Below are 128,733 nucleotides of genomic sequence, written 5' to 3'. Positions count from 1 at the left end.
CACAGCCTCATATTCCTGATACAGGCAAACTAGACCATTTTCATTGCTATTTGCATCATGCGGATCAGCTCGCTCAGCCTAGTTTTTGCACAAGTAGCAAATAACTGAACCATATTGTCTAATAGTCTGGCTGGCACTGCATTCTCTAAATGCAAAAAAGGGACTGATCCTAGACACTAGCTCTCTTATTTCATCTAAGCACGTCAGGTGTCTCGTACCACCCATGCCAGGCAGACACGGTTCCAGGGTGCAGGGCAGGAGTCATGAGCTGTCATTTTTTTTTAGGCACAGATCAGAACAGAGAAGTGGTATTTCTGCATTTTTTTTTCACGGCTCTCCTTTTCCACTGTTATTAGAACTCAGGGGCCTTTGCTGAGACACAGATGTCACATGTCAGTTAAAGTACCTTTGATTCTCATAAATGGGATCTTAATTCTCCCGTCTACTTGGACTGCGTTTTCAAGCTATCTTCAGTGCCGGTAGTACAGAGATTCATGTCTTACAAGGAGAAGATAACCACCAAATAAACTGCCTTTTCTGAACAGTCATGCAGTCAATTCCTGTGTCTCAAATATGGAAGTGTTGCTTAGAGACTTTTGTAGCATTTAATCCAATAATGGCAAAATATCTGTATTTTGCTCAGACTGTGCTATGAAATTATGAAGAAATTAACTATATGGTGATCTCATTTTCCCGCTTCTTTCATATATTCTAGTTTATTACAAAAGGCAGCTCTAAAGTCAAGTTTTAGTAATTAATTTTGTGCAAGAAGATTATGATTTTTTTGCAGCAGAGAGATTCCACATGTCTGCTCTCCTTGTCCTCTCCTCTTTCTGAGCATCAACAGAATGAACTGGGGAAAAAACCAAAGACCACAACAATTCAGACTGATCACCCCTCCTACACCCAAATTAATAATTTGCTGAAGTGCATATGGGTTGGTCTCCTTTGTATTAAACTTCTTCAAAACCACCAGAAGTACCACCTTTTTCTATTTTTTCCTTATTTCTTTCATGGAATTTTTTTTTTCTTTCCTTTTCCCCCCCCAGTCAAAGTTCATTACTTACAACATGTACACTGTAACTGGTATCATAAAGTTTGCAGACAGGTTTCCATTCCAGTTTTCATTTTCATTTGCTCATAAATTCCTAAGCTCCTTCCACTTGAGATGAAATGGTCCATGCTTGATCTCTGCCTTTGACTTCACCTACTGTGAAAACAAAATAGCGTCAAAGAAGTTTAACTTGAATGTCTGGAACTTAAAAGAACAAAATCAAACTTCATTGTTTCCCAAGGTTGCAATGCTTAATCATACAATATATAAACATGATTGCTCTTCCAGTGCAATACTCATGGGAAAAAAAGATTGTGTGCTCTTTATCAGATTTGAATCTTATCTCTAAACAATTTGATGGAACATTTTTATTAACTTCTTAATGATAACATTTCTGCTTAGCAGTTACTAATATGTAACTAGAACCAGCCATCTTGTTCCGTTAGAGCTCTGTGTATGTGCATTTGCCCTTGATTATTATTTTTTAACACCATCTGGATCCATGCAGTCTATGCTACAAAAAGCCAGATCAAATCTTGTCAGCAACACGTCTCCTTCTTCATCTGTTACTGGTTTTTTTTGGTTTTTTTTCATACTTCTCATCATGTTGTGAACACTTGGGTCTGGAGGCAGCTTTCACTCATGTAAATGATGTTTGCTCATTCAGAACAGAGCGTTGTGAGTTACATAAAATAACATTGCAACTTCAGTTTAGTTTGTTAAGTAAGCTATTAGTTTATTAAGTTTGGTAGTTATTAAGTTCTTCAATAAACCTTAGTTTATTAACTGTGGTAGGAGTTGCCACTTAGAAGTCAGGCTTCATTCTGGCTGCTACTGTCATGCCTTTGTCACCAGAAAAGATTTGCCAGGGTAACCTGGGAGTAAAGAGAGGAATAGAAAATGAAAGTATATGTCATCTCATCTGGTTAAGGAACAACCTCTGCAGGCATTCAGGACAACTGCAGGTTTGCCTTGGACAGAAGAATAATGATCATGCATAAGCATTAGTGGGTGTGATTGAGAGGAGTGGAAAAAGAAAATACCCACCATGGGCCACTGGATGGTAGTCTACAGGCCACGTCTCCCAGGCAGGTGCTCCTTTGCAAGATGAAGCATGAACAACTCCTCCTGCTCAGCAGCCCAGCCATTTCCTCTGCTTTTCATGTAGGTTCCCAGCTCACAGCAAGATCAGTCGCCACTACCCATGTCCATTTTAAACCTGTATTTCCATTAGCTTATGCCAATGTGTACCTCTCACACTTACAAGCTCCATGAGACCTCTGTCTGTCCCGACTGCAGCAGTGCAGAGCCTCTTTGGGCAGCTCTCTCCCTTGGGGAGGTCTGGGAAGCTGGCAGCTAGGGCGATGCAAAGGCTGTGCCGGCATAAGAATCACACAAAACAAAATTGTCCGAGCAGCCAGGTTAGGAAAGCTAAAGCCCTGGTAGAATTAAATCTGGCCAGGGATGTCAAGGGCAACAAGAAAAGCTTCTATAGGTACATCGGGGGTAAAAGGAAGACTAGGGAAAATGCAGGCCCTCTCCAGAAGGCAATGGGAGACCTTGTTACCTGGGATATGGAAAAGGCTGAGGTACTCAATGACTTTTGCCTCAGTCTTCACCGGCAAGTGCTCAAGTCTCACCACCCAAGTCACAGAAGGCTAAGGCAGGGACTGGGAAAATGAACAGATGCCCACTGTAGGAGAAGATCAGGTTTGAGACCATCTAAGGAACCTAAGGAAGGTGCACAAGTCCACGTGACCAGATGAGATCCATCCATGGGTCCTGAGGGAACTGGCGGATGAAGTTGCTAAGCCACTATCCATCATATTTGAGAAGTCATGGCAGTCCGGTGAAATTCCCACTGACTGGAAAAGGGGAAACATAACCCCCGTTTTTAAAAAGGGAAAAAAGGAAGACCCAGGGAACTACAGGCCAGTCAGTCTCACCTCTGGCCTGGTAAGATCATGGAACAGATCCTCCTGGAAGCTATGCTAAGGTCCATGGAGAGGACAGGGAGGTGATTCGAGACAGCCAGCATGGCTTCACCAAGGGCAAGTCTTGCCTGACCAACCTAGTGGCCTTCTATGACGGAGTGACTACATCAGTGGACATGGAAAGGGCTACAGAGGTCATCTATCTAGACCTTTGTAAGGCCTTTGACACAATCCCCCACAACAACCTTCTCTCTAAACTCGAAAGGTATGGATTTGATGGGTGGACTGTCAGGTGGGTGAGGAATTGGTTGGATAGGCGCATCGAGAGGGTAGTGGTCAACGGCTCAATGTCCACATGGAGATCGGTGACGAGTGGTGTCCCGCAGGGGTCCCTACTGGGACCAGTACTGTTTAATATCTTCATCAATGACATAGACAGTGGGATTGAGTGCTCCCTCAGCAAGTTTGCAGACCACACTAAGCTGAGTGGTGCGACTGACACATCTGAGGGACAGGATGCCATCCAGAGGGACCTGGACAAGCTTGAGAAGTGGGCCCATGTGAACTTCATGAGGTTCAACAAGGCCAAATGCAGGTCCTGCACCTGGGTAGGGGCAACCCTTGGTATCAATACAGGCTGGGGGCTGAAGGGATTGGGAGCAGCCCTGCCGAGAAGGACCTGGGGGTACTGGTGGATGAAAAGCTGGACATGACCTCGCAATGAGCGCTCGCAGCCCAGAAGGCCAACCCTACCCTGGGCTGCATCAAAAGAAGCGTGGCCAGCAGTTGAGGGAGGTGATTCTGCCCCTCTACTGCTCTGGTGAGACCCCACCTGGAGTCCTGCGTCCAGCTCTGGAGCCCTCAGCACAAGAAAGATATGGACCTGTTGGAGCGGGTCCAGAGGAGGGCCACAAAAATGATCAGGGGGATGGAACACCTCTCCTATGAAGAAAGGCTGAGAGAGTAAGGGTTGTTCAGCCTGGAGAAGAGAAGGCTTCGGGAAGACCTTATTGCAGCCTTTCAATACTTAAAGAGGGCTTCTAAGAAAGATGGGGACAGCCTGTTGCAACAGGACAAGGGGAATGGTTTTAAACTAAAAGAGGACAGATTTAGACTAGATATAAGGAAGACATTTTTTACAATGAGGGTGGTGAAACACTGGAACAGGTTGTCCAGAGAGGTGGTGGATGCCCCATCCCTGGAAACCATTCAAGGTCAGGTTGGACGGGGCTCTGAGCAACCTGATCTAGTTGAAGATGTCCCTACTCATTGCAGGGAGGGGTTGGACTAGATGACCTTTAAAGATCCCTTCCAATCCAAACTATTCTATGATTCTATACTTTGTTGCTGGAAGCTGGAAGACTGAAGAAGAACTTGGAAGTGTAACCCCAGGGACAAAGCCAGTGGTGGTACCCTGTGATGCTGGCTCTGCCGTCCCTATGGAGTGCTCGTCCCTGCATAAGCTGCTGCTGGGGGCAATAAATAAGAGTTGTTCTTGCCTTGGAGGATTTGCTGGAGAAACTGGTAGAGACCAATGCTCTGTTTCACAGAGCCACTGAAGACCAGATATAAATATTTGTCCTCCTCCCTTGGGACGGAATTCCCCATCCCGCACCCAATCCCCCTTGCCAGAAAAAGCCAGGCTGCTCCGTCCCAGCGCTTTGCCCCACTCTGGCTTTCCTGGTGGTCCCGGTGCGGTTACACGGTGGGAGTGACTGCATAGCCATTTGGTTGACATCAAACCTCCCCACTGACTACACCCCTGCCCACGAAAGACCTGCAGAGCACTGGCTGGCAACCGCCTTCCCCCCAGGAGTGAATCTTAAGCTTTGGAAGAAATTTGAATTTCTGAGCAACACAAATAGCGACAGACGCATCCATTTTGAATCCAGTCCCAGCAACCTCAAAGGTATTGCTGAAATTAAAAGTGGGGAAGAGAGGAATAGAGGTTTATTTACCCTTTTTTCTCCAGAGGTTTATTTACTTTTTTCCCCTGGGGTTCAAATGAACAAGCCACTCTGCCCCTTGTGCTAGCAAAGTCATGGAAATGCTTTCATTTAAGCCATAATCATGCCTGAGTGCCTAGATTAGGTGGTGCCACTTGCTTTCCTAAGAGCAAGTTATCTTGGCTTCCACTTGCCTTGATTTATACCCATATTGCACAAACCACCTTGCAGGTGTGCCAGATCCCTCTCAGATTGACTGTGTCTGGGCTTACTTGCAGATTTGCTTTCTGTCTTGTTTCCCACAGCACCTCAATGATCTGGTGGAAAAGGACTGGGTGGGCTAAAAATGATTTTTTTTGTCGATTCCACAAATATTCTTCAGCTATAAAACACTTTCCCGTTTCTTATTAGGTGGCGTCCAGATTTTGTTACCAAAAACACACGGGCCGGGGTGCAGGAGCTGGGGTACGTGGGCGCTTGCTGATGCGCACATGGGCGCGCAGCCGGGCTCACGGGGCCCGTTGCACAACAGGAGGGTTTTAGAGCTCAAAAGATGGAAAGTTCTGTATCTTTGGAAATGCAAGGCTGAGCATCAGTTTCTTAATCTGCAGTTACAGCTGTTGTCAACTGCCTTCCTGGCAACCCCCTGCTGATGGTGGAAGTGGTTTAGGGAATATTTTGCAATACAAATATCACCTCTTAAAGGGGCACGCAGAGCACTTTGCCGTCTTTCAGCTGTAGGGCCAAAGCCTTTTGCACACTGGTTTTAGAACACTGGAAAAAAATTAAATAGCCTAATAAACAATAGAGAAATCCTGACCTTTCTTTACTACTATTTTATTCAACATATATGTGAAAGATTAATTTGTGCTGAATAACTTGTACAGTATCTGTGAGTGCATTACTTCCCTTAGTTTATTAAATGGGAGCTCAGTAAACATCCTCTCCCTCCCCACCACTTTTGGCTTTTGTCACAAGGGGAGCTGAAAGTATTTGAAATTAATTAGCCACAGGTGAAGCCAGACAGAACATTTTTTGCACATCCCTCCCACGGGTCACCGTGCATAAAGAAGCTACGCGCTCCTAAGGGCCTGGATCATCTCCGATAGAGCGGCACATTAGCAGGAGTCCCATTGCCAAAGGTCTTGTCCCAGCTGCAGCAGGGGTTATTTGTCAAACTTCAATGATGTTTTTGACAACGTGGCAATCCCATGCAAATACACAGGTGTTCAGTACAAAGCTTTTATGGAAGGGAAATGTTGTGGGTCCCAGCAGCCAGAGCCCCGACTCCTCTCCATGGACGTGCAAAAGAAATGAGGGCCGGAGGAGCATCACGGTCACCCCCTTCAGATCCAGGGACTGCAGGATGCAGGCCCAGACCTCTGAGCTGGGCATTAGGGATAGTCATTAAATATTTGCTGATGATGTCAGGGGCTAATTGCTCTAGTAAACTTGAATCTTGGTACTTTCAAGCTCTGGCAGGAATGAACTTGAATGAGACAAATGTTCTTGAACCTACAAAGTGTTTTTACAATTAATTGCCCAAATACTCCTGGGAAATGGGAAATTAGTTTCCTCAATTTATTGGAAAGACAGTTAAATCAGGACTATTAGGAGGCTTAAGAAGTAAGAGCACGGAGTAAATCGCTGTCAAATCAGACTGAGAAAAGACAACCTACCAGTACCCGTTTGTTGGTCTGACGTTTTGCTGCCCCGATGGTGCCATTTTGTCCAGTGGTCACAAGCAGGGACACGGCACTCGGTGGGAGCAAACCCAGGACCTCTGGCAGCGCTGCTCCGCCATGGTCACAACGGTCGCCAAGACACTTCTTCCCCCTTGGCCCCCAAAACCCGACAGCTGTCGGCTTTGTCGCTGTTGAGAGACCTCGATAGCTGGATGAAGGTGGTGGGAGCAGGAGAGCCAGGAGTCCCTGCTGATGGGTCAGGGGACGCTAACCCTGATATTGCTAACTAACTCCAGGGGAGCCTGGGGCTGTGGTCTCAAAAAACGCCGTTTGCCAGGCAGCTGAAGGGCGGTTACAGCCAGTTTTTATAAGCTACCACTTGACCTTCGTAATAAATATTTTTTATTCAGTGTTTCCTAAGCTCCTTCCCTGTAAAAGGAGGAAGGTGCCTCTGACAGTGTTGCAAGTACGTTGAGAGTATGTTGAAATGATATTGAGAAGTGTCGAAGTTTTTCCTCTTTTCAGGTAACGAAGATCAAAACTTCCAAAGTTTAAAACATTTACTTAAACCTTGTAAGTACCTTGAAACATCATTAGTACATTTTTTTTTCTAAGCTTGCAGCCTTTTATTTTATACGTTATTCAGAAACACAGCTTCCATATAAATATCACGAGATGTAATGTTCAACTTCGGTTTAATAGGAGAAAATTGTGAGCAAATCAAATCAACATCTTTCGTTATTCCAGGTACAGGAATCCGCCGTGCTCCACCAGCATCCCCAAAAACACAGGTTCAGGCAATTGAAAGAAGACAAAGCATTACAGAGACATGTGCTTGAGCCTTTAAGTTCCCAAAGTTGAAGGGCTCCGGTAAGAAATCCTCCACACTATAGAATTTGGTTTTTTTTTTTTCCAGCATTTCCCCTCCAGAATGCTCCTGAGCCTTAGCAAATTTAGAAATCTTGCACCACTGATTAGCTTCTAAGTTCCTTTAGCTAGTTGTAAGGTTACACCAACAGTATTGGTGTATAAGAATGATTGCAACTGTTCATTTCAGTCTCAAACTGGAAAGAAAAGAAAGAGAAGCTGGCATTCCTAAGGTCAGGAGTGTAAATTTATGTATTTATAGAAAAAAAAATATATAAAGGAACCACAACTGTTTTCTTAAGGAAAAGTTTATATTACCACGCTAGTATTACATACCTAACACCCCTCCAGACATTACTGCAACACAGGTAGGTACTAAAGACATCCTCAGAAATCCTACTGTTTCAATAAATCAGATAGATAGAAATGCTCAAACTATACTTTCCTTATTAGAGTTCTTGCTTCAGAATCCTCCCAGAATAAATCTTTTTTCTTTTTTTTTAATTTAAGATCTCATTCCAAATTTCAAAGAAGGATGCCTATGTCCAACCTGGCTTTGCATTTCATTAAGGGACAACTTTTGGCTTTATTAAAGCTTTAATAGACATTCCTTTGGATTGCAAAGCACAGCTGATCCATTAGCATGTCATTCAGTGCCATTATACAATTGCTTTGAATTGCCGTGGCTCCACATGCGCTATATTTGGATATACAGCAAGGTAATTCAGGTGCTGGGCAAATGCTTTTGACAAGGGGTTGTGGAATAACAGATCCCATCTGTACTGACGTGGTTAAAATGCCACAGCAGTGCGGTGTGGATGAAGCCTTGTTTCAGTACTGCCAATGAGTAAGCGTGCAAGTTGCCCTCTTTGGGAGGGAAAAGACATACTCAAACAGAAAGATTTGAAAAGGATCATTGTTTTAGGTTAATCTATTTTTAAAGCAAGTTATCAAATATTTGATTGAAGCTCTGTAGAGAAATAAAGAGCTTGATTTATGTAAGGAAGCTGACACCTCTGCCGGGAGCTGTTAAGTAGCAGGTTAGCATTGTCAGGCTAATGTAACTTAATTATGGGTACTGAAAACAAAGCATTTAGAAATGAAGTCACAACTGAACAGCCACCGCGCCTACAAGTGACAGAAGTAGAATAGTTCCATCAACTTGAGCGATAAACTGAAGCCCATTCGTGAAATCAGTGGGTGTCTCACCCGAATGAGCAGTGCAGGATTAGACTCGATTGCACATCATGCCAGCGCTAGTTAGAAACATAGAACAGATGTCAAGTAAATAGGGAAGTGTGGGACAAAACAGAAATAATTGTAAAAATGTGCCCAAGGATAAAATAAATTGATCCTAAGACACTAACAAACATTCTTGTATAAGACGAAATGAGTCTTTGTACTGGGTTGGCTTTTATTTTCTTGCTAATATTGCATAACAGAACTACACTGGCATGATGAGGAGGGGGGATAATAAAATAACTTATCAATGCACTATTAACTCTACATGCTCTTACCTAATAATAAGATATTGATGTCTCCTTTAATGCGTGTCCCATTGTTGAGAACTTTCTCATTATCCCGCAGTAGCATACACAAAATGGCTTTTTTAATATACTCATGGCCATGAACGTTTGGTGCTAAAGACTTGCTTAAATGGTCAAAGATACCCTATTTAAGAAACAGCAAACACTTACATTGCACATTACCAACATTAGAATGGAATCTCATTATCTGTTAGCCAGTATTAGTGCAATTTATAACTTACTTTAGTTTGAGCTTTGCAGAATTTCTTGATCTTTGCCACATCATCAGCTGAGAATGTGGGTGCTATTTCTTTGCTCATCAGTTTGATATTACTAGCCAGCATTATTGTCCCGGGTATTTTCCTCCAGATGCAGAGAAATGTCATGAGATTAACTATTAAATAGATGAACTATTAAATACATACTGGACCATTGTTTTCATGACACAAAAAGCTGCTTAGGAAAGAGAAAGTGCAAGTGCAAATTCAAATAAATTATTAGATTTATCCATTTTATTATGGCTTAGCAAGTGAAATCAACACTAAAAGAGGATTTAATGAAGTTCCAACATCAGAATTTAAAAGAACTAGAACTATGTGCTGTAGCTTTATAGCGCTGGGGATTTCATTCCTTCCTTACCCCGAAAAACGAGTGGGTGGGATATCTGTATGGAGGAGGCGACATCCTGCCAAAGAAGGTGCTCTGGCATTAGGCCGAGCTTTGAAGGAAAGAGAGAGGACAACTGATTTTTTTGCTTCGTTTTCAAAAGGCTTGTCAGACACTTGGGCTTCTTCTAAACACCGATCAGACAAGCCTTGCAAACCCCAGAGGGTGAGAAAAAGCAATCATCTCAGAAACCTAACTTTTAAAGCAGAAAGCGGGAAAACACCACCTTAACTTCTACCTTATGAACCGATGGATGTTTTGTTAGTTTACAGGCTTTGTAGTGAAGTGCTGGCAAGGCAGCTGATGCTTCAGAAGGACCATGAGGAAACGCTTTGGGGAGGGGAGAGTGCAATTAATATAAACTACCTAAAGAAAGAAGTGAATGCCGTCCAAGATCTGCGTGAGCAACACGAGCCCTCCCAGGACACGGTTGTGGCTCCCAGGTAAGAGGACTTGAACGGAAAATAAATCAAAAACGAATCCAATTCCGGCTCGGACTGCCTCTGGAGGCTCCTCACAAGCCTCTTTTGCTGAGCCCATCTCAGGCGTTGCGGTCAGGCAGAGCTCTTCCGCCTGCCCAGTTTGGCCCTGCCCCGGTGAGGGCTCAGCTGCGGGCCCACCACAGCCGCCCACAAAGAGGGCTCATGGAGGAGCAGGGAGACAGCGCGGGGGGCGTTCAGCTGTCACCGGGGAGGGCCCGGGGCCAGGTATCGGGAGGGAATTTGGCAAAGAGGAGACTGAGATAGGTGGAAATGGTTGTTCTCAGCTCCACCGGCGGCATGGCGGACGTCCCTGCCGGGCAGGGGGAGCGGCAGGCGGCAGCCACCACAGGCGAGCCCTATTTCTGGCTCTAAAAACATGGGATCTTCCTGAGTGGATCCTTAGGGAAAAGCTACCGAGCTTTTTTGTAATCAGTACAGAAGAAAATTACACTAGAGTTGATGGCACTTGAAGCCATGCTGACAAGAATTCTTTAACTGTTCAGTAAACGCCAATCCCTCCGATTTGATACCAAGTTCGTCTCAAGCCGGTCCTGACAGACAACCTCCTCCGCTGCCATGCCCAACCGCAAGGCCAGCTGGCGGTCACTGGGGGAGGGGGTGTCAGTCAAAGGTACCTTGTTGCAAGGAGATTTTTATGACCGCTTATTCCTCCTGCGCACTATCCAAAAGAAATTAATTTTTCTGTAAATACCTTTCATGTGATATTTGTAATATTGTAAGCAGAACCACTTGCCTCTTGGGATATGCGATATTTGGATATTTCCCCACCGAGGAGAAGGATGGATGGCGACTCCAGCAGCTATTGTCACCCAACAGTACGGCCAGGAAGGGAGACGCGATGGCCCATACGTTGCCTGTATCAGTGCCTGCGTTACCCTGAGCTAATGCCCTGAGGTAGATAAGGACACCCGGACCTGAAGAGACATTCGCCTGGAGATGCCCTCTCCGCACCGACCGAGGGGCTCCTCACCGCAGCCACGCGCCCAGACCAGCCCAGGCGGTGGGCACCCAGCAAGACCAGTGCCACCAGCAGAGCAGGGGGAAAACGCTGTATTAATACTTGCCATTAATACTTACCGATTAAGAAAACCCAACAACCAGTGCATATTGCCTTTTATACAGCTGAGAGACAAAACACAGACCAAGTTACAACAAAGCTTAAATCCAAAATAATTACATTTTGTCACAATTCCTTCCACACAGCCCAAGCTACCAAGGAAGCGAGCCGCCAGTGCCCAGGGAGAGACGCGATTTGCTCCACAGCTTCCTTCAATCCCAGCGTGAAAATTTCCAAATGTTTGAAACAGGGAGCAACTAAATCTTTTAATGCTCTCTGAAAAGCAATCAGCTCACCGAACGCATCATTCAGCAGCCTCCAATATAAAATAATTAAACCATGAAAAGCTGCTGCAGTAATCTTACTTTAAAATCCTAAATTCCTTTACATTTTGAGGATCTGATGGCATTGACTCCAGTCAGACACACACAGGCAGGGCAGAGACCACGGGAGCTTCTCACAGCTCAGCTGCACACACCTCTTCCACTCCTTGAGCAGAGGCAGCTTAACTTTATGAAGAATTGTTGTTGCAGCAAAACTATCCAGGAGATACAGCTAAATCCAAATTCATTTCATTTCCAGGCAAATTATATTTTGATGCAGGTCACTAGAAGCTAATCTTTCATCTCTGTTTTTCATACATGAAAACGAAAAAAAAAAGAATTTCAGATTAAGCAGCATTTATCATACTAAATAGAATTAAATCAAATGGAAAATCGCATAAAGAAACTCAGCTAAAACAATCAAATTAAAAAAGCCCTTTACCTGTGAATGTAATCTCTGATTTTCTCAGAAGAGAAGAAAACCTTATTATTAAGCAAACTTAAAAGGGAGCCTGGATTACCCTTTTCCCGTTTCCCTGCGCTTGAACCGTCGGTCTGTCTTCACGAACAGATTTGGCTTCCTGTCTGTCAGGCAAGTTCACTTGCTTGTTCTCACATGCTGGAAAAACTCGTGGTTTTGGTATTGCAGAAGCACTTAAGCTGTACAGTAAGCAGCAGACAAGCAGCAGATGATTTTTTATTCATGCATTTTTTGTTAGTTACATGCATATATACACAGACACACAGGTGCATACACACACCTGCATTCAGTAACATAACACAGCTTTAGCAAAAAAAACGAGCTAACCAGAGGCTAGCCTGCTTTTAACAACCTTTTATTGATGCTCTGACTTTTAAAGAGATCCCATCTGAAATAGCTTATGTAAGTATTAAAGACGAAGAAACAGCAAAGCCTTCTAGAAGACACCTATTTAAAATTATCCGAAATATTTCAGCATAATTGAAGGAATTATAGTCCTTTTTTCCCTCCAAAATTCCAAGTCTTCCATTACATCAATTAAAAATGCATTTATGAACTTGGCTTACGGCAAAATGCAGAGCAATAAGCAATGGCTGTTACGGAGAATGGCTCTCTGGGAAGAATTTTTCTGATATATAACACAGGCCTAAGAGGCTCAATGATGCCTTGGGTCAAATTTTGCTGATGAACATTATTTTAGTTTCTTGGCTGGAATCCCCTCTGGCTTCTAAAAATCCTATTTCATTTCAGGGCGAATTTTGTCTGAGAAATAAATGCAGTAAGGTTGGTTTCACAGAACTTGAGAAATGCTGAGGTTTGGGGTCAAAGACAACATTTACTTTGTTCCTTGGTATTTGGGCACATTTCCTTTAGATCCTCATGAATGAGTGGGTGCAAACTGCATCCCTTGAGAATTGAGAGGGTTTTTTTTTTACCCGGTCAGAAACAAGCAGCCCCTAATTCAAGGTGCTCCACAGGTTATTGCATGAATCTCAAACTCTGTGAGTACCAACAAAAAGTTGTAACACCTCAGAAAAGCATGCAAGAACAAAAATACCAGGGGCAGAGTCATGTGTGGTTTACAAACACAACGTGCTGATACTGTTTTAGCGGTGTCGTGAAACACTGATTTAGGATCCTGCCCACTATGCCAATTTGTCGCGAATGAGCGGTTTTGAGGCCGGTTAAAGAATCACTGGCAAAGGTATCAGCAAAAGATGATTTTAACAGAAATTTGTAAAAGTGCGACTTAAAAGAATTCGATGGCAAGGTTCACTCTATTACTCAAAGACAAAGGCCTATAGCTAGATAAAGATACTGGTTAAAAATTCCTCTCGAGTCCGTGAAATACTCACATTAAATCCCTTGGGATTTCTCAACGGGCGAAGGGTTGAGTCCTGAGGAGTGTCTCGGCCGAGGGGTGTTTCAGCCCAGGTCCCGGCAGTCCTCCGAATATCACAAACGTGAGAGTTTGTGAACTCCGAGCGGCGTCCCACTCAGAGGGACACTCCAGGCGCAACCCGCTGCGGTCCAGGAGGGCTCAAAGGGTCTCGCTTGGGACCGCTCTTTGTAGGTTTGCAAGGTCATTGGCTTTAATCATCAGTAAATTTCCATCTTGGCCACCACCCGAGGTGGTCCGGGGTAGTAATTATGGTATTGTTCCAGGGTAACCATGGTTTCGTTCCACTTGAGCTGTAATCCAGGTGGGGAATGCTTCAGGGCTGTCAGAGATGACGAATTATCCCCTGCTCTAGTTCCCCACCTTGACCAGGTAGCTGGTGTCCCTGGTACGGCCAGTGCCGCTCCCCGCCTCAGCCATGCAGGAGTGCCTGGTACCGTCAAGGGACGCTCAGCCGCCCAGCTCGTTACACAAAGGCCAAGGCCTAACGGGAGCTCCTGAGGCCGTAGAGCGGCCCAGGGGAAGGGGGGAAATGCACCGACACAAGTGGTGGTGCCGGGGTCTTTAAATGCGTCTGTTCCCAAAATCTTGATTTTTGCTTAGCACTTCTGAATAAAATCCAACATAAGTTGCAGGTAAAAATTTGCATTTTAGCATGAAACTTTGAAACTCCTTAGTGAAGACAGTGACTTTTAAATACAAAATACCACTTCTGTCTCTGAAAGCCCCTGAGATGTAAATCATTGGAGACGGGGAAAGCAGTCCCAAGAAATATCCCGGTGTGTCCTGTTCCCGTTCCCTTGCCATGCTCTTTGCTCGGGGCTGCTGGGAGGGAGGCGATACCGGCTGCAACCTCAGGCTGAGCTGCTGCGGCTCGGCTTGTGCCGGCTCTTTTTCTGTATGTTGGTCCTTTGTGTTTGGAGATGAAAGGCGCAGTGTGACAGAGAGGCCTCTCCTCTCTCCTTTAGAAACTGCCTTCTCATCTCTGGTTTTCCACGGTTCAAACGTAAGACTTTGAAAAAGATTTCAAAGCTGCATCTTGTATATGGAAATTCATGGCTCCAGGCAGGTTCATCATCAGCCCTGAGATTTCAAGCTTAAGAGTAAGAACCTGCAGCCTAAATATAACTCTTTTTACTTGTGTTTTGCCCTTCTCTGTTTTTTCTGTTTAAAGCCATCAGTAGGAATAAGATGACACCAATTTTCATGGATAATCTATATAGTTTTACTTTAGGTAGATATTTCAATTTTCTTGTAAAAACACTGGGTTAAGGAAATACGAACACAAGCCATTCGGATAAGCTACAAAAATCAAATTCTAGCTGCCGGTTATCAAATATAAGTGATATTATACATGCTTAGGAAACTGAAGTCTGTACAACTAGACTGTAGCTGAAGGTGTCTCAGTAATCCCCAGAGTAGGGAAATAACCAAACTGCTTTCAGGACAGTAGGAGCAGAAATATCGTGCCATAAGCTGGGCTTGGGGGTGGGTTCATTTTACACATGAAGAACCAGGGAAGAAGAATGAAAGAAACGCCATCAACTGAAAGATTTGTGGTCGTCAAAACAGTTCTCGTTGCTCAGCAGCAGCGGGGTATTTTATAACTTTAGTTACGTGCTTTTATAAGTGGATATCACTCTACCTGGCTCCTTTAGGGTTTGCAGGCATGGTGGAAGCCAAAACCAAGTTCATCTGCAATGGAAGCTCAGAGGTTAAAGCTCTCAGAGCAAGAGGGGTGCAGACAGCAGGAGCAGGGCAAGAAAATGATGGGCTGTTTTGCCTGGACATACTAGTAGGGCTCTGTCTGGGACCAGAGGCAGCCACCCACCCCCTGCAACCGCCCCATTACCCATGGCAAGAGGCACCCAGTCAGTCTCTGGAGGCCAAAAGGTAGCAGGGGAGGGTGACAACATGAAAGGATATGCTGGGTTGGGTTTGTGGGTCAAGCTGGGAAACCTGGATTTGTCCTGTTTGTTGCTTTTTTAGTTAGGGGCTTTTTATCCTTGGCCCACCACACTCTCGCTGGAGGCTCAGTTTCCAAGTCCTAGTTTTTAGCTTTGCACAAGAAGCTCAGATTGAATTCTATAAAGCACAAAATGAACATTGGAGACCCTGTGAAACGACACTTTCTTTTTTCAGTAAGCCAGCTGCAGCAGAGAAGAATCAAAAGAAGAAACAATACGTGCCCTTACATTTTCTTTTAAAGAAGTCAGGAAGGAAGGGTTATTGGAAAGCTTACTAGATAGGTAAGAGAAAAGTGTTTAACTATCACTGCCTTTCATTACAGGAAGCAGAAGACAAAAACGTTTGAGAAATCAATAGTAAGGCAAGAGTAACCACAGACCTATGTGGGACAGATGTAGACAGAGGGCCGTTCCCATCTCTACTGCAGTTTCACTGATTTGTTAGTAAAAGGAGAAATTCCAGGCCATGAAAATGGTCAGAGGGCTGTAACACCTCTCCTATGAAGAAAGGCTGAGAGAGTTGGGGTTGTTCAGCCTGGAGAAGAGAAGGCTTTGGGGAGACTTTATTGTGAACTTTCAATATATAAAGGAGGCTTATAAGAAAGATGGAGAGGAGCTTTTTACCAAGGCCTATAGTGACAGGACAAGGAGCAATGGTTTTAAACTGAAAGAGGGTAGATTTAGATTGGATATAAAGAAGGCATTTTTTGTGATGAGGGTGGTGGGACACTGGAACAGGTTGCCCAGAGAGGTGGTAGATGCCCCATCATTGGAAATGTTCAAGATCAGGTTGGATGGGGCTTTGAGCAGCCTCATCTAGTGAAGGATGTCCCCGCCCATGGCAGGGAGGTTGGACTAAGTGATCTTTAAAGGTCCCCTCCAACCCAAACCATTCTACAGTTCTATGCAATACTAATCCAGTACGATTTTCCAGTCTTTTTGAAGGATAAAAATACCCACTGTCTTCAGGAGGAAACTGGAGGACTGGTTAGCAGGGTGGCCTGTGCTTCATTCTTCAGGAGCAACGGCTATCTAGGACTAGCATTTAGGATAGTTTCTAGCTGTCATACATTTCTCCCACTTGCAGAGCTGCAGTTAAATAAATAAGATTAGTCAAGATATACGCAGTTCTTCAGGGCTCTGCCAGACCTTCTGCCAGTTCTTACAATGTCGACCCATTAGAGCTTCCTCCTGCTTTCTGTTTGCACTAATCCACTGGAAACCCAGCCCTGGAGACCTGCGTCACTGACCCCCATATTCGTTAAGAATAATTGTTGATACTGTATAATGGAATCGCAGCAGCACAATTAAAACAGCTCCTTCTTGTGGCAGAGCTTTTATGGAATTGGCAGAGTGTCCTAATGAGATCCCTGAGCCCATCTATCACCCTCTGCAACCCCTACAATTGGTTTCACCTTTTGGTGGCTGTGTGCCAGTCTGAGACTGTGTGGCATGTACAAGTACTACAGCAGCCACCGCCACACAAAGCAAGAGGACACGTCCCTCCGCTTCATTGCCAGCTCCTTAGGCTTGGCACCTTAAATACGTTGTCTCCTTCCTCCCTATTTTCTTTTCTTTTATTCTTCTTCCTCCCACCCCAGACTCCCTGTGAGGAATGGTTTTCATTTAATCCAAGCGACACCAGATTCTTTTTGTCCCGCCCTGGAGTCAAGGGCATATTTGAGCAATAAATAAAGATTTGGGTCATATTTCTCACATTTGGGTCATATGCTCACATTGTGGCGGCCTGGTTACCCATCTTGAGCTTTCCACCTTTGGAATTTGATGGCGAGAGCGGGAAGAAGACGACACCTTCTCAAAACCACTTTTCACATCAGCTCTTCATTGTGCCGAGTGAAAATGAATAGCAATACTTTATCCTGAGAAAGGAGAAAAGCTGGATCCAGGCAACTGAATAAAAATATAAATACTGTCAACTTTCAACAAAAATTGATCTTCATTGACAACCACAGGCAAGAGAAGAAAAAAAAATCTATATACAGAATACAATTAATCTTGAGTTTTTGCGCAACCACCAGAGCTGCCATTCCAACAGCCGCCCATAGGAGCAGAGGCAGTGGTTTGCAAGGGGTGCCAAGGGAACCCCTAAAAATCATGCTGCCATGGGAGCAAGGCTGCTAGAGAGATGGTTCGGCAGCACCGAGGGCCTCGGCAAAATCGTCAAGGACAACTGCCTAAGCAGCCCAGATTTTCCGTTCATTCTGCAATGGCAAATCCCATCATCTGCTCACGGCATGGAACAAAGGGAGAACAAGAAAGCTACGCCCAGGTTTGCTTTTGGTCACCCTGCGCACAGGAGAAAGTGGTTGCATATGACGTGCATCTGGTGACATAAAGCATGTTTATACCTGGGCAACAGAGCGTGGTGCAGAGTGCCCCAAGGTAGCGAGGACCCGAGCTAGCACAGTCTATTGCAACTAAGGACTTCCGTGACTAGTCACTGGCGTCACGAGACAGTCAGTCAATATCCTGAATCCCACAGCAACTCGACTGACGGACAGGAGCCCCAGTGAGAGGGAGAACAGGGTACATACACGTCTAATAGATCTAGGGGAGGTCTAACTCGCAACCGTATCATACCAAGAGGAGTGGCACATCCATGAGCGTTAAGCTTGCACTCCCCAAAGAGATGAGAGCTGCGCTTTCAGATCCCTCCTCTGCCTCTATTCCTCATTTGCATTTACAGATAGCCTTGGTGACTACAGTCAGACAGATTTATGTCAGGCTCGATGACTACTATAATACACGTAAACAGAAAATGCCTGCCTTAGAACAGCACTTTCCTGATAGGGAGATGGCCGCATTTTGACTTGGACTATAGCCCTTCCCTTCCGCTTCCTGCATCGAATGCTTTCCTGTAGACCCTTTCGCCCAGCCTGGAGCCAACTGACAGGAGCATTCAGAAAATGAAGTATTTTCATTTCCCCTCTTTGGAGAGCGGAGCAGAGATGTGCCCTAGACAGCCCTGCTCACAGCGAATGAGATTTTTCTTAACTTGTGAAAGCAATTCTGCTTCTCTCTGTTCCCCCCGACACACGATGCACACCCTGCCTCCAGACACGCTTCTCCCCTCTCCCAGATGTGAGGGCTGGAGGCAAGTAAACCCCATCTGTCTGGAACCCAATGGCAACAACTGTAGCAGATTCTGCCCTGCTTTATTTCTCATAAACATATGAGTCCCTCTATAAAACCCTCCACAACCACTGTTGTGCTGGAGTAAGCTTTCTTTTGGCCTAGTACCAGCGAACGAAGCTTCAGCCCAAGGGGACTTTGGCACAACAGCAACTTATCTGCATGACGTGTGGATGGTCGTCGAGCTGACATTTCCCCCTATTGCCAATACCGGAGGACACGTGAACAGGCAACCTAGAGCCCAACGTTGTTTTCTCTCTAATTTTGTCCCCACCCAATAAATGCTTCAGAGACTTTTTGCAAAGCAGAAATACTTGCACGTGGCCTTGCGCTTGAAAGCATATCCAAGTTATAATTGAATACATTTCTCTAAGACAAATATAATAGGCTGAGGGCTCGGGAAAATAATGTTTTAGGTGAATGTCTGCTGGAGACAGGAAAGCTGTCTGGCAACAAATTCTTTGGGGAACACACAGCCCAATGCTCTTGCTGAAGGGGATCAAGTGAAATTACAAGACAGAGAAAAGTAATGTGTCTTGAGAGGTTAAATGCAAAAGCCTGATTGCGCCTCTCAATTATCCCAATCTTACTTTGTGAATTCACTATTTGAGAAGTGCTTATTTCCAAATTATACTGAGATGAACAAGAGGATAAGTCAGTGAAATTACTAAATGAAAACCGACCATTTTATGCCATATGTGCAACCCAACCCATTTAGTACAACAAATTCTATACACATTTGAAATATCATGAAAATAGTGTCTTTAATATACAGTTTATATACTTACAATACACGGTTTAAATTTGTTCATATACATTACAGGGATATTTATTTGCACCTGGTTTAAATAACAATCTGCCTTCAGCCTTTTACACAAAAGCCCAAAACAGCACAGAATTCCACAAAAACCATGCTTCGTTTTATAACGGAAATGTACTAAGCCAAAGTTTTGGGGCTTTCTCCTTTTTTTCCCAAGTGTTACTTTTTTGACCTACCCGAAGTGAATCTAAAGAGCTAAGAACTAACAGATATTTTTAATATAATTCAGAAGATTGTCCAAGTCAAGAGAATCACTCTGCAGATTTTCACACTGAAAATTTGGTTATTACGCACAGAAATGGTAAAGGCTGAACAACTCCCGGACTATTAGGAGTTTAAGACATAACAAATGAAGAGTCATTTATTGCTAGGTCTCAACAAGGGGCCTGCATTTCCCTACTGCCCTGCTGTCCCTAATACCGCGAATAAAATGGACGATCCCTCACTTTGATTACGATTTCATTTGTACCTTCTAGCTCGTACAGGGGAACGCTGCAATTTCAGAGCATCAAAAAGGAGCCAGGAGAGCTGGGCTAAGCCCTTGTCCTTTCACATAGGGCTGGTGTTTGCCTTTTAGGTAGCATGGCTTTGCTGACCTGTGTGGCAGCCAGGCACCCCGCTGGGCAGCACACAAGTAACTGGTGCCAGCACACTTTATTTAGCGGGGAGACAATCAAGGAGTTGATTCAAGAAGAAAACATAGGAGAAAACACTTCAAGTATTTATAGATGGGTTTGAAACACAGTGGGTTCTGAGACAGCATCGCTATTTACGCTGTTTCTCTTGAAGCTGTTGTTGTGGAATAAAGTCAATTGAAGTGGCAAGTAAAACTGTTGTATTGGAAAAAACCCTATGTAATACACAGTTACTTCAAACCCTTGCTTCTAGCTGCAAACACTTCAAAATACATTTTCCTTCTAATTTTGGATGGACCAAATGTTTCCTGTCTCTAAGTTTCTAGCCGTAGACAATTTTTGCAATATGGCAAGAATAAGAACGCAAATACACACTTTGAGTTGATTTCAATAGAGCTTTGGTTAGCCAGCCAGGCAGCAACACAAAGAATCTTAATCCTAGGCACAACGAGGATTTAAAGGGAACCAGCATCTCCTCTCAAGTTTCCTCCACACCCCTGGCGTGGCCAATTCTGCGTCCACCTCCAGAAAAGCCCCCATGCCAGAATCCAGCTTTCGCCGCTGAAGGCAGCATCAGTCCTTGTGCCGCCACGCGACTGTTGCATAGAACGGATGAGTTTCCTGGTGCAGGACAAAGAGACAGCTCCATACCGAATGACATGCCAAATTTTTTGCTACCAAAACCCCCAGACAAACAAAAACCCTGAGGATAACACACAACTTCAGACACCGATAACTAAGTAAGCACCAGAGGCCTTACATTTATTTAATCTGAGGAAAGAAGTCCAAGGTTAGGACCAGCCTATTTTAGTAGATTGCCTCCAAAAAGTAAGAGATTTTAGGCCCACTCTGGCATGACGCGTGTTGTCTGAACTCAATGGCTACATCTCAGTAGACAAAATGGGCCAGAGCCTGCTCTCAGGCCCCAAGGACAACCAACACAGCTCACATCAACACAGTTGAACTCCATTACCCTCCAAAACCAGGCTGGTTCCCCCATTGCTAACCTCCAAGCTGTGCTTGGGAGTTGCCTGGGATCACCCATTGCACAGGCTGGTTGAGTTGCCCCAAACCAGGCAAGAGCCCGCATCAACAGTTCAGCAGCAAGGGACTCCCACGAGAGAGTGTCCGTGCCCCGGCGCTGCTCGGTTTGCAAGTCCTGTCAAACGCTGAGTGCTGTCTCCTCCTGTTCACATCAGCTGGTAATAAGTTCGTATCACAGGGATATTCCCCAGAGCTTTCAGACACTTCCTAATCAGAGTGGGAACATTAAAGTAACCCTCCGCCTCCAAGTACAATAAGCAGTGCAGCATTTTGTAACCTTTTACAGATTTAAGCCTCCAGGTTTTACACCCCATCCTTCCAAAGAGATGCGTGGTTCTCTGCTAAGGCCTGAACGAATCCTCTCCTCCTGCCCCATTCCAAAGGTGCCACCATCCCTTTATTGCCAGGGACTTCCCGTGAGACCGATGCATTCACATTGGTCTGACCTGTTCAGACTGCCTTCTACAGTGCCCAAGACGGTCCGGACCCCCTAACACTGCAGCAACGAAGCTCAAGAGGAAAGCAAATAAATTAGATCCCATGGGCATCAGTGCTGCCATAGCCTGGCCACCTGCACAGCGGTGGAGAGGCGGAGCCACCACACTCCAGCTACGAGGTTTGCTCATCCCTCTCCTGATTCACCAGAGCAGACGCTTCAGTCCAGCCTGGGCATCACAGCAGGTGGCTCGACGCCGCAGTCATACAGTTCACACAACACAAAGGTTAGGAACACCTAAATTGCTAAAAAAGGCTTGGAAAATTAAGGTGATGAGCTGCTAAGGGCAAAAGAAAAGGTCAAATGCTAACATATTATGCATAAAAATAAGTAAGCGGTGCCAAGCCAGAACAAGACAACTGGAAGGACATCAATAGCAAGTTTGCAATTAGAGGTTTTAGCTGTACTTTTGCACAGAGGATCTGCTTCTGAAATCATCACGCATTTCTGGGCCTTTCAACAGGCCAGTTGTATTTTGGTCTATGCATATGTGATGTTAACGCAGCACACTCATGAATGCAAATTCCACCAGGCTGCTTGCAAGAAAAAACATTCCAAGCAGGTAAACAAAGACAACAGAATAGGTATCCAGCCGTAGTCAAACAACACTATTTTCTCAGGGATGTTAATATCCTGGGGGCATTTGAAATATTTAATGTTAATATTACGAAGACTGCCATCTCCTTTTTTTTTTTTTTTTTTTTTTGAGAGAGAGAGATTTTCCTGTTTTTACCTGGACTTAACAAGACAAGCAAAACAAAGAGAAGTACCTGACATTTAAAATTTGGCCCTTTCAAATTTGAACGCTCATTTGACATAGTGAGGGTTAAAATGCAGTTGACTTCAACTTGCACATGCCATGCCCACCAACAAGCATATACATCTGAACAGTACTTGAATTTGATTTAATCTTACCTGCAGCTAAAACATTTTAGGACACTAATTAAAACGCATCCGGAGAAAGCTATTGATCTGTTGCTAAAAGTCAATACATTAAGAAAAAGAGTAGGATTATGAACTCTTGGGGTTTTTCTATTGGGTATTTTTTGGCTCACTGCCTTCTAGTACCCACATCAATTGGGCTTTGCTCTCTGGCTGGGAACTGGTGGTTTGCATTATTGCAAGACAAATGATGCATCTTGGCTTCAGCATGGAGACATAACATGAAATTTGCCCAGGCACAGAAAACTCCATTTGCAAATAAATTCTTTTTAATGAGTCAACATGGTTGAGAAAACAGGCAAAACAGCCTCTCATTTTTGTCCTGCCTCTGTATTTCTTCTTGATGCTTCCACTACGTGCCCTACAATGGAAAAAGAGAGATTTTTTTGTACTTCAAAAAGGTAAGAAAGGCAGGTGATGCGTCATCCTGGCCAGGGCTCTGCTCAGCAGCAGGTGAAGGTGAAGCTGCTCCAGCATCCCTGGGTCTGACCACTTCAGGATCCTGGGCACACACAGTTGCTGAGGATGGACACCACAGACTGTTTCCTGAGGACCTCCACAAATCCTTGCATTAAGTACTACGAAAGCAGAGGATCCTGGGATTATTTAGACACATTTCGGAGAGCTCTGCCAAGCACAGGAAATCAGCGACAGACTATCAAAAGTTAATCCTATTTATAGGCTTCTGAGCAGTTAAATTTGAAAGGTCTCCAGGGGCAGCCTAATGTCCCCTTCCCATCTCTGTGCTCCCTTTTGACTGCTACTTCCATGTGACTTCTATTGCAGTGAGTTTTTGCAGCTGGGCAACTGAATTAGCACATCTTACGATGCTACAGTCCCTCCCACTTTGACACCCACATCCTCCTAGCCCACTGCAAACCAGACAGGTGAACTTAAACATCACAAGCATTTCCCAAGGCATGGCCCAAATCCTCACTTGGCCCCTTCTTACCGGCGTGCCATGTGCTGTTTCTGTTCCCACCTCGCTCACGCTTTATTTCAAAGGCGTCCTACAGGAGTACTATCACCTTCCCACACAGATCCGACCGCGGGAATAGGATAGCACATCGAGCGCATTTTCAGATGATCGTACCAGCAGCAAAGGAAATACAAGGGGTTGCCTTTCACCAGAGCAAGGCTATTGCAAGGGCTGTGCTAGCAGACTACTGTGGCAGGCAGGATCTGCCGAGAGAAGACTCTGTGCACTGAACTGCCGTTCCCATGAGAAAGCTGCACGACCAGAAGTCATGCTACTTACTGCAGCCATCCGACTACAAAAGCAACTTTTGAAATCTACAGGTCATAAACTTTTAATTGGCCAGGGCAGAGTGGCTCAGTAGGAAAATCCCCCTTCTCCCTCCCCTCTGGGCAATGAGCTAAGCAAGACTCTTGTTTTAAAAACATTTAACTCTTTTTGCTCAAAGTAACATGGAAAATGTATCCACATTACAGGTAGTCAGGAAGATAGTGTTAATAAAAATATGCTGCAAGAATAGTGTATTAGTGGCACTTCACAGCAATTCTTAACATTTTCAGATGTAATGTCAAAAAGATGTTTTTGTATATCTGAACATGCTTTTTGTTAACAGAAACGGAAGAAAGTCACAGCATGTTGCCAAATATTATTTGAACAGAAATAATCCCGTAAGAAATACTTTTTTTTTGCAGTTAACGCAAAACTGTAAACTGGATTGGTGTGTGCCTTTCAGCATCAAATTGTTCAGTAATAAATACGACTAAGTCTTAACAGACTACGGAGTAAAAGTTCCCTTAGTGTCCAGTTTTTAGCAGCTGTTGAATGTTCAGGGATGCACAAGGCACACCTCTGCAAATTCTCTACTTTTGTTATTGACATACAAAAAAAAAAAAATCCGTTCACCACTCAAAAATGTTTATCTGCATAGTAAGAATTTTTCTACTACTATTTACAGGAAGGGCTTTTAGTGCAAAAAACAGGAAGTGATGTATTAGCTGAAGTGCGTCAAGCACATCTCGTACAGTTTCACTAATAACTAGTCGGCATCACATCTTGGGCCGCCAGCCATTAATGAACTGTAGTATTTTCTTAACCTGCAATTTGCTTAGCTTAAAGTCTTCTGACAGGATTTCTTCCGTAAGCTGAACCAGTAAATTGCCATCAATCTTCTCAGTAACAAAAAACGATATGACATCTTCTGACAGACCAATAAACCTCAGCGATTTAGACACTTCCTCTATCGAGAGTCCAGAAAGGTCCGTGGGTGGCTGCCAGGGAGAGCCGTCCCCACAAGATCTTGGTGCTAACTGGAGGTGGAGGGGAGATGAGAAGGGGTAAGACACAGAGAATGTATCCTGTATGCCCTTTTTTACGAGATACTGATCTTCCAAGAGGTCTGGAGAACCAGTTTTCGACTCCTCCTCGGCACCATCTATTTTCAGCGGCAAGGGACACATGTCTGTAACCGTCTTCTCTTCACTTGACTTCGGTGCCCGAGGAGGTAAGGCAGGACATGAATGGCTCTGCTTTGTGTTGCTGACTCCCAGAGTTTTCTCATCAGTGCAGTCTAGAGAGTAACTTGCCGACTTTGGACAGCTAGAGATGGTGTTCGTGAACTCTGCTGGGGTCAGCGGGGAGTACCCCGCCGGGAGCTCACACCCATCCGAGTCAAAAGTCAAAGGTGCTGGACAGTTTCTCTTTGGCGTACCTGGAGTCTTCTGTCTGGGGTAACTGTAGCTCCTGCTCGGATCGAGCAGGAAATCACTCCTATTCAGGCCTTCAGCAGTTCCTGAAAAGTGGTTTGGCCAAGATAACCTCAAAGGCAGAGCTTCAGTTGAGGGGCTTCCCAAAGGCATCGTGCTCTCAGGCTCTTTGGATTCGGTTTTCATCATGTTACAAGGGTAGCAGGAAACAGGTGTGCTCTCAGCGGGGTTGGTGTTGTCGCTATCTGTGACATTGCTTAAGGAACAAAGCAGAAAGGATGTCGTTAGTATGAAAAAATGTGGCATTTGAATAAATTCATAAATCATCTGACAGAGTCGGTGTGGCTGTCACAAGGAAAGAATCTTTCCTCCAGCAGAACTTTTCAGATTTGAATTAACATCATGTTTGCATAATGCATTGACAGTTCTTTTACTCCTTCTAGGAGCCTGACAAGATGCTGATATACCCAAAAGCCTCACGTCTTGGTTTTTCAAGCACATGAAAAAGTAGCTGTCTCAATTTGGTTCTGTGTCATCTCCCGAATACTCAGTTTTTCCACTGTCAAATTCCTGAGGGACACCACCATGCAAAAGGAACAGCCTCACATATACTAGAAGATGTTCTAATCCTGTATTTTATATTTATATACCACAGATGTGTCATGGTATGCAAAAGCTCGTAACAGGGGCAGGTGACCATTGCACTAGACCCAAGCTTGACTGACATAAGAGATGACCAAAAGCGCTTTTGCAGCCACTTTCATTTGTTACAGCACTTGCATGTGCACAGGATCCTTCCCCACTGGTTACTGGTGCAAAAACTGCAGCAGTGCACAGTACGGTAACACAGAGTAAGTTAATGCTTACTGCCCAAGGAAGGGTTTTACCTGGAAGGGTAAGCAGACCTAGCTGTATGTGTTGAAGTATCAGGCTTTAAGCTTATGCAACAGTAACTTGTTTGTGTGTCCATATCCTTAAAAAGCTATGACGAGAAACACTTGCTTTTCAAAGGCACCTAAAGAAAATCACCCTGACCTACTTCCAGGTGGTAAACTAAGCTCAGCCTGTCCAAGGGAACTGATAGTTTATATCCAGGTGTTCCTGAGAGACAGACACACCAACAAAAGCATGCAATCTGTTATCAAAAGCAAATGTTTGCTGCTTTTGTGCCACTTTCTTTTAGAAAGTCTGAAGGATTGAGTTTATCTCTGGAATTCTGGCCAATTAAGCCAGAACACTGGAAAAACAATTAGCAGATTTATAAAATCCTTACCTAACAAAACAGAGGGAAACCAAGAGTTGAAATAATTGTTTTAATTACTCACCTCTCTCTTCTGGAAAATAACTACTCAAGAAAGAAACTAGGTAGTCATTCTGTGACAGCTCAGTGAAAACCATTTGAGGAGGGCAGTAGCTCTCAAAAAAACAGCATAGTTTTGAATGGATTGACACAAAAAATAGTTCCTCGTGTGCTTACAGTGAGTCAGAAAGGAAGCCAACCTGGACATGCCCAGCTCAAACACAAAGTGCAGATGCATAAAAGCAGCTCTAATCTATATCACTGGAAAATTAGTTATAAAACTCAGCCCCAAGAAATGCAGTTTCCCTCTCTGTCTAACCATCCCTCGCCCTCCACTCCATGCCCTCCAAACTATTCGTTTTTCCTGTTTATGACATGAATACAAGTCTGCAAGTTAAAGCAGTTGGATGTTTACAATAGCAATTTTTTTTTTCTCCTCAACAAGGATTCACTGTCAACTCGTCATTTCTGGCTGTTTAAAGGGCAACTGCTGCAACGTAGACAGTGCAAAGCATTTTTCACAAGTCTAGCCATCGGGCTGTTCAATTCAGAGAAGACACTCAGTGAGGTGTTGTAAACAACTAACCATACAGAGGAATTAAATTGATTGATCCTGTTTCTGTTCTCTAATTGAACATTAGAAATGGGAACATCTAATGATTTAAAAGATTAATGGACTTACTGAAAACTGATAAAGTAATATTTTCAAAGTGCTTCCTTATTCGTCCTCCACCAAAATTAACTCACTGGGACTCAGTGTCAAAGGATGCAAGAGAAACCTCAAATACAGCTGAAGTCAGACATCAGGCATTTTTATAGGCAGATAAGGACAAATCGTATTGGTTTTGTTTGTGTTTAAAATATTGGCTGCAGAAACGATCCAGAAAATAAGATGACTGATAAAAATGGCAAGACTGGAAAAGCGACTTCACCAGCAATCCGGTTACTCTACACATTGCCAATTTTCTAGCAGCTTCCTCTGTGGCAGTAGGTCAATTCTACCAAGATGGAGATATCTGGTCTGGACCCAAGCTGGACATGAATTTCATGCAAATATTGTGAGGTTCGAGGCAAATAATACCACCTGCATTCCTGAGAAACTTCACTTCTCACTGTTTTCCTGGTTTTTCTTGGGAGGCAGATGTATTCTTAGCTACAAAGACAGAAAGCAGCATTTGGTGGGCCTCAGATGCTGGGAGGTCTTGTGCCTCCTGTGGAGTAGACCTTGACAGAACTACCCAACAGGCTTTCATAAAAACAAACGAGCAGCCTTGATCTAGAGTGATCATTGCCAGATACACAACACTAAGTTGCAAATGTGCAGTATGGCTTAGAAAGGCAATTCCAGCATAAGTTATAATACCAATTGCATCTGGGCTGAAATGATTTCAGTGGCGTTTCAGATCAATTTGTAATATCCAGACAGGTAGTATCTTGTCATTGAACAGATACCAAAAATAATGGCAACAAGACATTCAAGTCAAAAAAGAGGTGAGACTTCAAAAGGTGTATACACTTTTTAAAGCCAAAGGAAGAACACTGCATTGCTAGAAAAAGGTATACAGCCACATAATGAAAAATCTACGGTCAACTTTCAACTAGCCTGAGTGGATTTTCCAGTTTGTGGGCTAGGTTTGTGCTGAAGTGGGTTCGACCTGGAAGCTGTCTGGCCCCCTTCCGCTACACCTCACTTTGCACTCAGTGGTGTCTGCTGGCCTCTCTGTTCTCCATCACACCCACTCTGTAGGTTCCCATATAGTTGGCACAACACATTTCTGGATTACCACACTCCTTTAGCGCTCCCACTTTTCAGAGCTGGCTGCACTGCATGCATTTAGCACTGAAATCCCACCCGAAAACTAGCTTTGAGACGTTCTGGTTTGAAGACTCAAGCCTTTCAAGAATTATACAGAACTGTACGGGATTTTCCATTTAGACAGCCCGTGCCACCTTACAGTGAGATTACCTATAGCAATATGTGCAGGTATTTAATATAAATTGCTGTGTCCTATCTAGTAAAACATAGTTTCTGCTGGAGCTTTGCTTCCTCCTGAATCTGTAAAAATAACTTGACAGGTTAGGCCATTTCACAAAAAGTCAGCAACTCTGACACAGTACCATGCCTTTATAAACAAGTGCCTTCAAAAAGAATACTGCTAAATTTAACTTTCTGAGAAAGTGCTAGCACGGGTCTCTCACAGCTCAAACACATACATGTTGTGCAGTCCCGAAGAGTAGTAGGACAGAGTAGGGCTAGGAGAGCGGGTCTGCTGTCGTGCAGGTTTAACTGTACGAGGAGGGATGGAAGGACTGGTGGAGGACGGCTTTGAACTCCGTGGTGGGACGGGGGGAGCATTCAGGAGCCTGCATTCCTCTTTTACCTGTACAAAAGAAGAACATGTGAGTAAGCAGCGAGAAAATCTGGGCAACAGCACTCTCCAACACATGAAACACATCTGGCTCTGCCTTATTCCGTGAAAGGAAATAATTAAAAAGGGAGGAGAAGAGAAGAATGATGCTAAGTATATACATTTGCAACAGTATGCGGCTGTCATAAAGAAGTCCAAAAGAAAGCCTTGCTACCAGTAGAGCTGGTAGCAAGCAATCTTCTTAAGGTGCTTTTCAGTACTTTGATATCCACTCATTTAAAAACTGGCAGCAACTGAACGATGTAAAAGAACCTTCCAGTAACATACAAAATCAGACAGACTGTTTCAGATATTTTACATTTTGTAAGGAGCAATTCATTAGGCGTAAACTTCATTAATGTTGTTTGTTTAGATGTAATAAACCAACCTTAGGTAATGAAAAGATCTCAACAGACTTTGATGTTTCCTGACTTACTTCACCAGTGATACTCATCCATCCAGCTCTAGGATAATTCCCAGCCTTCCTCCCCCAGGAAGAGTACACGTATCTCATATTTACCAGATGCTGGGATTCAAACCTGGAGCTTCAGCCCTTCTGTAGCTGCCAAAGCAGTCCAGGATTAAGGTTAACTACAAAAAGTACAAGTTGAAAGGTGTGGGCAGAAGAGCCTGTTCAAATAATCCACCCAGACAATAGGTCTACTTTTTGCAGCCAGCCAACTTTGCAGCTTAAAACACATGACTATAGCACTGCTTATCTGAAATTTAGTTTGGTCTGCCTAGGTAGGAGCAAAATATCAGGATCCATCCCCATAGAAAAAATGATGGAATTAAGACCTTAATCTCATCAGTACATATTTGGGAGAGCAACTTTATTTAGTAAGGCTAGAGATGAGCAAGGCTACTGAGAATTAGGCAAGATCTTTAAGGACTCACCACCTCTCCCTGGGCAGGAGGAGACCCCGATGTTCTCCTTGTCTGAGGAAGTCTTAGATGCACCAGAAAAGGGAAATTCTCTTTGTGTTTGAAAGTTATAGTTTATTTTGAAATTTAACAACACTGAAGAACTAGAAGTTATCTTAGCAGTTCTGCAACACATAATTAGCAATTAAAGTGATTTAATTTATTTAAAAACAAAATAAATGTGGAACCTTTTGCAATCCACTTCAGTGCTTTCAAAATGCAACAACCCATTTAGTACTTCTGTGAAATGGAAAATTGGGGACTAGGACATTGTAGTACATTTTTTCCCTAATTCAAAACAAGTCAAAATTACAGGAAATGCCCAACAGCATAAAACACTGAAATAAATCTTGCTCTAAGGGTTCTTATTTGCTTTTTAAAAACAAAAATTCAATTTTATTCATGTTTGTTATTGAATTCAGGCATAAAACTCTTCAACCATTTTAGTGCTGTGCCCCAAGGATGCCCAAGGACTTCGGGTTTTTTTCCCCAAGTCAGACCAGGCACACTTAATACTGCATGCTATTGAATACATACCCATGGGGTTAGAGAGACCATTCAGGGGAGCTCCTGGAGCACAGCAGATGGTCAAGGGGATTCTTTCCTGGGAAGACTGCTGGCATTCAAAGGTGCTGGCATAACAAACTATGCCAAGCTCCCTTGCCGACCTAGATTGCAGGTCAGAACGAGGCCATAAATAATACCGGTTTGCAGTCCCAGTTGGTCCCTGTCACAAGACCATGATTACAGCTGCCAGACACAGCCCTCAGGAAAGCCAGGAGGGGAATAAAAAAGAGAGATTTTGCAGATTAAACTGACGAGAGCAAGGGGAAACCTCAGAGGAGAGCTACCCTCACGAGGTCCAAGCGAACAGCAATGAAATACACGCGGGAGAGGCGGGGAACAGCCGTGGCACGACACGACGACTGCGATGGCTGCTGCTGCTGTTACAAGGAAATACTCTTTCGCCCAGAAGCACTAGATGCCACGCGGCTGCCAGATATAGATAAAGTGCATTTGCACTGAATGTCTGAGTCCTCCCATGTTGCAGCGCTCCTTCCCGTGACCGGGGGATGGTGACCCCTTTCCGATGGCGTGAGGTGGATTTTAAGACCTCTGCTTCTTTTCCTTGGTGCCAGCCCAAGCCCCACCAGCACCCCCTGAGCCCTGGGGTGTCACTCCTGAATCTGGGCATCGCTGGTCCCCGTCACAGTGACCGCTTCCGAGGCCGCCTAGATAAAGCCCACCCCGTCACTGGCATGACGGTGAGCATAATGCAAAGCGGTTCAACACTCCTTGCCGACGGGAGCCTGAACCGCTGGCACGCTCCATTGGGGACGTGCTTTAAATCAATCAGGAAAAGAGCCTCTGATTTTATGCAAATTAGTGTTTGGGGACTGAAGCAATTTCTGATTTGCAGGCCTTAATTCAGAGGTCATTTCCCACTCCCCTTCTGCCTTCATGCTACTTTGATTTTCTGAAAGGTATTTAGAAAATAAGCATTATGTATCAGAATGCTTCATCCTGCCAGTGAGAAGAAAACCAGAACAGCTTCTGAAACACCCGAATGTCCTTTTCTCTCTCCTACAAACAGCGCCTGTACACACATTTTAAATTTAGTGCATGCAAAAATACAATTGCCAGCCAGCCTTTATACAGAAACGCTATGGAATAGCGTTCTAGAGGGAGTGATGACTAAACCGCATGTTCATCAGCAGCTCCTGAGATCTACTTATTCTATAAATACCCTACATGGAAGCCATGCAAACATCTCCTTGGCCCCAGCCCACTGATGAATTCGGTAGATCACTGATACTCATTCCAAATCTGTTCCAGGAAGCCACAAAACCGAGCCTAAATTATTATCATCCACAGACGCAGTTTTTTTTATTTTGTTTTATTTCTTATGGGGTTACACCTCCTGCCCAGCTCTAAATGCAAGCTAATATCTTTAGCAGAAATTAGTTCTCCTGCACGGCTAGAAAGCAATACCAAAATTGCTGACAGCACTCACACATTACCTCAGAAATGTAAGACACACGTGACACAATCGCACACTTTTCAAAGTGACCTTAAAAGGCAACATGTCGGTACCCCAAACGCCACCCTGCTGCCCCCAGAAGGGAGTCGCTACACCACGAGGTTCCCCCAAGCGTGAAGGCCCACACCGACGCTGTGCAGGTGCTCCGCAGCTCTCCCAGCATCCCACCACCTACGCCTTAGGCAGGACGTGAGACACCCACGCCTCGGGCACGACCCAGGGGGCCAGCAGCCCCCTGCCAGGAGGGCTGCCCTCACCCCTCTGCGGGGGCAGCCTTCCTCCTCCACCGCCCCCTCACCCTCCCACCCGCTCCTCGGTGCTGGCTCCAGCGCTGCTTTGACCTCGCACTGAAGCAGTTCAGCTCAGAAATCAGCAGGAAACTAATCATTTTCCAGATCCAGACCTGGCTGCCTGCCCAGGCGCAGGAGTGCCAAAGCCAGCACAAAAGAGGAGCCAGGACCATGTGGCTGGGAAAAGAGAAGGAGAAGGAGGAGGGTGGGACCAGCCTCACGCCGGTTTACATCAGCGTAGGCTGCCAGGGAACCTCATCCCGATATGGTGCTGCTGGGCACTTGTCCAAGAGTCTGGACAAAGTGCCAGTGTGTACCTGACCTCGGAGGCAAGGAAGTGCTCTTCGGTTCCTGCACTTAGGCATTACACGTAAACACTCTTTGCTAAGAAGACGTAATGTCTTGACTTTCCTGTCTTTGCTGAAACTGCTGCGGCTGCTTTTTGGGAAAGCTTTGGCAGCACGGTCAAAGGGCTGCAGTTGTGCATTTCGTGCCTGCATTGGCCTTCTCCTCCCCTCTCCTCGCCGCACCTCCCCAGCAGCCGCACAGCCTGGCCGGGGGGATCCCCACAGCAATCCGCTGCAGCAGAAATAATACAACCAGCACAAATAAATACAGCTCAGCTTTCAACCAGATTGTCACCTGGCTCACGATGGAAAGGCTACGGCCAATGCTGCTGGACTGTAAGATGGGAATAGGAAAGGGGTGGGATCACCATGGTTTGCTGCAGTTTGGTCTTAGATTAGTCTCAGCTTACTGTGCAGCCATGCTCTTGAAAATATTATTGGACTTGCAAATGGAACAATATTTTCTTTATTTAAATTCCAGCAAAAACCCTGAAAAACTAATTTGTTAAATTATAGTATCTGTCAAGATTCATGTGACATAAGTATGCATCATTTAAATTTTGCTAAAGATTCCTAGACACTTCTTTCCTGGGGCAAGTTTTCTTTTTTCCTTCGTGTTTTTTAAAAAATAATGTCAAGAGACCATGTAATGGTTGGATTTTCCACCCAGTCCACGTAAGCTCCTGTTGATAAAACATATTTGTATTTTTGCCTCTGAAGTCTCCATGACATTTCAGGTTTGGAGAAGTGATTTATCTCATGAGTTTTCACTAGAAACTCTAGGACAGGAAACATGCTCTGTTTAAAATTGAGTCCTCTAGAAGGTTCATTTATCAACTCTGCAGAGTTCCTATTTAAACATGTTTTCTTTCAATAAGCAGTACAGAGCGATTAGTTCAGGTCTAGTTTGATAAAGTTTCCTTGAGGTCAATGACACTTAATATTCTTCAAAATCTACCACAGACTCGTAACAGAGAAGGCAATCTCCCATTAACCAACACTTCAAATCCATAAAAATTCTAGCTGTCCTTGTTATCAGGGCCTGTTAACTGAAGACGCACACACTAAGGTGATCCGAGGTAGCTCCAAGTGGAGTCATGCCCCACACACTTCGGCCACAGAAAATATGAGAAAACATGGAGGCCATGTGGAGAGATGATATGGAAAGCAAGGGAAGGAAGTGACCTAGCAATTCTTAGACCTTGTTTGTGGGAGCAAAAAAACCCCAATGAATATCACCTGAAAGCATCAGGATTAAGCTACTAGATCAGTTACATTAAATATACTCTGGCAATTTTTAGAACATGACTTACACTTGGTAGGAAACTAGTTGAAGTTGCACATCTCACAAAGTCTCACCGTTCCTTGCCCTCCATGTGCGTCCCCCTCCAAGTCTTCCCTAAAAAAATCCCCAAGCAAACTCTTCAGCAGCTAAAAAAAAGAAACAAACCAACACAAATAACCCTGACTTACTGCTTCTGATTTGGGAGGCACTGGAGGTGGAGGTAGGGAAACATCTGAAGACTTTGTGGTTGCTCCAACAGTCGCAGGCACAGGAAGAGATGCGGTACCACACTTTGATCGGAAAGACCCTCTGTAGTTGTCACATTTGTTCTTCTCACTTAGCGAGCGAGTAAGAGGCTGGTCACCAGCCTTTCCAGACCCTTGGTCCAACCACAGCTCTTCGTAAGGAAGTTCTGGTTTTGTAGGCAGAAACATTGATTCTTCGCTAACTTCAGGGAAAAGGTAATCGCTGCTACTGTCACCAGACTCCTGGTACTGAAGAGCATCATGAGAGAACAGGGCCCACTCGTTACACAAGTCCCTACAGCCGTGGAGATTCACTTCACTATTCCCATGCAAGTTGTTTCCATAGACGCACACCGAAAGCCGGTGGAAGGACTGCGTAAGTTCATCCCGTGCGTAGCTGAGGGAGTTCGGTACATGGCTGTGCCCCGTGCATCGGCTCTTCTTCGGGCTCTTGCAGTCTTCGTTCCAGTCAGTTTTCACATCTCGCACGGCACGGGAATACTCATCTATGTCAAACTGTTCCTGGCATATATTAAACCAGTGCTGGATGAGGGATTCGTGCCACAGCTCCCCCTTCACCAGACTGTCAGGTAAAGTAAATTTCGGAAGCGTCAAGTGCAAGGGAAAATGCATGGGAATAATTTTGTTGCCACGAAGCACACAACAAACCACCACAGTTTTGGTTTGAATGTTGACAAACTTGTACCTGTGCCCTTCACGGATAAAATGCAGGTCATAAGGGTTTCTTGGTGTAGGACTCGGCACAGTCACGTTAACGGGCAGCCTGGTTTTTTCTACTATATTGCGAATTGTGTGCTCACCTTCTTGCATCTGCACCTCCAACGGGCTGCGGGTGCTAAACTTGCCCTTACACTGGAAAGGGAGACTGATGCTTTCGTTGGTCCTGTGGTTCATGCAGATGAGGCAGGGCATTTTGCCCCTGCCCAGCTTACTAATTGAATTGAGTTTCCCAATTTTTTTGAAGATGGTGTTGAGTCGTGACTTCTCCTTAGAAGATTTTGCATAAAGGATTTCTGCTTGCCCCATTAAAGTGAGCTCATCCCCAGTACTAAGGGTAATGTTGTAAACCTCAGTGTCTTCATTGCATTCACCTGAAGCCACCTGCAAAATAATAATAAAAAATTTGGTTTTCCCCCACTGACGATAATACTTCAAATCATATCAAATCTATTGAGACTGAACTTACAATATATATATTGGGAGACTATATATTGGGAGAAACTAAACTAACTTTATTTGAACAGCTGAGTAGTCAAGTGCAAGGTGTTTAACCTGAAGCTTGGTCAAGTAATCTTCTTTTATTGTTCTGCATTCCTGCATCTTACTTGAGGGGAAACAGCCACCTGAAACTGCCAAAGAAGGCATGAGAACAAACATAACCAATTTTTAAAGAAAGGACAAATCCACATATCCCAGCAATTCAAATAGCCACTTGTGTCATACAGCTATGACAGAGCATGTATGGATTCCCTTGGGTATCTTTTTCCCACCTCCTTGTTTTTGCTGTTTGCTAGAACTTATTTGCCAGGCTCTTGAGGGAAGGAAACTACTTCTTTCACCATCTTCAGCTCCCCGAGGAGCAGAAAAGGTGACCTCATCATTATGGAGGAAGCATATCCCTTTGATATAATCTTTTCCAGGCTAGGGGGAATGACAGATGACATATATTCCCTGAAGGAGAAGTCAAGAATATCGGTCTATCCCATATCCTAACTCCCCCTGTGCCTTGCTCTCATAGTCATAGACTTCCTTCCTCATTTTTTGATCATAATTACAATTAAGAGATTAAACAACATATGCGCAGCCATGTGTGTGCTTTTCTAGTATGGAAATTGTAGTGGAAAGAAAAAAAAAGCAAAACAGATGTCCAAGGCTCATTTGTTCTTGAAGTTATTTCCTTAAGACTGGAATAACTCTTTATAGACAAGATTGCTCTGCTTCATATTTGAGTGGTTTAACATGAAAAGCCCTTTTCAGGGACCTAACAGAACCCACCCAGCTCTTCCTCAGCAGCAGCAGATATCTACTCATAAAGGAAAGTGCATCAGGTAAATGCTACTGGCCTGTTATAGACCATTTTATTTGGAAATACGGAACATACTAAAAAAATTGCAAATGAAAACATACACTAAAATAGTATTATCCCCTCCCCACCACCGCAACCCCTAAAGACTTCATGGAGCTGGGTGAAGTTCAAATTCTGAGCTTCAAATTCAGGTATCATCACAGAATAGGCATTGCATGAAATCAAGGTTGTAATTCCAATCAGTTAGTAACTGAGAAGCGCTGTGAATAACGCTTCCTCTTGTAAGACGTGATCCGCAATTCACCCGTATTTGTAAAGTTGTGATTATCTTCTGCAAGCCTTTCAGAGCAAAGGCACAGGCAGCTCAGCTGAGGTGTGCCGCCTTAGCACTTCAGTCTCAGGGCTTCCGGAGAGGAAGTCATTCAAGCCCTGAATTATCTAAACAAACACTAATTGGTCTAATCCAGGAAACTACTAGGTTTTATGGTACGTTATACGCATTCACAGTTCACACCACTGGCCAAGACAACATTTTGAAACACCGTGACATGAAAGGAAAGCACTCGGGTTTTTTGCTGGTAACACCGGTGTGATGTTCATTGCTGGTTTCTCCTCAAAACCGCCACATAGGCGGGGCCAGCCACATAGCCCTGCCTTCGGTGGAGCTCCTAAGGACTGAGGACACACAGGGCTCTGTGCATGTGCCGCTCAATCTCCCCCTGCTCTTTTTGAAAGGGAACATTCTGTAAGAATATCGGTTTCTAGCATCGCCCAGTCCCCACAAATGGTCTCTTTGGACAACGCGAGCTACGCTGTCAGAAATTTTAACTTGAGACAGTACGGTTACAGCTTTTTCTCGCTTCCTGCAGGACACCGGCCGGAGCGAGGGAGGTGTCACAACCTACAGCTGTGGGAGCTCCTGCTTGGCCAACTTGCAGTTCCCTGGTGATTCACAAACAAACAAGCCGCTGTAGAAGGAAACAGTGGGTCAGATGTGAAACCACAGAGGTAACTAACTGGCCAAGCTCCACAACGAAGGTTTCACGAAGCAGCTGCTTATCAATGGCATCCATTTCAACCAGCCAAATAGCAAATGGATTTTTAGATTCAATAGGCATATTTAAAGACAAAATTGTTCTCAATTAAAAAATGTGGAAAACATTCTTCCATTTTTTTTTAATATAGTCATAGGATAGTAACAGGTGAAACAAAGCTGAATTTTACTGTGCTGGAACAAAAGAAAAATCATGCCATGGTTCTAGTTTGGCACTCTGAGAAAAATACTGTTTTGCACTTTCCTTCTGAACAAAAATATAAGGTATCAGTTGCTGTCCAAAACTGTAATAAAAAACTGAAAAAGTGAAATGAAAAGTCTAAGACCGCACAACTTTATCCCTATTCACTAAACCCTACTATGGTGATGTTACGGCTTCTGGTACACCTCAGCAGGGTAAGTATATTTTAAAATTTAAGTTCTGAAAGTCAAGAAAGCTAACTCCTCTCATCTTGCGTTAGATTAATTCATTCATAACCACATGCCAATTAACATTATAAAGCATACACGGTAGGTAAATATGTGTTCCAAGACGTTAGCAACAAATATATACCATACATATCACATCATACATACATCAATATATATCATACCATACATAGCAATCACTCTAAAATCATCTAGAAACTCATGCACAGATATCTCTAACCTTTTGTTTCTCAGATTACATAGCTAAATGATCTTTGTCCTTGTAGCAATGACCTATGAAAATCAAACTTGCTCTGTCTTGTTCACTCAAACATTTCACTTTATCAATGGCCCCAAAACTTACAAAAACATCAACAAAGGGCCATGGACTTTAGCACAGGATATCAGGTGAGACTTGCAGAATCCTCCAGGTTGGGCAGGACCCCCAGAGTCATCTAGTCCAACCTGCTCCTCAAAGCAGGTGTAGTTATGGCAGGCTGCTCAGGGCCATATCCAATTAAATTTTTAGTTTCTCCAAAGATGGAGAATCCACATTTTCTTTGGGCAACCTATTTCTGTGTTCAACCACCCTCATGTTAAAATTTTTTTTTTTCTTGTATTGGAGCAGAATTCTCATGTTCCAACTTGTGCTTGTTGCCTCTCGTCCTCCCACTGGGCACCTCAGATGAGTCAGTCTGTCTTCTTTATACCCTCCCATTAGGTAGGTATGCACAGCAGAGATCTCTCTCCTCAGCCCTCTCAAGGCTGAACAAACCCAGTTCTCCCTGCCTCTCCTAATACGTAATTTGCTACAGCCCCCTGACGATCTTGGTATACTGGACTCGCTCCCACATGTCAACATCTTCCTTGTATTAGTGGGTTATTGGAAAAAAACTGTTTCCAAAACTGGAAGCGATACTCCAGCTGTAGCATCACAAGTGCTGAATGATGGGGAATGATCACCATCCTCGACTTGCTGGCTACTCTTGCTTATACAGCCCAATATGCTGTTGGCCACCTTTGCCACACCACCACCACTGTCTACCAGGTATCCCTCAGACTTTTTCCACAGAGCCACTTTCTAGCCCATCAGCTTGTTGCAGGGCTTATGGCATCCCAGGTGCTGGGTTATGCACTTGCCTTTGGTGAACTTCACAGGGCCCCCATCTGCCCAGGAATCAGTCAAGCACTGCAGCTCCTCAGAACAGATTTGATTCATGCCAAATAGTACGCTTAAAGACAACATGATCTGCGAGAAAGTGCGTATCATAAATTATTCCTAAGAGGTAGAATAGGTAACACCACACCAGACTCGGCTCCCTCTACTATCTAAGCTTCCAGTACTGACCCAGCAGGATTTGCACCTTCAAGCATCCTTATGCTCCTTCACACCCCCGCTGAGAGCGTGCCCCGTGCACCCTCCGCTTCCTGCTGCGCAAGCACTGGCGGGGCATAGCAGAGCCCTTTGCTATTTCAGATCCTTGGATCTGCTAGTGGCACGTCCCAGCCCGCGCACGTCACACAGCGTATCACTGGTATATGACGGAGAGAAGACAGCAGTGCACTATCTCAGAGCGGCAGACTTAAGATAGTCCAGAACACAGACTGACGCAGAAATAACCATATATTTTTGTGGCAAACTGGAAAACGGGTAATGCTACAGAAGGCGGAAAGCACCTGAGAAGCCTTCATTCAGCTGCGTAACATACCCAGGAGGGCCGACTCCGGTCCCGCCGTGGCTCCACTCTGCCCCACGCTTTCAGCTCACTTCCCCCCTCCTGCTTTGCCCACACTCGAGCAATGCTCTTGCCTCCTTTGGGACTTCTGCCAGGTTCGGTTTTCAACTTTCAGATGTGAAGACCTTGCAACTGGTAGGAAGCTGTGATCAGCTGAAGGAATGGGGGGAAGGAAGGTAGAACTATACATTTTCCTCAAACATCTCCATAATGGGACTGTGCCCTCATGTTTTATTTTTCTGTGTGTGCCCCCTCCTCACATCTTCTGTTTAAAATAGGAATTTTTCACTGGACAATTCCAGTGCAGCAACTTGCAGCAGTAACCACCATACTTCCAGTTGCTGTCATTACCTGATAAACACAAAGTCTCCTCCAGGTATTAAACTACTAGCCTCGGGAGCATCCTGAAATAACTCCTTCCCCAAACATGTTTATCTTCATGGTTGCTCTCTCTGTTTTACACACTATAACAACAATGCTTTATGCATTGTAACAATAACGTTTTACGCATTATAATAATGACTCCTGCAGTTCTACTTCCCCCTCGCCCCTCTTTTGCCCTTTCCAGCCAGCTTTCACTTTCTGGTAATAGGTGAGAATACAGTGCTCCCAGCTCTGTGGAAGAGGCAGTTCTCGCCACACTATACTCCAAAGCCATCTAGAAATCCCTAGTAGATGTTCAAATTAAATAACTCCTAATGCAGAGGACCCACAGAACCAGAACCTGCTCCGTGCTGTACTTGCCCTCCACCTCCCTACTGCCAGATGTTGATCCATACTACGTGTTCACTATTGATGCCAGGATGCTGACCAGAAAGGTTACTGGCTTACAGACACTTATCAAACACACTGCAAAACAGCAGTGGGCTAAGTCTGTATGTTTTAAATTTTAAGACTCCCGCAATTCAATAACATTCAGAAGCCAATTATATCTACTGCAGAAGACAGGCATCAGGAAAGTGATAAATGATTACTTAGGGAACGTGTTCTTTTGGGAAAGCTCAAGTATATTATTTCTTTTGCTTAAGGAAAGGTTAACTCAGAAAAATAGAGTCAATAGCCTATCTTGGACTCCAATTGTTCTTATTTTTTATAGTCTGAAGTAGCAGTCTTTAATCACTTGGACACATATGAACTCCTTATAAAAATGATTTGTGGCTTTATATTGCTTGTTATACCTGCTAGATTTTATTAGAGTAATGCAAGCATTGCATTCACTTTAAAAATACACAGTTGAGATTATTTTTTGGTAGAGCTCTTTTTAACTGTGCAGTCTCTGATTCATAGTTACTGCATACCGTTTTTACTATTGAAGCCAAGGGACCAAACATAGCACTACATATATATATTAATATTCTTTTACACGTCACAAAAATGAATAAAGATTTTTAAAATATGAAACAAAGAGCTATTAGCAGAAAAAATAAGCAAACTTTTTCAGGAAGTTGACTAAATTCAGTGAGGAAGTATCCCATTTTTCTTTTATAAGTGCCTATCTCCCAAGACAGAGAATCAGCAAGTACAACTCTTCATGTTAGTATACTCTCAGTTCCCTCTCACCTGAGAGAGACTTTGCCCTGATTGCTACATTAAAAGCTGGCTTCAGTGCTGTTTAAGGATGTCTCAAATAAAGTGTTCCAAAAACAACCCAAAACGTGACAGGTAATACCGCAGAGCTCTAACATGAAGCATCTCTTCAAGTGGGATATCAGGAAGGCCAGCTCATGAGGCCACTGCGAGGCAACGGCGCTCACTATCCAGGCTCCTTTGGGAGCAGAAACCCTCTAGCAGGTACACCAATGTAGGCACGAAGCAGCAGGTCTGCTTCTCTCTCACTCAAGCGGTGCACCAGACCCTGGAGGAAAGAGGCAGCCACAGCCAGTGCACTGCCAATGCAAGACCGCGAGGTGCCACAGCCTGTGTGTACTGGGGACAGAGGAGGAAGAGAAAAAGAAAAACCTTCTTGGAGCCAAGGCTTGCAGCCTCATAAGGCTGGCATCAAGCCACAAGGCAATGAGGGGACTAAGGCACTAATTCTCAAGGTGAAGTGCTACGAATTGCCTGCAAGTTTGGAGCTAAAACCAACACACGAACTAATTTCAAGAAAGTTGGGATTGCAGCGTTTATAAATGCCAGTGTAGGTTACAACCTTCTACATACATGCTTTTTGGAAACTCGGGGCAAGTTTGTCAGAGCCAACAGAATTGCAATCACATCAAGAGATCAATTTTGCTTCACTGTACTGCATTAACATTTGTCAAAAAAAAAAAAAAAAAAAGAGCAAAGTTTTCACTATTAATTTATTTCTGCCAAAATACACACTGTATGGGCCACCACAGTTAAACCACTGTGAAAAGAGGATTACATTAAAAAAAAAAAAACCAACCCAAATTTTCAAAAGTTCACACCAGCCAAACAACGTCTTTGATAGGAAGTGAAAGAATCATTATAGTGCTAATCAATTAACCCACCTCTCCGTCCTGGAAGGGCTCTGCAAAAAGCTTCACAGCCTCTCCAGGGAGCCAAGTGATATCTTCAGGACAAAAATGATATCCTGGAAGATCTGAAGGGTGCTGCAACACTAAGTGGGCTAATTTTTAGAGTGCAGGAGTTCATGGCTTGTCCAATGTCAATCTATCAGACAATATTGTTGCTTTTTAAGAGAACTTTCTATGAATTGCCCTTGGTATGATGTGGGGTTTTTGTTCCTGCTTTTGTTTTTAAGTCTTAATGCAAATAGCTCCCTGAGTATTTGTACAGACTGCCATTTGTACGGGACCAGAGCAGTTGACTGCAGAAATCTATTGCTGTTGCTTCAGCAAAAGCTAAGGCCCTGGGGTAGCTCAACTTTCTTAATATTTTTCTTTTCAGCATAGAGAATCAAAAAATCCTCATCTTTGTAGTGTAATGCTGTTACATAAACAAAATTCTCTGCAATTATGCACTGAATTAATACAAAAAAGGTTATCACCTATCTGGTCAGTGAAGAAAAGACAGAATGCCTCTAATTTTCAATTAGGAACAGATTAAATACCCATTGACTGAGTGAAATTAGCTTATCCCCAGAACACTCTAAATTGCTGTGCCTGTAGATGCTGCTGGCCACCAGGTACCTGAGGCAACCGACTGGGTATCCCAGCACAGTACTGATACACACGTACGTCCAAAGAAGTTACCAGAAGTAGTTTTAGCCATTACGAAGTTTGGTTTAATCTAAAATTTTTGTTTACTATTCTGTGAAAAGTGACTCCACCTTCTGCTCCCAGCTCTGCTTGATGGCACGTGTTACAGCCCTCCTACAAATACCTGGCAGGTCCCAACCCCCCTGCCTCAGCGCACTGCCCAGAAAGCCTGCCTAGCTGCAAAACCATGGGGAAGGAAGGAAGGGAGACCCATCTCCCCTGCCTCCCCCAGGATAAGGTGGCTTATTTTTCCCTTTAACAACTAGTACACAAAGTAAAAATAAAGTAACCCCCCCCTTGGAGGAGATCCCATGGCCTGTCACAGCCAGAAGGCAGTTCCCTGAACGGCAGCGCTAGCTGCAAAATCCTGCCGGAGCAGCAAAGGATTTACACAGAGGAGCAAGGTTCGCACCAAGTCGAACCATAACCATGGCATATTGGCACATGCAGGCAGACCGCAACGAGCACAGACAAACCCATGCACTGACTGTCTGGTGTAACTCTACAGGCTCTTTCTTCAAAAATTATCCATGAAAGACTTGAGTGTTTGGAATAAGAAAGAATTCCCAGACTTCAGAGTTCCTCCTCCTCATCTTAAATGCTTAATCAGATATTTTAGGCATTTTTTTTTTCTTTTTATATCGGATTAGCTACCTTCTGATACTCTCTTCTGAATTTAAATGGGCACACTGCATTGGACAGAAATCAACTATACTTAGTATTCCTCCCTTTGCTCTAATCAGTTTGAAAGGATCTCCCCTATATTAAAATTTTAGTGTACATAATTCTCTTGCATGTAAAGGGTTATTAAACACTTTAATAAATCCTGTTAAGTTCATTTATTTTTTGGAAGATGATAACCTTGGAATAGACTTCTATGAAACTGGAAAAACTGCCAAGAGAAATACTGCCAAGATAACCATGTAACTAGGTTAAACCTGGATTATCATTACTGTTATTTACATTAAGGAGTATCACTATAATATCTTTTAAAAATTTATTTGATATCTAACGGTAAGCTATGCTTAATTCTCAGTTTGCTCAATATGACAAAGAGTTTTAAGAACATTCATATTAAACTCAAGACACAACATTTTACATTTAAACAAGCCTGTAGATGAATACTTTTCTCCCTATAAAATCAAAGCTGCACATTTTACTGTGCCACTCTCTTGATTTGGTCATTGATCAACTGAGAAATAATAGCACAGCACTGGATAAGGCTAGCAGCTCCCAAGGTAAGACTGATCTTCCTGGGTAGAAAAGAAATTTTCTTGTTGCCTTGATTTGGCCAACTACATCCCAAACATACAAAAGTGTTCCAACTTTCTCATGTAGCCTTCATTCATGAAAGGCTCTGTTTTACGGGTTCAGGTTAATGGAGAGCAGAAGTGAAAACAACCTACTGTCTTGAAAGGCACGAGTCTGTGTCGCTAAATGAATTAACTGATGAGCTCTCACACTCACAGCAGTCTTCAACAATCTCGTTTCACACCTATAAAAATTGCGGACTAGCTGGTGTCCCCCAACTCTAGCAGTGCAAGAAAGAGAAAAAGCCATTAAAAGGTTGTTATAAAAACCCCACATAGCTACACACGGGACCAGGAAACTCTATATTGGTTCTGCACCAGCAGTATCAGCCAGTTTCTCCTGTAGGGTACACAACGTGGAACTGCGCCATTGCATCCCAGCTCTAGGATGCTCTTTAACCAGTCTTAGGCGGTGTAACAACTGAAACAAACCAGACGAGCCCAAAGACCACTCTGCTCCGTGGCAGAGCAGACCTACCTTGTGCAGTGTCACACATATAGGTAGGAGAAGGAAGAACAAGTTCTGTCTTCATTGTGTTATGCCACTGCGCTGCAGTGTGTTTGGTGATAGCAAGCCCTCTTACACTCATGGGATTGCTGACCCTTTGATGAGCCCACGAGGCGTGCACATGCAAACAAACACACACACACACAGAGAACAAGCATGTCTTTCGTTTTTTTTGTTTGTTTGTTTTATTCACAATGCTATTTAGCTGCACTAATTTTGAGACAAGCAATCCCATCATTTCACCCTGCGTGCTCTCTGAGAATAAGGCTTTCTGGACAGGGATTTGAGCAGCTGCTGCTTAGCAGAGAATAAAATTCAGACTGCTGCAGGGGGAGGGGAGAGGGGGCAACAAACAACATTTGTTTAAAATCTGGCAGAAGCATCCTAATTAGATGAACTATTGGATGGATCATCAGGACTGCTCCCCAAAGTGCCATAGGACAGGAGAGCCCTTAGAGGACGTGTTGATTTAAGACTGCAAAAACGATCCCGAAGAGCACCATCACTGAATGCAGAACACTAAAGGCTCATTTGTCTCAAAAATCACACTTCCCACACAGCGCCATTGCTCACTTGCCGTGTATGTAAAGGTTGTAACAGTTAATCATTTAGACAGGGATAAATATTTATTCAGGGACTACCTTAACATTGAATGTTATTTCCTCCATGACGTAAACTCGTTCCGGAAATGCTTTAGCCACCTCCTCCACACTGTTAAAATACTGCACTGGCTCCTTAATATCTCGGTCCTGTTCCAGCAGCTTGAACTGCCCTGAAAACAGATGATAAACAGAAGAGTTGTAAGATACTTATATTGGACAACTGTCACTGTGGCAACTGCTGGCTCAACTTCTTCACTATTTTGTTCAGTCAATTTTTCCGGTTATCAGCAGCCAAACAAGACGACGGAAGATTGCAGAGAGTCTCCTGAACCTGCCGTGAAAGACACCCAGTTTCACCAGGTTGGAACGAAAAGAACGTGTGGGAGCTGAAGTTAAATTAAAAAAAATCCTTTTATCACATGCTCTCTAGAAATAGTAAATAACTATGGAGGCATTTGTGTTTGTGTACTTAATTTGGTGTAACAGTATCTGTACAGATAGCATTTTTTGGCCTTTAATATTAAAAGCTTTACAGAAAGAAAACACAAGCATGACTATAAAACCCCAAAACAATAAACATAGGGCTTTTGTTTTTAGCATCATCAAACAGCTATTAAAAAACGCTAGGCTAAAACCCTTTTCCCCCTAGGCTTCCCTAAGAGTGGAATACCATCTAACTTTCCTTAATCATAAACTAACGCCTTTGAGAACTTTAACTAACATAAGAAATTAAACCATACGCATTTAAAACCCTTTTGAAGGTGGTCGCCTTCAGAAGAGCATTAGAAAGAAGTGTTTCTTGCTGACTTTACCTCCCCCCAGCATGAAAACCTTGGCTATTTTTTAAGTCTTGTAAATGGCAAGAACTAACACGGAGGCAGCCACCCCGGGCAGACCTGCCAGGGACAGCCAGGCACATCAATCACCTCTGTGCACTACAAACACAAAGTTTAAAAGCTTTCTTTTATAAATACAGCAATAATGAAAGCTTAGACAGACACATTTGCTGCTTGTATGACTTAAACTTAAAATCAGTGGAGCGATCTTCTCAAATTTAGAAACATTAACTACTACTAAGTTGAAGGCTGATCTCAGCAAGAGAACAGCACAGCAAGACTCGATGTAAGAAACAACTCAAGAAAACGAGTAAAAGGCTGAGTAAAATCCATGGTTAGTGCATCTCCTGTAAATCATATTTTAAAATTAGCAATGCACTGGATTATTGTTCCCAAACAGTGCTCAACTTCATTAAAATCCAACACATCAGGATGTCAGCCACCTACAGAAATATTTTCTCACTCCTTCAGCATTTTTGTGCACAACACCCTGCTGCCCCTATACATCCCATCAGACTTGAGACTTTTGTGACATGTTCGGAGAATTCACCCACGCTAAACTATTTCAGGCCACCTAGCAGCAGCAGAGGAAACGAACGCAAGCTCAGCAAGTCCTGACGCCCCATGAGAAAGACCCGTCCCACCACCCTGCCAGCTACGTGCACACGTGTGTACACACACACGCACACCAAGGGAGGTGCGAGACCAAGGGGCTTCAGCTCCTCCACCCAACCCCAGCACCCCGCTGACAGGGGCACACTCTTTTAATCAGTATGCTCGAGTACTGTGGTTGTAAGCCTAAATATCAACTTACAAGACAGAAGACTTCCTTTTATTGCCTTCCATACGTTTTGTCTTTCTAAAGCAGCCACTGTAACTTTGAAGTGTTATCAGCAGGGTAACTAAAGATGCTGGTACTTCCCACCACGAGGCTGTATTTTGCAACTGTTTAACAAACTTCACCATGCTTCAAAAATCAGTTGCCTTGGAGTTTTCCTATCTCTGTATCTGCTTCAGGACACACTGTTATTTGAAGTTCAGCCAAGACAATTCAAGTGCTTCAAAGACCAACACTGGGGTAGAAGCAGCAGGACCTTCGGTCTGACCTGCTGAAGCCATTCCTGGAGTGTATTACAGCAACGTAGTTGACTACAGGAATGGCTTCTCCCGGTCAGACCAAAGGTCTGACTCGTGCAGGATTCTGCCTTAGACAGGAGTCAGTGACAGCTGTGTAAGGAGGACTTTAAGCACAATTAGCAATACCCCTCAGAGTCTCCTCCACAGCTCTAGGAGGAACTCATGGCTCAAGGATGCCCAGAGCAGGGAAAAGATATCTTTGGGCTTAGTAGCTCCAGAGGTTTTCTTCCCTGTAAATTTGCTTAATTGCTTACTGAAGGTATCTAAAAATTTCATTGTAGACATACCCTCTATCTTGAAAACCTCTTCTTCCACAGGCTCTACACTGCCTCCAGGACTAGAAGTAGAAATTTTAGGAGTGACAAAGCTACATCTGGCAGACACTACGGGTAGCCGTAGGAAACCTGACAGTGGACAAGCAATTGGAAAAAACACTTCACGTGCTCAACAGAAGTGTGCCAGCGTCCTGAAGCTGAATTCCTCAACCTGTCTGCTCCGAGCCCCTTTTGGTGCAAAGCCATAGAGGGGCTAGGCAGCCGGCACCTCTGGGCTCAGGGAATCTGGACAAGCAGCAGGGAGGTGCTCAGTTAGCCGAAGCTGGAAAGCACGTTGTGACTGAAGACCGAGGCGCAGACAGGGAGAGATGAAGAGAGGAAAACTGTGCTTTTTAATCCCCAGTCTGCCATATAGATCATTTAAGTCCTGGTTTCAGGATTTCCCTGTCAGCCACATCCTAACCAAGAGGAAGATACGTTCCCCAGCTCCACAGGTCCTTCCCCCTGCAGGCACCCCACCTTCCTGCAAAGTCAGACCTCCTCTTGCGTGGAGCCAGGACATGCCAGGACATCACACAGCAGCAGGGACTATGAGTTGCACCAGGGAGCGCCTGATAGCACAGAAAAACTACTACTCTAGAGTGCAGAGCCAATGACAATATTTTACAGAGAGTCACTAAGGGTGAGATGTTCTTTAATTTTACAGAAGTCATCACACAGTGCTCCTCTCCACGGGCTGAACTGAGGCTGTTGCTCTCTCCTGCTTACTTCTGAATTGCTCCTCAGGGAGCATTGCTGTCCTCTTCGACTACCAACACAGCCACCTGGATACCACCCTAATTGATTGCCCAGTTTGGGATCCAAGGGTCTGATTTGCAGGATTCCCAGCTGTGGTTACTATTCGAGGCAAGCTGTGATTATAATTTATAATGGCATTTCATACTTTAAGTTCCCCGAAAAAAAAACCAAAACAAAACCACAGCAAGTTTGAGTCACCTCAGACAGATCCGAATCCAAAATCCAGTGGGGTTACTTCTGATTTAACACTCCCCCCTTACGTACAGAACAGAGTTGAATACGATACTGCATGGAAGCTACATAGCTTTTTGAAACTGTGAGATACTGCAGTGATAAAATTTTACTAGTTCAGAAAGATATTAAGAACTCTCACTTCAGAGCAGGAACTGAGTTGGGCACAGTAACAAGGCATGAATTCACATGAACAAGGAAGGAAAACATATTGAATAATAATACATTATATGAACAATATTCATCCAGCACTTTGAATGAGACAGCGGTCTTTAATTCTAGGTTCTCTAGTTACTCTGTTTGGAAGCATAATAATATTATCTTACTATGACTGACATGTATTTAACAATAGATAGTCTGGTGGCAAGAAAGGGCCAGTTACCCATTGCAATCCAAACTTCCACAAAAAAGTCCCAAATTCCTCAGCACGGAACAAATGCTTTGGGCTCTGTGCAACTGAGAGCAGGGTCTGCTAGCTATTGTGGACTTACACATGTTTCTGAAAAAAAGAAGAATCAGCTGGAGCTTTGCTTGGGTACAAAGAGATGCTCAGAACCAACTACGTCGCTATCTGTGCCATCCTCCCCTTCCTTCAGCTGAGCTGTGCAAACACAAAGCCGTCTGTGCCTCCACTGCTAATAAGCAGCAGTTCACGAGGAGGTTGACTACAGAGGAGTACACACAGATCCCAAAGCATATAATAGAAGGGCAGCATTAATCTCCCCCTGTTACGAAATCAGGAAGTATGCTGTGCATGGAAGCTGTCAGGGCTGGATGTTAAAACGCCTCTTCTTTGGAAAAGATGGTTTATAACTTGAGATTTTCTATAGACAGTTTTTTGAAATTTATTTCCTCATTGAAAAAGGCAGACTTTTTTATTGGAAGGAGAGAAACGAGGGCTGAAGAGGGGCCTGCAATACATATTTGAGCCAGATGTCAAGTAACTAACTAATGGGCAGGAAGGAGACAATTTCTTATTACGTTTCTCCCTGGTCCCTACTCAAGCTGCCATAAAAAAGACTGCATGGCTGAAATACAAGTTAAATGGACATAAGTCTGGCTTGACTGCAAGTTAAACTAGAATTTTATTACACTTCACAAGTGGCAAGATTTCATCGGGAGACTTTACAAAACTGACAGCAAGCTTAAACAAATTACAATGCAATTTAATGTGTGTTAATTAGGAATTTAACAAAAAATTTACAGAAAATCTAAAGCTAAACCTACACTTTAATAGAAGCACCCCCATCTCTCTCTTAGTAGCACAAAAAAGAATAATGAAATGTTTCTCTAGTAAATCAGTGCAGGTTCAGAAAGATCAAAGATTTGTAATACCTACACGGTCCGCCGAGCAGGTGTGGTTACTCCTTCGCAGCCAAATGCATGGGAGTAATGAATGACTACTGCAAGCTTTATATCTCTTTATCTTTCAGTCTGGCCCCTGGCAGGCACAGTATTGGAACAGTTTCATTCTAGTATATATTATCTCTGCAGATTATGAATTCTTATTTCCCTGTGAAGGTGCTTACAGCAAAGACAGTAAATCCACTACTGCTGGAAATGAGTCCGGAAAGATAAAAAGGCAGGGAAAGACCTAAGCCGCTAAAGGACTTATCCTTCAGTTTATGGAGGCATTTATTAAAACCCAGTAGAGGCAGGAAGATCAGTCCATCTTCCTTCTTGCCAGAAGTTGGCCCTGCAACATCTGTGAGCAGGGGCATTAACCTTTCTGTCCTAGCATTCAGGTTGCTTCTGCTGCTTCCACTGCTTCGGCTCCTGCAGGCTTACATACATTCACAACTCCAACCCACCTCATACAGGTTATTTCTGTAATATAAGATCCCCTGGTTTTCACAGCAACTTACCCCTCACCTCCAAATAGTCTAGCCATTTCCAAGAGTTCAGAATCTTTCCAAGACAGAAACACTCATTTTGTATTGTGTCTGTTCTGTGCCTAGACCAAGGGAGTCCTTATCTATGGCAAGGGTTCACAGACTGAACAAACAGTCAAGTTTTCATGGATATAAACGGATGAGAGCATGTATATGCTCATATACCAAGAAGAAAATCTGAAAAAAGAAATTCTGTTTAAAAAAAAAAAAAGGAAAAAAAAAGGAAAAGTAGCTGCATGTCAGCAGCAGGAAACGTGGAAGGTCACTGAAACATCTGCTCAATTGCGTTAGCTGTTAGATGTTTCTCCAAGGAGGCAGGAGTTGTATTGTCTTTCAGCAGCTTTGATTATTTAGCAAGTCTCACATCTCTCTATGTGAGACTGTATGCAAAGCCCAGCGCTTCTCAAGAATGCGCAGACAGCACAGCAGGGTAGCAAAAGTACTGCAGAGGTTTATGTTTCATATTATTTGTTGACTGCTGACTGCATTTCAGCATTTCAAAGAACAGCAGAGCTGGCTCAAAAAGAAAAGGCTCTCTACCTGCCAGAATACCACCATTTTGGAAAAAGACTATCTTTGTCTACTTTTTTCAGCATTCCCGTGCATCAAGCTGATAAGAAATAACTTTGTTTTCCTCCCCAAGAAGATGATCCTTGATATAACTGAGCAGAGTTGAAGAGCATAAACCTAAAGCATAAATAAGACATAACGAAGAAGGGCACAGAGAGGTGGCTTGCTAGATATCAGGCAAAATGCAGTTACATGCATTGGAAAGTACACTTCAGCACGCCTGGTTCTTAGATGGACCTGCATAGTCTTCAGCTGACAGCATACACAACTGCCCTCAATGCCTGATGCAGAATTAAATTTGTCTCAGTGGGGGTTGACGGAAGGAAATCTCAATTTATGTCCTCACTTGTCACCCCATCAACTAGATCATACGGTAGAGCTATTTTGTCCCTACCTAATCCTTAGACAAGGCAGCCAGTCAAGAGTGAGCATAGCAAACCAGACTGTAAAATAATAGATTAACATAATCCTAACACTTCTCCCACTCCAGCCTACATGTAATTTTTTTTTAAATCGGTTTTTTGTTTAATTTGACATTTGGCAAAATGTCTCTGCATAGAACCTACATGTGGCATTTTGTTGTTGCAAGAAGTGTTGTCACGGCAGTAGCTGTAGGTGTCTAGACCTGAAAAAAGTGAGAACAAAAAAGAATCCATCGCAATCTCTGATACAGCTATTAGGTGACTAACTGGAACCAAGGTGTTAAGTTAACATTGCAGCTCTTTCGGGGATCTATTACTAAGTAAATGTGAAAAGGTTTGGCAGACATGCAGAAGTAACGACGAGTGGGAAATCAATGCCTTGCTTCGCTTTTGTCATCTTCCAGCTTGTTGAAACTTAGCGTTGTCCACAGCTCTCCAGAGGCGAGAAGAGTGCCTGTGTGCTCAGGTCCGCTGGAGCAGCAGAGCTGCCGGGTCCCCACTGCAGAGGGGACAGTGCCGGGGGAAAAGACTCATCGCAGAGAGAAACTGCAGGTATAAACAGAATTACAGAACGCTGTTTTCAACAATGGCAGCAGTCAGTAGTCCACAAACAAACTAATGTGGACAGGCTCACAGCCCTACTGCCCACAGAGAGGGCAGGAAAGCCAATCACCTGCTCCGTCAACTCTGGGTTCCCCATTGAAGGAGCTACTGACTTCACCTCAGGTTGGGACCTGGCAGCAAACTAACATGGATGCAATGCTATGGGAAGTTGTTCTGAGCTATTCATAAGAATTTCTTTATTTTCATATTGTAGCCTGCTGAAAGCATACAGGAAACTATAAAAGGGTGGAGAATACAGCAGGAAAATACACAAGAGTCTTCAGTACACAGCTTCCAAAGGATAATGAGTGGGCCACAAACTAGAAAAGCTACGATTGATTCTTACATTATAATCACCATGAAATAGCTATTACACAGACTGTGAAATACTGCTGCTGTTTTTTTAAGAGCTGCCTGTCAGTACTTCTTCTTGAGGTGAGGGAGACAGGGGAAGAAGAGGACCTTCCGTGTCCCCATCTGTATCCAATCTTCTGGAAATTTTGGGAATGTGTTAAAAAACAGATGAAACATGAACTAGAGACATATCTAAGTAAACATAATACAATTAGAATTCATTGAGAGTACTGGAGCTAAGCTTATGGCACTGCAAAGCAGAGGGCAAGGCACAATGGCACATTCAGTCAGTACAGATTGTGCAACATTTCAAGGGGAAGGAGCCCTTCGGAATGAATAGTTCTGCTTCTCGGAAGTATTATGAAGATTTTGAAGCCTTAAATGCCTTTACTCCTCTCTGTGTTATGTCTGCGGTACCAATACCCATTCAACCAAGAGGGAATGAGTCAGGCATCACAACTTGGTGAGACATGTCGACGCAGAGCATCAGCACGCTGACACATCACCTGTGCGTATGCATACACACCGTTGGAGAGATCAAGGAAGGGAATCCAACCAAGTTTCCCACACAGCAACGCAATGCTTGCTAATCAAAACCTCTAATCCTACGCTGGCAAAGCAACGGGGATGGTACAGCCTAGCATTCTCTTTTCTCTTATCTTACTTCTATGACTCTTAAGTAGCATAACAAAAAAAATTTCAATTCTGTTGGTAGCATAACAAAGAAAAATCAGTTCAAATGGTGACTGATGATAGCTTAAAGCAGATTTAACTCACAGATACTGCATGAAAGGGAATTTTAGGTTACAGATGATGTAAAAAGACAGACAGGGAAAACAAGCCTAACCTCTAACCTTCATTTCATAAGTTATTATCATCACAAATACAAAATTACCACAATGAAACGTTCCATTTTATGGGGTCACATGTTTGAGTGTCTGGACTGTAAGTTAACCAGGGACTGTAAGTTAACCAGATTTAACTTACTCACTGGGTTATCAACGACCTAACTTGTAATTAACATCATTCTATTCCTTTCCCACGTGCTGCCAACAGACACCAAGAATATTCCACAGTTCACATGCTCAAGTGACCATGCAGAGGACTCATGATGACTACCGCACTGTCTGACTTTCCTAATTACTATGAACAAAAGCTGTTGCTAGTTTCCTGTTGAACAGTAAGAGTATAAAGACATGCACATGAAGATGTCATGCTCTCCTGGTGAATATCACAGCTTATCCAGATTGCAGCACAAAAAGGCATCAAGAGAGAAAAGTTACAGAAAGCCCAACTAAACCAACCCAGAGCTTGCATGAGACAGCGTTGAGATGACTACATTTAACAGCAGCTGCCCAGTGACAAAAGCTTTTCTTACGTGACTACTAGCACTGTTCCCTTGGTAGCGGAGGGGATACCCACTTAGACCTCAGTTATGAAAATGGGAGTCACTGAAAGCTTATGTCTCTGACCTACTGTAGCGGCATCCAGGATCCTTATGAGAACGTCTGCTGGAACTGCCTGCCACCAGAGAGGAAGATTTGATAAGAAGGTAAAGTCAACTTATCCCTCACTTAACAGAAGCCTCTGTCCTCTATAAGAACAGCTGGAAAAGAAAATGAGGTAGAACCAAAGGTGAAAAAGTACCTGGTTACAGTTCTTACTGTACTTTGAATCATTTGTCTTACTAAGCAAAGACATTGCTTTCGTTTATACATTAACACTGATTCAGGGCTAAAAATCAATCCTAAGGAGTGGAGAGCCAGCTTAGATATGTCAATGCAAACTGAACATCAAACCTTGCACTGGATAGCAGACAAGTCCCTTAACAGCATCTTACATTGTTCTGCCCAAGTAGATTTTCCTACTTTAGTGAAAGACATCACATACATTTAAAATTAAGAAGCAGCACAGACTTAATCTGCCTTAATCTATTCTTAACTAGGTGATCTCCTCCCAAATCATCAGTATACACTCGTCCCAAGACGCACATACATTAAAAGAACAGGGTTGCCCACAATAGATTAACATTTAATTAAAGCACAGAAGAAAGTTGAGATGAGAGTAACAGAACAAACTCCTGGTTAACATTTGAAATTAATATTACTAGTTTCAAGTAGGTTCAAACAGACCATATTAGAATACCTGTTAAAGGTTAGCCAAGCCTGCTGGGATTTTATATCACAGCTGCATCAAAAAATTCTGCCTTTACACCATGGATTCCCTCACCTCATTAACACTGATTTCAGTAGAAATTCTGACGTGTAAGATGTCCTCTTTAATGCAGAAAGAGCAAAATCCCATTTTTTATCAAAATAAAGTTTGCGATCATTAGTTTGAAGAAAACACAGTAACACAAGTTTGTTCCACTTGGGCTGATGCCTCCACCAGCAACCGTGCAGTTGTAGTTCATCCTCTGCGTGACTGCAAGTACTGAATGAGTACAGAAACCCAAATCCACCCTTCCCCTGCTTCAGCGGATGGCTCCTCACGGGAAGAAACCTTTCTTCCCTTTCGCTCTCCCCATTTTGGTTGCTAAATAGTGAACTTTAGTTTTTTCTGCAACTGAAGTGTCAATGAAAGAAACAGGAGTATTTTCGAAGGGCAGCAATATTTCAGGTCCTGAGTTCAGTGCAGCTCTAGTTGAACAGATTCTTCTAATTCTGGTGTCTAAATTTGTTCAAAAAAGTGAAGAGGATTTTTGCACTAATAAAAAATATTTTAAACATAGACTGTACTTACAGAGTTTAATTCAATCTATCTCCTCATTACTTGTGGACACAAGTAAATGATGATTTTTATTTAAGGTTAAGATAAAAAACAGACAGCATTCAAAAAAGAAATCCTGTCCACCAGTGGCAAGAGAGAAATCTTACAGTGACACATGAAAGAGGCTCATTCTTAGAGGGATAGCTGAGTTTGGAAAGAGAGCTAGTCATTTTAGGGGCCTAAAATTTGATTGCATTGAAGAAAGCAAACTTTTGCAATTTAGAAACTACCAGGTTCTAACCTCTGTATCAGGCCTACTCTGAATCACATCCCTTCACTTTGTTGATTAAAAAACTGGAGAGAGTTGCAATTATAGGGAGGAATTTAAGATGTGCAGAAGCATATTTTTGGTCATAACATGGATTGCAGAGATTCTAACCACAAGTGACTTGTGGATTTACACCAGACACAACTTTTTGGATTTGGTAGCCATCTCTTAAAAAACAAATTTGACAGAACGACTTTTCCAAACAACTTCATACACATTCTTCTATTTCTTGGCAAGTGGAAGCTTTTGCTGAAATTACAGCAGCAACTGCTGAGCTTAATCGTTAACTTTGCCTTACTGAGTAACAGCTTTATTTATTTTGCAAAAGCTTCAAAGTCCACACTCACCAAAACTCAAGCTCTTGGTGATTCTGCCACAGTGCAAAGACACTTCCTTCAATCGCAAACCCACCACACTTTATGCTTTCTGCTCTTTTGCTGACAGATCTTTTTCCTCCTGCTACTCCCACGTGAGTATCTCCATTTCTATGGCCTGACTTCAGCGCCATTCATTGCTTTCTTGCTCGCTGAGCAGCCTTTTGTGCCTTTCAGGTTCTGACCCCGTCCCATGCTTGACGGGCCCCGGCACGAGTGTAGGACGGTGTGTAGTGAAATATTCCACCCGAGAAGTGTCGACAGTACTGCCTCTGGCAGGCACTTGCGCTGCAATAAACAAAGCTAAAGAAAAAGTGCATTCACGGAGCAGAAATCTTGAAAATGTACATAGATCAATTCCGTATAAAAACTGCTTTTGTTCCCTGTTCAGGAACAGGTTTTTTAATTAACTGAATGGGAGGAGTTGTAAAAACCAGGAACAATAACTGAGTCAGCAGCTCAGTCAGTTCTTAGTGGCTTACAGGGCTTTACATGAGACAGAATAAACGTATTTCATTCAGAGTTAGACATTTTTATCAATGTGTAGAGACTTCAGGCTTGGGCTTGGTAGCCTGAAAGACCGTCTGTGCATTATAGAGTGGCTTATTGTTTCAAAGCTCGTATCTCATTTACTTGCTGAATATACATGTGGTTTACAATCTCTAGCAGATTCTCTGTATCTTTTTCCTCCTCCTCTCTCTCTTTCTCAACTTAAATCTACTGAAGTATTGCACCCAAATTACCGGAGAACCTGTTGCTCAAATAGTTCCCAATATTTGGGTACCAGCAATGGAAAGGAGGGGTTGTTGTTCTTCTATGTGCTTAGAAAGACAATTTTCTTAGGAAAGGTACTATCACTTTGTATGGTCAGTGCCCAACGCAGCTTAGCTGTAGCTTAGCTTACGTATTTACAAAGTGTTTAAATTAGGAAGGAATTAAATTTATTATAGTTCTGATCACCAGCAATCATGAGCAAGTTCTGAAAAACAAGTTCACTCTACTTCTGGAACAAATTAGACAACATATTTAAAACTGAAATGAAGCCAATTTCCAAAGAAACTCCTTAATTACACAATAGATCTGGTTTATTCAGCTAAAGTCTCCTGTCAAGGAGAGTATTCAGTGTTAAGTACATTTATGCTACAGCTAAAACCATATTAAAGAGAATTTAAAACAAGTGTAGAGACAAAATAATACACGATCTGAAAATCACCTTAATGAAATACATGTAGTAGCTTATGTTCCAAAAATTGTCGTCCGTAACCGGAATATCTATCAAGCATGCAAAGTAACTTGCAGCAAGCAAACATTTCTAATTTTTTTGGTTTAGGATCAGCAGCCAGGTTTATATCATCGCCTCAGTTGAGAAGCAGAAGGTGTTTTGATACCCATATTCTGCATGAGATAAGACATCTCTTCAATTGCTCTGTATGAATGCAACAGAGTTTGTGTCAGAATCGTTTGTCTGTTTTCCAGTACAAGACAACATTGATTCAGCGTTGTGCAATTTATCTACGAAGCAGACAAAGTTCTCGATAACAGCTCAAGATGAATGAAGGCAGTTTTTAAGAATGAGCATTTTGGCATATGTTCACAGCATGTGCTAACGTGTCACCAAAAAAAAAAGAAAAAAAAAAAGGAAAAGAGGAGATGAGCTGAAAAGGTGGGTGATTAGAGATGGTGGGTAAGAGCACTCTGCTTCAGCACTGCCACTTCATTTAATTTTCATTGCTACTCTAAAAGGCAACAAAGATGACAAATCTAAAATTCAGATCTAAGCAAGATACGCATCTGCCTCAGTTCTCTTGAACGCATTCCGTCACACACATTTTGTTTCATTACCTTAAATAAGGTGGATACCATCTAAACCCCTCTCTGGCAGTTCAAATGATCATAGCTGAATCCAAAAGGTAAAAAGTAACAGAATGCCCAGCCAATTTTTTCCCTCTTGTAAGATGTCTGCCAGCTTGCTGAGAGCCAAACGAAACCAGCTAGTGGGGGCAGCCTAGCCTAAAACAGCTCGACAGAAAGTGAACGCCACAGACTACACATGCGGTGGTTTAATTTCAAAAGTGTTTTTAGAAGACCACTTAGGGGATTTTGTTTTCTCCATGTAAATGATAACTCATGATTTAAAGAGTTGTACTAAGCCTTGCTAATGCTTTCTGAAATGCTGTTGAATATTTTATCCTGTATGTGTTTCTAGTAAAACCTTCTCGCTAATATTGGTTTGGGGCATCTCCGGTTGAAAGCCATTTTTGCACCAATTCCATTTTGTAGCCTTTCACAGAAAGGTCTGTGAAGTGGTAATTATCAGAGTGGCTGGCCACCTATTTGTCTTTGAATGCACACGGACTTCCCCAGCTGCTAGATTATTGTGAGATATATTATTACATACTGATTTCTAAGCACACAAGCTAACATTAGCAGCTGCAAATGCTCCAGAGAAATTCTGTGCTCTAAATTTCTGCAAAGGAACTTTAGTTTTAAAACAAGGTGATCTTAAATCTATCTCTGGGATTAAGAGAAATACTATTAATATTTTTGGTTTTAAAAAAAAAAGTTATTCCTTGAACAATGAAACTAAAACAATATTGGGCAGCCTGTGTTAGCACACAGATTTAAGGTTCTGAAGATGCCATGGACAGAAAAAAAGGATATTAGGGTTTCAGACGCTTAGAATTGGTTACTGTAGATATTTAGAAAGAGAGACAGATGATGCTTAGAGACCAGAAAAACTGGGACATCTCAAGCTAAAAGCAACTCAAACCCAAAACCCATCAAAAGATCAGTCTTTGCTAAAGTTATCACAAAGTATTGAAGAAGTTTTCCCAACAGCTTAATGCTCCTTTCAGGAAAATGACTATTTCAGTTGAGATTTCTGAACATAGGGAGCAGAATGGCAAAGCCACAGTTAAGAAACCCCACCTTTGAAATGACGTGACTTGCGCTCTTTGAAGCAGTAATTTCCGAAACAAGTCCTTTCCTTCCTTTTTCAACTGCACTACTGCATACCCAGCAAGAGCAAAACCCAACAGCATACATGGCCTCCCCACAGCAAGCCCCCACAGACATACAGTGGCACAGACATTACCATGCTGCAGAAGATCACTTGGAGAAGGGTCACCTGCTCCAAGGAAGCCCCAACACTTCTCTCATCCGTTCAGCCTGCCACCTCCTTCTACCATGCTGAGTTGCCTTGAGGGGACCGAGTGTCTATCTGGCCAAAACCCTGCCATTCAAAGTGACGGTCTTTACCACCAGCAGACCGGGCCATAGAAAGTAGCCACAGGCTCGGCCTACTCTGACTGGACATAGGGCACCACAGCTAACAGGCTTATCTACACACAGTTTCAATGCCTGCTTAACTAAATTAGTATAAAACATGTTTAGTTAAATCACTGGAAAGGCTGTGACCAGCTAAGCCAAGCCAGATACAATCCGGTTTACAATCTGTGTCATTTTATCTGCTGGGGGCTCTCTGACTGAGGGATGTCAAAGCGGGCATTCCAGGGTCCTCACCTTTCTTCCCTGCAATCGCTCTGCTTTCGTCGAGCACAACATGCAGGCCTCCCCAGCCACTCTGCAGGCTGAATTGCCCAAGTGGCTGGGGGTCTAAATACCTGTAACAGTTACTGAATGTCCTACCCATAGGTTACTCTTCACCGTACCCTAGCGTTGAGCTCCGGCCAGCTACAGGCTCCTCATGGCTGACCAGGCAGCTCCGTTGCCAGCTCCGGGAAGACTCAGCTGAGCCAACTCTCAGAAAGCTGTATGCCAGCTGACCCAAGATTATTCTTGGACAGGAGCCAGAAAACCACTCCGCACACCTTCCAACTGACTCGCATTAAACGAGCCTTACGATAGCCGAACACCACGAAGCGACAAACGTCTGCAATATGATAAAAAGGTGGCTATTTTTCATTCTCACGGTAGAGAAGACGAGCGGTACATCCAAACAGAATGGAGGCATACAAGCGTCACGTACGTTATCGCACACATCTGCCTCCTTGAACCAGCACGCCTGACAGCAGTAAGGCAGACACGGCAGCGCCGGGTTTCACCCTCGGCAGCGCAGGATGTCTTCCAGGGACTCCCGGCACGCAGACCTTGGCTGCTGTCACATGCTGGGCTGCTGCTCCTTCCCCGCTGTTGTTAAACGGGCAAGCCAGTACACGCTGTGATCTTCCACCTCCATGGTGCCGTGGGGGCAGACCTACGTGCCTCACTTCCAGGGTTTCTAGGGAAGGTCTAAGGCCGTGGCAGACAGCTGATCGGTGAAGCCTGCGCACATCTCTGTGCAGAGCTGAAGGCTCAGCGTGGCTCTTCATATTTTACTTACTCGCCTCTTCCCTGGCAAACATCATGTGTGACAATTCCTCCCTGCTCCCTCGCTCAGAATTACCTCCCTCTGAAGAAAAGGAAAAGCAAGCAAACGAATACAAAATATCTTCTGTGTTTCTCCTCTAGGAAGCAGTACAGCCAGGAATCAGTATGACCCAAATTTCATAGTAAATGTATAAAATGTACAGTAAGGAAATCTATACTACTCAAAAATATTTTTTTCTTCTACTGTTAAAAAAAATTCTTTAGAAATAGTATTAATATTGAGAGAAATGAAAGTTAAGAAGCATTCGTCCCAGAGCAATAGTAGACGATGAGTTTATCTATGACCACATAGCACATCGCTCTAACTATCAGCGAAAAAAGGAAGGTTAATTAGTAAATAAATTGAGCCAGATACCAATCCTTCAAAACAAAAAGCTACAATATTAGCAGCTTACATATACCAGAAATATCAAAACCACACACTTAAGATCTTCGTGCAAGATTGTAGCACGAAGAACTATGGGCTAATCTAGGAACGCCAGACAACTTAATTACATTTTCTACTGAAAAATTAAACCATATGTATAGCCCATCAGATCAAGCTTTCTAGCACGTTTCTGCTTTTGATATCCAACATCTGTCTGAAAATGAGATTTTCGTTTCCTTTATGAAATCTGATTCCACCTCCATGGCCAAACTCAAGCAGTATTGATGGAAAGAAGTGAGGTAAAAAGAGCAAGCGTTGGGTGATCTGACTTAGCCTTACATCACAGTTCAACCTCTAAATAGTAAAAATGTTAGAATATGACAGCTCTTTCTTTACAGGTGAAGGCAATAGGGCAATGCAAGAAAAATCAGAATTTTTTCCCCCAAAAAATATATCCTAAATTTTCTTCATTTTCTTCCTTCAGGTCCACAAGCAGTTAGGGTCTCAGCCCTCATTAAACCATTCCTCCAACACGGTAGTGCTCTCTCACTAGTTGTGGTTGTCTCCTTCACAAAACCATGTAGGACTGCGTGTGGGCAATGTGAAGACAAAGAAACGACAACAATGCATCTGCTGGATCAGCTCATCTGCCATCTTCATCACCTGCCACCTGCTGTCACTGAGCAATGTGAAGCATTGTGAGCTTTAGAAACCTGTCCATCATGAGGATCTGGGCAACGCACAGTGCTCCAGCTCCTGTCAGCTGAACAACATCTATACTAAGGAGAACCACATGAGTAGGAATTTAACCCAAAAAATGATTGCTGTAAGTGTTATTTTTACGAAGTTGTTACACCAATAAAAAGTGCTTTTTTGAAGGAAGAACGCAAGCCTGCATATCCCATCTGGGCAATTTGCTTGCCCATTTTTTCAGCAGTGTCCTTCCAAAGGATCTTAAACTTTCAATGAAAACTTTATTTCACTGAGTGTGCAGAACAGTCCTGCATTCAGAAACTTGGTTAAACTTTTCCGCCCCTCGTACAGATCTGAAGTTTTAGAATTATTTCTTTCTCTTCTGCAGCAGAACTATTCTGAGATACTTTCTCAGTGCTTTGATGCCCACAGAAGGGATGCCCACATGTATGCTTACTCAGTGCCCCCAACTAGGGTTGGGCAACGCTACATCTTGGTGAGCAACTTGAGTTCACGCTACCCCTCTTCCGATTCATTTGAGCTAGTGGCTTGAATCCAGTCTCCCACATCCCAGCTACAGAATCAATCTTTCTGCCAGAGTCAGAACCATATATACATTCAAAAAGTGAACCGCTCCAAATAATCTTGGGGCAGAGCAGCCCATTATATACCCTTATGGTCAGGGAACCGTGAACGTGGGAAGCAAATTTCAAACCACTGCTTCAAATCCAGCAGGGCAGGAAATGCATGAGCATACGCATCTTATATGTTACATGCTAAAGCTTTAAATTGACGGTTATTGTATGGTACAATTTTCTTTTCTATTTCCATTGCGGATCCAAGAAACCTTTCAATAAAAAGAACCAAACTTCACATTGAACTCAACATGATCCTGCAATAGTTTCAACAGGTCAGCATTCCCAAGGAAAAATGGTATAGTTGAAAATTAATTCTGCCAACTCTAATTTTAAACCGCTATGAAGAGATCATTATGAATATTCACTCACAATGTTCACCCACACTTATACTAATAGCCTGTATTTGACTACAAATTTCCTGGTGACGGAAATGCAATACAAAGCAACAACAAAATGTCTTGCCCACGCTGCCGTCAATTTAGCAGAAAAAAAATTAACCTGCATCCCTCTGGCTCAAGAAAAGTTTCATCAATACATGTCAGACAGCAGGATCGGGAGCTGTGTATATGTTCTTTTAATGATTTCCAAGTAGTGTTTGCTCATTACAGTAATTAAAATAATAGCCCAATCCTTTCAGGGTTGACAGCCTTCTAAAAATTAAACTGCTTTATTTCAGCTTCAACCTTCACCAAGAGTAGGAAATCATTCTTACACCAGAAGGGGGTTCCTTCTCACCAGGCAATTTGCAGGATAATCCTAGATGCTGCAGCGTTCAGAGAAGCCAGGCAGCACAACGGGTGCATTGTTGGAAGCCCCCTGCCTTGCAGGGGCACCCTGGCTCCCCTTAGGGCAAGGGTTCAAAGGCTTTACACAAAGCAGTGGAAGGGGCAAGCTGCAATTCATCCCCTGCTCTGCTTTTTCTCCTTGCCCAGGGTGCCAAAGCTGATGCCTTGGAGACAGGTTTCAAGAACCCGGTCTCTGTCTTGACTTTCTGCACTCTTCTGACTTGACAGCCTGAAGGCTGGTGGCAGAGAGAGGGTTGTGGCTGCATTTCCTTCCCTGCCAGGACCAGTCCCGCAGGAGCAGAGATGCAGTTAAGCTATTACACAGAAGGGAGTTTTGTTTTCATTTGGCATCAGAACTGATACGGAGAATCAAAGGGAGGATCAGCCCTGAAGATTTATTTGTATATCAAGGGGAAATCCAGAAGCCATTGAAATTGTTTACAGCAGGTTGAAAGAATAATACAAAGAACAAACATTGTGCTGACAGATATCCAGATGGCATTTGTAGGCAAACCTCAACACCTCTAGCTCAGCTAAGTTTCATTAACATTTACATATCATCTCAGGATTTTATTTCTAATACTTAAAAAGCACCAAATTATGAAGGTTTCAGAGAAAGGGGAGTCATCCTTGCCTCCTCCCCTGACTTTGCTTTGTGACTGAATTAAGTTTACCCGGCAGAGCAAAATGGTTCGAGCAACTGGTGCAGATGACCAAGAAGGGAATGGAGGAAAAGGTGTAATGCACTGGGAAGTTAAAGGATGCTGCTTGTGCTCCCACAGGGCTTTTCTGTGACGGAGTTCCACAGAGCTCCTGCCAAGTTACTCACTGCCAGGAACAGGCTACCCAGAGTGTTGGGAAAGGCAAAACACACGTACAGTAGGAGAAAGCAGGTCCATCACCTTGTATCCAAACTCTTAGTTCTTCCTACATAGACTCACCCTGGCAACTTCTATTGTCATTTGAAATCCCTGTGTCTAGGAGGATGATGGCAAACCCACAGCAAGGGATGTTTCCCTACCAGATACAAGAGCAAAGCCAGGAGTGATGTGTCAAGAACTTGCAGTATCCCGTGGAGGCCACTCTCTCCTCAGTGGGAATCAGGGCAGTAGTACTCAGACTTGTTTTAAGACAAAGAGCTACGAAGGTTGAAAATATCCATCCATGATTTATATGAATTAAAATTTTACCAGGCAAACCCTTTCTTTCCATGGTCCCATTTTGTGATACCAAAATATCTGTACTTCTGCATTACTGGCCACACCACTGACAGCTTTTTCATGCACTGGGTATGGACAGAGTAGAAACACTTAATGTTTTTCAGTCTATGCAACTAAATCATTCCAGATTGCTGCAGGAGGTAAGAAAGGGTAAAAAAGTTGCACTGAATCCTTCACTTTCATATAACGGCACTGAAGTTAAAAATAGATTTATAAAATATTCGTAATCCTTAATCTCCCTTCAAATCAAAGTGATGGCTAGATTCGCTAGTGATTACAGACCCCAAGAGATTTATTTGTAACTGGCTGGCCCAGACCGCTAAATCCTCCTCCTTTTTATTTAGCCAGTTTGCTGACCTGGTAACTATTTAAAACATAAATTTTAATGAGAAAAATATGCAACCACCTCCAGCACATTAAACCTCTGTAACAGACATTATAAAGGGAAAAAAAAATAAGGTGTTTCACACAACATTGGGGGGGAGGGGAGACCTTTTCAGCAGCTGTCCTGGTTTCGGCAGATGAATGCAATGTAGAGAAGAGGCCTAAATCTTCCATATAGGCAATGTGTTTTGTGGTTCCCTGCACAACTAATCTGTTGTTGCTTATTCTTTTTCCTCCAGTATAGATGGACCCTGTATAGCAGGGAACAGTGTTTTGGAGAACAGCCCTCATTTTGTTCAGTACAATACAGCCTTCTCAACTCTTACACTGCCACTTGAACCCTCAAATCGTACACAGGCGAGAGAAGGACAATTTTGAAATGAATAATTGATTTTAGTCTCCTTTGGGTGTAATGCCACAACCCGACTAAGGGCTGGTAAAAACTTTTACGTAATATTTTCCACGCCTGGTAGTTCATACAGACACACCCTATGGGTATTTCTTGGCTTTCCAGGAAAAGAGACAGTTGCTAACATACTGAACAGGTTTCCAATCAGATGCTCCGTGAAGGTCCGAGAGGAAGGCATTAACTGTCTGCTTCCACGTGACTAATTAGCATCCACTGCAGACTAGTGGATAGCTGCATTTGTCTAAGGAAAAGGTTTTAGGCTTTATCAGTGACATTTTAGATCATAGCCAAGGAAGGCTTGCTATCTACCATGACTCACATGGATTAATATTTCCCATAACAAATTTAGTAATACAGAAAGAAGTATGAAAGTGCCCACAGTAACCCAGAATAATAAATTTCCCACCGAAAGCCATTCTTGGTGAATGCTGATACTTTTATATCACAACACACAAGAATACAGTTCACATGCTAAATGTGTTGCACTTAGATAAAGTTTTAACAGATTTTTATCCATCAGGGCTCAGAGAAATGCAAGCGCAATTCCCAAAAGACAAAGGAATTCCCATTCTCATAGTTAGAAGTGAAAGGAGTGGGCTGGAGAGGGAAGTGACTGTAGTTAAAACTGTCAAGGAGTCTCAAGGAATGAATACGCATTGCCTGACCTGAATCTATTCCAGTTTCACATGGTATGAGAACAGAACATTTGTTTCCAGCTGAAGAACAGAAAAATAAATGGGTTTCCATGGCTTTCCTGGGTAAAGCTACATTTGAATTTGTTTTGAGATAGCACTTTTCGTAAAACGGTTCGGTTAATATTAAATGGTTCAGAGCACTTCAGGCTGGTAAAGGATAAAGTAGTTAGATTGTTGGCTCACTGAAGTAACACTGCTTTCAAGTATTGTACAATGAACAGAAAAAGACCCTTACTTTCAAGCAAAGAAAACCATGATCAGCAGGAGATCTTTGTTCATACTTCATTAAACAGAATGGAATTTATTGCTCAATAAGAAAGTTCAGGATGTCAGATTTTTGCCATTTGCTGCAAAGCTGGACATTGGTGTGAGAAGCAGGTGTGACGCAGCGAAGAGTTGTTCAAGCATGCTAAAGCAAGCACGTCCTGCGAACTCCTCCAGAATGCTAAGGTTTCATTTAAGAAGTTTGTCGTCTTAAAGTGGTACTTGTCAGCTTTAGGTTTCTGAACCCGAATGTGCCCGAGCACAGTGTCGGCACTTCACACACTAACCCCCAAGGAGAACATATGACTAACCCACCTTTTAAGGATACCTGTGCTGAGCTATGAGACATGGGTCAGGACTTCAGGATTCACCTCTTGTGGGAAATTCTGCACTAAAAGGGATTTTATTTTATCTTTTATAAGCAATTTTTGGCAAGTGTCATTACCAGCATTGCAAAAAAGAAATTGTGGAAGACGGAAAATGGGAAAGGAAAAAAAAGAAAAAACAAAAAAAGAAAAAAAAAAGAAAAAAAAAAAGACTGGTGATATTAATGGTTATATCTAGCAAGGAACTATATTCACATAAAATTATAAAATTGTGAAGCTTAGAAATCATGGTCCTTTAGCTACAAGACGGAAACTCTACCCTAGTTAGCACAGTGGCAGTATATCTATCGTACCCCAAGGAATGGGGTGGAAAAGAGAGGCGAGGATTCAGAGGAAGCTATTTGGCATCTATCCCAGGGAGCCACTAAGCCCTCTCCTTCCATTCCTGCCTGAAGCCCCAGTCCACCAGATCGCAAAAAAGAGTTTCCAAGGAACTAACTTATGCCCTGGTTTAAGGGAAATCTGGAACCACATATACGGAAAAGGAAAGAGTGTGGCGCAAGTATATTAGGGTCATTACATTTGATGGCAAGAAAGTTTGAGCGCACAGATAATTTTTGGGAGATATGAAAAATAGGCAAAAGGCTGTTTATTCTTAAAAAAAAAAATCCTGAAGTGCAGAGTTTGGTTTCTGCTCCTACCTGGTCACCTCTTGAAAAACTGCGTGGATGTTTGACTAGCCTAAGAGGCAACCTGGAGGGGTGGGAAAAATTTCTTGGAAGGAAGAAAACAAGGAGGTTGAAGAAGGAAGAAAACTGCGTGCATCAGGACAACTGCTCAGATGAGCATGAGTATTCCCAACTTGGATGCATAAGGGCTTAAACCAGTAGGATCCAGTTTTCACAAGTTAACAGCCATGAGCATTGAGACCTTCTCTCTCAAGAGAAGGGAACAGAGGGGGAGGAGAACCAGCAAGTTAGCCAAGGAAGGCCATCTGTTAAGTGAACCTCAGCTATGAACTCAAGACCTGCCTTTACTAGGCTCAAACATTAATAGAAGTGTCCAGAAATCACCAACAGCTAAGCAGAAAAATTCCTTTAAATCAACAAAAATGAAAAAAATTGAGGTATCTTACTTCAAAATAGTGTTACCATATGCTATAGCCAATTAGTCACAAATTAGATACAAAATAAACCTTACAACAGACTGAAAAATGAGAATATTCTCAGCATTTTTGAAGACGTATTCTCGTCGATTAGGAATAAGTGAACAGTTAAATTATATGCATATGCCAGATTTTCTCCTGGCAGTATTTGTAAGTTTAGAAAGAACTATTTTGGAGGGATACAAGGAAGAAAAGGGAGGGGGAGAAAAAGCCTCCCACACACATCCCCAGCTCCTAGCAGAAAGGGAGCAAAAAGTGAATCTGAACATCAGCTCCAAATTTCATACTCTAATTCAGAAGGTAGGGAACCAGTGAAACATGAGAAACTTAATGGCTATAAGCCTTACCACTGCACCCCATAGAGCTTCCTTTCCAAGGAAAAGAAAAGAAATTTCATCAGTGTACTGTAGGTGATAAAGACAGGTTCATTCCTTTCCTCACCTTGCTGCCAAACTCTTAAGAGCATCTCATAAACCAAGATAAACATCAGAATAAAATTGTCCATTTTAAGTTAAGGTTTCAGTACTACACATTCAGCTTTTAGTAATAAGCAGGAAATAAAGGGAAGGGATTTCTATCCTTACAGGACAAATCTGTAATGTCCTTAACGAATCATACAATTTAATTTGGAAGGGACCTCCAGAGGTCATGAAGTCCAATTTCCTGCTCAAAGCTAGACTAACCTGAAAGGTGGATCCCAGCACCCTGTTCCATCAAGGTTTGAAGGTGTCCAAGGATGGAGACTCCACAGCATCTCTAGGTGATCCCTTCCAGGGTTTAACGACAATCGTGGTGACAAAGCTTTTCCTTACATACAAGTGGAATTTTCCCTGTGGGACATTGCGTACTTTGTCCTTTCATTGTGCACGCCTGAGAAGAGTCTGACTTGTCTTCTCTACAAAACCCCTCTGGCTGGTGGAAGACTGCTCCCCTCCCGTTTCTCTTCCCCAGGCTGAACAAGTCTATCTTCCTCCAGCTCTCCTCATATACCATGTGCTACAGCCCCCAACTATCCCAGTGACTTTTTGCTGTTGATTACTAATTCCAGATACACTAAAATTTGCAGAGAGCTCTTCACGGCTAAATAAGCTTGCCAGCAAGATTAATTTTGAGGTCAGTAATCTTCCTTCTTTGACATTACCTACTTCCCTTTATATAGTATATAGTTGTTGCCATCTCCCTCAACATGGAAGTGTGTACAATTTCATAATTCTATCTATAATGGGTTAACAAATACTGGAAATGTAAGCCAAGCCTCCTCTACTCCAAAATAAATTCATGATATATTTAACACGAAAAATATCCACCCCAGCAACTGCTTGGTTCCGCTTTTTCCACAGGTTTTGCAGCTTTCAGGATACATTTGTATAGTATTTTCTAGCTTTTCTTTACTAAGAATGAGAGAAACTTGCATCAGTATTATGTGACTCCAGAAACTGCGATATTAGACAAAATAGCAAACGAAAAAATTATTGAAGTAAAAAAAAAATTTAAATCAAGAGTTGCGAGGAATTCCCTTGATGATAACTGAACAGTCCCCTCCCTGTTATGAGAAGAAAAAAAGCTAAAAGATGCTCCTCTGACATCAAAATCGATAGAAATATTAATGACCTAAAAAGAACAGGCACAAAGACTGAAAAAGACACTTTCAGAGAGAGATTACAAAATGCCAGTCATGGGAAAACCCTCCTTCCACTCCCAGGAGAGTTGCTAATCTCTCATTTAACCCCCCCACCATTTTGCAAAATAAATTATGAAGCCAGAAGGAGCCAATGTAATCATCTAAGTCTTATCTCTTTGATAGCACAAGCCAGAGGATTGCAATGAATTATTTCTTTTGGGTTAAGGCTTATGGGTTTTTGCTTTTTCCAAAGGGCAGGAAAAAAATTCCTCCGTCAATCTTGATTGAAATGCTTCCAGGGAAGGAAGTTCTACCCTCAAATTCATATTTTTTCCTCATGCTCATTGCTACCATTTTGTTTACTTTTGATTCCGGTGCTGCTGTGACTTGGTCTGGCAGGCTTTTTCAGCTTTAACATTACATAGCTTAATTTCACCGCTTTGATAAGGGAAAGCTCTTGGAGACTATGGCCGAATAAAACTAACTTCCCTTCCAAACCCCCAGAGTTTGCAAGCAATATTATTTTCCAGCCTATCATGTTTATATGCCTCTTCTAGGAACCCTGCTTTTTCCCCAGTATCTCTTCCACTGTGAAAAACAGCCATAAATTGTATTCCAGCTGCAGTCACATCATTCCCAAGGAGAGGAGATTTGTATATGCCTGTTTTATACACCCATTGATTACATTAGGCCCATTGACCACAGAAATCGGACAAAATCTCACAGTGGATAACCAAGCCCTTTTCAGAAATGGTGCTTCTTAAAATAATGTTCCACTATCCTGTAAATGTAACTTACATTCCTTTGTTCCTACATATATAATTTTTATATCTGATTTAATGAAATGAATACTGTTTTAATGTAGATCAATATGCAACCTGTTTTCATTTAATACTTATGTCTGACCTTCTGTTTCCCAGCCCTTTAATTCATTAATAAAAATACTAAAAACCACATATATGAGAAAGAATGGATATGAACGCAGCTTTATACAACCCGAGTTCTTAAACCACAGAAAACAAGAGCAGATGTCCAAAGGTTCCCTCTTCTCTCACTTCCAGTGCAGAATTTGTTGTCTCTAAACCAATTCTGGCAAATATCTGACCTGTTCTTAAAAACTTCCAACGTAGGAGATTTCTCAAACTGTCAAGGTAATTCATGCCAATATGTAGCATCCTCACATTCAGGAAAGTTTTTTGGGATACTTGGAATAACTCATTTAAATCTCCCTTGCTACAACTGTTTCCTTCAGAAGTTGGGTTTTCCAGCTCTTGATTATTCTTGCTGCTGTAATCTGGATTTTCAGTTGTCTGGATTTTTCTTGAAGTTCAGTGTCAAAAGCGAACATGCTGCTCAGCTGATGCCTTACCAACAGCCAAGAGAGCAGAATCATATCACCCTACAAACTACAAGTTTCATCTCAGACAGGTCACCCCTCCGCCTTCCTTGAGGCAACATCATGACACTGTTGCCTCATGTTCGGACTTAAAACAGAAGTAAATTATTACTAGATTTGTTTTCCACACCTAAATATCCAGCTGAAAATAAGGTCTTTGATGTCTGTTGCCAGCAACGTGCTTGACACCTGCCTTTTAACCTTTTTTCATGCTCTCATTCTAGAGTGGATTCCCTTTCAGCTGTCAACAATTTTCAAACTGCAACCATCAGTAGCTTGGATGGTTGATTTTCAGACGTATCAAAAGGCCACTTTCTTAATAAAAAATAAAAGCATAGCAGAGTGGTAGATGCAGACCGTAGATACTTCTTGCTTGAATCTCAATTCTCTGTATGTGTGAAAGGGAATGGTGTAATGCTGTAATGAGTATCCCCCAACCACTCACCCTCCAATGTACCAACTCAGCATGGACAACATCTTTGCTGTTTCTTCAGGAAAAAGAAAATCTATCATATTTGCCCTATTATTTGAAGTTTCAGTGAGGTAGAACATGTTAGAGAACTGGACCGCAATTAGGAAAAAGAGGCACCTGCAATGATCACTAAGATAAACAAGCAAACTATTCAGTTGCACACAGATTTCTGTCTTTGTAGCAATACAGAAATAGACTATAAAAACCCAGCAAGGAAGCGCTCAGGCTACAACCCTCTAAAACATTCCTGAGTTTAGACAGCTTCTGTTCCTTATATATAAAAACAACTGTCTTCATCACACATACACTCCCCATGTTTCACAAATGCTTGTAAATAATATGCACTCCAAAACTGTACTGAGTTAGAACATTTGATAGATGTTTGTATTGAATATCACTACAGTAGTTTTCCAAATGGGATGCTGATGTGCAAGAGCAGTGAGGGCAGTGCAAGATGGGCAGTGAGTTGAGGAAGAAGTATTTTAAATATGTTTAGTAATGGGTAGGAGCGATACTATGCATATATAAGTGCAAGTGTCTTAAGTTCCAATAGTTTCTAATGAACAGAGATGAACAAACACTATGAAACAACTGCAGAAGTCTTAATTTTAATAAAAAAGATTCCTATTTGTTCTAAATGCTGTTGGTCACACAGACTGGTAGTGAATGAAACGATCTGTTGCTTGAAGCAATTAAATTTATGTCTTTACTCGTCACTTCCTAAGATATGCTTAGAAGTTCTGACATAGGCTTTGAATTCCTCAAAGTAAATTAGTCCAAAACACCAAGAAAACAAAGAAGCTTCTGTTGAATATCCTCCTTCTGAAAGGTGTCAGGCAAACATATTTTTTTTTTCCCTCCTAAGGAAAGAAGTCGAAAGAAGCATTAAGGATACGTAAGAGTTTACAGAAACAAACAGTGAAGTAATACCATAAAAGGTTGAAATGAGCCATAAAATTAAGAACTACAAAATGTGACATTAATATTTTTCTTCCCTCATATATCTGTACAAGTTCTGGAAGCTGCTATATGCCAGGCTAGAGCCTTTTTTCCGGAAAGAAATAAAAATCCCTGGATTTCTCTTTTAAAAGCCGTAAACCAGAGTAGCATGAAGGAGTTTAAGTGAGCCAACTCCTGTACTTTGTACATTGAGTGCAGAGGCCATCCTTAAACCAGCTTGAATCTTGAAAGCTGCTTTCAAGTATAAGCAGTCCTCTGGATTCTAGAAAGGGACATCATTTAAGAAACAGTTCTGCCTGGCTGATTCCTGAATTGCTAATTTAGATAGATTTTATTGAGTATCTCCAAATACAGCATTTTATAACAACATTCTGTTGTTATAAATAACAAATAATAATAACAAATCTGACAGGGTAGGAAAGTACTTTTAAACTGCAGTAAATACCATTAAAACCATCCTCATTCATAATGAAAGATGCTACTGTCTTACATGAGACCAACAGACATGAATTGCATTTTCTGTCAATGAACATAATTTATCCTTTCCTTCAAATGTATTTTTTCCACATTTCACTAAACAGTGTTTTGTACTACAAACATAATTTTTCCAGTTTGCCTGGTGTGCTCCCATTCTCAGCTGTAGGGTGAAAGTGACCTAACTTTAGCCAAGATTTCAGTCTTTTACAGAAGCAATGTTATTTCACTAAGTATACCAAGATAAATGCTATTAAAATTTCAACAACAGTCTTGTCTGGTAACAGCATATGAAAGTGTCCTGAGTTCTAGAAATATTTCTAGATGACCAACCAATATTCTTTTAAATCAAGTGATTTGCTCCCTCTGCCCCCTAACCATCCACAACAAGTATCTTTAAGAACCTCTTAGCTCATTTGATTTTTTAGGATGCTGCCTAAGCTTAAATACTACTAAACCTACTACTCCCAATAAAGACTAATGAAAGAAATCTAGAAAAGTCAATCACTTGCTTTCTTACATAGATACAATGCTGTATTTTTCACTATATAGAAATATTAAGCAACTCTGCATGTGTGTATGGCATCTTTACACACTGTTCTTCTACTACATGCCTAGTATATCATATTTGCCTTTATTACCTCCCACCTGATGCTTATAGTGACTATAATGTTTAGGATCTGAATTACATCAGAAGTAAAAAAATGCTAGGATATTATTTAGAGAATCAAAATTTTCTTGCAATAGCTTTGAGTTCAGACCTATTAGAAGACACCAATAGGGTCTCTTCACATGGTTGAAGTGCCTAAATTGAATTCTTGCATGTGTAGCCTCTTTAATCCAGATTAATCACAGATGAACACATACAGTATAAAATCATGCACCTAGCTCACTCTCTGAACCCTTCTTCTATTGGCAGCTAGTAAATGAATGCTTTTGAGGACTTGCAAAATGGAAGTTCCCTTTAACCCATTCTCCATCAGGTTAAAATTACACAGTAAATAACCATCTTTAATCTTCTAAAGGAGAACGGGTTGAGATTAGAGGTTAGGAAGGCATATGCAGTTAAACAGTGACATATTACAGTACAGAGATACATTACTGGTTTTGTGTTTTGTTTTTTTAAAATATTATTAGAATCCATTAAAAAATAATCTCTATTTTAACTGTATAAACCAAAAAAAAGTGGTTATTTCTAAGAAATCCTCACTGCATTTTTCTATACAACCACTGGATTTCAGATCCTACAACATCCTGCGTCATAGTTCACTCCTTAGATTTGGGACTACAGGCTGCACCTCTCTTCCATGCCTCAAAAACTAGGCAGTCAGCAGTCTCGCCTGCAACACAAGAGGTCCAGCTTTCCAGTCTGCTAGACCAGGGACTGAAGTGGAGATGACTCGTGTTCAGGTGAGCACTGCTGGCTATTCTGTAAGGTCTCTAACATGGCTTCTTCTCCTCCCCATATAACAAGAAAGCCTCCTCTCCTCACTTGCTCCTTCCCACCGAAGACAAATTTCCCCGGTGTAGAAGCACCGAGAATCAGAAGAGGTCTTAGCTGAATGCACCACTCCAAAACCAACGTGGTCCCCACAGAGCACTAAACCGGGCTCTTTCCACACTGCTATCTGTCAAGCAACAACAATGCCCAGTCACACAGAAAACAAAGTGTAAAGTCTCACCCTGTAAGGCTGAGATCAGAGGCAACGTGCTGCAAACCTCTTAATTTTCTGCTATACATCAAACTGTGTTTTGCCCTCCTACTTCAATACTCATGTCCTCCGTTTTTCCCTCCTGCCAAGGACTCCATGTGTCTCATCCCTCCCGTGCAGTGCAAAAATAGCTGTTCCTCCCTAAGGACTGTGTGCCCAAAAGTCTGCCTGCCTTTTCCAACTGTATCTTATGAAATTCCAGCTGGTCTAATGAAAATATTATGTCTCCGTATATAACTTGTTGTTGCAGAGAAAAAACATATCTACAAACACTGCAGCTACTGTCCCTCTCTGCCTGCATTCTTCCTTCTTCCTCACTTTTTCCACAGAGAAAAAAGAAATAAGCCATTCCAGGGTATCTGGGTTTTAAATCTTTAGCTAAGATTTAAAGTCAGGGCTCGCACTGCTACCCAAAGAGATGTCAGTTATTTGATTTACAGAGAAAGGACTGAAACTGCTCAGAGTGCTACCGAAAGACCTTCTGCCCTCTGGTACCTCTAACATCCTCCAGTGTTTTGGCACCAGCTAGATGTGGCATCCACAGAGACATGGGACTGCAAAGAGTCACCTGGGCCATTAAGTTTGGGTTTTTGAGTGACCGCAGAGCGTCACAGTAACAGCCCTGTATGTAGTCCACTGAGACTCCCAGGATAACCAGCCCACACCGATTGTCTTGCTTTGGACAGAGGCACCACAGGATTTTGCACTGGCCTCCCCATGACCAGCAAAGGAGGACTACCCTATAGTTTACAGAAAGACCAAAGTGATTCTTCTACGAAAGGATTCATTTAATCGGAAACATTACCAACCTCTGTTTTCCATAGGCACAATTGGAGGATGTAGCTCTCCAACGGTCTCAGCAGGGAAGTGGCTCAGGCACCCAAATTCTAAAAGCCCATCTTCTCCCAAGCAATCCTTTCACTTCCCAGAGATGAGAGCACCCTCTCTGCAGGGCCACGCTGGCTTCCCACCCCCCTGTATCACCCTTTGGAAGAGGTGGTCGGCAGCTGTAGCTCCGAGTACAAAACTATCAAAAGCTAGTTTTCCTGTGAATACATGCTACGGGGCGTATTCCTCAATTTGGCTCATCTGTGCAGGATTTCCAGCCTCAGAACGAGAACTGATGCACCACACATAAGCCGTGAGCTTCTAGTTTCAATTCAGACAGAGGACAAGCAGTGAGTTAAGCTTCTTTTGGATGCTTTAACAAGACTACTTACGTTTATCCATGCATGCAAAATTGTCAGCCATCTTTCTCATTTGCGGCAGGACAGTCATAATTATCTATAAACCTTAGGTCCTTATACAGATTTTAATTAAATATCTTCATAAACTGATTTATAAGATTACAGACAGCATCTGAATCTCCAGGAAAGCTCTTAGGAAGCATTTAGTAAAGTTAAAGGAATTAACAAACAAAAACACACCTGAAAAATGCTAAATAAGTGAATGTTTTGGCAGGCCCCCAACAAATCCTTTCATTGGTAGCAGTCAACATCCACCACACCACTCTGATTTATCATCTACTACTTTTAACATCATGAGGCCATTCTATTAGCCCCAAATACCACCTTAAGCAAAAACTCCATTCAAATCAAGTTTCCAGAAAAACAGAGCTAGGCAACGTACCCTTCTCCATTCTCGTTAAGTAAAGGGTAACACACATACTACAGAAAGTTTATGCTTCAGAGTAATGACATTACAAAATCAAGTACTTGGTAGTTACAGCTATTCTTGATTAGTCCGGAAGTAATATGCAAATTAATGCACTTTAATTCGGTACAGTATCATTGCAATCAGCTAGGCATAACTGAGTCAATATGCAATCAAGAATCCTCATAAACAGAAGTTTCATCATCTAAGTTAGACCAGCGTAGTCCTTTGCTTCATGTCAGCACACTTCAGCCTGCACAGCAGCTACAGTTTTTAATATATAAAATAACCTAAAGAAGAGCGAATCCTATACGTCCTACTCGTCTACAAGGGAAGAATCAGACTAGCAGAGAACTGACAGCAACCAACATACTCAGTAACCAAAACCCAGTTCTGTGCTCCTACTCTGCCATGCTTCCTATTCTCATGAAAGGTGTCAACATTTAGTATGGCCAGGTTTGCTCCATCTCTATCACTATTTCAATTCTATTTTCATTTAAGTTCTTACTTTGATACAGCACTTAAGTCAAAATGTACCCAATACACCTTTGGGGAAGATTTTCAGGACTGTCTAGCACCAAGCAGCTCACACCCGCAACAGGAGAGCAGGGTGAGAAGTATCTATAGTAGTACACCTTATGTCTTTTAATTGGCTTGAGGATGGGTTGATGATCAGCATCTTAAAGTACTTGTTTCAAGTATGTTTAATCAGTGAGGTGTGACCCTTAATTTTTGCTTCGCATTTCGTTTTCTACCAGTTGCTTTACATTTTCCTGCAGGGGCTTAGAGAACATATGTTAAGAGTACGCACAGTTCAGCACACAAGAGAGTTTTAAGGGAAAAGGAAGATTTCTAAGTTTGTTCCCTCTGCAGTAACGGCTTTTAATGGTCCATCGACTACATTTAATGCAATTGTGAAAAGCATTAGGCTATGTTATTAGGCTTACACTGGCCATAGAAGTATCAGGATCTCCAATGAAAAAAATATTCAGATGGGTCAAAGACATAACATTAAAAGGAGAACCCTGTACAGCTTCAACAGCGGGTAAGTGGTCCAACCACTCCAGTGAAGTTACGACGACTGTCTCCAACTCCACAAGTCTGTCCACCAGCATAACGAGTTTCCTGTACTGAGATAGCCTCCTGATTTTTAACTTTCAACTGTTAGGTAAAAGTTGGAAACAAGGAGCAGCACAGTGTCACCACTGGGCTAGTTCTCCAAAGACCAACTAGTTGGTGGTCCCACAGGTCATAACTTAAAAACCTTCTGCTTTGGAACCAAACACCTCTAGGAACTAGTTAACTCAGCAAGATTTGTGAAGAGTAGCAATGAATGAATGAAGTGCAAGACGCTCAGTTCCACATAAGCATAATTAATGTATCCAGCTATCATACATAAGACTGACATTATCTTGGAAAAACTCCAAGGGTCACAGGCACGATACAGGAAAGGAAGCTACAGAAGGAGCTACTGTATTTGCTTAATAAATCTACTGCACAGACTGCTGTCAGTGGATTTTGTTCCAAGAAACTATACAAACAAAACAGTCTTTACAGACAGAAGAGAGGGAAAGGGCTGGGAGAGAGGCGAGAAAGATTCATCTCATGATCTCTAACAAAATGGAACAGCTGAAATGTTCATGGACAACGTCTGTGGAACTCATGGATTTTCTGAATTATCGTGACAAACTCCAATTTCACAACTTGAAGGAGATGAACACCACTTCTTATAGAAACCAAGAAAGTGCCACAGTTTGTCGAGGCTGTAATTAAACAGACAACTTGTTTTTTGTTGAGTCATTTGCATTCTTTGATACATTTTCCATCTTTTTCCAGGATGGGAGTCATTCACACATTATAATGTCTATAATAGCTTTTTTAATAGAATAAATAGATAAAATTTTATGCAATCGCCTGTCCTATAAGATCACTGGAGAACTCTAAATATACTCTAAAGTTTGATTTTTCACATTACCTTCTCAATCACTGTAGTTTAACTAGTAGCCTTAAACTGTGCTCTCTCTGCACAGAAACATAAATGTTAAGCATAAAAAAGAGATGTCTTTATCACAAATTCTCCTAAATGTAAGACTCTATACACTGCAAATGTAAGGATGCTTAAGATTACACAGAAATAATCTTTCTTCATTCAGCTTTAGGAACAGAAAAAATGCCAAAGGACAATCAGTTCTGCTTATATCCTTCAGTTATGCTGCCTTTCAGTTATATTTAATTAATATACCCCAAGAGGTGTTACTTTCATATAGACAGTCCGCAGAGTAATCACTGAAACAGAGCATTAAGTAAAATAACTACAAATAGGGTAAGCACTACTGGCTCTCTCAAAGTTGTCCTGAGGAAACAATTCAGACAGGACTCTCAGATGACTTAGTAGATGGCAAAATTCACTGTACTGCCATTTATTAATTAAGGCTTATTTTAGAGAATTAAGCTCACATTGTCTCTTGTAACTTGGAAACTCCTTGCAACCAGGCCTTGGCATGTGATTCTGGTGCTCATTACTTTCCAAACAGGCTTAATTGTTCTGCAGAAATGTTTTTTTTCCCTTCACTTGTTACTTTCAAGGAAGCTTGGTATTACTACCTCATTATTTTTCTGTTCTCTGTAACAAGAAATTGGCCTTCAGCAGCAGCATCATACAACTCCGAATTGGTGGCAGTAATTAGTAATCATAGTTTCATACATATATATGTGTGTGTACGTGTGTATATATTTTCATATATGCACATGCATATACACATATAAATTTTAAAAACATGGACCCTACCTTTCAACCCCTGCAAAGAAACAAACAAAACCAAAAATCCCACTTCATAAACCCTTAAAAAAATTTTTCCCACTCCTCATCTAGCACAATACACTTAAAGCATCTGTAGATATCAGAATAGCATACCCTTCCCTCCTTCAACACATAACCCTGACCCACTTCACTGTGGAAAGCTAGTGAAACAGGCTCCAAATATTTCATTCTGCAGCTGGTCTTTAAGCCCTAATAACCAAGGGAGGTTGAAGTCACTCTCTAATCTCCTAATGTGTAAGAATCAACAGAGCTCCCCTTTGAGCAGCCAGCCTACGCCGGAGCACAGAACAGATTGTGTCAAGTGACAGCTGCTTTCTGGCAGAACACGCAGGCTCCCTACCAAGAAAAGGAGGCAGGAAGCATCACTCACTTGCGAAAGAGGTTGCCAGCTTAAAAAAAAAAAAAAAAAAAAAGAAGGAAAAAAAAAAACACACCATACAGACATTCAAATAAGATCCATGCAGCTATAAAGAGAGCCCTAAATGTATATACTCTGCTCCCATCTCCCCTTCCACTCTCCTCTGTTGCTTGCCTTTAGTAGGATGAAAGTTTCCCCACCTCAAGGACTATTTGCCTATGTATCTGAACAGTGCTTAAGATATTATAGCTGCTCTACAAAGACGAATAAAGGATTGTCAAACTCTAACTAGTCAAACCAAGTTTGAAATCAAACATGTCATACAGATACTCACTTCTCTTTAAGAAGAATTAGACGTAAGAAAATGAGCTGATTGATCACAGATATCACTGTGTGCGTACACACACACAAACACGTGGAAGCACGTTTCTTGCAATCATGTCAGCCATGCATAAACTAGGCACGCAATAAAAAATGGTTTCATAGCTCCATGTTCTGCCCAGCTTGTGCAAGTATTATTTTAATCTGGAAGTAGCCACTAAACACGGCTTAAGACCAGTTGCAGTTTAATTCAAGTAAGAGGTTTCTGAACTTACATAACCATTTTTTCTGGGCGTCTACAGCGTTCTGCAGCACAAGGTTAGAATTTTTTTGAACGCTACATTTTTGAAGACAAGTTGCTGGAATTACACTTTTGTACTTCTGGGTGTATTAGGTTCCAAGATGAGGGGGAAAAAAATCCAGCCCAAGCACCTTTCCCACCTCTGTTAAAGAAATGGAAACAAAAAGCTCCCTGAGAAAATCTTGGCAACAAATCAGCAACGGATTTTTTTAAAGGACCATTTAGATATTATGTCTGCAACACTTGACAAATTTGCATTCATAGCCTTTAGCTGTATGATTTAAGCCCTTGTTAGCTAGATTTCAGTCCTGCTTAAAACCTTTGTCAATTCGTTAAGACACAAAGCAGGCTGCAACTAACTCCTTTGTCAAATTTACATTTATGTGCAAGCAGTCAACATACAGGCAAAATGAAAGGATTTTTACCAGTTAGCTTCAGCAGGATGAAGAAAGGACTGGAAAAGGGTATGGGATTAAGCATTTTTAGAGGAAATGGACTATCCAGGTTGGTTGTTCTTTTGAAAGAAGGTAGTCATATAAATCAGACTCAAATTAGTTGTAATACTATATGGTCAGTGGAGAATGTTAAACTGCAGACTGGAATCTTTAAAAAACTCAAAAAAGGCAAAATGGGTGTAACATAAATACACCGGACCTTAACAGTTCAATTTGTGGATGAAAGAAAAGTCCCAATCCCTAAGAATAAACACACCTACAAACAGATCCGGTAATAGGAAGAGTTTTGCAATACAAGATAATACTAATAAAACAGGAAAGATGGTTACAAAATCCCCTCTCCTAAGCGTCCTGATTACATCATGAATTTAAAATTATAAATTATTGTCTTTACTACTTCCTCTAGTGCTTTACATTCTGTTTACCAAACAGAAATAGCGTGCAAGGAGTTTGTAGCAGGTGTCTCACATTGCTCTGTGGCAGCAGCGTCCCACTCGGCCCCCGCTGGCCACGTGCCAGCAGTGGGGCACCTCCGCGGAGCCGGTGCTCCGGCCCACAGGACAACCATGGAGTTGGGGCACAGCTGGGGCACCCGAACGGAACTCAGGTTCAGACTCCGGCGCTATGTAACCAAAAGCTGCTGCTGCTTTTGAGATGTTAGTGGGTGGACAGACATAATCCATTGCAACTACATGATGCTCTTCTAGTTTTGCATCTGTGTTCGTGAATACACTGCAACTCAGTGCCAAATTACAACCGTTCTCACAAATACTCCTCTCTAGCCAGATACCAAGTACTTTTAAAGCTGGTCTCTGTTCAGGATCAGGCTAGTTTAGTTACTATCCTTAATTCAGGGTCTCTCTAGCAGAAGCCCACAACAATATTTTAGCCCAGTGTCAGGAATTCCTCCTCATCTTCCATCATCTCAGCGAGCATCATATGGTGTACAAAAACATACAGTCTCTGATCTTAGAGGAGCAGCTTATCTAGACATGGATTATGACTCTCTCTTGCTATGTGTCCACTGTGGGGAACTTCAGTTTCATCCACCTTCCTGCTTCACCTGGGAAGTTCTCCTTTTTTTGCCAGCTGGATCTACTGGTTGAGACACATCCAGAACAAAACCTCCAATAGCACATTCGTAGTCAGGAAAGTAATTCATCTCACAAAGAACTGTCCCCACTGTCTTATCCTGCAAGACCACAACAAGAAGTCGTCTCTTACTGGAAAGCTTTACAGAACTGAACAAACCATAGAAAACCTATTGCCAACATTTTGGACCTGAGCAAGATTTATTCTAACACACAGCAGCCTTTACGACCATATCCAGTAACTTTTTAGAAAAGTAATAATGACTTTTGCCAAATAATGCATAGGTCTTGCTAACTGCACAATAAAAGAGGAAAGTGTTTAGTTTTTTAAAATGGCCTAAAATCTACTCTCACAGTTAACAGCTATTATAAAAGATCATTAAAAATTTCTGCTAGTCAATTACAGTCAATTAAAGATATATTTTAAACTACTACTTTTCACAGTTCTCAAGATCAGAAAGCTTTTACTCAAAACCAAATCACAAAGGTATTGAACTTGCAGGATAGTGGTGCTTAACAGCTCACAGAAGAACATGCATCTCTGAACAACTGCAAAACAAGAGGGAGAGAACAGTCTAAAAGTGACTTTGCTATATTTAGGAAGAGCACAATCAATATAATACAGACATCAACTCCACAAATATAACTCGGGTCAGTCGCCAATGCCTGAAGCCAATACATCTGCGAAAAGAACTAAATAAATAAATAAATAGATAAATCAGTCTGATAGCATAAGGGGAAAAAATTCCAATAAAAGGATTTGCGAAGCACAGAAGAAATGCTTTCTTTCTTTTCGGGGAATTTACCAAATCTCTATACAAGTTTAGCAGTCTCTTAGCTGTTCTTCAGATGTTTACTTTAATTTTGTGTTAGTTAACATGAGATTGTTGAGCAGTCAAAAACATCATGGTGATACCACACACAGGCTCAAAATGACAGCAAAAAAATAGTGGCAACCTAACAACCTTTACTGACAAAATAACTCTGACTTTGCAGCTCAGAGGGAAATGTTGCATTATAATCTGGATGCAATCAAATCTCTGGTGGGTTTGTAAATCATTGCTAAGAATAATCTGTCTGGTTGTTTACACTATTTAAAAGAATACTGGTGTCGACACCCAAAGTTTGATTTCCATGTTGGTCTGAACTCTTGCATCTGTAACTGTTTGCAGACAAAATTTTGTCATCTCTATTAGTTGGACGTTCTGGAACAGTCAAACATTGTAGTTATTAGGTCTCCACAAATCATAAGTGATAACTCCCGTGTAGAAAAGTTTGTAAAAGAAATTGAAAAGATAAAACCAAAAACTCCACCAAAACATCTACCACCAGTCTGAAAGACATCCATGGAAACAGTGCTGTGGGATTTCACATTTACCATGTTATTGACTTCTGCATCGTATACGTTCCATTCACGACGGAAAATTCTATAAATTTACATGGCCGTGAAAACAAGTAGGTTTGACTACTTATGGAAAGTAACAGTCTGGGTGTGGTTTTGGTTTCTCCCCCCCCCCCCGTTATTGTACAGAATTAATCTTTATCAGCTAGTTTTAATATGTGCAATTATATCCACTGGAAGGGAAGAGAGGAGAAACAACAGTCGAGTGCATCTGTTTCCAAATATTTGATTGGATATGGTTCAAACAGTCTGCAGCCCAAGTCTTACAAGAAGAGGTGCTCTTATTAAATAATACAAGTTCTTTGTCTATGGTCTTGCACCTGCTCTTTTCAGTGGAAACCACATTTATACTGTTCTTCATCCCTATGATGTTTCTAAGCCATAGCAGCTAAGAGTAAGGAACCTAGATTTGGTGCTCCAAAATGCAACACCCATAAATCCATTGTTGTGGGTGGTTGGGAGTGACTAATTCAGTGCATTTAAAACTAACAATTGTACTTACTGCTCTGAGTTTGTAAGGACACACTTTTGTTGTTGCTGCTATTACAACCAAACTACATTTAATATGGAATCATGTTCTTGTTGTTGCTGCCATTACATCTGAACTACATTTAATATGGTATCAGCTAAACAAATATAAGCATCCTCATATCCACATTAGCTCCATCCACCCTTGGGCATTAAACTGATTTTGCTATGATTTATTTCTATATGGATATAGATGGACATTCTTTTATAGCCTCTAGATTAAGCTTCAAAGTTTAAGGCAGCATGCTTTTGAATCTTAGTTGTTTCTGAATTTTGAAAAACCTGTTTGGAAAACCTTGCCACCTGTAGCTTCTGTCTCCTCTCATGGAAGTGAGCCCCTAGATCCAGGGCATTGTGCTCAAATAACTAGAAGTCACCCACATTGCTTCTTTATATTTCTCACTTTTTGAATCATGGTACTATCAGCAAAATACCAGAGAATACAAGCATTTTCAAATACTCAGAAGTAGGCTCTTCTCAAGAGCCCTTACCAGTAATCTAGCTCTGCTCCCGTTGAAGTTAGTGGGACTTTTATTACTCTCTCGGAAACAAAAAAAAAAAAGAAAAAAAATCCAAGGCTCAACTCGGGAAACGTTATGTACTTCTGCAAAATTACTTATAACAGAGAGAGTATAGAGTTTTCCTCTGATCCGAGAGGCCAGTTAAGAACAGCTTCATCTAATCCCTCCCTGATGCTGTTTGGTTTTTCGCTTATTCCAAAAGTTACCCAAAAGTTCTGACACCACCCACATGCCATAACCACTCTCCTCCTATGGCAGAGAAAGAAGAATTTTCTCCTCCAGTGAGGAATTACCAAGATGAACGACTGATGCACTTTTCAAACGAAGACTATACTTAGTGAAGAATTACCTGATGAGGGTTACTAAGCCCCAGAACTACAAAATGATCGATCATTAAAAACAAATTTCTGAGTTATAGCATTTGTTAATTTTAAGCATAATTGGCTTTTGAAACTCATCTGGCCTAAGAAGCCACGATATGACATGCTCTAGCACGCAACAATATGGAGTTGTGGCTGCATACCACAAACAGACCACAAACGTAAGAAATCAACACACAAGGTTATTTTTAAATCTGTTTCAGAGAAACTGTTTGAGGACGTAGGTAAGAGGGTGTGTTTGTATTTGTTTTAATGGTTCCTCACATAAAAGGACAAATTTTTTAAAGTTTTTTTTGTTTGTTTATTTGTGTAGTACAGAGAATTCCTGGAGGGGAGACTAACATTTATGGCAATGCTGGTCAAAGTATTCTGTCTCTGGTCCCAAGATCATCCCTCCAACTAAGGAAAGCAAGAAACAAAAAGCCTCATCTGCCAAAAGCAGCCCAAGTCGTTTCTATTGTTGATTTCTTTTGAAGTCAATGATACTGAAGCCTAGGGCAAGTGCTAACCAACCAGGTCCCACATTTTAGTTTTCCAAACAGCCATCCACACAAGGTTTTGAGCTTTACAAACAACTAAATCAGCCTTTAAAAAGAGAGTTTGTTTTAAACTGATCCAACTAAACTATGAACGTGATCAAGTATTACTCAAGTGCTGCTTTTCAAAACGCAACAGTTCAAACTTTTGATTCAGATTGGGAAGAGCTAGACTTACTGTTGCCCAAGGTGAGGCCCCAGGCAGTAATGCTTTTTTTCTCCTCCACTTTATTTTATAAATGCATCTAAAAATCACTGTGACTGGACCAGTAAGTTGAACTATGAAAAACAATCAATACCCATCATCACCACACACAACAGCAAACATTAGAAATACGCACATAAAGCACACATATGGTTCCTATGATATAGGCCCTTCAAAGTGAGGTTCTCTATTTATAGGCAGTACAGCTCCCATCCATCATAGCAACTTATGAGCACAACAGGCGTTTAAAGCTGAAAATGTTCTTACCCTGAAAAAGTAGACTTGTACTAAACAAGGCAGCAGATACTTTGTGCTATTGATTTGGGCAGAGCAACCCTCCCAGAAGCATTCATATAGTGGTTTTGTTTTCAAAACTTGAGGAAGAGAAATTTGATTTTTATAGGCCTTAAACACTTATTAGGTTTCTAATTCTAGGACTCAAGCCCCTTCCCCACTCCCTTTAGAGCTTTTTGAAAATGGAAAGGACCGGCTGCAACCTTCTTTTGCAGAAACTTTCTAATGGAAACACCAGCTTTCTTGCACACCCACTCAGATGAACACAAGCTGTGGCAATTTGTCATACAGGAATTGCACAGCATCCCAGACTTCTTTCCCCATCTCCAACAAGCTAGTTAACTTTATTCTATGTTCTTAAAATTTGTGACATTAATGTGTTTCAGTATTTCATTGAGCTCCAAGTGTTTGAAGCACTGTAGTTTTGTTGAAAACTGCATAGGAAAGAGAATTCTTCCGGCTATTTTTTGAGTAACCAGAGATACCGAAAATTCAAAAGCCTGCTTTTGGGTTGCATTAAATTTACCCTACCCTTTTTCAGATGAATTTAAGACAATGGAAATAAACTAGATACCTTACCAGTTTATTCCCAGATAGGAAAGGATCAATCACTGCGAAAACTTTCTACCAGTTACAGTACAGCCGGCAGGACCTGCCAACTCCTGATCGATCCTATTTAATTCACCATGCTAGAAAACTGTACGCTCCCTTTATGCTTTACAATGGAAAAACTAGATTTTTAAAAAATAATAAGTAATTTAAAAATCCCCCTATACGCATCCCAACAGCAAAGAACACAGTTTAGCTCAGCCACATTGGTAAAATTAGGTAGACAGTTTTGCTGCATTGCTTTTTTAGTTACTTGCCCATCAGAGCATAACTTCCTTATTTTTCCCCCAAAAAAGTTCAACCCATTCACACCGAATGGTTTTTACTGCTCGCACACAAAAAAAAGCTATCTGGAAGTAGTCTGCTTTCTGGCATACAGATACCTTGGAAATCAAATCAAAGTGAGATCTGGCATTTGTGTATATAGAGAGAGTGGCTATTACTCACACCTTGCTATGATAATATGGCTTGGCAACTACAGAGAGTCAAATGCCTTCCCCCTCCTCCCTTCCATATTGTACTGCTATAATTGGTCACCAGTTATGTGACATAGAAAAGGTTTGTATGTACGCGCTCAGCTGGTGTGCGTCCAGACAAGGTCTGGGGAGGGAGAACTTCTTCACGAGAGTCGCTGCTAGACGCACACAGTTGGAAGAAAGCCTGCGAGACTGCAGATTAACAGTCTACAAAAAAACAACCTAACACCCAGACTCTGTTGGCCAGCTGAAAAGCTCGTCCCCAGATTTCGAACCAGTTTGTCAGACGCTAGACCTGGTAGTGTCCGAGACTAGCGGCACAGCTCTCTTTCCAGGCTGCTTAGATAACAACTGCGCGGCTAACAGGATGGACTGGGAGAAGTTATTTTAAGTTGCAATTACTAGTTCGTATCTTATCAAAAGAGCTGGATGAGCACAGTCGTTGCTGCTAATAGCTTCCCTTTCTCTTCTGAAAGAGCAACAAGAATTTTATTCATGGCAACTAAAGACAGAGTAAATAGTACCGGTGAAGGGTTAGGTGCACTCTGCTCTGCCATCACCCCAGTGAACCCCAGTACCTCCCACTCTTCTTGTAGACAGTCCGTCTGAAACAAGTTTGAACGACACCTCTCTTTTTCTTGTAGAAATACTTAACCAGCCTCTTTCTCACAGTGAGAACGGATCCAACTAAACCACCATGTGCTCAAAGCCGAAGTCTGCACAAGAAGCCCTCTCTCTTTGGCTGAGGGCTGGGTAGTCACAACTGCACGCAGGAGGTGGCAAAGCACTTTGCACTTTCCAAGCAATCACTGAGTGGCCGGGAGAAGTGTTAGAAATCACAGCGAGAAGGAAAAGTGGCACTACTGCACATCAGACGAGGCAGAGCTTCAGAGGGGGTCAGCAGCAGGATGACGGAGAGCAAGGTGTTCTCCATTTGCTGTACGCAAACTAACTCCAATATGAGAACAAACATCTGCATCAGATCCAATATTAAAAGTCATTGCCATAGCACAGAATATTCTTCAGCAGGCAAGGTTAAGTGTTGAAGGACAGCCTGACCTTGCTACAAGTTCATCTAAAGTCATAAGGCTGAATGAGGAAGTGGGGCATAAATAAATAAGTATGTTTTTACTTGCATGACTCCTTACACAGCTACACCTCGGCAATGGATCTCTCTTAGAACAGTCCCGCAGCTGTTTCTAACAGCACAGACTGGTCATCATAAATTTTATGCTCCCATACTGGTGGCACCTACAGTTTAGGAACAATGGTCCCATCAATCCTCCAGACCTACTACTGGCTACCAAACATAGTATTTTCCATCAAGTATTTAATGAAATTAATTTTAATAGGATTTTATAGACCAGCTGCAATCACTTACTGCAGCCTTTTAGACTACTGTGACTTTCAGAAGTCAGGCATTATGTTCCTTATTTTATTTCTCATTGGAAAACCCCACATGGGTAAAAAGGTACATATGGCACCCAACCACCACTGAGAGGTAAAGAACTGGGAGTTTTCCAGCTTTCTAAGCTAGGTTCTGGAACATTTTCTTATAGTTTTGGTAACAAATTGTTGAAGAAGCTAATGTGAGGCTTTGTCTTTCTCCAATACTTACATTATGATCTGTTCCCCCTCTCCCTGAAAGAAAACCCACCAAAAGGTTGCAGGATTTTTTTTTTTCTGGCAATAAGATGCTGCTCTAAGACTGTGCCACACACAAACTGGATGAGCAGCCAACTGCTGAGTGGGAGGCTCATTAAAAAGGGCCATTTGCTTGCCATATGTCTCTTTCTTCTAGACAGACTAATTCTAGTCATTAGAGTTTTAACCAGAAATGCAGATTAGCAAAGCGACTTTTTGTTAAAACGGTACCAGAAATTTTCCTAAGCATTGGAGTATTGAGAACCGCTCAGTGCTCAGACTGAGTTACGGTGAGAAACGAGAGCCCTGATCCCAAAGCGGGACTGGCAGAGCGCCTCATCCTTGCACGGCCGGCATTTCCCAATCTCCCGCAGGGGAGCCCCAGTCCCACCACCTCTTCCTGCTCCTGCCCTCCACCGCCACCCAGGCTGCTGCTGCTGCTATTGTCTCCTGCTTCCCCCTGCCACCACCATCTCCCCCTCATTCCTCTCCCTCCCTACTACTGCCGTAACGTTTTCCCCGCTCATTCCCACCCCCAGCAGGATGACTACGGAGTATAAGCTGACAAGATCAGCCAAGCTTCTCTGCCACCGAGAAGTCTGTGCCCTGTGCTCCCAGCTTGGGAAGGCAGCACAAGCACATCTGCTCCCAGCCATCTACCTAGACCAGCTCTTCCAGACCTTTGGGTCCCTGCTGTCTATCTTCAGCAGTGCAGGTACTACCACACCAGTGGACACTACCAGTCTGAAGTCAAACTCAGGTTCTCCATTAATTGTAGTTAGAAAGTTTGTCTAAATTCACATTACGTTTCTATAGCAACTGTCCTCCTGGAAGATCCAAAAGCACCTCACAGGAAAAAACTGATTCCATGAACAGTCAGAAGTAATGATCATCTCCCCTCTCCAAGACCCCAACAATATCTAGAGAAGGCTGAAGCTGATTTACTATCACACTGCAACTCTCATTCCTACTCAAAGTATTTCTCATCCCACACCCCAGGATAAGCTGTAGCTCTCCCTCTATACCGACTCTGAGGAACACATCCTTCCCAGCGGCTGGTTCTGGGTTTCCAAGTCACACTTGTAAGAATCTCTCTACTCAGACCCACAAATCTTAAACACAGCACTACTTTGTTTTTCTTCTTTTTTCTGGCGATGCCATTTGTGCAGCAAATGTCTTAATTCTCCCCACACACTTTGAACCCTAGTAATTAAATTAGCAGGGACACAGTAGTTAAAGAACTGGATTATGCAAGTCACCCTGTCCGTCCATCTCACCAAGGTTTCACTTTTCCCAACAAGCTTCACAGGAGTCCAAGCTGGCCTACACAGCCTTTATTTTTTGAATTTGGAAATGCAGAGGCCCGTGCAGCATTTTATCAGAGACAGCTTTCCCCAAGCAGTACTTCCTGCTGAACACTCTTTCTCCTCTATAGATACGCATTTCACGCTTGCCTATGTTCAAAAGGCTATTAATGGTAAAAAAAACCAAAACCAACCAAACAAAAAAAACCCCAATCAGAAAACAACCAAACCAAACCTAGTCTTCTGGCAGAAGACAACAAATACACTTCCCATCATTTTGATGAAGTCCTTCAGAAACCTTCAGATGTGATCATGCATCCTAATCACATGTCCCTCTTCCTTTTTCGTGCACACGTGCGGCTACCGTGACAAATCAGGACCTTTCACACGATGAGCTGGTCCACACACACACACTAGAAGAGGGATCAGGTGAGCACCATGAAACAAGGCAACAAGGAACAAACGCAGCCGGCTTGAATTATTTCAGCCGCCCAAACGCAGCCAGCCAGCCTTGACTGGCTATTCCCAGTCTACTGCAATACAGAATTCATGTGAGATGAACCGGAAAAGGTTGAACCGGTGACAAATATTTCAGGAGCGTGCTGTGAAGGTGACTCCCCCGAAAAACATAACCTTCTTAGCATTTAGATTTAAAAGGTCTTTCTTACTCTACATAGGCTATCAACCATCGAAGATGACAGTAGCATCTGTCAGTGTTGCAGATTTCATGACAGGTAGCTCACCAGCCAGGCATCCCTAGTTTGAGGACACTCATGAAAGCCCCCATACAGAATACACACGTACACTGTATTTCCTTCTTCGCCCCTGCTCTGCCCGCCTTTGGGATCAAACTGCACATCCTGGTTCAAAAGAAGAGTTGAGTCTCACCTGCACTAAAAGGAACGAGCAGAAGAAACGGAGCTTCACATCCGTACATACAGCTGTGAGGGAAATAAGTACAGGCTTCAGTTTCCCTCTAATGCTTAGGTCCTTCAGAATGAGAAGTTAAATACCCATGTTTCTCCTATCCAGTTAAGAATGGTCACCTTTGCTATTAGTGTTAATAGCTTCCCACACACACGCTGAAACAAGTTAATCTCTGCCAACTGAGAACAGAAAATCTCTGCACAACAGCTCACGACAGAGAAAAAAGCCAGTTTTTCTACTCCTCGAAGTTTCAAAGCTCACAGAAGTGCCTTTCCCTGACACAGCAGAATTATTGTCTTGGATCACAGGCTAAATTAAACACACAAATTACATTCTCCATATAAACAGAGTTATACATGGCTTAAATAGCATGGTTTTATTTTCCTATTGGCACCAAGTGGTACAGTAGTTCAGTCGAAGCTTAAGACATCTGTGATGTCAGTTGCTTTAATAGGCAGCACTGACGTGACAGGCTCTTGTTCCCAGACGTGAAGTGTGCTGGTTTCCATGGGGAGGATGCTGACCAAAGAATTCCTACCGCACTTCCTATCAGTTGTTTTGAGCAGCAAACACTGGCTCCGGGGGGGGCGGAAAAAAGTCTGTTTGGGCATCCAAAAATTCACAAGATGACATCATCCTGTGCGACAGATTTCTCTGCAGCTCCCTCCCCAAACACACATGACCTATCAAAACCCCTGCTCTACATTTCTGCCAGCTGGGTTCTGTATTTACAGAAGGGAAAGACATTCATGATTTTTGCCTTGCTTGTTAGCCATGTTAGCTCAGTTGTAACCGTTCCCTCTCCAGCCCCAAGAAGCAAAAGGGACAGTCAGTCTAAAAGAGATTTCTTAGACTAATCATAGGAAGGTCATGGCAATTTCTTCCCTCCCAAATTCCCATGCAGATTTAGACCATGTAACAAGTCAGAGTACCAGCGAAGGAAAAAGAGGGGACGAACTTGAGACAAAGTGAAACGAAAGGCAGAAGAGACAGACAAATGAAGTTAAAAAAAAAAAGTATGCAGTAAACAATACCCAAATCCCCTAAGCGTTAAGGATTATACTTCTCTGCAGAAGTCTTTATCTGCTATTAGCATGCACTACGATCCAGGTAAGAGTAAGAATCATGGGATAGCTGCACTGGTGACTGCATCATTCTTCGTAAAGATTTCACAGCAGTGACATGTGCTTGCTTTCTTCTGCACCTGCTACTCTGTTCACATGAAAACAAACTTCATGCGCTCCTAACTGAGAGATTAACAAAAGGCATTATTATCCATATGAACTATCAACTCAAAACATAGCACTTCTCAGCTCAAACAGATTTTATAAAAATCCTTCCGCAAGGTTTGCACAGAAGGGAAAGCATCTGTTTTTTTACTGATTAAACACTGACCATGGCCTTTACAACTGCCTTCTCTTTATTCTCTTCTCCCATCAAGGGTCAACTTCGAGGTCAGATCGGTGGCATTAAATCTGTAAAATTCCTACTTTAGGAAAACAGGTGTGAAGTTCCAGACTTGCAGTTACAGACCACAGGCTAATAGCCCCTCTTTGCGCTTCTAACTACCCTTAAAGTTTTTTAACTGTATGGTTTTCTACGTGCCTGAACATCTATTTCAGGGTAGGAAAGGGTAAAGCAGCTTCACACTTAATTCATGCCTTGTTCAGTGCCTAGAAACAGGCAGCTCATCCCTACCCCAACCTCGCTGGCAGGAGCTTCCCAGCTGGGTAGGCTGCAGTGTACATGCATCTCCCCCTTTTTAAATCCTTAAGTTATACCTCATGAAAGAGGAGAACAGCTTCCGCTTGGAAACTCAGGAGCCACATTCCCAATTTTCTTGTAGCTAGTACTTAGGGCAGCCTCAAGTGATCAGAAACGTGGGATCGGACCGGAACCTCAAGTGCAGCCCTAAATACACCTCAAATTCCCAGTGGGGATCAGCCTTTTCCTCTCAGCTTCCTAGTGGTTAAGTTAGGCAGCTTTTAAGACCCTTCTCCCAAGCACTTAAGTCTTTCTAGCATCATGCAAATGAGCCCAGCGCTCCACTGTACCAGCCAAGAGCTAAGGCAAAGTAATTCAAGCAATGCCAAGCAAATCCTGTGTGATTTAGCCCATTTCCCAGCCTTCTGGGAACCAGTTTCCTGGCTGCTATTCTACCCTTGCCTCAACTGCAATCTTTCAAAAAGTCATCCTCCCCAGTTCATTTCTTTGGTACAAGCCTCTAGAGTTCCTTCCTAATTGATGCAACTCTGATCAGCTTCTTTGCTGCCCACAGAGATCTGAAACAAGCAAACAAAACAAAAAACCCCCACCTTACTGTGAATGCTTATAAGGTCACAGCTGAATTTCAGCAAGTTGCAAGTTTGCAGACTTAGAGTAACAGCCAAGAACTGTGGAAGTCTGAGAGGAACATGCGATACTTCGAATCATCAGTTGTAAAAGCTGCAAGTTTTCCCTCTCTCCTCCTACTCCCTTTCCCTTCTCACAAATAAACCACAGAAAGCTCAATGTTGAGGCAAATCTTACGGGTTTTTTAAACAAGGGTAAGATTATACTCGTGCTGAAGTCAAAGTAGAGGACAGCAAGACAGCTGTATCTGAAAGCATATGCCTCTTTCCACCTAGTACCTCACTGAAATAGTATTGAAAAATATCACTATCATCACAAGCTTTTGTTGCCTTTAGGGCACCAAGCAAATCCCATGAAACCAAACAAATTTTATAGATCAAACTGGTGTCTACAAACCACAAACTCTTATTCCAGGTTGGAAAGCAAGAGAGAAGATGCAGGTATTTTCTTTCCATGAACTTCTGGGACATAATCAGACTCTTCCTCCATTATTTGGAATAATGCTATCCTGTGAACTAACCCTATGGTTCTCATTACATCAAAGAGCAGCATCCTTTGAGAGCTGCAGACTCTACAGCAGTTTCAGACATTTCAGATGGGCCAGGCAGCAAAACTGGAATGTGGATGGGAACTAAAACAGAGTTGAATGGGGTTTCACCAGAAGGCTGAATACAGACTTTGATATATCCAGCCACCAAACTGAACATTAAGCAAATTCTACAAATTCTGTAAGTGACTCCAGAAATCTCTCATAGACATAAGATTGTATATATACAAAGAGAGAAGCAGTCTCACAGTCCGCTGATTTTAATTTATGAGGATGATAGCTTTAAGGAAACTAGATACTGCAATAAAGCCTGGCTGACTCCAGAGAGATGAAGCTGAGAGTGAAAGATTCTCAGCAGTGCAACCTGATGAAGAATTGCACACTGCCATTTCACTAGAAGCTAAATTTGAACTATCTCCCCACACTGAAAAGGTATTTCTGATCCATAGCTTGCATTCTGGGAAGCTGCCGGCACACGATACTAGAAAGCAAGTACCGTATACACTCAGAACAGACTCCTTGGGCTCAGGACAAACTGCTCAATCAAAAATCAAGTAAGCAAGCAAGCAAGCAAGCAAACAAAAAAACCCCAGGGAGAGATATGTATACACTCCTTAATAGTTATAAAACAAAATGCAAGGTAGAAGAGATTCTCCAATACCGTCGGTCAGACAAAAGGGAAATACTTCATTAAACTTAGGTAAAAAGCTCCTACTTCACCAGACTGGCTAATGGGGGGAGATGAAGGAACAGGAAGAACATCTGCACCCACAGGTGCAAAAGAAATAAACAATTTTTGCCAGCAACTTCAGTGCCTGCTGTAGATCAATGGAGAGGCATTTGCCAAAATTTAAATAGGCACAGAAGAGTGGAGTAACAAACAGATAGGACCATGGTGAAGTCTGACATCAACTAAACTTGTTGATGGTAACTCTCTGGAAAAAAGAAAAAAAAAAAAAACAAAGAAAAATTAGGAATATAAATATTTGCTCATGTATGGAAGAACAGTTCATCCATTATTTCAAGGTGCCAGGTTTGAAAAATCCAGGAATATGAAGACAGTTTCCAGACTACAAAGCCATGATTGCCTAGAACAGAAAAACTCCATCTTTGGTGGGGGAAAAAGGAGGTAGCAATTAAACTGAAAACAAGCAGATGAATATATTTTAAGGCATAATCATTTCCCTGACAGAAAAGCATGGAATGATGCTATATGGGCACTTACAAGTGTTTCAGACATTACTGATCTCAGACTTAGAGCTGAAGAAGCACACACTGGTCACAAAAAGGAGTGCCCTCTCACTCCGCAATACCCAGGCACTACTCTACAATCAGACTTTTAAATGAATACCAAGTAGACTTTCTTCTATTTGTTTACAGGGAGAAAAGGGTTGCAATTCTCCAGAAACTTCACACAGTCAAGTATTCTGAGTTACAGAAGTCATATTTCTCTTTTAAAAGTATGAAGACTATATATGCTGGTGGAAATACTTTTATTAGCAGTACCTGTGAAGAAAAGCTTTCAAACTTCTGACTGCTTTTCAGATCATACCACCTTTTTCAAGAAAAAAAAACAAAACAAAACTTGGGTACCGGTGGGTTAAATGTGTGGGTTGGCTTTCTTCTTGTTTGTTTTCTGAGGACGTACATTCATTACCGTTTACCAGCCCATAGACACATGGCAGCCTGCCTCTCTCAGAGACACGGCATTCGGGCCCTGTTCTCTAGAAGTTACAGTTGTACAGCACAAAAGCCCCAGGAGAACTATGTGATAGTTGGATGCCAGGTTAAGTTCAAAGCAAAACGCAAATGAAAATGCAAAACGCGTTTCATATCAGGGAGTGGTGTACCTGTTGGCTGGAAAGGATTCACCTAAGTAAGTTGCCTACTCCAGAGCAGTGTCCCTCCCTGTCTTAGATCTCACCCACCCCTTTGAACTTAAAAATTACCCCGTCAGAGCTGTACTGCTCCACTGACACAGAAGAACAGGCGTAGCCCTCCCTGACACCACCCACTGTTCCCAGGGAGGCAAAGCCCTGGACAAAGGGCTCTTTGTCCAACACCACCTTCCTTGACCAGCAGACAGCATTAAACGGCACTTGAGGGAGTGAAGAGTCTAAATTGAACCTAAGACAAGGAAGCACCCCTCTGTCCCCAAAGTAACACAGGTTGGCAGCAGATACCATAAAGCCGTCAAGCAAAGGACGTTTGCCAGTCTAATGTTTGCTCTTCTCTCCAGGCCCACGAAGAGAACCATACAGCAGACTTACAGAAGACCCAACATACTATAAACACCTAAGAGCACCTAGTATCACCAAAGTAAAAATCCAACCTCTTCCAGATCTTGGATGCGTCAGGTTCAGGGCGGGTACTGTGCAACAGCAGCTGCTGTCACCATCTCAAGACAACTAGGAGATGCCTAACTCACACTGTACTTCAGTGCTCTCCTCCCTCAGTGTCCAACGTCTTACTATCCCCAAACGGGCAGCAGTAGGCCTGCTGGGACTGCAAAATTGTGTCTTAGAGGCAGGCATGCCTTTGGACATGAGAGAGAAACTTCCGCAGCTGCACGTTGCAAAATCTCAGGGAGCTCTCCTGCTCCACCGCTGCAAAGGCAAGTTCACTCTTGAGAAGACCTGCAGAGAGCGTCTTCCTCCGTGTTAGCAGGACGCATTGAGGAACAGGCCCATCAGGCACTGCTCCATGATTAACAAATCAAACCAGTAGAAACAGGTTTCAGTAGGACGTTTGTTGTACACCAGTTCTAACACTAGAGAAGGGACTTCTGACTCATTCCCACCCGGCACCCCACCTGGGGAAGGTTCACATGACAAGGCTTTATATTTCCTCATTTAAAAGACATTAAGAAAGCTATCAGTGCACTTAGGTAAGCAACCGGACAGGGCACCAGTGATTACTCTGTATTGGCAATTGCACACCTTCACTATGTGGCAGGGAGGTGTGAGTTCACGGGAAGAGTATTTCCAACACCCCGGATGTCTTACAGTGTGGCACACCCTGGAATAGGGTGTTACTTTCCAACATCTTCATAAAACCATTTTCTTTGTTAGTTGCTTCTTATGAGCACACAGAGGTATTTCCTCCAAACCCTGGGCAAAGCTGAGTAGAAGCTTGAAGGAAAAAAAAAAGAGGTAGGGGTTTGGATTTTTTTTTTTTTTTTTAAAAAAAACATCATCCCAAGAGAACAGCTTTGCTCTCAGAAGGGAAAAAGCCCTCAAACGGACAGGAGAGCAAATGAAGCACCAGTTGCAACAACAGAGATAAGGCCCTAAAAAACAACAGTAAAGGTCCTGTTATGATTTGATTAAACATGGGAGTGAGTATTTGGGGCAAAATAACCTAGATGCTGCCAACCCACCCCAAAGTACTTTTTCTTTCATTGCATACACTCACCAATTCTCGCATGGCCTATGAAAGAAAAGACTATGCTGTGCAGGTGAGGGTACGCACGCACACGTGGGTCATTCCACAGCCCTCTGTGCCGCTTTTCCTGTACAGCAAGTTTTAAGCAACCAGATCCAACTCACCAACTTTCCGATCAGTAATCCGCACACATAGGGAATTGGGGCCACGTAGCACAGGCATTTACAACAGACTGAACCTGGGCTGTTTAAAGTCAGAGCAGAAGACCTCTGCAGCTTAAGCTGATGAATCCTCAGAAATGCTTTTGATGGTTTTGAGCTGTATAGCCCTGGAAGGTAACACAAGAAAGGTCAGACAACACCCGAGGGCCACAGCGTTCAAACCCTCAGACAGTGTCTTCAATGCCTTTCAGTTACCACAGAATACGTTTTAGATGTGTCCTAGGGGTGCTGATGACCACATCTTCCCCCTCAGGTACCTCTGCAGAGGAATGAGAGGTGTTCCTCTTGCCGAGCAGCAGCACAGTGAAGTCTAATTCTGCAAGATACCAACATGCCCTGTATCTTCCAAATTCAGATCATAAAACAGTAGCCTCTGGAAAATACCAAGGGAGACATTTATCAAGGTAAAGATTACAGGGCTGCCTAAGCCAAAACTAGCAGTAACATTTGTCATCTGCTGGAGGGTATGGATGATACACACTCACTTTTAGAGTAGAAATTTAGTATTAAGGGTATCACAGTACTGGGAACAATATAAAACTAGTTCAGACAGAAAGCTGGTAAGACCTTCCTATAAGTATCAAGTGTGAATTGTGTACCTGAGGAAAGCAAAGACACCGAAGCAATGTCCATCCGCTGTGATGGTTTACCTTGGACTCTTGAGAAGTCCACTCTCTCACGCCAAGACAGGGCACTATCAGGACAGTAATTTTAATCTGCTCTCCATTCTATATGCACGTGAAGACCTCTTTTGTTTTAGGAGCCAGAAACACATTAGCCATTTGGTTTTAATTACATGAAAATTGAACATGATGTTATATTAACTTTAGCTTTTACTCTGAGAGAAGCAGAGTGGAAAGAGTATTCAAGAGGGAATGGTTAGACTAACAGCTGTCATATATGACTGTTCTTTGACAGCAACGGCAAAAATTAACCACGTCAGCCATCCCCTACAGAAACAACCAGGGTAGCAGTTGCCCAGTAGGGAAAGGACTATTGGCAGGACTGCAGAACTCAGGTTCTGTTAATGATATTTCACTTAAATGTAAAATACAGCATTCTCCTTCTTTAATAAGGCTTTATTGTGTTTAGGTTTAATAAGCGTATCAAAACCCGATTTAGCAAGTAGCGAAATAAGGTTTACTTTATACTCACATATGTACATGAGTGATGACTTTGTGGTACTTAAGCCCATAATCCCAGGAGAATAACATCAGTTTCAACTTCCCTTCCTGCTCAACTGTTGCAACCAAAATCATGCTGCAATTTGCTACATTAAAATTCTGCTAGGGGTTTTTAAAAAAAAAAAAAAGTTATTCCATTAAAGCCGAAACAAACATAGAAAGTCATTTTAATAAACTCTTATGTTCCATCTCTAAGGGTCATTTTGGTAGGCAGTACATCTTACTTGACAGAAGTTTGAAGTTTAAAGTTAAAGCATGCAAAAAGTCAGCCCTATAATCCAAAATTTATGCAGCAATACAGTTTACAAACATTTGCCTACGAGGACATAAAATCCCTCCTCTAAAACCAAAAACTAACGGCTGAGCCCCATATAAGCATTTTGCCAACTGTTCTAGTTGTGCTGTCTGCAAAGACGGAAAGCTCTCGCATGCAAACGGAGGGCTGTGCCAGCCAGCTCTCACGGCAATCGCCACCTGACGGCACTACCTTTCGGCAGCAGCACGTCCTCCTCAGGAAGGTAATGATTCTGGAGCGCTCCCACCTCCCAGCCTTCCCAGAGCTCACTGCAGAGCAGACGCCCCAGCTAGCTCCAGAGCTAGCAGCAAAACCGTGTCAGGTCAGTGCCCAGACCAGCAAGCCTTCTTAGGCAGCTACATTAAATTTTGCCTCTTTACCGCGGGGTTCTGGATCCCAAAAGCAGTAAACGTGAGGCACTGCACAATGCAGCACTGAAAGCGCACTCAGTGTTAGCTTATAGATCTCTGTATGGTACTCCACAGCAGCATAAGTTAATCTTTAGGGTATGGAAGATGTCTCTAAATGCACTTAGATGTTAGCACCCAAGAACCAGACTGCAGTACTTTGCTAACCAAACCTTCACATGCTTAGATTCATCTCTCCTTTCTTGTAGGCAAGCCCACCAGACACGCTCTGGCACTGCAAGTTAGCACTGACCATTTTTGTGAAGTTCCTTTGGCAGCATCGGAGCCTATCGCATGTTCATTAAGTGCCCTCACTATATGGTAGTTTCTGAAGTGTCATGTATTTTCATCTCATTAATGAGGGGTTTATGGCAAGGGAACTTTCTGGAGATTGTTTGACAGCAAAACATATTCTGCCAGCCAAAAGCACACTCTTGTCCTGCATTAACATAAGCCAGGAAGAAAAGCACATTGATACTTTTGCAGTATCTTAGGGGACAGATTTTGATTTTGCTAGTATTTATGTAAATTTAAACTACGAATGAATGGAAGTATGAAGAGTCAGGAAACCCTGCTTAGAGATCTTTGTTAATTTCTTTAAAAATTAAGAACCAAGCTTTAGTAAATCCCTTAAGATCCAATCTTCTTTCATGCTAATAACCATTTTATTTTCTGTTCTCCTTCTTCCAGGAATAACAGTAAGGATTTTCAAACATGGCATTCAGTTTGAAGGAAGTGAAGTGTTTATCTGGCCACAGCACTGATGAAGCTTATGCAGCCAGGAGGGAGGGGGGGGACAAAAAACAAAACAAAACAAAACAAAACAACAAAAAACCACCAAAAAACGATGTTACTAAGCACAAGCACTAGAAACTTTATACTAAGAAAGTTAAATTCAGAGTTTTAAAGCCACGTATATTATGACACTATATGTCATCAGACCAAAGCTTTTAAATGTGTCTTAAAAAAAATTAACCTTCCAGAAGTGAACTCCCAGGAGAAACAGTACATAGGAAGGCAACTGGTGTAAGTTTCATCACTGAAATAGGGTGCATCACTGCAGTTGCAGCACTGGTGTGATTGAAATAAAACATTTCAGTCAGCTCCTGTACAGCACACCCTCATTGCACCAACATTTTAAAGGAGACCGTAAGAAAGCCGAGTAGATTCTCACTTGACAATTGACTATACAGAAGACCAAGTAAAACACTAAGCCCACGTCTTTACTTCATAGCCATGGCTCTTTCAGGTCACACTTTCCAGCTTTTTAAATGTTTGTATCTACTGCAGTAAAATAAACACTTCCCACTCATACAGTATTGTTCTATTCAGCTCATGAATAAGGACATTAAGCAGTAGGAAACAGTATTAAAAATAATTTCCTAGGAAAGTAAAAATAATTTGAAATCATAAAATAAATATGGATTAGTTGCATCATATCTACTTGGAACAACAGCATTACTGCATCATCCAAAAAGGCAGACAGTGAAAAAGAACTACTGAGGAGCATTAGTGTAAAACTGCAGTATTATTACAAAGGATCCCTGGCTTTTAACATGGAAATGTTAAAAAATCCCCTCCAGCTTGAGTATGCAATGAAGTGTAAAACTCATTCCATCTTTGACTGAACATTTCAAGGCGTTTTCAAACTTTCACACTTTTGTCCCCACATTCACAGATGAGAAGCACTGGCAATTCATTATACTCAAATTGAAACCAATTCTTCTACGTAGCTACGTGTTCTGTCAATGTGCTGCTCAATGAAATACATCTATTTAATAGCTCTGGGAGTAAGTCAGTGTCTCTTGCGCTCCGTAACATTATTAAAAAGTTAAGTCACAGACCCCGGCATCAGAGGCTTAGCTTCGCTCTGTCAAATAAAGTGATCAGTGTAAGTGGTAGGAAATTCATTCTCTTTGAATTTGTATTTCAGGTCAACAGTAGCTTTACCTGCATAATGTACAGGGATTTCTATCTTTGGCCCTATGACGTAGTGACCCTCCTCCAGACTGTGAGCTGTAATTGTTGTCCACTGCCGACATGAATGAATCAGAAGATAATCGCTCTCTCGAAGGCCTTCTACAGTTTCTCCTGCAAAACAGATGTAGGTTTTTTTTTTAAAAAAAAATCACACTTATTGCATGAAGAATTAGGAAAACTTTACAACAAGCATTTTACTACTCTTATTGCTGTTTATTTTTTCAGACGTTTTGCTATTTAAAAATCCAATTGAGTAAATTTCAATTCTACGCAGTATTCATTTTTGCAATGTAAGCACTTTACCTTACAGAAAACCAACATAAAGCAAAACAACTTAGTGCATGAATACAATACCACAGAGATGTAATCCAGATTACTCAGCAGTGGCTCTGGGGCTCCTTTTTCAGCTTTCTGCATAAAGAGACTTTTCATATCTCTATTTATGTCTATCTCATTCACTTAATACAAATACTTGAGAGCTCTTTTAATTTTTAAATAAAGGGAAAAAAGTACATCTTCGTATGTTGAAAGATCAGCATCACACTACCCTACAGCCACCTGAAGCCAAATCTTGTTCATCACTATGAAGTAATTGGGTATCACACTTGCAGATGCAGAGATTTCAGTTTTGTCATTCTATCCCTTTGCAAGTCACCGCTTAATTAGCCATTCCTATGTCTGTAAACTTAATCCTGCCACTTAATGAGGAGAAGAAAAAAAAAAAAGAAAAAATTTAACACACACCAAAGTCTTCTCAGAGATAAACTCAAGCAGAAGCCTGCCCAGATAATGTCCAGCTCATCTTTGTAATGCCCTCTCTTGTACTCTGGTGTCTGTCAAATCCACCCCAAACACAGCCGGAGTTCCAGCTCTCCTTTCTTCCCCTGTCCCTACCAAATCCTCTGCATTTCGGCCGAGTACTCTCCCCTCCTCCACTGGTTTCAGTGCCCCATCAGGGCTAGAGTGCTTTGCTTGACTTCCCAGCAATTGCAAGAGCCACATTAGACAGACTACTCAAAGTGCCAGCTATACATCTCAAGCATGACATATGAACAAAATTTCACAGACCAGGGCATATCATGGCTGATTGCTCCTACATACCTGCAGTCCTGCTCAGTATGCTTCTGCATTAAACACACAGAAAACAGCCTTTCTCAAGGTGTCTTTAAAGCAGCCACATGAACTTTCAGGAACATTTAGTAGACACTAAACATGGGCCAAGAATAACGAAGCTTTAAATTTCATTTTCCTTCTCTCCCACCAGCCCTCTGCAGTTACAGCCAAAAATAAAGAAAGTAGTTTAGCCCTGGAATCAAGTTTGGACAAAACCCATCCCCTTCAGCTACTACAACAAACTGCACTTTCTCTTCACTGTCCTCTGATATTCTTAAAAGTCAGTGGAAGAATGAGACTTTCCTCAGCCTGGGGCAGCAGACATTTCCCCTGTTCAGTCTCTGCCGAGGAGAGATACTTCCCATTGAGCTTTTTTTTTTTGCCCACACCAGGCAATCTTTTCCACCGTAGGCAATGGCTACTACACACCCCATTCCTGCCTGATTTTATGCTCCCATTCTATCAGAAAGCTCCCTCCTACACGATTCAAAACGTAGCAACTGGTGTGTGTGAGAATTGTTAGATTTTAAATCAGAAGAGACCATTACAACCATCTGCTTCGACACTCTCTGGCCACAAGATTCTGCTCGTTTCCTCCATAAACTTGGATTTGGCTAAACAAGGGAGAGACTCGCCCCAACCCGCAGAGTCCGAGAGATGGACTTCCCTGGGTCTGCTGTCCCACAGCCTGTTAAACCTTAAAAAAAGTTCCTGTTTTGCACATTTGGGGCTTTAACGTATAACTGTGGATAAACTGCTGTTATGGGGTTGTAGAGGGGGAACGAAAAAAAAAATCAAAAGGTATACAGAAGTCCTTAGTACCAGTTATTCTTGCTCCTATGAAGGTACCACTTCCAGGTTTCCTTCTTTTTCACAGCACAGAAAGTAGCTTCCAGGTAAGCAGGACATTTCAAGAACTGGCTTCCAAGTGCTCCTTGGACCACGTCCCTTGGCAGCCCAGCCAGGCAGACAGGCTGCCTAACTCCAGTTCCTGCTCCCTGGGGAGCACCACCCTCCACCCACAGTGCGTGGCGAGAAGGGTCCTTGGTAAGCCTAGGGAAGAGAGGCAAAACTGCCATGCAGCACCAGAGAACTCTTTGGTCCCATCTGTATCTTGAAGGTTCAGATATATTTGCTAGAGTCGTCATGCACTTGCTAAATTTTACCAAATCATCCGACCTTAAGCATCTCTTGTTTTCTGCTCACAGGGCAACTCCTAATACGTGCAAAAATCATCTTCAGCTTGCTGCAACAGAGGTTTACAATTTTGGGGGAAAACACAATAATAATAATAATATATGGTGTTATTTGAAACTCATGTTTCAGTTCAGAGAGTTACGCTCATGCTTGCTATAATCCATGGCAACAAGAATTATTCCACCCCACAACAAAATAAAACCAATGACACCTAAGGGAAGAACTAGTATTTTGCTAGTTTCACTGACAGTGGTAAACAAATTTTGAAGAAAATACAAAGCATCTCTGGTATGTTTTTTCTCTGCCTTACAATCTGTAGGTATAATTTCAGAACGTTACCTAAAGGAAGGCTGGATTCTACATCCAGGATTGCAGGGAAATAATTACAGTATGGGTCACCCTCGAAGAGTCTGAGAAAGACATTCTCAGGAAAATAAAGACACCCATTATGAGAAGGTGCTTCCAGTCATGGCTCACATGCCACGATCTGTTTCAGTGGTTACTCCACTAAAACTGGGTGGGACAGGTAAGTGTAAAAAGAGATTACTGAGGCAGGTCCAAGAGTGACTATGTAATGAAGTCTGCAGCTGGAAGTCGCTGTATTTTTTAAAACAGAACCTTGGAAACCACAATTCTTGTTACACCAATTATTTGCTCCAACCGATTACATTGGAAACGAATTTTGTGCTTTGCCACAGGAGACTGAGCCAAGGAGAGAAGGTGGAGCGGATGCAATGGGGAGTTCACGGTCCCTCCGGCTCCCTCACAACAGGCAGGTCTGTCCCTACCAAGCCCCGATCTTTCCCAACCATGGGCGAGCCGGATTCCTGGGGCTGCTTTATAGGAAGAGGCTCCTTGTCACCAAAGGGATTAATGGACTCACAAAAACACCTGGCTAATGATGGCCTCCATGCCACGGGAGGAAATACAAGGAAGAGTCAAACGTGACGGAGGACAATAGAACATGGCGATACATACGCTCTTCTTTTTTCCATTTTCTTCTAGTCTGCCTCTCCCTGTAAGACTTGCTCGCTGCCTTTAAAGCGGTTCCTCCTGGAGAGGAGGACCTTTCAGGCAGGAGACACCTCTGACCCTAGCTACACGACTCAGTTCCCAGCCGAAGCGCAGCCCAGACTCAGACCTTTATGCTTTTCTCAGCCAACCGTACCTTGCAAAACAGCCACACGTACCCAATCTGATTTTTTCCCCTGCCTCAGTAACACAAGTTATGCAAGCCTTTCATTAATCACATTTTAACTACGTGGGAGAGAACTCGGCAGTCCCCACATCCACCAACTATGCAACTCGGTTCTCACCTATTCAACTCCTACACTGCTGCTTACACAAAAATCAGACGCCATGAGAAAACAGAGAACACAGGCCACTCATCTTTAGTAACAGTTTTGTCTCTTATGATCAAATATGGATTAGCTCTATCTTCTCATCCTCTCCTCCCCGCCCCACATGCCTGCAATATAATTAAACCACTACAAAGAATCTACAGGCAAATACTTGTGTTGTTTTTTTCCCCCAAATAAAAGTCAGAGAAGCAATGAACTATCACATGCAATTCCCCACCCTTCCCCAAGTTGCCTACCTCTTTCCAAAATATGAGTCAAGTTTATTCATAATAATGCCTGAGACGAAGAAACCCATGATTCGTTAACAGCGCCTAAGCCTGTTAATAAATAACTTCAACGCCCATCCTTGCCTGACAACAAAAGCCTCACACCTCTGAACTGAAAAGTTAGCCGGTATGTTCCTACACAAGCTGTCCTGCTAGAAGCACTCTGACCACAACCAGTACTTGGGCTACTTCATCATGCATCACTGAAGCACCACTGCAACAGCTATTCATGTGTAATTAAAAAATGGTAATACATCTTATTTACATGATCCATTGCCACACAATTCCTAAAAACTACAAATAATTGCAAAGCCCACTATTGTTCAAGGGCAATTGCAGAGGGAACACTGACTCCAAAAGGAAAATTGTTCACATGTTGATACAGTTAATTAAAAAAAAAAAAGGTAATTGCTTAATCAAGATTCCCATGCTTATTAAACACCACCTACATTAAATGCCAATATTTCTTTAATAATTCCTACCAGTTCCAAAACTGGATCACCCACATTTGTCAAATCTTGGCTCTGTCACTATAAACACTCCAATCTCAAATTAACAGTTAAAAACTGTAGCAAGACTGAGAGCAGGATACCTCAACCTACAAGTTCGGAGATGAATTTCTGTTCTCACGTGCAGTTTTTCAGAACCAGATGAGAAAACAGTAGTTGGCTATGCTAGGGATTGAGTTTATATACGGCAACGCTGCAGCACAGAAGGAGGCTCATTTCTTTTGAAGTAAGCACTGACCTCCCTGCAGGTTGTTGCCACCACTTACTTTCTAAAGACACACACTTTTATTTAGTTTAACATTTCACAATTTTCAAATGCCTGGAGTAAAGCCTCAGGAGTAGAACTGAAGACCACTCCAGTTTTGCAGGGTCCGAGCACTCCTACCTCCTCCTGGATCAACAATTAAAGCTTGGCCTGTTACGGTCCATAAATGAAAACTCATGCAGGTTCCACATATTCTGGTGTGCCAAAGACAGCAATGACTTTTCAACACCAACCACTAAAGGAAAATCATGAAAGAAATGAAAAAAAAAAAAAACACAAAACACAAAGCCCCACCACTTCCACTTTTAAGGTTCTCCTCCTAGTATTGAGAAACTAACATTCAAGTCACTGCAAAAAATGTGCAGACCAACATGACTCACTCACTCGCAGAAACTACACTGCTAAAAATAAGCAGCGATCTACAGGAATATAAACGCTTTATAATACCACACACTTTGTCATCTTGGCTAAGAGTTTGCATCACTGCCTTAAAGCATAAGCTTTGCGTCTGGAGACATTAAAATAGTAGGTAACGAGCAATTCAGTAAAAGAGAAGAAGTCGCATGCAAGGTTCCAGCAACGTAACAGATACCATTTACACACGCCAGATGAACTAGATACCATCTCCTCCTGCCAGGAAGATGGTTATGGAGACATTCTTCTCATCTCATTCATCACAGAAGACTGTAAAGTGAGCTTAATGCTGTCCCTTGCATATCAGTTCAAGCATGCAGAATTTGCTCTTCCTGGAACAAAAAGCCTTACAGAAAAGAGCTAGGAGCTCACGAGAAACTTAAGATGGCTTTTGTGAAATACCTGGTGAAGAAGATGCCTGTGAAACGCCAGGAAAAACTCATCAAGACTTTGGGCCATGGTGTTTTCATTAAGCCTAAACACCATCTGCATGCCGGTAACAGATGTCGTACAATTAAGTGCATCACACAGCCTGCCTTGGTCAGTTAAGTAGGTGGTGAGTTTAATTATTCCATCTAATGTTCCACAATCACATAACATAAGAAAATCTCAGCAACATTAAAAATCATTTCAGTGAGTGCTCAGCCAGGTACCTACAAAACCACACAAATGAGTAACTTCAACTTTATCCCCACTCGAGCTTGCACTAACATTTGCTAGGAATGAAGGGTTAATTTGTGGAAGAGCAAAAAGAAGTGGCTGTCTGGTCAGGTGAGCACCTCTGCTGTGAAATAACTACAAAGAACTGTCAGCATGTGGCTAGTGTTACAAGGGAAGACTAGCAACCAAGGTTTATTTTGCAACAACTGGAAGCTAAGAGAAAGCAGAATGATTAGAAGCCGGAAAAAAGACTGAAGTGAGGTTCTTACTTATTTATCATGCTATCATCGCACTGAGGAGCCTTACTTACATGGCATCTGCTTCACTGGACATGCAGCTTCACTGGACTTTCCCTGGCTGAGGACCAAGCAAGCCATGCATTAAGATACACCTGAGCATTATCCTTTATGAAAAACAAAGCAACAGCCCCAGCCAGTACGAAATGAAGTTATAATCTATTGTTAAAAAAAAATCAAGACTTCATGGCTCTGTGCAAAGAGATGTTTCAGGTCAGAGGGAGGTCACCCTGACCTGCTAGCACAAATATAAATGCCAGCACTGCTTTTCCACTCCAAAAGAAGGAATCTACTACACTGTACATCAGTCAACTAATAAAAGCTGTCTGGTTTTTGGAAGGGCTAGCTTGTGTTTCTGCAAACATTTGCTAGTCACATAGCTCTCACAGAGGTAACACCTTAAGATGAATTCAGTTTCAACTTACTGGAAGATTCACAGCAGGTAAAAGCTGAAGCCAAGGTCTTCTCTCAGCACAAAAGCTGAGGGTTGCCCATCTAAAAACAGAGAGCCCAGGGCCTAGTGCTGGCAAGACAGCACACCTGGAGAGACCGCACACCCAGCTGTGCACAGCGAGAACCTGCTAACTGCGGGCATTGCGCACACTAACTTCAGCCTTCTTGGCAATGAGGGTCTGTAAGCATCACAGGTACCTGCAGCCTTTCTAAAGTAGGCTTTGCGGAATCGCCAGGTGTTAAAACTAGGCTGGGTACCACAGCATCCTTTTACTTTTTTAAAAAAAAAAAAAAAAACCAATCGTAACATCTGGGAATCTGTGTCTCCTTTCACTGGTGGGCTTATCCTTTGTGTAAAGGATCTTCAAACAGCCCCCAACACTTTGGTTCTTGTTCAGCCAGTTGGTTGTTTGGGCTTCTGATCTCTTGAAATACAAGACAACAAAAACCAAAACAAGGCGTAACCATCCACAAAAAAACAGCAGACAGTAACTCCTTGTTCCATACAAAACAAACAAGCCAAAAAAGACCAAGGTGTACGTCAGGCTGCATCACAAAGGTTTTTCACTGTTAACTTCAATTTAGTTTCATTTGACTCAGGGACACATGGAAGTAACACTAGTGCTCAAGAAGCACTGCCCTGAGTATGTTGCTTTTATGTTACTAAGAGTACAAGTTCTTTCAAAAACACACACAAAAAAACCCCAAGCATGGGCAAAACTGGAAGAGAACTCCAAGTAGCCAATTTTCCAACACCTTTGAAGCTTAGCATCTATTTTTATTGGAGTCTGAATTCAAAGAGCAGCACGAATTCTTTCATTTAGGGGACAACACTGCGCTCCTAAATAACCCTCCCTGGTTTTAATACATGCAATGGAGGAGAAACAAAAGAAATGAGTATGTGACAAGTCAGTAGAAGATGAACCTACTATATTCTATTTGTTAATCAGATACCTGCAGTGCTGTCATACATGCCCATCTGACAGCAGTTGTCATCAAGGGGAGAAGAGAAACAAGTGGGCAAATGCCTTTTTTCCCTCAGAAGCACAGATTCCATCTGAAGTCATCGAGTGGTTTTGCTGGTTTCAGGCAGACTGAACTGCAGCAGCGCACGGGACAGCTTCCATCCAGCTTCCCATCTACCACAACGCTATCAACATACAATCCTTCACCTCCAGCCCTCAGTCGTATTACTGCAGCAACATCTCGCTGGCAGAACAGTTGCCTTTTCTCCTACAGATCACTTCGCTAATACATAAAGCTTTCTTCTCTTATAATGCCAAGTTTGGAATTTACATTTTGAGGGAAGAAACACAAAGTTCTTGTTAAGTCTGAATATTCAAATTAGGACAATTTATTTTATTTTATTTTAGTATTATTTAGCAGGTCATGCAACCTCTCCTCGTGACAAATAACTTCTGTCTGAACTCTGAGGGAGGGTGGAGGGAGGAAGTCAAACCTTTTGTTTTCTGCGTGCTGCATCATACTCCAGAGTATCTGTTGGGCACTTATCGATAGAGACATACCTCAATGAATGTCAAAGACTAATAAATATTAAATTAGGATGGTTTGCTTGCTTAAGCTTTGGCACTGTACTTGGTTGCCGAGTCAAATCTCAGAGAGCTGTTCAGCCTGCCAGTGCTATTTCTTCCGCAAAACTAAAACTTGCACTGGTCTATGATGTAGGTCAGAGGAAAAGTTCATTAGGAAGAGAACAACATCTGAATTTTCCAGTTTGAAGTAGCAACGGGAATTTGTATGGAAAAAATTCACATCCTTGTAACATTCCTTAAAAAAGGAAGGAAAGAAAACCCCAGAAATATTTTGTTACATGAAGAACCCCACTTGTAGCAACATTAATGAACATTGGATCTACAAGGATTGAAAATTTTACGGGTTTTTTTTGTCACTATGACTGAACAGATGCTTGGAAGAGTTCCTCTTGCATAAAATGCCTAATGGGAGAGAAGTAAAAAGAGCATGTAATTGTAGAAACACTACTACTACCAAAGAAAAAACTGCTTTGAAAGCCTCTCCATGTTATCAGTCTCACTTTGTCATTCCATACAGACACAAAAAAAGGTGGCTAAAAAAAAAAAAGAAATTATCTAGCTGATCAGACAAACTTCCTTGTTTAAAGAAAAGCAAAACAACTTGCACAGGGGTGTATCATGCAAAGTCTAAATACAGACTACCAGTGAGTTAAAAGGGTAAATATTGTAATTTCTAGGAGCAAATATTGTAGTTTCTAAGAGCAAGATGGGAAAAAAACCAACCAAAACAAACCCAACCCACGTTAAAATTTAAATACCTCAGGGCTATAAAATGTAGTGTACTAAATTTTTAATTTAAAGTGGGCGGACTCATTAGGAAAGCCTGACAGTGGGTCTCATCTGACTGTCTGTGTCTGAACATAGTGGAAAAGATGAGAGCAGAGGGCTCTGTCCACAGCTACACAACCTTTTGAGCTTGCAACACAGATCTGGAATAAAAATTGCAGTTATATCTAGGACTGCTGATAATCAACCTCGCTTTTCAGTTTCCCTTCTTCCTTCTCAAACAATTTCCCGAGTAGTTTTAAATATGTGCTTCCATTTAATCGTTCCATTCCTGCAGTACATTGTGCTGGTCCCTGTTATCTGGATCAACCAGTATTTCTGTCATGATTCAAACTGCAATCGAACACCCCTCTCTCCAAAGAAACCCAAAGTAATATTGACTTGACCTTCCATCAACTGCATAGACTCCACATCTTTCAGTGGATGAAAGGCCTCCCCTGACAGCATAAGGATTCATACTCATTTTGATTTTAAAACGACTTATATTCTTCCTTCCTTTGCCAAAAGCAAGAAAAGGGAAAAAGTCGCAACTAAAGCACAAAGATCAGGCAAAATTAGTTGAAAATCTTGTGTGCTGTCTCTCAAATTAAGATTCAACCAGTTGGTCTTCAGAGTTGCTTTTTACATTACAAAAGAGGGTTTTTTTTAAAAAAGTGCTTTTTTTAAAAAAAAAAAAAAATTTTTTATTTGAGCCACTGAAGAGCCCAGGCATCGAAGCCAGCTCAGGTTGTGCCTCACAAACTCACCAAGAGTTTTGGCCCGTCTCTTCGGTACCTCGCTGCAGAGACCACGTAGGAAACGCCCAGGAGAATCATCCAACCCCGTCCAGCCCAGACTGAGACTCTTGGCTGCCCGAAACTTCTGGTCTGCAGCAAGGTCCATTACCAGCAATTACACTTGTCTCAGCCTTGGATGGTGTAGGGAGAGACACCGAATCTTCTCGCAGCTTCAGGAAGAGCTGGGCAAGATGCATCCATCCAAGAAATAGTTTGTCCAAGATTAAGCCACTCCGCACTGTACACCGTTTTCTTTGGATGAAACACAACTGTTGCTGGCTACAGTTGGCCACGCTGCAACAATTTTCAGTCGTGTCTGAACAACAGGGCATCCAGTTTGCTTCGCTGACCCTGCCTGCTTAGCGAGGAAGGGGCAAGGACAGCATCACCCTCAGACTGCCTAACATCACTACTTGAGGTACTTCGTGCATTGATGTAATCAGTGCATTGGTCACAGTGCTGTGATCAAACTTTGCTCTGGGTGACCATTAAATATTTCACAATCAAGAGGAAGGAGATAAGGCTTTATTTCTGCAATTTCCAATCCCTCTGCAAAAGCTTGGTACAATCAAATTGCTTCAGTCCAACTGATTCTGAACTCAAGCTGTCACCCACTAATACCTAACAAGAGAGCAGTGACTCCCATCCCCCTATTCTTTTTATGCCTGCCAGCAAGAAGACAGATTTATTTCTTCAGGATTAGCATTTTGCTATTGGAATGACTGGATATACCAGTACTGTTGCAACAAATCAGCATAAACCATAATCTTGTTACAAGGCTATGGGACAGATTAATCCACTGAAAAATCCAGTTTGTTCCAAGTCAAGCTTTTCTCTAGCTGCAAAAACAGAGACACAGCATCTCAGCAAGTCTTCAGAAAAACCTGTTTGACCTTCTGCAGGGAAGAGGAGCACAAATATTTTAAATAAACACTAAGTGGAATTCTGGTGCCACTGCCATTGATGGTAAACGCTCTGCTGACTTTAGCAATCTCACAGTTCGAACCCTGGCATCTTGCTTTCCTTGTGTTCATAAGAAAACTAGTGGGGGGGAAATAAAAAAAGAAGAGTAACAACACAGATTTCATTGAGCTTTGTTTGTGTTTGTTTCAAGCCTTCAGAACAAACATCCCAGAATGAGAAACCTTACTTTTTATGAACTCAAGCCAAACAAGCCAAAACACATCTTTCAACACAGACTGCTCTCCACCCCCACACAGGGGAAAAAAGCCACTCAGTACAACAACATCTTAACATTTGCATTCCAAAACACAGTAATTTTCTGCTGCTATCATAATTACTATTCTTATTAATGCTAAGCATCATCAGATATAACTGCAGATTTGCTGTATCCTCACGACAGATTTAGCTGTAACATTGATCCAACAGAACACTCAATCACCATGATTACTTAGAAACCACCCTAGAAAGTCTCAGCAATTCTTTAAACTACTCCGATAACCTGCAACATGTTGAATAGTGCCAACTATTTATCATGGTATCTTATATTTGAGGGAAAAAGAAAATTTTAAAAAATCTTAGAATCACTCAATTAATTGAAAACCGAGATCCTTACGGAAGAAAGTTTTCTGGTTTTGAAGTCACCTAAGATCACAAATCTGAAACGTTAAGAATAATAGCAAAAAACGCCAAGTTTAACTACACTTAAAATAATCACAGTTTAGAAATATTGAGAACGAGAAAGATAAATAAATTTTCATTGCATGCAAGAGAGGTTCCAGCCTGGTTTAGTGTTGCCATAGAGAAGGAGAGAAAAGATTTATGTCTGTCTCATGTCTAGTTTAATGTCGATTTTGAATTCTCATGGCCAAAGTCATGGAAAAAAAAAAGATTTAAAATACTTATTTGCTCTTTGCAGTCAAAGCACCAGGTTTGGAAATGAGGAATCCAAAGAGTAGCTTTCATAAGCTGTCTGATAGGTACAGGTAAAGAGAACGACAGCACTACCTGACCAAAAGAGAAACACAGCAGTAACGAGACTTCTGAGCAGCCTGCTGCCATCTAAATCAGCTCCTTTAAATACTCCATTAAGAGAGCCAAGGTTTTCTTTCATTAGAGGCAAGCATTCCTCATGCTAGAAAGCTCCTGCTCAGATGCATCTATAAATATTGTGAGGTCCGCTGGAGGATACACTTCCAAGTGCCTGTTTAGCATCAGGTGCCTAGTTGGAGTAGCTTAATACTTAGAGGTGGGAGGTCAGCATTTAGCATTGCATTACATGCTTTTACTGGCTTCCTATTTATTTCCAAGCACAGATACAGAATGGTTGCTTTAATTGATAAAACTGAAGGCGGCTGCGCGCATTAGCTGCTGCAGAAGTTCTCTCTCCCCAAATGCAATGGTTGGGACTCTGATCAGGGAGGTCTGGCTAAAGCTCCCCAGATTCAGGATGCCAATGAAGAAAATTTTAACCCTACCAACGCCATGGATTTAAGACCTAGAATTTGATTCTAGATTGCCCTGGCAGACAGAAAAGCAGTCTATTCATTCAGACTTTTCCTGGGCACAGCATGAGAGCTGAGGAGCTCTCATTGACAGTTATTTATAATTAGATGATATTTTAAAATAGTATCCAAGTAAACATGCTCAGTCCTCTCATTATATATCCCAAGTCCTAAAGAGACACTACGCTGCTTTGTGTTGCACAGTAGTGATCCCTGTTTGAACTTGGGGCATCTTGGACAAGCTCCCAATTAAAAATAAAGTAGCCCAAATGCAGGAACTGCTCAAGCATAGTTTTCTTTGGCTTTGGAAGAACTCATCATTACACTTTAATTGGCCTCTGATTTTTTTGCAGCCTGGATTAAGGGTGGAATAAAAACAGCTGGAAGCGAGCAAAAGTTCAGCTCTGCTCTGAAGTTGGGTTGCCACCTGGCTGCTTGCCCAGTGGCCTGGCCCATCTCCCCACGCAGGCACTAACTGATTGTGCACACACGGCACCCCCTTGTTGGGGCTGCCATTGCCTTTGCATTTTAGCTATGTCCATCCTACCCCTTCTGCTCAACCTGGAAAAATTCAAATATCACTAATAAGAGGGTAATGCCTCTTCAAACATGGGCTGACTGCATACACGCACAGAGATTTTGGACGTTCAACTGTCATTAGGCACCTGTTTGGGTACATCCTGGTACAGTAAGAGTATCTGAGCAATATGGGAATACTAACAAGAGGAATGCAATCAAAGCTGCACACAATTCTTTTCTGCTCAAGAACAGTCCTAATCCTGAATGCAATTTATTTCCATTGTTTCACAGAAATCTACACTTAACTGTAACGTATAGAAAGAATGGCTTTGTTTTTAATAAAACATAAGGGATAAGTGAATAACATCACTTTGATAATATTTGTATCATCTTAAGAAGGCACTGAAAGAAAAATATAAAACCTCTCCTGTGAAGAGGAAAGCTTCTCCTTTTGGTGAGCAGCATGCAGAGCACAGAGTGAAGAAAAGCCCATCATGCCTCACTTTCCTCTTGAGGGCACATTTATCTTTGCCCACAGGCCATTTGGTCTTAAGATATTTTGTTATATATTGACAGGAACCCAAACGATATTTGACAATGCAACACATAAAACATACACCAGAAATATCTTTTCCTCTAGCTTGCCCTACATTCAGCTGCAGTGGTGTTACAGCTTTGCTGTTTGTCTACAGCCACATCCTGGGCTCGGTGACTGCAATAACACGCATGTGTAACTAGTCACATTTTGTATTTTCATATGGAACCCTATCATCTGAGTCACATATGCACTGATGCTTTCTATATTTTCCTGCTACAAGATGTAGCTTCACGTTTGGAATCTAAGACACAAAAAAAGTCTGACCATAATGAAATTACATAAATACAACTCAGATAAGATCTTAGATATTACCCAATATGTGTGGTTATAGCCCCCTTCAAAGAGGAAAAGGGGCATTTTAACCTTTTAATAAATAGAAGCCTGAACAAAAATGTTAAGAAAGAAGCAATGTTAATGTTTTGGAAACCAGTCTTCCAACAAGGACATACAAATAAGATTCTCCTTCCGGCTAGTCACATCATGTAACAAGTGGACTAGGATTACTACTATTCTTACAAATACACAGCATCTCCACTCACTTTCTGCAAGTCAAGCAAGCAGTCAGTGCTGGCTGACAAAAGGAAGCACTATGTGCAAAGCCTACCAATTCACTGAGTCCTGCCAGCAAAGCTCCCTTTACTGAAGTTAAACCAAACAGCATGTCAACAGCAAAGTGTAAGGCTCCTCAGAGGGAGATCCCATGTTATCTGCACTGATATAAAACCACCTCTCTGCAGCGAAGCCCAGAACACCTATCTCCCTCTAACAGCAAATGATTTGCAGTTCCAATTTCTGGTCGCAGTGACCAGAAACTTTCAAGTGTCTGGAAGTGTCTGAAATAACTTTCCCTGCTTGCTTTCTCACCTCTGGTAGCACACACAGAGCTGTCACTCCTGGTACACGCACAGCCAAATATCATGCTGCTGTCTAGTCCAAGAAACACCCCGAATTCCTCCAAGCTGAGGGAAAAGAAGAAGGCATGGAGGGAAGGGACGAGGGCATGGAGGGAAGGGACGAGGGCATGGAGGGAAGGGACGAGGGCATGGAGGGATGGAGACACAAAGTTTGCACAGGAGCTGTAAGAAGCTGGAGGACAGGACAAGAACACAACAGCAACATGCCAGTAATGCTCGAAGAGATGAAAGGAAGGACTATCCTATCAAGGAAGGCAAGAAAGGATAAGAGAAAAACAGAAACAGCTCCTCGCACTGCTCCATTCTGCTGCTGCTAGACAGTACTGAGGGTTTTACCTTACAGCGACTTTGGAAAAGACTGCAGATAACTTGCAACACTTCCTGGAAGCCCACAAGGGCAGGACAGTAGCCTGGGGGATGGACTGAATGGTGCAGACTGGAGCCAAGGGCTCCCTGAATCCAGCCATGCCCGGAAGGGACCTGCTGAAAGACGCAACAGGGAAGCTGGACAAGAAGAAAAGATCTGTGCACACGTGCCTTTTTTTCCTCCCCGTCTTAGATAAAAGGTTTCCTTCATCTTCCCTCCCCAATCTTCCCTCTTTCATCTCCAAAATGGTGAGGTGCCAGGAAGCAACAAGAATAGTCAGTACTTGCTTTTAGTGGGGCAAATAAGTAAAATTGCCAGTTGGAACAACAACAACAAAAAAAGCTGCAAATAGAAAAACAAACATGAGAGGGGGTATCCGAGCATTTGTGGATTACTTTGAAATAGTTCCTGGAAGTAATTTAGTAACTGAGTATTTAGACTGTATGACTCCTACAAGCCCAGCTTCAAGGCGAGTTGCTGCTTCAGCCCGGCAGCCCAGCTCGCTGCAGCGCTCGGCAGCAGCCCCGGCAGCACGACGAGGGGGGAATGCTCGTAGAAGGCCAGCAGGCACAATTTTGAAACGACTGCTTAGGGTACACACAGGGACCTTCCTCTGCTCGCACCCTTGGGGCGGTCTTGGGTGCACAGTGTCTCCCTTCAGGACAGAGTGCATAAGTAGTTTAGGGTGCTTAATCTCCAGGTTCTCTCCAACTAGCCCATATCCCTCTTGCAGAGGGGAACCACATCCCCACATAGCCTCGCGTCCGACACCTCACCTTCGGAGGACGCACGCCCCTGCACTGCGCCCCAGCCAGTGGCCGGTGCTCCCCCAGCCGGCAGCCGCAGCCCCCCGGCCTTTCCCTGGAAACCTGCCGCCCACCGAGCTACGTCCTCACCCGCCCCAGGCACACACGCTTTGCCAGGAAGGCGCAGAGATGGCAAGCAGCGCAGCGCGTGGGACGCGCTGGCCTGTCGAGGGGGGATTTAGTCCCTAACTCAGCTTTTCTTCCCACTCCGCCAGCTCTGACAGCGAGGAGAAACTCCCCAACTTCCCCACCGCTCTGCCAGAAAGGTTTCCCCCGCTCTCTTCACAAATATGATCGCAGCACGTTGTGTTTTACATAATATTTACATTTGAGTCACTAAGGTTCAGCCCTGGCGTGGGGCAATTCCAGTATCAACTTCATCAGATTGAGCTCGCAGGGATTTTCCAGCCTCCGAGACCATACTTAAATCTTTATCCTTGGTTCTCTTCAGGAGCCCAGCGACATCCTCCCAGGCCAAGGAACCATGCACGAGTCCGCGTTCTCGAGATTACAACACCAGGAAAGAAAAAGACAACAAACCAAAAGGGCACTTTTCAAACAATTTTGTATTTCCTGAAGGTTTGCGCCTCCCCTGCCACAAGAAGATTTGCTACTTTTCGTGGCAAAATCACCATCCGCCCCTCCGCTGAGAGCACACCAGCTCTTCCCAAGTGTGCGCACGCTGTGGCCCCTGGCACGGGGCTCCCCCGGCCCCCTGAACCCACAGCTCCAGCAGCTCTCACTGCTCACTTCGGGCCTGCATGGCGGCTTCATCCAGACACTCGGGGTGCGTTTTGCAGGCTTGGGAGCATCTCCCTCCGTACAACTGGCTTGGTCTGCGAATGTCTGTAGGATTTGGCAATTCTTGCTCCCCACCTGCAACCTTCGTAACATCTCTATGCTCATTTCTCCCACTTACAGGCAGCCACTGCAGTAGCTGTGGGTGTTCGTGCCTTGTACGAGCTAAATGCAGTTACCTCCCTCCCCGGCAGACACTCCACGGACCTCTTTCTGAAGGCCAAGTTTCTGACCACTCCTTTGCATAAACTGAACACCAAAGCAAACTACGGGATGAGGAGGCCGGACTCCAAACCCTCCCCACCCCCAGGAAGACATTTCAACCCCCCAGCAGGCAGCCAATGAGCCTGACGGGGCGATACACCATGCAGCAGCAGCACCATGCAGCAGCAGCACAGGAGACATCGAGACAGAGCAGCTCTTCTTGCTGATGCAACACCTCAGCCAAGCGTGCAGGTGCTCTGGCAAAGCTGCGATATTAACAGTTTTATGCTGACACGCACACCGCCACAAAGACTGAAAAGCCCCGATCCTCAGCAAAGACACGCTCTTCAATCTGCTTATGCACCCCAATTTTACATTTCTGCGCTGGGCCTTCAGATTAGCAGATCTGGCTTACAGGTGAAGGTGCAGTGAAGTTACCTCCACAAGCTCTTCGTACTGTAAATGCTATGAAAATCGCAGACCGCAAAATGCTATGTAAAACTTGTTCCAAAGGGAAGCACCATTAAAAGCAGAAATTTCAGACTTGAAATATTGGCTGACTGAGTTTTATGAAGGTTGGTTTTGAGTCATATGCAATCCACATTAAGATGATGAATATTTTCCTATAGGGGAGAGACTTAAGCTGCCCTAATCCAACCAACTTGTTACTCCTAATGCCAAAAGGAAATACAGCAACACCCATGCCCTTCGCTGCTGACAAACCACCGCTGGAATGACTGGAACACGCTGTAGCTCTTCCCACAACTTCCATCGAATCCTGGAGCACCAGACCACGTCCAATATCCTCCAGCACTTCGTCTTGGCATACTCCCTGGAGTTGCCTTTACTGGGCTATTACAGGGAGTGCCAATTCACGTAACAACCGAAGCCAGGAACACCTAGTCCCAGAACAGCACTTACAGACAAAGCACAAAACAACAAAACCCTTCTTTCCTATGCTAGACTTGTACCATTCCTTACTACCGTATCTTGCGACAGCAGCGTATGATTCATCACACCACATTTATTTTAAGATTAAGGGTTTTACTAACTGTTCAAGACACCTTAATTCCTTTGATTTTATGTATATCTCGTGCCTTATCTGAAAGCTACCTGTAATTTAAACGGGGGGAAAAAAAAAAAAAAGAAGAAAAGCCAAGGCACTAAGCTTCCTCTAGGACTTTATCTATGGATTTAAAGTTATAGCACTTGAATTCCAGTTAAGAAAAGACTAATGGTGTTTCACCTTCCAACAACTAAACTACAGAAGTATCCAGGAAGAGTTTGTCCAGGTATGTACACAAAGGCTTCACCTAACACAGTCAAAACTTTAGAAATTGAAACAAAGAGCTGCAAGTTTCACACCTTGTACGGCAGAAAAGAATATGAACATTTGTTAAGTATATAAGAAATAAGAGCAAGGCAACCATTTTGCATCTTAGCAGCCCTACCACACTAACAAGTGTAGTGCAAATGGCATACTGGTTAAAGAACACGCAGTATACACTGTTGTACATTAAATCATTGCCAAAAATGAAGGCAGCTCAAAGAAATAATGGATTTTTAGGTGTAAAATGGGTATGCTGCTGAACTCTTATACACCTCATCGGAAGCCTGTGCCACTCCTGGGAATAGGTGTTGCCAAGTTACTGGCCTCCATCTCCAGGAGGGCACTATAATCTTCACAGACACCATTCAGTAGCTGCAGATTTTAAATGAATTAAAAGCTTTTTCACTGAAATGTTCCTGGAACACATCTCTGCCAGCAAGAAAAAAGAAAAAAAAAAACCAACCAAAACAAAAACCCAGGAGCAGTGGTTAGTGGCAACCTGTCAACTGCTTTTTCATTCAATTGTCTTGATGGAAACAGCAGACCACAAGGTAAAGGAGGAAAGAAGAGGAAGCAAGGAGGAGATGCTTCTGAGATTATACTTTAATGGCAGAACACACAGTATAAACAGCTGGAGTTTCAAAGCTGCATAGCACGTAAGGAAGAAATCAAGCCATGTGGATACAGCGTATCTTGAGGATTTTTGCCTTCGAATCAGAGACACTTGTCTGTCTGCCCAAGAGATGAGAACTGTCACCTACCACACCACAGTACATAACAGACGGCTACACCTAGAGCGGGAAATCAGATCACGGCCATTGCCCAGGGTCTGAGCATATCTGAAACCTCTTTCTTGGTCTGCTCAAAAGCTTTGCCCTACCCCCACGATTCCTTTTAAAGATTTATTCAATAGCAGACTCCTGAGACACCCTGCACTAGCTTCTCGAAAGAAGGAGGTCATTCAAGACAATTAAAGCATGGATAGCAGCATTCAGACCTTAAAAGAAAAAGTCTCTTTGTAGTTTCAAAGTATTGTTCAGCTGCATAGATAACCCACATTTGTAGAGTGACGCAATACGAAATTTTTATTATGTACATGGCCACGCTGTTCTATTGAGTACGATGTTCTTTGATAAGCTGTGAGGGTGCTCAGTTTCCAGATATTTGGAACCGGAATAAGCCCTACAGTAATGCGCTGCAGGGAACAATAGTCCCCTGAACGTGGCTGGGGTAGGCGGATGTCACCATGAAGTTTTGAAATGGGAGAGAAAAAAAGAACCTGAAATAAAACAAATAAATAAGTAAATAAAATCTCTTCATCCCCAGGAGCAATAGCAGCACAAACTCACTGCTGATATTCACAAGAGTTCACTCAGGGGTAAGAAAGACGAAATCGCCCTTTAAATTTGTTACCTGTTTTATAGATTTTTGCTTTCTTTATAGCCACTAATTCTGTCATTTCATCTTACAACAACCACACATTTACAATGCATAGATAAGAATTTCCTTTGGAGTCTCAGTGGCTCATCGCGATCCATGGTCTCCCTTCCAGTAAAGTTCGGCATGGTTTCCCCACCATGCACAGTAGGGAATCACTTTTCTATGAATTGAGGATAAGTGCCGCTATGTTTGACCCCAAGAGCACCAGTTTCCATAACGCCTTCTTTTTTTTAGAGTATGTATATCCTTTGTGGAAAAAAAAAAAAAAAAAAATCAGAGGACCACATGCCCTCTTAATCCCAGAGACTTTAGTCTTTGTACACAAGCTGTGAATTTCTGTGAACTCTTCCAGTTCATTCCCAGTCAATGGGTGAAAACTACCTACTAGCAAAGGCTGCTCTTTGCTTGTGGAACCACAGCAACAGCACCTGGGGGAAGGGGAGTCCCGCTAAGAAAAAGACAGACAGACTCTTGGAGTCCGAAGGGAAGAGCGAGCTTACCAAGCAAAGCTCGGCCTGAAGGTCAGCTCTGTGCAAAGCAGTATTTTCCAGATCTTAACCTTGATAGCATTTCTCTTTTACCATCCAAAATTATCCTTAGAAAAATAATTACCAGAAATTTAAAGCCCTGAGATAATCACGCACAACACCATTTCAGCATTAGCAACAAAATACAGTCATAGCGTCGCTTTTAGCCTTTTCCACTGGTGATCTGAAGACAGCCAACCCAAGCCTCATGCGCATCCGTGTTTTCTCAGAGACCGGCGACGCTCACCTTTTGCCTTGTTGCAACAACCACACTCCGATAAGATCTCTTTCTGCTGCGGGTTCCCAGAGCAAAACCTTTTCCCCACTGCACCCACCCACAAGCCTCTCGCTGTCACCGGAGTGGGATTCAGCTGTGACAACGCAGATCAGGATGGCGGCGGGGGGGGAGGACAGGAAAAACACAGCACAAAGCTCACTCCTCTCTTGCTCTTCAAGTCTTGCTTCTTTTCATCTGAAACAGCCCACTCAGTGAATTCCACAGCATGAGATAAAGTCCATTCATTTTCTTTGGTATGGTGTTTAGTACTCTTCTAGCAGTTTTGTATTTGAGTTATTCTCTAGAAATATTTAAGCCGTTACATATGTTGGAAAAAAAAACTCATAGAAAAAACATTTGCTTCCTCTCAAGAGTGACAGCTTTTTTTTTTCTTCAGTCTATTTGTTCAATTAATATAACAATATTCACCAGCAAAATATTAAAACACACGAACAGATTAAAACAAACAAAACTTGACTTATGACTTAGCAGCATCCAAAAGCATAATCTGGAACACAACTAAACAGTCTTAAAATTTCATCTGAAAAAACAGAAGTTGACATATTTATCATTTCTAGATGGATAAGGTAGGCACTGTTGCCTAACCACTTCCAACTATATCTTGATGTAACGACAGACTCCTTCCTCCCATTCCTCCTTTATCCCATACCATCAAGAAAACCCCTCCGTTCTTAACAGAGGACCAAATTTAGTGTGCATAAATATTTCATAACTTCGTCTTGTCAAGAAATCAAACTGAACTACTTAACGGCATTCTTCCAGGAGCTGCTCATCCAAACTCGAAGAATAAAACTGCATTCATCATACCCATTTTCCCCCTTCAAACTGAAAGGCCTGAAGGCAAAGCAACAGTGAAAAACTGGAGATCTCATGTGGGTATCATCTAAGAACATCATCCACTGAGTGATAAACTCCATTAAGAAACATAGAAGCAACACAGTAAGGCTGACATCTTCTGAAGAAACTACATCTCCATCAATCCTCTTCTACATCCTGGTCCTCCAGAAGAAACAAATTCCGGCCTTCACAAAACCTCATGATGACTGAAACAACCAGCCTAGAAACAACCCGCTGCTACAGAGAAGCCAACCATGAAACCAAAAGGTGACTGAAGACAGACATCTACAGGTGGTTTCATTTCCAACAGCATGAAACGCAGGCAGCTTCCACTGATCCGGAGAGGAATTCAGCACCTAAAGAAGAGACGAGGCCATTTCTGTGCAACTGAACCCTGACCCGTCGATGAGTATCTGCAGGCTGTACCTGCAGCAATGCGGAGGAGACAAGAGCTGCATCCTGACAGAACTGGCCCAAGATACTGCTTTGTTAACAGAGGTAGCCTTAAACGTCCTGAGCATTGGATGACACACATTTGAATTGGACTCTGCATTTATTTTCTTCAGTACTGCATCAAGAAATTCTCTGACAGAGCTCCATTTGTTAGCTTTGCAAGACAAGGACAGGGATGCAGAGCAACCATCCCGGGAGAGCAGGTGCTCCAGTCATTTCCACAAACATTGCACGTTCCCAACTTTCCTTCTTTAGGAGGCTACGCACTGATTCATGGTTGCTTTCTCTTATTGCAAGACAACCTCCTTTGGAAATAGAAAAAACATTCTCTTCGTACCACCAAGACCATGGCGTCTGTGTTCTTTATAAAATATTTATTCGTCTGCCATCTGTAGTCCAGAAGTTAAAAGGTACGTCCGTCCAAGTAGGTAAAAGCAGACCCAAGCGCCTCCGCCCGCACGCTGAACTGGCCAGACTTCAACCAGCTCCAACCCCAAGCCCTTAGCACAGTGCTGTACCTGAGCCTGCCTCCTAGCAGGGTTTAGTGGGGGGCTGAACCACCACGCAGGACACCTGCGCCAACAGCTGCCTCATGTCTGGCCATCTCAGGGCATGGGCAAAAGAGCTCGGGTCTGTTTACAGCCTGTGCAAATGCTTTAAGCGTGGCACATGGGACAAAAAAGCCGTTCCACAAAATCCACACCTTCGTCTCCCCGACAATTACGGGATATTCCCGTCACCGGGTCTGACATAAGACCAAAAAAAAAAAAATTACTTGCTTCAAACCCCATAAACTTTCTCTACCCACAAAGCTCTTTCAGGTCCCTTCCAATGAAGCAAGACAAGAGGAGAGGGGAGACCGGGAAGTATAACACGCAGAGAGGGAAATCAGTAAGTCATCAATACACACATCCTGTTAAAGCCTGAATCGCTGCCAGGAATCTCAAGTAAATTGACAGCCTTAAGTGCAGTGACTGGAGGCCATCTTAGCTGTTCCTAGTGACAGAAGGTATTACCACGAGGAACTCCTTAACATACCAGCTTTGCCATTCTCACAGGACAATATACATTTGACAGCATGAAAAATAGCCAGCTGCAGTTAAAAAGGTAAAAAAGCTTTTCTTTAAGCTGCTCCTGAGCACCAGCTCTGAGGAAGCACTACAAGGGATAGAAAAAGTACTGCATAATCAAGGGACAAAGTCAAAAAAGCCCCGACTTGAATCATCACTGGATTATGGGAACTGCAGTTAAGTAATAAACCAATCCTGGTCTTGACCTGCACACCGGGACGGTGTAACAGAGGACAATGCCTGTGCTCATTTTTAACTTTTCAAACCAATACAAAACTTTATACGAGAACTATAAGTGTAAGGTGACTCCATAAGCTAACGAATTAAAAAGCCTGGAAATTTTTCCTGACTTGTGAGTTATCTTCTGCGTTCCCTTAGAGACGGGAGACTTGGACAGTTTTCACGGAGCTACCAGGCAATGCACATACACACTATTATAAAGCAGCTGCCTAAGCCTTTATAAAAAATTCCCCGTATTTCCCCAGTTCTCTGTGCTGACACATTACTTTCTAAGACACGTATCTGGGAAAGGTAAAACGCTGCTGTCATAGCTATTCTGTCAGACTCGTTTCTTATTTGCCGGAGTAAACAAAAAGCTGCAGACTTGGAAACTGCAGGTGAGCAACCAAGTGAACAGTAATAAAAAGTTATCTGGAGACTGTAAAGGCTTCTTACGTTACTCCTCTTTTTACAGATCCGTGGCTTTTTTAGTGAAGCGTGACATTTGGGATTTAGCCCACTCGGCTATTTAATATTCCTTCTTATTTGGCCTTGGTGTAGCATCACTTCATCACAATATTCGGTCTCCAGGACCGAAGACTGCCCTTCTACGTTATAATTTGAGACTGCGAGGACCTTTCTCAGGGGCAGGCAGCTGACAGCAAACAGGCTTCACCGAGCTCCCCTGGACACACACAGTAAGGAGGCGGGAGGGAGGGGGGTATTACCCAGATATTTTGATGCAAAGCAACGCACGGACTCCAATGCAAGTCGAAGCCTTGCACCGAGCCCTGGTAACGGCAGATGTCGGTGTAAGGACCGCACGGAAAGTACTGCGGGGAGCCGGCTCCCTCCAGCCGCGGGGGGAAAGGAGGTGCACCCGGGGGCCCGACAGCCCGCCCCAAGAGCGGACCCGCCGCTCGCCGCCCGTCCCGCCGCCCGCCCGGCCCCGCTCCCCGCCGGGCAGAGCCGGCCGCCCGCCGCCCCACGCACCGCTGTCCAGCCGGGCGATCTGGGGGAGCCGGTAGGTGCTGACGAGCAGGTCCAGGGGGACGGCCACCGCGCTCCACTTCACGTCCTTGAGGCTGCAGCCCAGCGGCGGGCCGGGGTCCATCTTCCCGGCCCGGGGAGGGGAGGGGAGCCAGACAGGCAGCGCCGGCGGGGTGCTCCCACCCGGCGGGGCTGCAGCCAGCGGGGAGGGGGACGGCGGGAGGGAGGGAGCCCGCCTCGCTCAGCGCCGGCCGCCGCGGGACATGCCGGGCTAGGCAGAAGGGGAGGCCCGCCGGGCGGCGGCGGCGGCTGCTGCTGCTGCTGCTGCTATTGCTGTTGCTGCTGCTGCTCCCGCCGCCCCCCGGGACCGGCTGGGGCCGCCCGCCGCCGCCGCCGCGCCTGGCCCAGGAAGCGCCATCCCAGCACTGACTAATCAACAGGGTGCGAGCAACGCCTGCGCAGCTGCCGCTCCTCCCCGCGCCGAAAAGGAAAGTGCCGGGCTGCCCGCCCGCTCGCCCGCCCGCCGGGGAGCGCCGCCGCCGCCGAGCCTGTCCCTCTCACTCCACCCTCCGACCGCTCGCCCGACGTGCAGCCCGCCCGCCGCCGCCGCCGCCGCCGCGCAGGGCCCCGCCGGGGGGAGCCGCCGGGCGGCCCCGCAGGTGTGTGTGTGCGGGGAGGGGTGTTGTCCCCACCCGCGAAGCGCCGGGAGACCCTGGCAGCGCAGCCGGCCAGGCAGGGAGCGGCCAGGCGGTTTAACGGCCGGGAGGCGGGTGCGCGGGTTGGAGACTCCGGCGTCTCTTCGAGCACATGGATTTACAGAGAGAATCACAGAACCATTTAGATTGGAAAAGACCTTTAAGAGCATGTGCTGCTTCCCTGCAAAAGGCGTCTCTCTTCATTTATCAAAGCAATTTTGAGCAAGCGGGTTGCATTGCATCTTCTCCGTATTTAATTTAGCATAGGAACTTTTGCCTTGAAATTCATCCTACATTAAAAAAAAACCAATTAGATGGCAACTTTGGTTATATATCTATCATTTTAGTTTTCACCCGTGAACCATGGGTGGGTATTTAAAGGATGAAGAGTAGTGCATAGACGTTAGAGGAAAATCTTCGACTTATTTCTATCATTGTTACTGCACATGCAAGTATTACATATATTGCGTATTTGAGGGTTTTCAGACCACAGGAAAATTTAAAATCAACTACTAGTTCTCTTTTCAAAGTGGCTTGTGTGATGAAGTCTTTTATGATCTTCATAAGATATTTTATTTAATGTTGTCATTCTTCATGCATTTTCATCTCCCGACTGCTAGGCTGCAGAAACTCTGGGAAATTAAACCAGAAAAACTAACTCCTGGGTGGTTGCATTGTACTGTGCTTAAGTTTATTTTGTTCACTTTCGTGTCAAAACTGTTTATTTTATTGCAGTAAACTTGGCTACATTTAAGGCTGTACTGTTGACTAGCAACATAAAAGTGCCTTTCAGTGATTTGTAAAACGAGTGACAACATCCACAGCTAACATCTCTCTCCAGGCTCCATCTTCCGCGGTATCTATCTTTGAGACTGCTGGGGACGGCAGAGCTCGGGGAAGAGCTGTGGTACGAAGAGCTCTCCTGCCGCTCGCCCTTCCTCAGGCGCCTGGTGAAGGGCCAGCCGCTGCTGCGTGCCTTTGTAACTGCTGGTGCCAGCAGCACCGCCAGCACGAGGAGGGCTGAGACAGACACGCTCTTGTTCTGCTCTGCCGCAAACAGAGTCTGGGACTTTATCCATGCTCTCCAAGATGAAACAAAGACCGTGGAAGCCAGTCGGCACACAGGATTACAGGAAACCCAAGTTATCTTGCTTTAAATGGATCTGGGTTGGTTTGAACCTCATCCTGACGTGGGTCCGTGCTTGGCACTGGGATTTCCCAGCACTATGAAAAACCTTCGTTTTCTATACTCAGTCATGCTGCTGTTAGAGCCTTCCTACCAGAATAGTCAGCTTTAAAAATATGACACTGAATACTTTTTTTTCAAAGTAGCTTCCCTTTCATGAAGTTCACCAAATGCTTTGAACAACTTAAGTGAATTAAGCTATTGAAGTGCAAAGTAACATAACAGCTGAGAGCATTATTGTTGAAATACGGAAAGCAAAAGCATGGTTTTAACTCGTTTGGGTTTGATGAGGTTATTAGGTGCAGTGTATAAGGCAAAGCAGATCAGGTCAGACTGGGATTCACCAGGACTTGAAGCACTAGTCTGTCAAGAATTGTTTTTAAACACTTATCTTGCGTACCATTAATTCCAGGATAGATACCGTCTCGGAGCGTATGCTTCTCTCAGACATCATGCACTTCTGCTGTCTGGGAAGAAATGCATCTTTCACACAGGAATAATTACTGCTGATTTTTCTTTAAAGATTTTTTCATTCTTCAGATGGTTTTAGATGTGCTACGACTTTTAAGTCTGTCTTCATATAACCGTGTTTGCGTTCTCTCCAACCAGTGGAAACCCAGCCCACTCTTACCTGTCCTACTGGAAGAAGATGCATTTTTAAAAAATGTAACTTCTAGATACTATCTAAATTTCATTCAGTTATTTCTAGGCAAAGAGACATCATAAAACTTACTAGTATTTAAACGTCTCGCTGGAGCTCTTAGGGTGACTTCGTTGTGTGTCCAAACTATACTATAGCTCAACTTCCCTGAAATATATTCTAATATTACATACACTATTCAAATCACCGGCACGTATGAACCTCAGACGATTTCTTGTTTTAACTGCGCCTTATGTATAATTAACACTTTAGATATAATAATTCCTCTGATGTCTAGCAATGCCTTAGTCCCTTAGTGTGATCTCTTACCAGAGTCTCCCATTGCTGCAAAATGCTAACAAAGCCATTAGACTTCGAGAGGAACCCTGGTGAGCAGATCCACCTCAGGTCCAGGGCCTCAGTTACACAGCATCTTAGTTTTTGTGTATGTGCCTTTCAGGCGGCATTCAGAGATGGTCTGTATGTATCAACAGCAAACTGTCACCATAAAACCATAAGCAGTAGCAGGGGGACTCAGAATAATTCCTGAAATTATTCTTAAATGCATTTTGAATGGACTTTCATGTTGATTTCACAACATTTTTATGCAGCAGGCTGTAAAATCTCTAGTATATATTTATTCCATTGCCAATAAAATAGTTTTTAAAGCATTTCGGATCATCATCAGTTCATATCTATGCTAACATTTGAAATGGAGCTGTTCACGACAAACTGATTTTAGTATGAATCTGGTAACATGCTTTACACTGTAGTATGCATACACCAAATAAAAGTCTGAGCCTTACACAGTAAGTTTCATGTGAAGCCATCATAGTCAGTATTTCTTTCAGAAACGCCATGAATTTGCATTCCTTCTTCCTACGTGTGATTTGCCTTTATATCAAAGGCCTGATTTTCATAATAAGTATTTACAAGTCCAATGAGAAACAACAGGAGATGCAGTGATCATTTCAGAATCAGATCCTAAATATCTACCCTTCTCTGAGGCGAGGGGGAAAGGGGAAAGATACAGCTGATGTCTGTGCATCTCATGTTTTGAAAGAATGCTATTCCTGTCTTACTGGCAAAATCCAAGCAGTCTTTGCTCATGCGAGGTATTCTAAAGAGATCTGAGGGTCTGGTGTGAACATTCACCTTTTCTCTTCTATTTCACTGTAAGAGGTGTCCTCCTTTTTCCAGTCAAATCCCTTATTTAACCTTTATTTATTCTAAAAATTCCATCTGTGGGAATTTGTGCGACACTATCATCCAACCAGCTTTGGAGAGAACTCAATGAAGATCATGCTCTCAACTTACATCCTATCTTCTAGTTGGGAAAATGCCTCCAAACACAGAGTGTTCCAGTTTGGTGGGAGGTTTTTTGGTCCTTTCCAGTGAGAGTGGTGGTTTTTCTCCAGTGGCGCACTCCTGTGAACGTAGTCCATGATGCTTAGAAAAAGGCAGCTGTTTTGCTCCAGGAGAGCAAAAGATGCGAAGAGGAGAGCACTCATGCTACCTGGAGTGTTAGGTGAAGCACACTGCATCAGCTAGCAGGGGTGAGGCATCTTGCAAACACTGCATGGGAACCTAAGTATTTGCGTCTCCCTGAGGTGGGCCAGTGACTGGATCATACCTAAGCCACAAGTAGTAGGAAACACTGCGAGAAGGAAAAATGTATAGAAGAAATTCCTATATTTGAAATTCTGATTAGCTATACAGAGAAGAAATTAAAATTACAGATCAATCTGACCCTCTTTTATCTATTTTCATTGTTAGGAAGAGGAGGAGGAACTGAATGGAGACTTAAACTCAGAGAACTTGTAGCTAAACTTCTGCTAGTTCAGCTTAAAGTTCATCGGAGATCCACTGCTGAAGGCAAAACTGCAAAGCACGGAGAAGTAGTGAAATAAAGACTAACTTGGCTGAATCATAAGATCTTCAATTACCTGAAGGAAAGTAGAAAGTAGGTCAAATTACTAAATTATGAATAAGTGTATAGACTATGTATGGACAAAATGAGAAAGATAAGGTCCCAAAATGTTAGAAAATTGGATTTAAAAGATAGCAAGGATGTTGGAAAGATGCATAGTGAGAAGACCAAGGAAAAATTTGGTCTGTTATTCCGTAGAGGGGGAAATCTATTTAATCATCACCTAATGACTGGTGGTGCCGAGACACCAGTATCCTTAATGCCTTTTTTAACCTCAGTCTTCAATTTAAGAAGGCAGATGTGATTTCACTACTAGCACCATTGACAAAAGTCTAAGAGCTTAGGCTAGAAAAATGAAGAAATAGACCAGAAAATACTTAGATAATTTGAAGATTTTTGGATAGACTGAACCCAATGAAACTCCCTTAGGGTTCAAGCAATGTTAGAGCTGCTACTGATTATATCCAAGAATCAACAGAGAATGAGTGAGGTTCCAGAAAACTTGAAAGGGATTGCATCTCTCTCAAAGGGTGGAAGGAAAGAGCTCTACAAACTGGTTAGCTGAATTTCTACTCAACAACAAAAAAAAAAGATATCAACAGGTGATCCAACCATTTGCAAGAAACTGGAAAGTAAAGATACGAGAAGTAACAGCATGGGTTTGTCAGTAACAAATAATACCAGATCAATCTAGTCTACTTCTATCAGACGGTAACAGGCTTCGTGGATAGGGTAGAAAGAGTGAGGATCATAGGGTTTCATATTATGTGCTCTTCACCGAAAAAAAATACGATCTAGACAAGTATATAAAATGCGTGCAAAATTATTTGGAAATAATTAGTACTCCCAAGCTGAAAGGATACATTGAACAGGATTTCACTGAGATCTGTCTGGGATCCAGAACTATTCAGTACTTTCATCAACATCTTTGATGACTGAACAGAGTACACTTATTCACATTTGGAGACCGTATCTACAGGAAGAGGCTCCAGCTACGCTGGAGCACAGCATTACAATTCAGAAGGATCTTGGCAGATTGGAGAAACTGAAATGCCAACAAATAAGGAGAAACAGAAGGTTCTACACATACAAAGGAATAATCAACTGCACAAGCACGTACCAGGATAAAAAAGCAGTTCTTCAGAAAAGAGATTACGGATCACAAGCAGTGCTAGTCTATCTTGCATTATGCTGATGCTGGAATGCATAAATAGGAGTATCATAAATAAGGTAACGAAA

The 128,733-nt window shown here is 42.8% G+C and overlaps 1 protein-coding gene across 3 annotated transcripts; it reads right to left on the bottom strand.

Annotated features, from left to right (window-relative positions):
• Nucleotides 1-19,306: 19,306 nt before the first annotated feature.
• Nucleotides 19,307-123,465, bottom strand: GAREM1 (GRB2 associated regulator of MAPK1 subtype 1). 3 transcript variants are annotated; one of them, XR_012672350.1, is made up of 7 exons: nt 123,047-123,347; nt 99,530-99,670; nt 44,904-45,034; nt 33,961-35,139; nt 28,692-28,858; nt 23,451-25,433; nt 19,307-22,859 (listed from the first exon to the last, which is right to left on the bottom strand). XR_012672350.1 is itself a non-coding variant. In XM_075141913.1 (6 exons), the coding sequence occupies exons 1-6, from the start codon at nt 123,165-123,167 to the stop codon at nt 24,521-24,523; spliced, it is 2,652 nt and encodes an 883-aa protein (XP_074998014.1). In that variant the 5' UTR covers nt 123,168-123,465; the 3' UTR covers nt 19,307-24,520. The 3 variants fall into 3 exon arrangements, 2 of the variants coding, with proteins under 2 accessions (XP_074998014.1, XP_074998015.1); XM_075141913.1 differs by having other exon boundaries at nt 19,307-25,433; nt 123,047-123,465; XM_075141914.1 differs by lacking the exons at nt 44,904-45,034; nt 123,047-123,347 and having other exon boundaries at nt 19,307-25,433; nt 99,530-99,623.
• Nucleotides 123,466-128,733: the final 5,268 nt, after the last annotated feature.

Source organism: Calonectris borealis, chromosome 2 (assembly GCF_964195595.1).
Source record: "Calonectris borealis chromosome 2, bCalBor7.hap1.2, whole genome shotgun sequence".
In the NCBI taxonomy this organism is placed as follows: domain Eukaryota; kingdom Metazoa; phylum Chordata; class Aves; order Procellariiformes; family Procellariidae; genus Calonectris; species Calonectris borealis.
The sequence above is the reverse complement of the archived record's forward strand: the minus strand, read 5'-3'. Positions and strand labels throughout refer to the sequence as shown.

What these genes read in the sequence shown, in the direction of transcription:
- GAREM1 (XM_075141913.1), bottom strand. Translation starts at nt 123,167, where the DNA reads ATGGACCCCGGCCCGCCGCTGGGCTGCAGCCTCAAGGACGTGAAGTGG. An exon ending in AATCCCTGTACATTATGCAG is followed by an intron (nt 45,035 to 99,529) that starts GTAAAGCTACTG and finishes ATCTGTTTTCAG; the next exon opens with GGCAGTTCAAGCTGCTGGAA. An exon ending in TGCCTCCCAAATCAGAAGCA is followed by an intron (nt 28,859 to 33,960) that starts GTAAGTCAGGGT and finishes TCTTTTGTACAG; the next exon opens with GTAAAAGAGGAATGCAGGCT.